General features: G+C 39.3%; 1 non-coding gene and 1 pseudogene across 1 annotated transcript; both read left to right on the forward strand.

Annotated features, from left to right (window-relative positions):
• The first annotated feature begins 237 nt into the window (after positions 1-237).
• LOC130031228 (bone morphogenetic protein receptor type-1A-like) lies at positions 238-110,975 on the forward strand (annotated as a pseudogene).
• LOC130031286 (small nucleolar RNA SNORA27) lies at positions 22,009-22,135 on the forward strand. Its single transcript, XR_008793634.1, has one exon. It is a non-coding gene; the product is annotated as a small nucleolar RNA SNORA27 (small nucleolar RNA).
• Positions 110,976-144,179: the final 33,204 nt, after the last annotated feature.

Genomic DNA, 144,179 nt, shown 5'->3' on the forward strand with positions numbered 1-144,179 from the left:
CCCGCGGCCGAGTCTGCGCGCGGCTCGCCCAGCTCCCCGGTACCCGGCAGGAGCAGGTCCCTGGGGCGCCAGGAGGAGGACGCGAAGGCACTGCATCCAATGTGAAGGGGCGCCACCCCTTACCCGCGGAGGCTGGAGCGGGGACGATAGGGAAACGTTCCCCATCTAAACGGTCTGCTCCTGGCTCTGCACCGAGCCGAAGCGCGGTCACGGGGTCCGGCGAGGAGCCTGAGCGTTATGTGCAACGGCGGGAAAGCTCGCGCAGCCCGCAGCATCTCTGCCGTTTCTGAAGACGTCGCTAGGCTGTGACACGCACTGGGTGGTGGGTGCGCTGGACGCCAGGGGAAGCGAGTGTATCTGCTAGGCCTCTCCCCTGCCGGGGTAGGTGAGCCAAGCCGGGATGTCAAGAGCACACAGGGCACACGTGTATGAGACAATCACCCAGTGAGAAGCCTTCGCCATCCCTGCAGGGGGAACTGAAATGGAGCGTCTGCGGAACTGGGGTTGGGGGGGAAGGGGGAGGGGATGAGCAAAATCTCCCCAGTTTCCCTCCTCCACCTTGGGAAAACCCGTTTGTACTCAATGCAACATTCCAAGAGTACTGTGTTGGATTATTTTTTGGAATGTTTATTGTAGTAATACATAGGGTTCTGTGCCTATAAGTAGCACTGTAGCACTGTTCTCCCGTTTTTCACAGATTTGCTGGAGTGGGCACCAGTATGGTCTCCATTGTGAGACTTGTTGTTACTGTTTTTGGAATATCGAATATGCCATGGGGAGCTTGCCAGGTTAGTACCCTGCGGTGTGCCTATAAGTAGCTACTAAATATACTTCACAGATATCCCCAGTAAAATCCTATCTGGTGTCCCTGGTACTGATTGCACCTCTTCAGAGCTTCCTCTTCCGTAGGGCTTGTCTTTTAGCATCTTTTACTTTTTATTGTTATTTTTTATTGTATTCTCCAGTAGAATGAAAAAAAACACACACAAAGTCAAATGTTTATTAAATATATATTGTCTATATATTTGAGAATATAGTAGGTATTCAAAAGGTGTTTATATGTCTAATGAACACATGAGATGAACTGCTTGGGGCCCCTGGAATAAACCATTGGTGTGCTCAGGTTAACATTTTTCCCCTCAGGTCCGAGCAAACCCAATTGCCCCAAAGCGTGTCCCTCGTCTTCACCATCTTTTAATTTCCCCTTGGCACAGTATGTCTTGCCTTCTCTAGCACTTACTGACGGGGCATTGTTGGACGCAGGGCTTCCATTGATGTGGTGCAGCTCATGGGGGTAGGGCCAGAGTCATATTCATGAGGCCATGTGGTACCAGGGTTAGAACTTTTTATGGAGCAGATTGAAATCTCCCTTCAATGACAGAGACTCCAGAGACTGCAAATAGCAAGCAGGATTTTTTGTAAGAATGGCTAGCCAGGGTCCCACCACCTACACAGACACGCAGGTCTGGCAGGTTGGGTAAAAGACCCCAAATTTCTTCAGAGGAGAACTTATATAGGCCTTCACTGACCAATACAGCAGAGCCCGTGCATTTCATAGCCAATAGATTTGTAATAACAGATACTTTCCTAACCAATCCGATTAAGGGTACATCACTTCTTAGCCTATAGTTTAAAGATCAGCATTTGCATCAGTGCTTAGGAATGTCCTGGGTTTTAGGGCAGTCCTGGGTCTTGCAACATGGGTATTTTGAGAAACATCCGGTTATCTGGTCTGACCCCCATCCTTCGAGTGCCTGTTTCTGAATTCCTTGCTCAGGGGCAGAAAAACCAGTTATTTTGCAATGCAGGTTCCTATTAAGCTAAGCTAAATTAATTCTGGTGGTGGTCCATTTTGGGCCTGTCCCTCACAGAACTCAGATCCCAGGGCGGAAACTTCCCCACTGGGCTCTCTCGCCTCACAGTGTTCCTTAAAACCGGACTTTCTGGTCTGACTTTCTACATATTCTTCAAATCTAGGCCTGGGAAGACCTGTCTCAGTCATAATCAAGGGCCACTGGGGAATCAATGATTGTTTCATCAGTGATAGAATTATGGATTCATCTCAAATTTAAGACCAACAAGATACTTCAGACATTATTTCAGGGGAATTCATACCATGACTTCATAGGATATGATGGACACTTTTCAGATGTACAAAATGAAATGATTTTTCTGCAGTCAAAGGAAATCTTCAGGACAAAGTTTGGGACGTCACGCTTACTATTTCTGGGACATGATGTAGCTAATAGTCTCTGAGTCTTGGCCACTGATGGGATTACATGGTGCCGGGGGCCAGGTGGTAGGTGTGACCCCCGCCTACTGGAATTTGGAGGATCTGGGTGGAGGATGCTCGACTCCAATCTGAGTAGGCTGGGAGATCTCGGCCCCGGAACCCGCGTGGCTTTGTCCCTCTGCCAGTACCTTCATGTGTGCGGAGAGTGGTCTCAGCATGGTGGTGGCTGGTCCTGGAGGTCTTCGGCTGCCGGAGCCCTGGTCGAGGTGGGGAGGAAAGCTCAACCCGCTCCCCTCCAAGGGACCCCGGCGAGGAACAGCCAGGCGCAGGGGCAGGAGACTGCACTGGTCTCGTCCGGGGGCTGGATTTTATAGTCTCTGAGTCTTGGCCGCTGATGGGATTACACGGCACCAGGGGGCCAGGTGGTGGGTGTGACCCCCGCCTACTGGAATTTGGAGGATCTGGGTGGAGGATGCTCTACTCCAATCCGAGTAGGCTGGGAGATCTCGGCCCCGGAACCTGCGTGGAACCTGCGTGGCTTTGTCCCTCTGCCAGTACCCATCAGCAGCCAAGACTCAGAGACTATAAAATCCAGCCCCCAGACGAGACCAGTGCAGTCTCCTGCCCCTGCGCCTGGCTGTTCCTCGCCAGGGTCCCTTGGAGGGGAGCGGGTTGAGCTTTCCTCCCCACCCCGACCAGGGCTCCGGCAGCCGAAGATCTCCAGGACCAGCCACCACCATGCTGAGACCACTCTCCGCACACATGAAGGTACTGGCAGAGGGACAAAGCCACGCGGGTTCCGGGGCCGAGATCTCCCAGCCTACTCAGATTGGAGTCGAGCATCCTCCACCCAGATCCTCCAAATTCCAGTAGGCGGGGGTCACACCCACCACCTGGCCCCCTGGTGCCGTGTAATCCCATCAGCGGCCAAGACTCAGAGACTATAAAATCAAGCTCCCTGAACCGCGCGGCTGCATTTGCGGCCGCGCGACATCTTATCAGGACATCTTTTTATGACATCTTATCTCATTCCTACTTTGGACAAACTTGCAGGCTATCGAATGTAGCCTGCCCACAGGGCAGAGTCTGGCAAACTCTCCGTGGCGTACCAAATATGCCAAATACCAGTAACAATGATGGGTCTCATTCTCCTAAAAGAGCCTTGAATATAATCTCAGGGCTAGGATGAAAGAGACGTTACTGGGGCCTGCTCAAGGCAATCGACGAATAACAGGATGATGAATGAAAAATGAATGAATGATGTAGCTAAAATAGAATTCCACAAGCTATTTTGACCATGACCTATACTAAGAAATGACTATTATATTGAAACCCAGTGTACATGTGTGCAATAAATTAAAAGTATAAAACAAAACTTTTAGGGAATTAAAAAAAATTATTTTCTGTTTTATGTCTGAATTTTTTGTCTGTTTTGAAACCATGCCTGAGTGTTTCCTAGAAATTGTGTGGTGCTGGGGATCAAATCTGGGTCTCCTGCGTGTACATGTTCTCTCATCCACTGAACTATCTCCTTACACCCTCTCTCCCTCTGCCATTAATTTGTTCAGCTTGTTTTAGGATCATACCTGACTGTGCTCAGGGCTTACTCCTGGCTCCCAGTCTTGGCAAGCCATGAGCACTATTTGTGATGCTAGAGTTCAAACCAAAGTCAGCAGCAAGTAAGATATGTGCTTTCTTCCTATATTATATCACCAGCACCCCCTCCCATTTAATACTTGTACTAATCCAAGAAGTGGATTTTAGAATCCAATAATTGAGTTAAAAATGTAAAACAAGAATATACTCGGCTTCTGTTACTAAGACATAGTTACAGTTACTATTTCAACAAAATTTTATTAAAATATAGTAATAGGTTAGACTCTGAACCTAACCATCAATACATTGAAGTAATTATATGAAACTGTTTTCAAAACAATGGACATAAGACAGTTAAAGCAGTATCATATTAAACACCTGGGTTGAGGAGTGAGGAGAGTCCAGAGAACTCAGGAGGGCAGAGTTCATGGTTCATACTAGGAGAAAGTAGCTTTGTATAGAGTGAGAGCACAGTGAGTAGCAGTACAAAAGACTGACAAATGAAAGGAAGTCAATAAAGCTGAGGGCTTATTCTCTCTCCAACGTAAGTCGAACAACCCTTCCTCTGGACAGATTGGCCAGGGATAAGAGAAAACATACACAGATTACCAAACCAGGAAGGGGAGAAACGAAAACATAAAAGAATTGATATTTATTTTATTTTATTAATTTTATCTTTTGTGTGTTTTGGGTCACAATGCTCAGGGGTCACTCCTGGCTCTGCACTAAGGAATTACCTCTGGTGGTGCTTGGGGGACCATATGGAATGTTGGGGATTGAACCCAGGTCAGCCATGTGCAAGGCAAACAGATTTTTATTTCTTTTAATGTAGAAAAAAACAAAACTATTGATACAATTTTAGGATTAAAATTGATTAGATAACAAAGCTGCAAAAATCAATAGGGATAGAAAATCAATTTATGTGAAAATTGTTATATCTGACCCCAGGGTTGTTAAGTCCTTGTCTAAGATTTTATTAAGCTGTCTGTTGCTTTAGGAGGTGTCACTCAGCCCCCATAGTCGAGAGACTTCAGGATCTATGGTCTGGGCCAATGACCCCACATGGTGGTGGCTGCGGGAAGTGGTTGTTGAGGTTTCTGAGGGTATAGGGGTTGCAGGGAGGCTGTCCACAGGTAGGATAACACTGTTTTGTCCTTCCTGCATAGCCTCAGGTAGTTTAGGTTTATTGGGTTGCTCCAATCACAGTGCTCCCATTCCTCTGTGTTTATTTGTGACTTCTTTCTTTGTGCTCTGTTGACTTGTAAATATTGTTTTTTTCTTCTCCCTAAGTCCTTTGCATGGTTTATTCAGAGCAATGTCCTTTTTGTATGGACACAAGAAGACAGTATGCTTTTGTCATGTGACTCTAGGTGATATTTTCCTCCTGGGCATCTGTTCTCTCACCTAAGCTTCAGCTGCCTTTGCTTCCTAGCGCCCCCAAAAGCAGGGTCCTGAGGAGGGACTGGATGGAACCAGGGCAAGCAGTAAGCTAAATGCTACCCTGGCATCGAGATGGGCCTGGCCAAAGTGCCATAATGCTTAACTATAAGTTAAGAGCTTGGTCATGGACAAATGCTGTCATGATCCAAAAAGTAATAACTAGATTTGGACCCTGCTAGGGTTAGGAATGATTAATCAGTCCTGAGTGCTGTAGTCTGAGTCTGTGGCCAAAATGTTCCCAGGAGAAATGCCTTACAAGCCTCTATGGTATCTCTTACTGTGTCCATACAAAAATAACTAGTATTAAGATGTTGATAGTTATTGGACTGAGGAAAGGAGAAAAACACCTTAGAAGGTATTTTTCCCTTGGGCAGTCAGGAAGGGCTTTGGAATACCTCTTAAGGGGTGTTCCCTTTGAGCCTGGTGGGCCCTCAGCAAGGGCTTTCTTATGTTGATTTTGCTACCTGACTGGATGCAGTGTCAGCCCAGCGTGCAGGGGAGTTGGAGAGGCAAGAGAGCTGGATAGTGAAAGAGAGAGAGCAGGGCAGCAAGAAGGACCACGGAGAGACTAGCAAGGGGGACAGAGGGAGAAGAATATAGAAGAAGAATACAGAAGCAGGCACATGGAGAGAGCTCAGGCTGTGAGACGGAGCATGGAGAGATTAGCGGGAGACAGGAGGAGATTGGAATGAGGAGCAGTGTGAGACTAGGATGGGAGGCTCAGAGAGACTGGGGCAGACATATGGGGAGAATGGAATAAATAGCATCTGATGAATGAACCAGCTTGGCCCTCATTTTGTCCACCCTCTGCCCCAGGGCCCGGGCCGCCACGGCTGGGGGAGAGGTCCAGGTCCCGGGGTCCCCCAGAACGCACGCAGCTAGGGGAAGAGCCCTTGGGGCCATCCCCTGGTCGCCCACAGAGTTTTTTTTACACACACCCGACTCTGAAAATAAACATCAGAGTTCTCAACACATTTCAGACACTGTGTTTTTAGTTTAAAAACTTTCCTCCAAAGAAAACAATTAGGAAAACTAGACAACATTTTTCATATATATTTCTAAAAAGAAAGAGAATAGGGAGAACCACTTTTGAACTCATTCTATCAAACTATTATTGCATTGATACCAAAATCAGACAAAGACATTATAAGAAAACCACATTGGTATCTAGCCACCCCAGTCTCTAATCCCAACCACAAAAACACTCAGTCACGGTCCTCCCTTTATTCATCGATTTTCTGGAGCAGGCCCAGTAACATCTCCATTGTGAGACTTGTTACTGCGTTTGGCATATTGAATATGTCACGGGGAGCTTGCCAGGCTTTGCCGTGCAGGCGAGATACTCTCGGTAGCTTGCTGGGCTCTCCGAGAGGGGCAGAGGAATCGAACTCGGGTCGGCCATATTGGCCGCTTGCAAGGCAAACACCCTCAAAAAAAATATGCACGCCTATATTTATTCCAGTGGTTTGTACAATAGCCGGGATATAGAAACAGCTCCAAGTTCTAGAGGCAGATGCACGGATGAAGAAGCTTGGTCTGTATACACAGCAGAATACTATGCAGCTGTTAGTGAAGATGAAATCTCATAGCTTGTTGCAAATTGGGTAGAAATATAGGGCATCATGTTAAGAAAAGTAAGAGTGACAAAGATAAATGCCAAACGCTCCCTCATCTGTGGTATATAGAAAAAATTAAGGGAATAGGCAATATTGGCAATGACAAAATTTTGGCCTTGGACTATAAAACTAAGATCACCAAAAAATGGAGAGGGGGGGGATAAAGAATGAAGAGATGAACGAAAAGTGGCATAGGACATTGGTGAAGGTCCTTCTATGTTTTGGGTACAGTAAAAATCGTGTTTAATTATAAATACGAAATATTCTTACCTATAACACCACAAAAGAAAAAGAAAACCATAGATCAATATCTTTCATGAATATCAATACTAAATTTCTCAAAAACATGTTAAGAAATTGGCTCAACAAAAGTTTATATATTATATATTCAAACATATCACAACCAATTCAGATTTATCTCAGAAAGATAGCTTTAAAAGTTAATATTCCAAAATAAGCAATTTGTAATGGACACAAACTAAAACCTAAGGTGTATGATATTCTCATAAGACACAAAATAGGTATTTGACCAAATTCAAGACCTGTTCCTAATAAGTCCTAGCAAACCAGAAGAAAAGTAATATCTTCAGCAGATAAATGGAATCTACAAAACACCTAGTACAAACAAATTATTTAAGCGGAAAACAAAATGTGTTTCCCTAAACACCGAAAAGAAATAAGTATATCCACATCTATTGTTTATATTCAGCAGTGTATTGGAGATTCTAGGCAATAAGATGTAAAAAATCTAGAAATGAAAAGCATACAGTTTGGGGTAAAAATAACAATTTAATAAACAAGCATAATATCATATATACAAAATCCTATAAAATTTTATGAAAATCCTATGAATGCACACACACATATATACATATCACTTGTATCACTTGTATCACTTGTATCACTTGTCCTGTTGCTTATCAATTTGCCCGAGTGGGCACCAGTAGCATCTCCATTCATCCCTGTCACATGCTAGTGTAGCCCAATGGCATCTGTTTGCTCCAAGAACACGAAGAGCCTCAAACCGTTCATTCAGGGTCTTGATAAAGAAGTCTGACCGTCTCGTAGGTGAGTGGCCACGTGTTCTTTTGACATCCCATGGAATCCATTCGGTAATGGCTCAAGTCCAGCGGTCGTCTCTAAATCATATTACGTGTCTGGCCCATCTGATTTTTGACTCCTTGGCAAACGAAGCAGCATTCCTGATCCTCAATCATCGACGGAGGGTAGAACTCCAATTCCTTTTCTCACTTGAGTGAAGCATGATACTCCAAGCACAGCTCTTTTGATTCCTCTTTGGGAGACCTGAATAGCATTCTCATCCTGTTTTCATAGGGCCCAGATGTCTGAGGCATATGTTAGTGCAGGAAGAACAGTAGAGTCAAAAAGATGTGCCCAGTGCCGGAGGTTTTTCATCCTCTTAACAACTTCTTCAATGCCCCCGAAGACGTTCCACGCCACTCTCTTCCTCCTGCAGAGTACTGGCACCAAGTTGTTCGTCATGTTGAGTTCTCAACCCAGGTACACATAACTGCTGCATTTGGAGATGTTCATTCTATTGAGAGCAAATGGAACATCAGGAACTAGTTTGTTTCTCATGAACATTGTCTTCGTAAGATTCAGCTGCAGTCCGACATTTCCACACTCACAGTGAAGTCAGCCAACATTCGTGTTGCTTGGTTAATGTTTGGTGTTATTAGGACGATATTATCAGTGAAGCAGAGGTGCTGTAGTTGCTGACCGTCTATCTTCACACCCATTCCTTCCTGTTCCAGTCATCGCATGATGTTCTTGAGGGTGGCACTGAAGAGTTTTGGTGAAATGGTATCTCCTTGCCGAACCCCTCTCTTTACATCAATGATCACTTCCTTGTAGAGTGTTGAGATCCTGGTAGTGAATCCGTAATACAGCTCGTGGAAGATCCTGATGTACTGAGTTTGAATGTTCTATTTGGCTTGGGCTTCGATGACTGCTTCAGTCTCACCAGAATCAAAGGCCTTCTTTAAATTGATGTACGTTAGACAGAGTGGCATCTTGAACTCTCATGTAACCTCAATGAGATTGGTCACCATGTGGATATGGTCAATCATGCTGAATCCTTTTCAGAATCTGGCTTGCTCGCATAGTTGACCTTCATCTAGTATTCTGCCAATCCTACTTTGGATGACTCGAGTGAACAACTTGTAGATGACAGACAATAGGCAGATAGGGCAATAGTTGCTGATGTGGATGTCTCCCTTCTTGTACAACAGAACGATCCTGCTGGTTTTCCAATGGGATGGAACCTTGCATTCAGACAGGTAGTGTGTGAAGAGTCAAGCCAGTGTATTGACGAGTACAGGCAACAGATTCTTCAGGTGTTCGGGTCTGACCTTGTCTGGACTGGGTCTGCTGTACACTTTTTTACTGATGAAATGACATTTTGGATTTCAGAAGGGAGAACTCTGGGAACAACATATCCATCCTGCAGAATTTTGTATGTGGGCAGGTGGACATGGTTATCAAAGAGATCCTAGTAGAAGTCATGGATAACCTTCTCCATTGCCCTTCTGGAAGAAGTGATAGATCCATAAGGATGTCCGAGGACAGTCATCTTGATCTTATAGTTGGCAAAGGACAGGCGAGCATTGTAAATACTTTTCCTGGCTTCTGCCGCATCAGCCAACGCTGCTGCTCTTCACTCTTTGAGGTCTTCCTTTATCATTTCTCTGCACAGCTTTTCGAGCTCTGAGGTTAGCTTGTGATTACCTGAGGCTCATACCAAACCATGTTGGCGAAGGAGCTCGAGAATTTCCAAAGATAGGTGTCTTTTTGTGGCTTTCTCACTCTCAGCAGTCTTCGAACAGTCATGGAGGTTCTGGACCAATCAATCATATTCCTTGTCGATGTTGTCAATGATGGCATCTTCCCATATTGCTACAGTAATGCCAAAGAGTTCCCAGTTTGTGGTCATTCTGGGAGTTTTCTTCTTAAACTTTGCAGCCCTTCATGCCTGCTCCGTGAAGTAGAATTTTGGACAAAGGAGACAGTGGTCTGATCCTGTTTAGAATTTTGGGACAACAGCGATATCAGTCAGGCAAAACCATCAATTGAATTTGATTTAGTCAATTTTGTTGTGGAACTGTCCATCAGGAGACTCCCATGTCCAAAGTTTAGATTCAACCTTCTGGAACTACAAGTTACCATGGATGGGTTTGGTTTACATAATGAATTCAGATTGACTCTCACCCTGTTCATTCCATTCTAGGACTTGGATCCAAATGTGGAGTTCTTCAGGTGACCTTCTCGGTCTTATCTTTGCATTAAAATCACTGACAATGACCTTGTAGAAGGTGTGGTCATCTTTATAGAACTTTTTAGAACTTCCCCGGCTTCATATATATACATATATATGTCTAAATAAATAAATATATATGTGTAGGTGATATATATCAATGTATCACCCTCAACTGGTTGTTCATCAGATTACTCGAGCGGGCACCAGTAACATCTCTATTCCTCCCAGCCCTGAGATTTCAGCAGCCTCTTCTTACTCATCTTTTCCCAACAACTGGAGGCTCTTTCAGGGTCAGGGGAATGAGACCTGTTGTCATTACTGTATTTGGCATATCAAATACTCCACTGGGAGCTTGCCAGGCTCTGTCCTTATGGGCAGGATACTCTTGGTAGCTTGCCGGGCTCTTCAGGAGGCATATATTTTATACATTTTTCTCTATGGTTTGTTGACTACTGTCTGAACCCCACAGATATGGTGTAGTAATGATGGAAAATGGGTAGGAAGTGTCTTTTAATGGTGCTGGCAGGGTGTGGCTTATAGTTGTGATCCCTGAGTCACCGGAGACTGGGTAAGCAGGCAGAAGACCTCTGTTCCTGGGTTCCATTGAGTCAAGAGGCCAAGGTCACGAAGTTCCACATTCTGGGTTCCGTGGGGCTTCATTCATTTGTGAGGCTAGGCCTGAGCATCCGGAAAGTGGCCTAGAGCATGGCAGTGGTTGGGTAGTGGAGGTTGGCTGCCGAGGCTGGGTTCCTTGGGGTAGGGAGGGCTTTCACCTGCCTCACAGCCTGGCACATAGTCCATGTATATGTACATGTATATAAAACCATGAGATAGAGCATTACAAAGCTGTTCATGATTGGGTTTCAGTCATGTAAAGTTCCAACACCCATCCCTCCACTAGTGTAATTTCCTAGCAGCAAAGTCCCCAGTTTCCCTCCCAGCCCCTGCCCAAATCCCCCTCACTCCAGCCTGCCACTCCCTAAAATACTTTTGTAGAAATATACTTACATTGTAGGATTAGTAAAGTTTATAGAATACAAGTTAAATATTTACAAATGTTTACAAATTAATATTTTCTATATAACAACAGAAATCAATAACTAGTTTTTAATAATTAATAACAAAAGCACCAACTGGAATGGTTATATTAAGACTTATGTAATAAATATGGGTTAGAATGTGACTCAGCTGGATTTCTATTTTTTGTTGGTTTTTTGGTACCACACACAGTAGTAGTCAGAGCTAACTCCTGGCTCTGTGCTCAGGGATCATTTGCAGCATGTCTCTGGGGACCATATGGAGTTCCAGGGATTAAACTGGCATCAGCAACATGCAAGACAAGTGTTCTAACCACTGTAGTATTACTCTGGCCCTATTGGAGGGAAACAGATATTCCACAATCTGTACTGGGTCCAGGCAGACATGGGACAAACGATGACGGGCGCACAGAGAAACCACTCTGGGAAACAGTTGATGGCCGGTCACTTTATTGCCAAATACATGCATATTTTATAGAGAATCTTGGCTTAGAAGGATGGTCCAATCACATAAAGTTTAGCATTATGACCTATCACCTTTCCAACTCCACTTTGCCCTGGCCCAATCCCAATTATGGCTAGATGCTGCAGTTAGGAATAATTCGCTAAGCATAGGTGACAATTCTTGGGGGGTTGGGTGAGACTTGAGACCAGATACATGGTATCATTTTAACATTTTACCTTGTAAAATGTGCCCAGACATTCCCTACTGGGTCGCTCTGCAGGGACAAGTCTTATCTGCTATGCAGGGACAGATCTTATCTGCCCTAGGGCCTGTTGCCATGCTCCACATCTTTTTATTTAAATTTAAAACCTACTGTATTAAAAACAGGGAGATCTTAAAGGTTAACCCCCAATTAAAGGGGCTTTTCCTTCTCATTCACTTAAGCTAGTAACCCGTAGAAATTAGTAGAAATTATCGTATTAAATTGATTTTTAGTCATTTTGTAATCAGATGGACTGGTCACGTAATGAGATTTAAAGACGACCGCTGGACTAGAGATGTTACTGACTGGATTCCAGGGGATGTCAAAAGACCGCGTGGCCGCCCACCTACCAGATGGTCAGACTTCTTCGTCAAGATCATGAATGATCGGTTTGAGGTTCTTCATGTTCCCAGAGCAAACAGATGCCATTGGGCTACACTAGCATGCCACAGGGACAAATGGAGACGTTACTGGCGCCCGCTCGAGCAAATCGACGACTAACGGGAAGTTAAGTGATTAAGTGATTAAGTCATTTTGTATGAACACAGCAAGAGATAATATAAGCTTAAAGGTGGTTCCCCCTTGGGACATCTCACATCAGAATATAGTCCTCAGGCCAGATTAATTCTTCCCAACCCTAGCAGGGCTCTTGTTCCATTTGCTGGTACTCTGCCTTTGGGTGCTAGAAACTAAGAGCAACTGAGGCTTAATTTAAGTGAACGGATGTCCAGGAGTAAACATTGTCCGGAGTCAATTAACTCCCAAATCACAAAAGCATAGCATAAACTGTCTTCCTGTGTCTCTGCAGAAGGACATTGCTCTGAAGTAAACTATGTACAAGAATATAAGGGAAAGAGAAAAGCAATACATTCATACCCATATATTACAGTTGGGAATCGCCACATGTAGGAAAATTGGTTGATAGGGGCTCATATTGCTGGACTGTAAATTGATGGACCAATATCCAAGTCATCTCTTGAAAACATGTTTAAGCAAATCTAAGTAAGCAATGGGGCTATGGCTAATAAACAGAGAACCACAATAAAAGGTGTAAATAAGGCAAATATCCAAGGCAGGGACTAAGGTGAAGAGGAGAAGAGGGGGTGGTCACTGAAACGTTCTCTAACATTATCACGAATTTTATCCATAGTCTTAATATTATCCTCAACTATCCCAGATTCATTAATAAAATAACAACATATAATTTTTCATCATCCTGTTATTCCTCGATTGTCTTGAGCAGGCCCCAGTAACGTCTCTTTCATCCTAGCCCTGAGATTATATTCAAGGCTATTTAGGAGAATGAGACCCATCATTGTTACTGGTATTTGGCATATTTGGTACGCCACGGGGAGTTTGCCAGACTCTACCCTGTGGGCAGGGTTATTTTTAACATATAATAATAACAAACAATAATAACAAACCTCCCCTTTGTCTGTTGTTATTAAGTCCAGTGCTCTATGATTTTGAAGAACAAAATTTTCTGAATTCTAGGAAAATATGGATTAAAAGGAGTTAAAGTACTCACAAGATTTATATATTTCATTTACCTACATATTCCTTCAATCTTTTCTCACTCTGTCACTTCCAGTGGACTTCATTTTGTATTATTATTTTTGAAGTTCTGAAGCTAGTCTGGAATTACAGCAGGAAAGACTGTTATCTTTACAACATTTTCCAAGGCACAATGTTATGGCTTCAGACTATTGGGCTGACATTTGAGATTATAACTCTTTGCTAAATTGCTCTAGAAATTTTAGTTACCAAAAGCCTCAAAGATCAAATAAAACACTGGTAGAATAAGTTTTGCAACCAATATTATAATTCTAGAAACTCATATTCTAAATTAACCCATTACTCTTTGAACCAGTTTTTATGTACCATAATTATTTCAACTCACATAATAACAATCCAATGCAGATACAAACAAATATATCTGTATATGTATATATATATATTTGTATATACATATATATTGACATACCAACATAATAAAACTTTTGGACCAATTTTTATGAAACATGAGAAAATCCTCTTCGGCTTTATTTCAGTATTTCTTGCACCTGAGTTATTTCAAATTATGAGCTTTCTACACCAGATACTTTAACAATTCTACAAGAAAAAGTCCCTTGGTTTTTTTTCCAAACGCCAGTGTTTATGAAGATATGAGAAAATTTTGTTTTTGGTGGATTCTGTACCTCTGTTGTTTGTAAAACAGCCCAATTTTTCATTAAAATTGGCTGAGGCTTATAAGATAAATAAAGTCTTGCATTCTCTGAACTCTTGTTTCACTTTAGTTTCAGGCTCTAGTTACACAGCTCTTTCTAGATAGTGCAGATTCTGAAGGTCAAAAGAATTTCAACTGTTTATTGATGTTTTTCCATCAATTCAATTTCCATCAATTCAATAATTAATGTGTTTCCAATAAGAAATTTAGGTTGAGGATTTCAATTTCTCTGTAGGCTCAACATTCTGACAAGAATCTGTTTAAATCTGGTCTGACAAGTTCCAAAAACACCTAAAACTTTTAAATTCCTGGGTTGCATATCACTCTGACCTCTCTGATGATGATGCTTGTCCAGATTTAAGGATTTCTACTTCTGAATTTAACCTGGCTCTAGCATTCGAGTACTCTACATAGACAGACAGACAGAAAGACAACAGACTGATTACAAACACCACATGTACATGTGCACACATATATACTTCATTGCTGATTCTGACCCTTTAAGAATGCCAGGGATAAAACTGATGAATTAACAGCTTCCCATTCTCTTTCATCTCAGCATTGCTCGGAATATTCAGGGAGTTTCATGGCTCCATACAAATTTAAGCAGCATTTGCTTAAGTTCTTGAAGAATGTCATTAGAATTGGTTGTACTGAATCTGCATAATTTGGGCGGGGGGGGAGGGCTATGGTTATTTTGATTGTTAATATTTCCTATTCATGAACATGAAATATTTTTCTATTTTCTTGTGTCCTCTTTTACTTCTTATAATAATTACTTCTAGTCTTTGTTGTATAAGTCTTTCATACATTTTGTGAAATTGATTTTAAATTGATTTGTTAAATTGATTCATAAGTACTTGATGTTTCTTGACACAACTTTAATTGTTTTGCTTTCTATTTTAGTTATTTTCTCCTAGTTGCATATTAAAATGCGACGTTTTTGTGGTTGACTTTGTAACTTGCAACCTTACTGTATTGATTTGTGTGTGTGTGTGTGTGTGTGTATGTGTGTGTGTGTGTAATCTTATGGGTATACTATGTATCTGTATGTATCTGCAAATAGTGATCTTTTAACATCTTTACAACTTGAATACCTTTGTTTATTTTGCTGGTCTTGCTGAAATAAAATGTTATCTCACTTAAAAAAAAAAAAAAAGACTGATGGATTTAGAAAGGAAGGATCAGTCCCCAGAGCAAAGTTAGCCCTGTTGGCCGATTTGGAACTTTGTCCCACTGTTTCCCAGCCTGACCAGCCTTTTTTCTGCTTGTTAAAAATGGGTCAAGAAAGCACTTTTGAGAACATAAAACTGGCAAAATAAACTATGACAATGCTGTTGTAAGTCTCAGATGGTACTTTTTTTTTTAATAGACTCTTCTAGTTCTGAGCAGAGAGTTAGAATTTTCTTATCAGACATAGGGATCAGTGTGAGTTCTGGATTATTGGGATGATCTAGAAAAATTTTGGTGGAAATGGGAAAGGTGGGGTGCTAAAGTCTTCAGAGGGAACCCATTCTTGTGGGTTTTGTACTTACAGTCTTTCTTCCAGTGATATCCCTTCTGACATAGAGGGCAGAGGGTTTTTAGGTCTGGCGGTATCTTCTCTGAGGGGGCCCTTCTGGGACAGTTTTTTCTCCAGTGACCTAACTCACCACATACAAAGCAAGGAGGGATGCTCATGTGATTATCCTGCAAGGTAGAAGTCATTGCTGCAGCATTGAAGGAGGATGAACCTACACCTTGTGTTTTAATGATCCAGTCCTTGTAATGAGCATGCCGCATGTCCTCGCAGGCACACTTACATTCAGGAGTCATTCCATCCCTGACCAATTGTGTACCATTCCATCCTGAATAATGAGTTCTAAGACTTTCTTTGACTTCCTGAACAAAGTCAGGGAAAAAGCTCTGTTGTTTTCTGAAGCAGGAAAGTTAGAGTCATGCCAGAGGGCCCATCAGCACCCAGGCATGAGCCTTTCTGAGGACTGATTAATGCACAGGTGAACTTGAGCAAAATAATCTGTGGCTGTTGTAACAGAGAGTGTGAGCCTCTAGCTACTCTCTCCCCTAGCAGGTGATCTAGGGTCCAAGTTGGCAGGGCATGGGAGTGTGCACTATGGCAGTCAACCTCCAGGCACTCATCTCTATAAAAATATTCCCAGTGAAGGAAGAGTCCGTGAGAAGGACCCAAGCAACGTCCTGTCAATCATGGGGAGAGTTAAGGATAAAGAATTGGTGTACAGCATCGATTTGGTCCAAGGTGCCCTAACATCATCTTTCTTAATGTCAGTACGCAGATCCTGAAGTTCCTGAGAAGAATAGGGGGTCCACATGTGTACTGGATAAAGAGAGATTACATCCTGCAGGGCTGCAAAGTTTACACCGGATGGCGGATGGCTCAGGAACTGAATGGTGGGGGCGGGGGGCAGTGGGGACTGATGGCAGTGGCTGAATAGGGGAATTAGCAGACTTGGCAGGACAAAGGAGCACCTGGGATTCTGTCTATCCTCTTGGGGATGTATTTGAGGCCTCCTCAAAAAACCTAAGGCACTGGTGAAGGGCCGAAAAACTGGCAAAAATTTCAGGGAAAACACTTTCTTGTCTCTCACCTGAGCCTTAGCGGTCAGGTACTAGATTCGGGACCAGATGGATTTGGTGATCCAGGGAGTGATCTCACACACATGTCTCCCCAAAACCTCACCCTGAGAACGACTAAGTTCCTTGGAGCTGGTAGCCCCCATGGTTGCAGGTAGAGGGAGGAAGAAGGGAAGTGGGGTGAGGGAAAGGGATGGGCAACACTCTGATGCATGTTCAGCTGGACCCATTGTGGGACCTACAGTTCCCTTGGCGCAGGTATAACCCCTCTCACAGGTTGCTCTCTTATAGGGCAAGTCTCCTTCAGCCGTTACGAGATCCATGGAAACACAAGTTAGAGCACTCTCAGATCTCATAGCAGAAGTTGTGGGGCCTATTCACTCACTCTGGAGACACTTGGCACTCCTCATTCACATGGTCAGAATTCAAAGGTGGAAGAAGAGGCTGCTCCAGCGCTGGGCTGGCACGACCGTGAATGAACAGAGGGACAGCTCAGGATTATATGCAAGTGCATGGGAAAGGTAGAAAGAAAGACTGTAGGACACTCGTGATGGGCTCTGGAGAAAAGAGGTATACCAGAGCCACCTTCGGATGACTCCAAGGAATAGCCAAGACCAGACACACCATCAGTTGTTACCCTAGTCCCACAGATCCCTTGCATCCTTAAGGTCCAAAAGAGTCAGGAATATAGTGAGACAAGGAAAGATGACTGAGGGACTGAAGAAGCCCGGTGTTCCCCCAGATCGGGTCAGGAGAACTCACCCATCTGAAACGTCACTGATTCCCCTAGTAGGTGCCTCACGTTCGGGTGCCAGATATTAGGGAACAGTTTTTTCCCAAAGTGCCCAGACACTTGGTTCAGGCAGATGCCGAGTGAAGGATGACGGTCACGTGGAGAAACCACCCTGGGACACAGCTGATGGCTATTCACTTTATTGCCAAATACACACATATTTTATAGAGGGTCTTGGCTTAAGAGGATGGCCCAATCACATGAAGTTTAGCATTACTGACCTTCACCTTTCCAACTCTGCTTTGCCTGGCCCAATCCCAACTAGGGCTAGATGTTGCAGTTAGGAATGACTCGCTAAACATAGGTGACGATTCTTGAGGGGTTGAGTGAGACTCAAGGCCGGATCCTTGGTGCTTGCAAAATGTGCCCAGACACTCCATACTGGATCACTATGCAGGGACAGGTCTTATCTGCTATGCAGGGACAGATCTTATCTGCTGAGGCGCCTGTTGCCATGTTCCACACCCCACAAATGAAGTTTTCATACATTGCTGGTGTAAAAATAAAATGATATAAACACTGTGGAAAAATATAGCAGCTATACTAAAAAAAGCGAGGCATATAATCAGTCATTCCACTTCTATGTACTTTCAATAAAGGAAATGTAAACATATATTCATACAAAGACTTCTATGTGAATATTCACAGGCTCTTTGTTAGACATAGGACTTCAAACATTCCAAAGCATTTACCAATAGGTGAATGGATAAATAGTGGCATGCCTGTTTAATTAAATATCCTCGGATACTAAGGTTGGGAGAGTATTTGCCTTGCATGCAGCTGATCCAAGTTTGATCCCTGACATCTGGATCCCTGAGCACTGCCAGGAGTAACCCCTGAGCATCACCATATGTGACCCTCCCAAAAAATTAAAAATTAAAAAAATGTTACTAAGTAATAAAAATCAATATGCCATATGAGTAAATGTACAATTAATTTTGCTAAGTGAAAGAAAGCAGACAAATTAAACTATACTGTACTATCTCACTTTTATAATGTGGAATTGAACTATCGTGACCATGTGGAGCAGTGACTCTAAGTGAGGGTGGAGAAGAACGGACATTGAAGAGCTGAAGGTCACAGAGAAGCTTTAAAAATGAGAGATTATTAAATTATAGGTTAAAGTTGATTTAATTTACTGTATGTCAATTTTACATTATAAAGTTACTTTTAAAAGCAAGCAAGAAACATTGTCTTAGATCTTTCTAACATAAGCTCTTTCTGTCATTGGATTGCTAGTAGAATTTCCTATTATAGGAAGAAATTATTATTTATTTATTTGCTTTGTTTTGGGGGGCACACCTGCCGATGCTCAGCAGTTACTCCTGATTTGCACTCAGAAATCATTCCTGGAAGAACTCAGGGTGCCATGTGGGATGTCAAGGATTAAACTCAGGTCGGCTGTATGCAAGGAAAACACCCTATCTGTTATGCTATCTTTTCTACTCCAAGAAAAATAATTATTAAGTTGAAAGAGGTTTTTGCTTTTGCTTTTTGGGTAACAATGGCGATGTTCAGGGGTTATTTCTGGCTCTTCCCTCAGAAATTACTCCTGATGGTGTTTAGGAGACCATATGGAATGGCAGGAATCAAACCCGGTTAGCCGCATGCAAAGCAAATCCTCTATACTATAGCTCTAGCCCTCAAAAATATTTTTTAACAAAATGATGTGTTGTTATAATTTGAAGGTAGCCTACTATGTAATTCTTTTCGCATTTTGGGAAATTTTGGTGAAAACCATGATTAAAAAATATAGATGATAGTCTACATTAAGTACTATCAAAAAGAGATAGTAATTTATATATAGAAATAGGCTGAATATCCATTAATAATAAAATAGTATATAATTATATAAGCTACAAATAGTATAAATTACAATACTTATGTTCTCAGTATCACTGTAGCACTGTTCTCCTGTTGTTCATTGATTTGCTCGAGCAGGCCCAGTAATGCCTCCATTGTGAGACTTGTTTTCACTGTATTTGGCATATAGAATACATCCTGGGTAGCTTGCCAGGTTTTGATGTGAGGGCGAGATACTCTCGGTAGCTTGCCGGGCTCTCTGAGAGGGGTGGAGGATTCGAACCCGGGCTGACCATGTTGGCCACATACAAGGCAAATGCCTTACCCACTGTGCTATCATTCTCAGTATATCTAATTAAAAAGTTACAATTACATAATATATATTTTAAATTATTACCTATAATATTACATAGTATCATCCTGTTTTTACAGTCTCTCCATTTAGTGGATAGAAATAAAGTCTAAATAAACAAATTTATAATCTAAACACTATCAATACTCACACCTAGTCCTTTAATGTCCTATTTTATAAAAAAGAATTCTTGTTGCACCAACAAAGAACTAATTTTTTTAAACCAGAGAATTCTTTTATTCCTCAAAAAAAAACTACCCAGCTCATTTTATTTTAATCAAATTTTTTGAGTTCCACATATTTGACACTTACAATGTCAAATTATTGCACTTATATGCAAAGAATTTTGTTGATAGTCATGTTACTACCAGAGTTAAAGGAATTAACAAGATGTTCTTTCAGCTGGAGTAGCAACCCTTTATTAAGTAGTAGGTTTCTATCAGGCTATTTCTAATTAATTAGACGAGGTCATACTAGAATAGAAAGCATTAAGGATTCATTACACATAAAATGGTAACATTTAATGTACTTTTTTTCATTTCAATGATTGTGTTGTAAATGTGTTTTATATTAAGATTCATAATCAAATAAGCTTGAGATGTACTGGCAGATCATAATGCATTTATCAGTCATTTACAGAAATTTTACACAAATGGATGCAGCTTTAAGCCTGCTTGAACACTTCTAAATCAGGATGTGAGCAGTATTTCAAAGATTGTAGAGTCCTTACATAGTCCACTAGCAGTTATCAACTCCTTGAAAGCAAACATTCTTTTGTCATTCTGACCTTGACATCTAACACAGATGTTTCAAGGAGCTTGATATATGCTGCTTTAATTAAAGTCAATCTTATAGTCTTATACCTTTAATGACTATTTTATTTTGTTGTTAGGTCAAATCTGAATCCTTAATAACTTTCATCCAATACTCCTAGTTTTAATCTCTTAGCTACAAATGAAATGGAACATTTTTTCCATGTTCTGTCAATAATCAAATATAAATTTTTTGACTTTTCTAAACATCTCGAAGTCTTGAATCTGTACCTTATTACACATTCTCAGCATTTTCATTATCAGCATTGCAATCTTTAAGGCTCCATAACCTTCTTAATCCATGTTCAAAATATGGAGCGAATAATCACATGGCTATTAAACACCACAAAGTTCCCAGTCCAAATTGAGATGTTCTAAAGTATTACATTCTCTACTTATAGTAAAAAATGCATTTTTGAAAAAGAATGCAAAGGAACCAGAAAAATAGTAAATAAAATAGGGTGTTTCCCTTACATGTGCAAACACAGGTTCATCCCATGTGGTCCTTTGAGCATCACCAGAACTAATCTCTGAGCACAGAGTCATGAATAAGCTCTGAGCACCACTGTGTGACACCCCAAAAACAAATGAATAAATAAAAAGGGTATAAAATATCTTGCTATTATATATTGAGTTTGTGCTGGAAAGACAATATTGGGAATTTATTGGATTACATAAAATGAAACATCAAAATTAATTCATCTGTTTCTTTTTTAATCCTTTTAGTATAGAAAATACTTTTTCTTGTTATTTACTCATTATTCAACATTCATAAAATCTCATTGTCAGTATTTTTGAATTAATGATATAAGTCGTTTCTTTTCAAATTTTTCTATATAATCTTTAAAACTGAATCTGACATCCAAAATCATAACTCTTTTACTCATAGGTCAAATATACATGTTTCCATGTATCTATTTAAGCAATTGATAGAATATATTTAACATTACAGGTCCTGACATTCAGTTAGAGACATTATTTAAGTTGACATTCACTCCTTAATTAATTTTTTCATCTTTATACTGAGTGTAACTATTTAACTAGCAAAAAATTCAATCCATCGAACTGAATTTGTGATCATGTGTCTTGACCCTTGTTCTGGGTTACCTAAACATTATCCGATCCAATAAATAGCAAGTTGATATTTTTCACAATTGTTTGTTTGGGTTTTTGTTCATGCTATTGTTTTTACATATCTTGGCTTTTATTTTGTGGAATCACCATCTCTGGACAATCAACATGAAACTCATTTTTCCCGCCAAATCCAGATATAACATTCCAATCTAATATCAGCCTGTTTTTCTGATCCCAAAATCCATTTTTTTTTGGCTCCTGTTCTATCATTTTCAATCTTTTTCTCCCAGAGAATTTTTCTCAAATACTATTTCAGCACTTGGTTTAATGTGTGGATTCCTTCTTCATAGCTTATGCTTGTGAAGGTCCACCTAGCCAATTTCATATTCTATCCTTTGATGGAGAAAGGTTAGTAGGGTAATTTTAAAAAGTGTAAAACAGGTAAGTGTTGCCCTCTTCTCACTTTGCCAATTGAACTTATGTCTTAATTGGTCACTCAAGTGGGGCAAAGGAAGTGTCCTTCTAAAACTCAGGCAAACTGGGTGTTTGTCTTGTATTCTGTCAGAGAAAACACTGTGAAAAAAGTAATCAATTAATTAAATAAGTAAGTGAAAGTGGTTAAAAGAAACTGAATGAGTGGTAATTTTGGCATATACTTGATTATATATTTTGTTGAAAAGTAGACATTTTCTATTCTTCCATGTGTCATCCCTCCCCAAGTATTACCAACAGTTCTATGGCCCATAAACAAGTGCTATTATGACCTTTCTCATATTTTTAGCCAGTTAAATATTCTATAAAATCTCCTAAATGACCTCATTTAAAAAATATCACAATCTTAATTAAACATTTTGCTTCTGTCTTTTCCAACATAAAAATCCTTTTACTTATTAGAGAACGACACATAATATAAAGTGATTTACATTACATTGTCTCTAGAATCTGATAATGTATCAGTGCATATCAACTATAGGTTAATCTCTTCAAGCTTCTTCTTACTGAAAGCCTGGTTCAAATAGTCCTATTTCTTGTGTATGATTTATTATAAGTTTGATGCATTTCAGATAATGTTCTTCTGCCATTGTTCTCATAGGATTCAAGTGCTGTATTGTAATCAGAACTTGGTTATGTAGGATACCTTTCACTTGGGAAATATAATTTGGGAGAGGTAGGATGTGACAACTCTGTATACCTATTCCATAGACTTTAACATTATTGTAAATTCCTAAATGGAACATAGATAGATAAAATCCACAACTAGTTACACAAAATTTCATTTCTTTCTCTTGATATTATCTGTACCTGTAAAACCAGATATTGTATTACATAGAGAGCTTTCTTTCTCTCCAATCAATATTTTATATTACAGTAAGGTTAGTCAAAAGATTTTATCTAGTTTTTTTCCAAAAACGTTTCTTAAAGCCAAGGACACGTCATCTTATCAACATCTGGTATGTTGTAGAATTGTTTGCAATTCTCCAATTGTGTTCCAAATAAGCCTGACATAATTCCATGACCCTATCATGAATGTCCTTCCTCATCCACCAAATACTAGAAAGATTTTTTGATGCTAATATTTGTGAGTACTTTATATATCCCAGATACCAACCACAATATCAAACTGATACGTTGACCTCAAATACTTTTTCCCATTCAGTTATCTGTCTTTTACTTTTAGAATTAGTTACTTTTGCCGTGCAAAAAATCTTTAATTTGATACTGTCCCATTTATTTATTTTTGATTCTGTTGCCTTTGACAGTGACATTGTAACATCAAAGAACGTTATATTTCTTTCTTTGAGGTTCATATTTTGGAGTATTCTACCCATATATTCATCAATGTGTTCTATGGATTCTGGTCTGATCACTGATCTACTTTGAATTGACTGTTGTATAAGGTGTGAGACATGAGGCAAGTTTAAATTTTTTGCATGTGGTCATTCAGTTCTGCCAGCACCACTTGCTGTCTTTACTCCTTTACATGATCCCCGTACTTTTGTTAAAAATTAGCTGACCACATATCTGAAGGATTGTTCTTTGATATTCTATTCTAACCTATTGGTGAGAGACTCTGCCCTTATTCTAATATCATGCTATTTGGATCACTATGGATTTATAGTACTGTTTCAAGTTATATAATGAGGTAACCCACAGTTTCTTACTTCAGTATGGTTTTAGCTATTCAGGGTCTTTTATGACACCGTACAAGCTTTATTATGAACTGTTTTAAGGCAAGCACCCTACCTTCTGTGTTATAGCTCCAGCCCCTTATAAACTGTTTTAAGTCCTTGAAGAATGTTGTTTGAATTTGGATAGGGATTGCATTGTATCTATTTAGTAGTTTAGGTAAAATGATCATTTTGACAGTATTGATACTTCCAACCCAAGAGAATGAAGTATTTTTCCATTTTCTAAGATTTTTCTATTTCTTTCTTAAATGTCTTGACAGTTTCATGGTGTATATATATTTATGTATATAATGCACCATATATATTTTCATGGTGTATATATATATATATGTATATGTCCCATCTTTTTGTTAACTTGATTCCTAGATTGATCAACTATATCCACATGATAACCAAGCTGATTGAGAATTCTCGGGAGTTCAAGATTCTGCTATGTCTAACATTCATTGATTTAAAGAAGGCCTTTGATTCTGTTGAGACAGAAGTAGTCATTGAAGCCCTAGTCAAACAGGGCGTTCAAACTCAATACATCAGGAACGTCCTGTGTTATGGGTTCACTACTAGGATCTCACCATTCTACAAGGAAATGATCATCCATGTCAAGAGAGGGGTTCAGCAAGGTGATACCATTTCACCAAAATTCTTCAGTGCCACATATGTGATGACTGGAATGGGAAGGAATGGGAGTGAAGGTAGATGGTCGGCAACTACATCACCTCCGCTTCACTGATGACATAGTTCTAATAACACCAAACATTAGTCAAGCAACACAAGTTCTGGCCGACTTTGAGAGGTTGGAATGGTTGGAATACAGCTGAATCTCACGAAGACAATGTTCATGAGAAATGGACTTGTTCCTGATGTTCCATTCGCTCTTAATGGAATGAACATCTCCGAATGCAGCAGTTATGTGTACCCAGGTCGAGAACTCAACATGACAAATGACCTGGCATCTGAGTTGTGCAGGAGGAAGAGAGCAGCATGGAACGCCTTCAAGAGCATTGAAGAAATAGCTAAGAGGACGAAGAACCTCTGGCTCCTGGCACAACTCTTCGACTCCACCGTTCTCCCTGCATTAACAAATGCCTAAGAGACCTGAACACTACGAAAACAGGATGAGAACGCTATTCGGGTCTCCCAAAGGGGAATCGAAAAAGCTATGCTTGGAGTATCACGCTTCACTCAAGTGAAAGAAGGAAACTGGAGTTCCGACCTCTGTCAACAATCAAAAATCAGGGACACTGTCTCATTTGCCAAGGTGTCGAAAATCAGATGGGCTCACACGTGATGTGATTTGGAGACGACCACTGGACTAGAGCTGTTACAGACTGGATTCCACGGGGTGTTAAAAGATCGTGTGATCGCCCACCTATGATATGGTCGGACTTCTTTGTCAAGTCCCTGAATGAACGGTTTGAGGCTCTTCATGTTCCTGGAGCGAACAGACGCCATTGGGCTACACTAGCACACAACAGGGACGAATGGAGACGTTATTGGCATGGCGCTCACTCGAGCAAATCGATGAGTAAGGGGGTGTCACGTTATCAAGTGAGTATGTAAGGCCTTTCTATATCCACTGGACCTAGTTCTTCTAGTTGTTCATTTAGTGCTCTTATGACTTTACTGACATTTTGTCTAATAAATCTGTTCAGTGGTGATAGTGGAGTATTGAAGTCATCCAGTATGATGATCTTTCCATCCATATGTTTCTTTGTGTTTGTGACCAAAACTCTTATTTACTTTGCTGATCCTACATTTGGTACATATATGTTAATTAATTAAAGTTTATACTTCTTGGTCTATTGTTCATCTAACCAATAAATAGTATCCATCCCTATCTCTAATTACTCTCTTTAGACTGAATGGAGTTTGGTCTTATATAAGTATGGCTGTGCCAGGTTTTTTTGTTTATTTGTTTGTTTACTCTTGTTTTGTTTGACTGTATTATATCCTTTTACTCTGAGCCTGTTTTTATCCTGTGATTTTAGAAGTGTTTCCTGTAAGCAGCAAATAGTTGGTTTGTTTACTAATCCATCAAGCTACGCGGTGTCTTTTAGGAGACAGAATAGCTGGGTCAGTTGACATTTAGAGAATTATTGATATAAAGGGTTGTGTTGCCATTTTACTGTGTGACTTTGTTGTTTCTACAATTACCTGTTGGGTTATATAAATGCTATTTCAATGTTTCACTAAGGGCTGATTTAGTAATAGAAAATGCTGTCAGTTCTTGTTTGTCTGGGTATGTTTTTATCCTTCTCTCCTATCTAAATGAGAGATCGGCAGGACAGTGGACTCTAGGATGAAAGTGTTTTTAGCGAGTAATCTGAAAAACAGTACATGACAGGACACTGGTGACTCAGGTTCTACAAGGACCTGAGTTTATTCCAATATTCACTGCTCCAGAAATTAAGAGCACTAAGATGGAATGGAAGGCAAAACTGTATAGAAAAACAAAGGAAGCTTGTGTTTGATAGCAACAGTACTGTGAAATAGGGGTTCTGTGAAGAATAACAGAAGGACTAAGGACTCGGACAATTGCTGATATGAGAAACTTTCTGATGGAGCAGAAGGGAAGAATGGTCCCTGGGGAGGGGAGAAGCACTAAGTCAGTTTTCTTGAGCTTATCCTTTCCTGGGCGGCCTCGACACCCACACACCATTTCTGACTGAACAGATATCCAAAAGCAGATGGTAGGCCTGCCACATCTCTACAGGGGTTTTTCACAGTCTGACGAATGCTCCCAAAGATGCCTGCTTTGCTACTGCTGAGGCTTCCAAGCTCCACAGTGGACCTAGGCACTCATTCAGAGAAAGACCCCAAGAAAACACTAGATACCAAAAGATTTTTTTTGTTTGGTCTTGGGTCACACGCGGTGGTGTTCAGGGATTACTCCTTACTGTGAGCTGTAGAATTACTTAAGGGCTTATATGTGGTGCGGGGATCAAACCCATGTCAGCTACATGTGAAGCAAGTGCCCATGTATTATCTGTTACTCCAGTAAGAGATCACTCTATGAGGACTTGGGGATGCTGAGAGTCATAATAGCACATACCTAGGAGCTATCTAGAGCAAGAAAACCTTAGATTTTTTCCTGTACCCTGGCAGGGAAGAGCTTCAGCCTTAGCCAAGAATTTTCTTGAACAAGAACAACCCAGCACTTTCCTGGGCATCTCATCCACAGCAAGGACAGAACCTCTCTTATGGGCAGAAAAAAACTGTTAGAAGCAGGCAGAGAAGATAATTTTGACCAAGTAAGCACTTTCAGTCTTTCCCAAGAATGCAAAAATCTGCCCCCTCACTGCAAGCAGTACTCTTAAGGTTTCTAATATATGCCTGTGTCAGCTCCTGCAATTCATTGCCCACTTAAGGTGATAAAAATTCAGCCTACAAAACAGAAAGCCCAGCACCGAAGGCTCACATTCTAGGCCAGTATCTTGCAACCATCCACAAGCCTTTTACATCAGATCTGGGAAGGAAACTTGTTTAGTCTATTCCAAAGAAATAAACACAGAGGACACAAGAATTTACCCCAATTGATGCACCAAGACAAAACCCTGGGAAAACTTCCTAATGTGAATTATCTGAAGAAGACTTCAAAGCCACAGTCATAAGGATCCTCATTAAAGTTAGCCAAATAATAGATTTATAATGAGAACTTCAGGGACCACAAAAAGAAAGGGTCAAACAAATCAAAGAGTAAATAAAGGCAGTAATTATATGTAAAAGCATAAAAACAAGGCTCAAAATTTCAAGAGTAGAGTAGGACAAACTGAAAAGAGAGTAGGTGGACTGGAATATAGGATATTGGAAAACATCAAAAATACCATCCAAAAGAAAAATTAATTTTAAAAATGAAGATAATATTGAGTATTTGTGAGGCAGCATCAATTAAAACATCCACATTTTAGGTTGTTTTGGGGGATCACAACCACGACCATCCTGTTATTCGTCGATTGCGTCGAGCAGGCCCCAGTAACGTCTCCTTCGTCCTAGCCCTGAGATTTTTTAAAAAAGTGCCAAATTCAAGGCCCTTTCAGAGTTAGGAGAATGAGACCCATAATTGTTACTGGTATTTAGCATATTGGGTACGCCACGGGGAGTTTGCCAGACTCGGCCATGTGGGCAGGTTACATTCGGTAGCCTGCCAGTTTCTCCAAAGTAGAAAAGAGTAAGAATCCTTATTCGAAAATAAAAAATAGGAAAAATATTACTCAAATGGAGGAGCAAACAGATATCCAGATACAAGATGCTTGGAACTATTCACAAAATAAATTCAAACAGATGCACACCAAGATGCAATATAATTAAAATCACAAGAAAAATCAGAGATAGAGAATCCTAAAAGCACCTTAAATATAGGAAAACATATTAGGAAACCCACATAAAACTGTCAATATATTTATAAGCAATCTTTACAGGGCAGAAGAAGATAGTCTTCAAAGTTCTGAAATAAAAAGAACTCCATCCAAAGCCCAGCAAAGCTATCTCTCAAAGTTGAAGGAACAAAGAACTTTACATACTAACAAAAGTTGGAGGAATTCCCCTCCAGAAACTTTTCTTAAAAGGAAAACTAAAAGGACTTCACTAGATAAAATAGAAATCTGACCTAGAGATAGTAATTAACTGAAATTTAAGATAAATAGGAAGAGAATATTGATGAAAGAAACTTTTAACCTGAGATTTAAATCAGTTTAATTGAAATTAAGCTATGCATTTAAAAGAGCCAAATTCTGAAACAACATAAGTGATCAATAACAGATGAGTGGATAAAGAAATTGTGGAAAATGGAATACTATTCAGCTATGAACAAGATAAAAATTTTGTTCATAGTATTTTGTTCAGTGTATTACAACTTGGCTGGACTTGGACAGTGACATACTTAGGGAAGTGAGTCAGAAAATAAGCATAACTGCAAAGAAAAAAGCAAGAAAACAAAAGTAGTAGGTAGGATTATTTTTCACCATAGTCTTGCCAACACAGATTACTCCTAGTTTGTTTTTTTTTAAATATGTGCCATTCTTGGAGGTGTGAGATGTTGTCTCATTTTTTTCTTGATTTGGATTTTCCTGATAAGTGCTGCTGTGCCCATTTTTATTAGCCTGTTGGCCATTTGTCTGCTTTCTTCTCTCATTTACTGCTGGTGGGAATGTTATAAACTTCAACCCTGTGGAAAAGAGTATGGGGATTTCTCAGAAAAGACCAAAGCTATCAAATGACCCAGAAATTATGCTTTCAGTGTCTACCTCAGAACACTAAAAAGTTATTCAAAAGAATTTATGCACACCATCAATCATTGCAGCAGATAGTAGTACAAAAGGTAGATAAGTAGATAACTAAGGTGTGGTGATAAACATAATGAAATATTACACAGCTCTAAGGAAAGATAAACATGCAATTTGCATCAAGTTTGATGGAACTGGAGGATATCATGTTAAGTGAAGTAAGCTAGAAACATCAGATGATCTTCCCTATCTGTGATATGTAGACTAACAGAATGAGGGAATGTAATGTATCAAAGGAGGTGGGGACATCTAGATTACTCTTTACCCCAGGATATAGGAATCAAAAAAACAGGGAAGAAACAAACTGAGGTAGGAGTTAAGAAGAGTTGGATGGAAGGTGATGGGGGGTAGAGGAGGGCATAGGACACATCAGTAGTGTACAGGTATGGATATCAATATGTCTAAACTACATGGCCAATAACACTGAAAGTACAAGATCCAAGCTACAACCACCATACTTAAAAACATGTCTGTCAAGGAGGAAGGCTAGGAGGTGAGGGGGAACCTGGGAACACTGGTGGGGAGAAGTTGACACTGGGGTTGGAACATTGTGTACTTAAAATTCAACAATGACTAATTTTGTAAAAATTAATTTAAAATGCAGATAAATCCTGTCATCTCTGGTATGTATCATATATGAATTTTTCCAGTCAATAAGTAATTATTTATTAATTAAAAACATTAGGATACTTTTCTGAGAAATACAGTGGGTAAAGTACTTCTCTTGCATGCAGCAGACTTTGGCTCAATCCCCAGGCCCCACATATAGTACACAGAGCACTGCTGGGAGTGATCCCTGAGTACAGAGCCAGGATCAATTCCTGATTACCACTGGGTAGGGACCCACAAACAAATAAAAATAGTAGAGAGCCAGATATATTTACCCAAAAGCAAAAAATAAATAGAGACTTCAAGCTAAAAATAAGTACAGAAAGAGACATGGGGATCATTTTATCATAAACACAGAATAAATTTCTCATAAATACTTAAGTCTCATTCACATCTATGCACCAAAAGAAGGAAAATAAAAAAAATTAAAAAAGGAGAATAAAAATACATAAAGCAATTGTTGAACTTACAGAATTGGAGAAAAGAATTAAGAAGTTGGGGCTGGAGCGATAGTACAGGGGGTAGGGCATTTGCGTTGAGCGCAGCCGACCAAGGTTGATCCCCAGCATCCCAGATGGTCCCCCAAGCACTGCCAGGAGTAATTCCTGAGTGCAGAGCCAGAAGTAACCCCTGTACATTGCTGGGTGTGACCCAAAAAGCAAAAAAGAAAAAAAAAAAGAAGCAATGGACTGGTTGTTGGAGTTTGGCGCTTTTGTTTCCAGTGTTGCTGACTCGGGTAGGATACTCGTGTTTTAGGCCTCTGGAGTACGTGGGTACTTTGATCCCTGCTCCCAAATGCTCCTGTCTATATTTCTTTATGTGGCAGGTTATGGACAGGGGTGGGACTGGGAAGGAACCAGGGGATCTTGGTGGAGGGAAGAGGACTCTGGAGGTGAGATTGGTGCTGGAACATATTATATCTAAGACTAAAATATGGAAAACTATGTAAATAATGGTGCTTTGCAACAAAAAAATGTAAAAAAAGGACAAATTGATCAAAAGAAAAAAGTTAGTGTGGAAGTAAAGCTAGATTTCAAAATGCAATGCAAATAACAACACTGGAAGCTGACTCTTCTATGATAATGATAAAGAAAATTTATGAACACTTGTATGCTCATAAATTAAAAAGTCTAGAAGGAAATCATAGAATCGTATGAACTTACATATTTGAATCAGAAAGAATTAGAAAATTCAGAGTAATGGCATGCAAGAAAATTAAGGTACTAGCAAAAACATATCCACCTAAAAGTATCTGATGGTTTTTCAAGTGAGTTCTATAAAGCTTTAAATTATGACTATATATAACTTTTTCTTGTCTTTTCCCAAATTATGAAAAATGGCATACTTTAGGCACATTCTGTAAGGCACACATTTCTCTGATACCCAAAGCAAATGAGAATATTTTTTTCTATATTAATGCTTTTTTAGATGAGTGATGAATAAACAGTCTCTCCCAGTCTGTGGGGTGTTTCTTTTTAGTCTAATCATAATTTCTTTGTGGCTTAGAAGCTTCTTAGTTTTATATCATTTCATTTGTTTATCTTGTATATATTAATTTGGCTGGGCTGGAGCGATAGCACAGTGGGTAGAGCATTTGCCTTGTAAGAGGCCAACATGGCCAACCTGAGTTCGATTTCTCCGCCCCTCTCGGAGCAAATTGATGAACAACGGGAGGACAGTGACAGTGACTATATTAGTTTAGCTAATGGCACTGAATCATTGAAGATACTGCTAGAATAATTGCCATGAAGGATTCTACTTAGTTTTACAGATTTGGTCCTAATATCAACTTCTTTAACCACTTTGATTTCATTTCTGTGAATGGTGTTAGATAAGGGCCTGAATTTATTCCTTTTTCATGTGACCAATCTGTTTTCCCAACACCATTTGTTAGATACTTTCCTTGCTACACTTCATATCTACCCTTTATTAAAAAATTAACTCTCTATATACCTGAAGATCTGATAGGCTGTATTTATTCCAGTACCCCATTGCTTTGATTACTACAGCTTTATAGTATAATTTGAAGTTGGGGAAAGAGAAGCCTCCTATCTTCTCTTTTTCCCTAGAATTGCTTTTGTTATTCTAGTGGTTTTATTACTCTATATAAATTTCAACAGAATTTGATCTATGTCTTTGAAAAGTGCCATGGATAATTTTATAGGGACTGCATTGAATATGTATAATGCTTTGTGCAAGATTATCATTTTGAAATACTAATCCCTCCAACCCAACAACAGGAGATGTGTTTCCATTTCTTCATGTTCTCTTCCAACTCTTTCAAAAATGACTGGGAGGGGGTGGGGAGCATGATGAACAGAATTTTCCTCAAAGAACACATGGTCACGGTCACAGTCCTCCCGTTGTTCATTGATTTGCTTGAGCGGGCCCAGTAGCGTCTCCTTCGTGAGACTTGTTGTTACTGTGTTTGGAATATTGAATACGTCACAGGTAGCTTGCCAGGCTCTGCCGTGCAGGCGAGATACTCTGGGTAGCTTGCCAGGCTCTCCGAGAGGGGCGGAGGAATCGAACTTGGGTCGGCCATGTTGGCTGCATGCAAGGCAAACCCCCTACCCACTGTGAGATGGAAAAAGATATATAAAAGAATAATTTGAATCACTTATTATTAGGAAAATGCAAGTCAAAACAACAAACTCACACCTTTTTGAGACTGGCACACATAACAAAGAACAAAAATAACCAGTGTTGTCATGGATAGGGGGGGAAAGGGCCCTCCTACACTGCTGGCACGAATATTGACTGTTCCAGACTTTAAGGAAAATAATATGAACACTTCTCAAAGAATTAGTAATTGAGCTCTCAAGTGACCCAACAACTCTACTTCATTACATCTATTGTAGAGACCTAAAAAATTTATTCAGAAAGCACACCTGCTTTCCAAAGTTTATTGAAACAAAATCTGGAAATAATTCAACTATTCAGGAATAGATTAATTTATAAAGAAACTATGGTACATATATACAATAGAATAATCTTCAAATAAAAGAAGTGATAAAATCATGCAACATACTGCTATACTGAAAAGATTTGGAAAGTATCATGTTGAGTACAATTAAGTCAGAAAAAGAGATGCAGACACAATTATCTCGCTCATATATAGATTATAATAAAACAAATAGGGAACAGCAAGAGCAACCGAAAATGGTAACTTGTCTTCAATAGGAAGTCTAAAAATGCTTGTGGTGGAGGGGGATAACAGGGGAGGTTTAGTGGGGTCACGGATGGGATGGGAACACTGGGAAAATGGCAGTGGGAAGAAGACACTATGGTGGAAGGTGTGATGATGGAAAGACTTATGGAAGAAACCCCACTATTAACACTGTACTAAACATGGTGCCTAAAAAAAATAAATTTTTTTTGAAAAAGTAAATCTGATAAGAGAGTCTCCTGCCCCCCACACCTGGCTGTCCTCACCAGCGCCCCTTGGGGAGGGGGGGTGCAGGTTGAGTTTCCCTCTCCACCATCCCCAAGCAGAGCCCCAGCAGCTGAAGACCTCCAGAACCAGCCACAGCCATGCTGAGACCACTTTCCACACGTCTGGACAAGCCTCATGCATGAAGGAACCGGCAGAGGAACCCAGGCATGCGGGTCCCGGGGCTGAGATCTCCAAGCCTGCTTGGATTGGGACTGGGCCTTCTCCACCCAGATTCCCCATCTTCCAGTAGGTTTGCGTCACACCCACCAGCTGCCGCCAGTGGGTGTGATGCCAAGTTGGTCCCATCAATGCCCAAGATGCAGAAACTATAAAATCCAGCTCCCAGAAGCACGTGGCCGCATTCACTGCCATGCAACATCTTATTCTCTTGTTTTCCCTTTGGAGAGCCCGGCAGGCTACTGAAAATATCCTGCCTGCACTGCAGAGTCTGGCAAACTTCCCGTGTCGTACTCAATATGCCAAATACCAGTAACAATGATGGGTCTCATTCTCCTAATCCTGAAAGAGCATTGAATTGGCTCTTTTAAAATCACAGGGATGGGAAGAAGGAGACATTACTGGTGCCTGCTTGAGGCAATCAATGAACAACAGGATGATCGTGATCGTGATAAGAGAGCATCACAAAAAGTGTTCAACATCTGGAGATCAATCAATGGAATATACTACATCAATAAAAAAGATAAAAACATTATGATCAGATTAGTATATAAAGAGAAAATGTTAAAATTAAACATTTAGCAATCATGAAAATTTTGTATCTCCTGGTGATTCAATAAATTAAAAAATAAACTCAGCAAGATGGGGATAGAAGAAGCATAGCTCAACGTAATAAAGCTCATATGTAACAAAAATATAACTAATAGTTATAGTGACAAAGAATGAAATCCTTTTCCTCTATGATTTGGTATTAGAAAAGGATGCCTTTTGTTACTATTGTTATAAAATTATATTGTAAATATAAACCACAACAATTAGGCAAGAAAGAGACACCAAGGGCATCCAGATAGTAAAGGAAGAAGTCAAGCCATCACTATTCACTGATACTGTACTTAGGTTACAGAACCCTAAAGGCGCTACAGAAAAGCTCCTAAAAGTAATAGATTTGTAAAGCAGAGTGTCAGGTTACAAAATCAATACCCAAAAGTCTATGGCTTTCCTACACACAAATAATGAAAAAGAAAAAAGAGATATTAAAAATAAATCCCATTCACAATAGTGCCTCAGAAAATTAAGTGCCTCTGAATCAGCTTAACTAAAGAGGTGAAGGACCTATACAAAGAAAACTACAAAACACTACTTCAAGAAATAAAAGAAGACACTAGAAAATGGAGACACACCCCCTGCTCATGGATCAGGAGGATTAATATTGTTAAAATGTCAATACTCCCCAAAGCATTGTACAGATTCAATGTACAGATTTAATCCCTATGAGGATACCCATGAAAATTTTCAAAAAAATAGACACAACACTCCCGAAATTCATATGAAGTACTAAACCCCCAAGAATAGCCAAATCAATCCTTGGGAAAAAGAAAATGGGTGGCATCACCTTCCCCAATCTCAAACTGTACTACAAAGAGGTAGTAATTAAAACAGCATGGTATTTGGATAGAAATAGACCTGCATACCAATGGAGCAGAGTTGAATATTCTGACACAGCCTCTTTAGTATGCGATCACTTAATCACTACTTAATAACACAAGACACATGTAGAAAGTCTAAGATATTCTACTAAAACAATGCTAGAAACTAGTTACTAATGCAGTAACATTTGCTCGATTTGCTCGAGGCCCTCCCGTTGATCGTCGATTTGCTCGAGCGGGCCCAGTAACGTCTCCATTGGAGACTTTGTTGTTACTGTGTCTGGCATATCGAATACTCTCGGTAGCTTGCCGGGCTCTCCGAGAGGGGCGGAGGCAGTAACATTACAGATGAAAAAAATACATTGCATAAATACACAAAATAGAAGTAAAGGAAATAAACGAACCCATTTATTTATTTATTTATGTATCTATTTATTTAGGCTTTGGACTACCCCTGGTGAAACTCAGTGATTATTTTGGGTCTGTATTCAATGATCAATCTGGGACCATATGCAGTGCAAAGATTAAACCCAGGTCAGTTGCATGCAAGGTAAATGTCCTAACTGCTTATTTTATCTCTCCAATCCTAAAACAAAGCCATTTGTAATTGCATACAAGAGAATAGCATCAAAAAGAAGTGCCTTCACATAAATTTAATAAAATAGTGAAAGTGTTATATAACAAAAGCCACTTAACATTGCTAATAAAAATTTCAAATATATTTTTTGCCCTTGGGCTGCAAAATTTGACATTGTTAAATTGCTTGAACAGCACAAAAAATTTTACAGATTCATTGCAAAGCAATTCAAATACCCATGGTATTGTTTAGAGAAAATGGACAAACATGGAAATTTGTATGAAACCTCAAAAGAATAGTGAAAATAATCCTAAGGAAAAAAAAAAGATGGGAGGCATCACATTTCTGATTTTCATGTATACCTTAGAGTTATATTAATCAAGACAGCATGATGTTAGACAAAAAGTTAACACATCAATCAAAGAAATAGAATGGAGAGACCAGAAATAAATCCACATATAAAAAAGCACTTAACTATGGCAAGGAAACCAAGAGTACATAACAGAGAAAGTAAATCTCTTCAAGTGATTCAGGAACCTGGAAATCCACTTGCAAGAGAGAAAACATACAGAATCTCCATATCACTGATGTCGCTTTGTAACATTGTCTTCCCATTAAAAACTCTTAGGCTTGGATTTCATCTTTTTCACTCCACCATTCTTCCTGCACTAACATATGCCTCAGAGACCTGGGACCTATGAAAACTGGATGAGAACGCTATTTGGGTATCCCAAAGAGAAACCGAAAGAGCTATGCTTGGAATATCATGTTTCACTCAAGTGAGAGAAGGAATACGGAGTTCCAACCTCTGTCTATGATCAAGAACCAGGGATTCTGTCTCATTTGCCAAGGCGTCAAAAATCAGATAGGATGGACACGTAATGCGATTTAGAGACAACTGCTGGACTAGAGCTGTAACCAATTGGATTCCACCGGATGTCAAAAAACGCATAGCCCCCCACCTATGAGATGGTCAGACTTCTTTGTCAAAGCCCTGAACAAATGGTTTGAGGCTCTTCGTGTTTCTGGAGTGAGCAGATGCCATTGGGCTACACTAGCACTTGGCAGGGATAAATGGAGATGTTACTGGTGCCCGCTTGAGCAAATCGATGAGTAATGAGATGACAAGTGATACAAGTGATACAAGGCTTGGGTTTCAGCCACAATTATGCCACTTTATGGCTCCTGTGCTGCCTTTTGGCCATACAATTGCCCGTTTAAAACTACAAATTAACCTACATATACAAAGAGTAAGACTTCAGACTCCCTTAAACAACTCCCATACAGAACGGAGACTCCTTCCCTGGATTTTTTACAGTCATAAAAGGAAACTTCTAAGACTCAATCATAAAAGGAAATGCAACTTCTGCCTCCCCTTCTTAGAGTAGGAGCCTGCAGTGCCAGTAAGAGACCCAACTATCCAGGAGTTAAAATGGATGACTTTTTTTATAATAGAAATGTTATTTTATTATTCTTTTTAGAAGAACACCCAAAAGACTTTTTAGAAGTTAGTACAAATGTATATGGATGAATAGAGGAGAAATTCTGCAAGTTCCTTCTCTGCCCTGGTTGTCTTCTTTTTTGTATTAGTGAAATACCATGAGGTACAGTTGTAGACTTACAAAGTTTCGTGCTTGGGTTTCAGTTATACAATGATTAAGTACCCATCCCTCCACCAGTGCCGATTCTCCATTACCAATGATCCCAGTAGCCCTCCCACCCCCCACCCCATCTCTCCCATCTCACCCCGCCTTTGTGGCAGGGCATTCCCTTTTGCTCTCTTTCCTTTAAGGTGTTGTGATTTGCAATAGAGCTATTGAGTGACCATCGTGTTCAGTCTATAGTCTACTTTCAGCACGCATCTCGCATCCAGAGAAAATCCTCCAAACAAGAATGGATAACTTTTGCCTAAAAAAAAAACCCTCCACTAACACACAGTTATTGTTCCTTGTAACCCAAAGGACTACTTGAGGCTACATTAAAACCAGAAGTATCACCAAATCAGAAAAGAGCTACTTGGGTTGGAAAGATAGTACCACGCGAGTACTGTTCTTGCCTTGCATGTGGCTGACCCACGTTCGATCCCTGGCACTCCATAGAGTCCCCTAAGTGATTCCTGAGAACAAATACAGAAATAAGCTCTGAATACTTCTGGTTGTGCCCTCAATTCTTAGACCCTGATTTGTAGGGAGGTATTGAGGAGTAACACACACACTTTTAATTTTTAGACCTCCAATTCCCTCAAGTTACATGCAATGCTAAGAAATGTAGATGTGAAGAGGAAAAAAATTATAATTTGCACCTTCTAACATGAATCCCTATGCAGAAAAACTAGGAAAAGTCAATGTGTTTCATTTCCATTGTATAGACTGTTAGTATGTATAGTATGTATGGATGCTATTGAAGACAGTGCAGGGAGAGAGAGCCCTGTTAGAGACTCAGGTAAGGAGGCAATGACACTGGAGATGAGTTTGAAAAAATACTCTGAATTTTTAGGAAAAAGTGACAAAGGACGGCATAAGTAAAATGCAAGGAAGCCAAAACCAGCCTGGCATGTGGGTGGAATCTCGGCTGCTAAGTGGTGAACACTCCCATACCTTTCCTCCACCCTCCCTAGAAAATAGCATCAACTGTGTCGGCAGAATCTGCCCTACTCCTAGATCACCCCCAGCAATCCAGCAGCTGTCTGAAGGATTCATGGTGATTCCTGCAACACCTGCATCTGACATACCCTAAAGCATCCTCAAGTATTTTCATGGACATATTTTCTTCTCTTCTTCCTCCTTTCTGCTACCAGGGAACCTACTACTAGATGAATTTTTCAATGAACATACATCTTTAGATGAATTTGAAACTGTTCTGGCCAAGTCTGATAAATACAAAGTTTTACAAAGTCTTTATCATAGATACTTTTATGAAGTCATCCAGTGAAAATAGAAAATTATTCTGTTTAACTAAACCTGCCTCTGCTTAAGATTCTATCATTTTCAAGTATGGTTTCTCTTTCTTAAAGTAACCTCTGATGACTTGACAGACCTTTTGCTGTATAATAGAAATATCATTTCTGTCCAGGTTCCTTGGAAATTATACAATGCCCTTTGCTAACACAGGAACTGCAGAATGTTCTCCCTCCTAATGTCCTTTAAATGTGTCAATAAATCTTCTCTACCTCTGAAAAACATCTTCTGTATACACGGTGTTACTTCTTGTGGATTAAGAGATATGGTTTTGGGAAGTGGAGGGAAACTGGGGGTATTGCTGAAGGGTAGTGGGGACTGGTGAAGAGAAGTGGTGTTATACTATACACTCTTGAAAATCATAAACCATTCTGTAACTTTGTAATTCATGGTGATTCAGTTAAAAAAAAAAAGAAAAAGAGAGAGAGAGAAGGTCCTAGAGGCAGATAAATGCCCCATGCTTCTCATTTCCTTTTAAAAGGACCCATTTTTTAAAAGGATAATCAGTTTCTGAGGCCAATTAAGCCAATTCTTGTTTTTTTCTACTTCAGTAAAGTTTTGATAATGTTCAAAGTACTGTTTGGTCTCCAAAACATGAGTAATAAAACAAATCTTCCTAACTTAAAGTAAGATCATTTTGCCACTGGGTACCTTTTAGGTTTGAAAGGAACATCCTGAAGCCTATACCCAATAGTCTTATGATTCAACTCTGTTTCTGAGCATCTCTAAATAATATTCAAAGACAGATCATAAAAATTTTTTATAAAGAATTATAAAGCTCCTATTTCTAGGAGATTTAAAATAAATGGAGTATTGGTTTTGGGGTTTTTTTTAAAATAGGTGTATTGGATCACCATGAGATATAGTTACAAACTTGTATGATTACATTTCAGTCATACATTTATTGAGCACCCACCCCTCCACCAGTGCACATTTTCCACCACCATTTTCCCCAGTGTCCTTCCCTCCACCCCCACTCCATCCCATTCCCTGCCTCTGTAGCAGGTTTAATCCTTCTTACTCTCTCTACTTTGGGCATTATGATTTGCAGTACAGATACTAAGAGGCCACCATGTTTGGTTCTTGGTTTACTTTCAGCATGCATCTCCCATCACGGGAGATCCCTCCAATCACCATTGACTTAGTGGTTCTTCTCCATCCCAACTGCCCTTTCCCTCAGTATGTGGGGCCAACTCCAAACTGTGTGTGATTCTCCTAGCCATTATCTCTACTGTCCTTAGGTTTTAATCTCATATTATGCTATTTTATATTTCATAAGTGAGTGCAGTCATTCTATGCATGCCCGTCTATTTCTGAATAAATTTCATGTAGCATGATACTCTCCATGTCCATCCACCTATATGCAAATTCATTAATTCATCTCTTCTAACAGCTGTATAGTATTCCATTGTGTAGTTTCTTTAACCAGTTTCTTTAGCCAGACATCTATTCTCAGGCACTTGAGTTGTTTCCAGATTCTGACTATTATGAACAGTGCTACAATAAACATACAAGTACGGATATCATTTCTACTGTATTTTTTTTTTTGCATCTTTGGCATATATACCCAGAAGTGGTATTGCTGGGTCATATGAGAGCTCAATTTCTAGTTTTGGGAGGAATGTCCATATTGTTTTCCAAAAAATGCTGGACAAGCCGGCATTCCCCCAACAATGAATTAGAGTCATTTTCTCTCCACATACACTCCAGCACTGGTTGTTCTTATTGATGTGTGCCAGTCTCTGTGGTATAAGATGATACCTCATTGTTGTTTTTATTTGCATCTCCCTGAAGCATTTTTTCATGTGCCATTTGGCCATTTTTATTTTATTTTTTACAAAGTTTCTTTTCATTTCTTCTCCCCATTTTTTTATGAGGTCAGAGGTTTTTTTCCCTGTATATTGTGGATATTAAGCCCCTATCTGGCGGGTATTAGGTAAATATTTTTTCCCATTCTGTGAGCTCTTTATGTATTTTAGTCACTTTCCTTTGAGGTGAAGAAGATTCTTAGTTTAATGTAGTTCCATTTGTTTATGTTTGTTTCCACTTGCTTAGTCAGTGGTGTTTCATCCTTGAAGATGCCTTTAGCTTCAATATCATGGAGGATTCTGCCTATATTTTCCTCCATGTACTGTATGGATTCAGGTCTGATATTGAGGTCTTTAACTCATTTTTATCTGACTATTGTACTTGGCATTAGATGGAGGTCTGAGTTCATTCTTTTGCCTGTCGCTGTCTAATTTTCCCAGCGCCACTTGTTGAAGAGGCTTTCCTTGCTCCACTTCGTATTTCTAGCTCCTTTATCAAAGAGTAAGTGATCATATACTAGAGAGGCTGTGTCAGAATATTCACCTCTGTTCCATTGGTCTGTGGTTCTGTTTCTATTCCAATACCATGCTGTTTTAATTACTACTGCTTTGTATTACAGTTTAAGATTGGGGAAGGTGATGCTACTCTTCTTCTTATCCCCTAGGATTGCTTTGGTTCTTCATGGGGGTTCATTACTCCATGTGAATTTCAGAAGAATTTTATCTATTTCTTTTAAAAAAGTCATGGGTATCCTGATAGGATTGAATTGGTTCAATGCTTTGGGGAGTATTGTCATTTTAACGATATTAATCCTCCTGATCCATGAGCAGGAGTCTCTATTTCCTAGTGTCCTCTTTTATTTCTTGAAGTAGTGTTTTGTAGTTTTCTTTGTATAGGTCCTTCACCTCTATAATTAAGCTGATTCTGAAGCACTATTGTGAGTGGGATTGTTTTTTTAAAATATCTCTTTCTTCTTTTTCATTATTTGTGTGTAGGAAAGCCATAGACTTTTGGGTATTGATTTTGTAACCTGACACTCCTATTTCTAGGAACTTTACTGTAGAGCGTTCAGGGTTCCGTAATCTAAGTATAATATCATGTCATCTGGCAATAGTGATTGCTTGACTACTTCCTTTACTATCTAGATGCCCTTGATATCCTTTTCTTGCCTTAGTGCCATTACAAGCATTTCCAGTACTATATTGAAGTGGTAAAAGTGGGCAACCTTGTCTTGTTCCCTATCTCAGAGGGAAGGCTTTCATCTGCTCCCCTTTGAGAATATGTTTGCTGTGGGCTAGTGGTAGATGACTCTGACTATATTGAGAAAAACTCCTTTGACTCCCATTTACTAAGAGCGTTCATCATAAACAGGTTGTGGATCTTGTCAAATGCTTTCTCTGTGTCTATTTATATGATCATATGGTTTTCATTATTTTTTTATTGATATGATGAACTATGTTGATCAACTTGCTAATGTTAAACCATCCTTGTATCCCAGGAATGAATCCTACTTGGTCATGGTATATGAGATTTTAAATTTTTATTTATTTTTTAATGAATCACTATGATATACAGTTACAGACTTACAAACTTTTGTGATTACGTATCAGTCATAAAATGATCAAGTACCCATCCCTCCACCAGTATGCATTCTACACCACCAATGTTCCCAGTGTCACTTCCACTATTCTTACCCCATTCCCCTCCCCTGGCTCCTGTGGAAGGCGCATTCACTTTAACTCTCTCTCTCCTTTTGGGTGTTATGGTTTACAATGCAGGTAATAAGTGGCCATCATGTTTCATCTATAGACTACTTTCAGCATGCGTCTCCCATCCCGAGTGAGCCCTTTGCTTGGTGTTCCTTCTGTATCTCAGCTACCTTTCCCCCCAGCATGTGAGGCCAACTTCCAAGCCGTGGAGCAATCCTTTTGATTATTATCACTACTATCCTTAGGTGTTAGTCTCCCATTATGTTACTTTATATCCCACAAATGAGTGCAGTCATTCTATGTCTGACTCTCTCTTTCTGACTCATTTCACTTAACATGATACTCTCCATGTTGATCCTCTTATATGAAAATTTCATCTTTTGGTCTTTTTGATGAGTCATTGAATTCTGTGTGCTAGGATTTTGTTGAGAATCTGCGTCTGTGTTCATCAGAGATATTGGCCTGTAACTGCTCTTGGTATCAGGGTGATATTAGCTTCATAGAAATTGTTTGGTAAGTGTTTCTGATACTTCCATATATTGGAGAATCTTAAAGATTATTGGAAGTAAGTCCTCTTTAAAGATTTGTAAGAATTCAAATCTAGTGAACACATCTGGGCCAGGACTTTTGTGTTTGCGGAGATTTTCTTGATGGTGCTGTTCAAATATTCCAGGTATTCTTGGTTGAGCCTTAGGGCCTATAAGGATCCAGGAATTTATCCATTTCCTCAAGGTTCTCTTGTTTTGTGGCACAAAGCTTCTCAAAGTAATCTTGAGGATCCTTTGAATTTCTGTAGTTTCTCTAGTGATGTCCCGCTTTTCATTTCTGATTCAATTTATTAGGGTGTTATCTCTCCCTTTCTTTGTGAGTCTTGCTAGAGATTTATTTATCCTGTTTATTTTCTCAAAGAACCAGCTCTTAGATTCCTTGATCTTTTGAATGTTTTTTTTAAAAAAATTTTATTATTTCCTTCCTCCTGACTGGTTTGGGCTCCATTTGTTGTTCATTTTCCAAGAGCTTAAGCTATGCAGCTAAGTTATTGAATTGGGCCCTTTCCTCCCTGATGAATGCTTGCATAGCTGTAATATTTCCTTCTAACACTGCTTTAGACCCCTGTCTTCCATTTCTTCTTCAGATAAAGTATATCCTTGCTGAGCTTGAGTCTTATTGATCTATTGTTAATCTATCTGTTGAGAGGTGATAAAGCAGTGTTTAAATCTCCAACTATTATCGTGTTGCTATCAATATCTTTCTTCAATCTATGAGCATTAGCTTTATTTTTGTAATTAAAATTTTTTTATTATTGAATTACTGTGAGTTACAGTTACAAGCTTTCATGTTTGAGTTTCAACCATACAATGATCAAACATCCATCCCTCCACCAGTGCACATTCTACACCACCAATGTTTCCAGTCTACCTCTCCTTTCCAACAACCCTCCCCCTGTTTTCATGCCAGACAATTTTCCCCATACTCTCTCTTCTTTTGGGCATTATGGTCTGCAACACACATACTGAGTGGTATACTGAATCGCCTAGCAAGTTTTTTAGGTCTGTCATTTCTGCTTGCATTTTAGTTTGCATTTTCCTCACCTCTCCCTTCAAATTCTCTTGTATTTTATCAGTTGTGCACTTAATGGCTTCTTTGAGCTCCTTATATATCCTTACAAGCTCCACTGGAGCAATAGTATAGCGGGTAGGGCATTTGCCTTGTATATGGCCAACCTGGATTCGATTCTTCCACCCCTCTTCGAGAGCCCAGCAAGCTACCAAGAGTATTTCTGCATGGCAAAGCCTGGCAAGCTACCCATGACATATTTGATATGCCAAAAACAGTAACAAGTCTCACAGTGGAGATGTTACTGGTGCCCACTCAAGAAAATCGATGAACAATGGGAAGACAGCGCTACAGTGCTATCTGAGAGGTTATAGAGTTCATTGTTATTCTTTCATTCATCTGGACTAGCAACTTCAATCATTAGGCTTGGTGAGTTTTTCGATTGGTTTACCACAGTGATCTTTGCGTTTTGGATTTTTTTCTTGTGTTGTTGTATGTTCTGACCTTTGCAATTGAGCTATCTTTGTGTGTTGCTATGTCATATTAATAGGTATGTGTGAGGCCTGGGTTAACTAGTATCTAAAATGTGGAGTGCATAGAAAATAAGTTCTTTGCACAGACGTGCTAACATCCATGTGGGTTTGTGGTTAGGGGTGTGAAAGGGATGCTGGATGAGTATATGGGAAGACAGAGAAAGTAGAGTCAGCCACTTGGAGGAGGGTGAGGGTCTGGTGAGATGTCAGGAGGAGATTGCCTTAGGGTACAGGGCTGGAGTTCCAGCATGGTGGATGGGTCACCAGCAAGGGCGATTTATACACCTGATGGAGGAAGTATGGTTGGTGCTGAAGGGGCGGTGACTCCTAGTATTGGTTTTATTTTATTTTATTTTTTTACCTGATAGTCTCGGATTTTATTTTGTTATTTTATTTTTTAAATTTTTATTAGTGAAACACCATGAGGTACAGTTGTAGACTTACAAATTTTTGTGCTTGGATTTCAATTATACAATGATCAAATACCCATCCCTCCACCAGTGCCTATTTTCCACCACCACGGGTCCCAGTATCCCTTCATCCCTCATCCCCCCCCCCCCCATCCCACCCTGCCTCTGTGGCAGGGCATTCCATTGGTTTTAGATGCTCAGTTTGCTTTTCTGTGTCTTCAACTCCATATTTAACAAAAGGGATAATGTTGACACATTATTGTGTGTGGGACAATGTATGGGATGATGTGTGACAAAATGTGTGTGGCCCATATTCAAGCCTATTAAATGATCAATTCTATACTATCATTAAAACCTGAAATTGTAAGTTTAAAAACGTCTTTATAGAAAGGAAGTTGCATCTGAAAGAGTTGGTATGACCTATATCGATATCTTACTGTAAAAGAACAAATCACACAATGAATGCACAGAATCAGTACAAGGGGTATTGAGATGCTAGGATGGAAGCCAACATAAAACAGCAGTGTCTGCCTTGAGATCTACAAAAGGGGCAGCCCTGCTATTGCATCATAAGTGGAACCACACAGAATGACTTATCCTCGGGCCAGAAGTAGCACTGGGCCAGGTTCCTTGCATTTGACACTGAAAAGGGCCAGCTATAAGGATGGGATTGCCTTCCTTATAGCCTAGGTCACATTGGATGTCTCATCAGAGAAGCCTAGGAACTTCTCACTAAGGTAGCCTTTTCTCCTTATCCATCTTATCTGACTTTTTTTTGCACTTGAGAGTGTAACAGAAAAAGGAGGAGGATGACGAGGAGGATAACGAGGACGAGGATGAGGATGAGGAGGAATAGAAGGAGGAGGAGAAGGAGGAATAGGAGGAGAGGGAAGTGGAAGAGGAGGAAGAGGAAGAGGAAGAGGAAGAGCAAGAGGAAAAGGAGGAGGAAAAGGAGGAGGAAGAGGAGAAAGAGGAGCAGGATGAAGAGAAGGAGGATGAAGTGGAGGAAGATGAGAAGGAAGAAGAGGAGGGGGAGAATAAAAGGAAGAAGAGAAGAAAAGGAGAATGAGGAGGAGAAAAATGAAGGAAAGGCAAAGGGGAAAAGAGACTAAGAGGGAAGATGGAGAAGAGGGATGAGAGAAAGGGAGGGGGAAGAGGGATGGAGGAAATTAAAGGCAGTATTTCATTATTATTTTAAATATCTGCTATGAGTAGAACTTCTTCTATGCACTTGCTAGAGTTTGGGAATTTTTTGCATAGAGAAAGAAATTTGGTCCTTTTAAAATTTTCATGAGAGCACTGAAAAGTAATCCCCTACCTCTGAGAACCAGTGTCTCTTGCCTATTGCCTCCCTAAAATATATTATTTCTATTTTATTCTATACCCTCTATACTTCCCAGAGTCTTTGCTCTAGAACAAAGATAAAACATGTGCATGGAACCTAAGACCTCCCCAAAACAATCCATTAATATAAAATTTTATTCAATATAACCAAATTCTTTGTTCAAGGCATTTTTAATAACCCCACAACTGTCTATTTTCAAACTCTTATTGAAATAGCTCCTGAAATCACATTTTTTTTGAAAAATCTCAAGCTCTTTTGAACACAAAATACCTTTTTTGTACTCCCATGAAACATTTTCTCCAAGCTCTGTCTTTGACATGTAAGCCAAGTATAAACCCCTTTTCTTTGTAATATAAGCCTTTCTTTCTTATAATATCACCTTATATAGAAAATATCAATTATTCACCCAGTAGTGTGGACTGAGAAAAAAAAAGACTTTCAACATCAATACATCTAGAGATATCAGTGGGCGGGATCACTGTTGTCCATGTAGAGTAACTCATGGTCCTCCAAGCAGAAACAGCAATAATACCCGAGGAATGAGCTAGGAGTAGCCACTAAGAACCTCCAAGAATCACCCCAAAACAATAATAATAATAAAAATTCCTCTAATCACAACATCCAAAGGTGCTTCCCTACATGTAGCATCCTAGGTAACAAGAACAGGTAGATAAGTGGTTGAAAAAATGTGAAGCAAGCAAAGACATTTCTCTGCTATGACAACACAGGTATGACATACAGAAGGTTAAAGTAAGAAAAACTGGCAGGCACTGCAATAGCAATCATACATCTCCAGGAGAGGCTGCAGCATGAAGAGGCTGGGGTCACTGGAAAATTCATTGATCCATTGACGGTGTCCATGCAGAGTGACCACAGCGCTGATATGCACAGTAGAAGAGAGTAGGTTAAGTCGAGGCAGAGGCATCCTTTGAGAAATAAAATATCATAGGTAATAAATTTAGCATATAACTGTACTATAAAGAAGGTTCTGACATAAACAGATGGAGGAAAGAAGAAAGTAAATTTGAATCTTACAGAGGTGGGGATACTATTCTAAATATGTGCCAAGTGGTGAAAATAAGCAACTCTGTTTCTACCCATAAGCAAATAGTCTGTGCTTTTTAGTAGTCTCTAGATACTTGGAGCAGTTAGTATACTATATTTGTTAGTATACTAACAAATTCTCCAGGGTCATCATAAATGAGATAAATAAGCATCTCTGGTTGTGGGGAAGAAGAAAGGGTCTTATGAATAGTAGAAGTTTAGAAATTTATCTTCCTGCTTTGTTTGTGTGTTACAGTCTTTCTTAGTCACTAAGCCTTTACATCATGGTAAGAATACTTTCAGTAGAAGCAAATGGTGGAACGTTTTCAATTCCATTCCATAAAATTGGTAAAGTTTATGGAAAATGATGTCATTCATGTGCCAAGTCCACATACAACTGAATGATTAGTCATAACCCTAATTACTTCCACAACGTAGAGAAAGGATATGGTATTTAATGCTATGGCAGAAATTAATGGAGGTGGAACCAGATGATTTTGAACTCTATAGAAAATTGTTTAGAATTTTATTGTTCAAGAAAGTCTTGAAAGTTTAGATGATCAAACAAGTATTGTTTTTTTCAACAGCAAACAATCTCCTTGGCCTCCATGGGTATGTTTACAACTTTCACCCAATCTAGACAATCCACGTTGTCGTTTCTAACATTTTATTGTGAGGAAAGCTGCCAGAATTCAAGTTTTCATGGGATTCAAAGAACAAATTGGAGTCATCGGACTGGGAAAATGATCCAGAAATCTGATTTTTTAAAAGATCTTCTCTTGACCAGAGAGACAACACAATAGGCTGAGCACATGTTTTCCAGGCAAGAGGCCCAGGTCTAATTTCCAGCACCATGTGATCCTCAGCATCAACGCTTTTAGAACCACCCCAGCACCCACCCTGCACAAAGCTGGGGGAAGCCCCCAAGCACCAATGGGTGTGGTCCCAAAAAAGGCAAAACAAAAAGATATTCCTCATTATCTGTAAAGTCATACCTGAAGGGTTCTTGTATAAAAACACAAATAGAAATTTCCAAATTCATCAATTTATTTCTCAATAGCTGTGAGAATGCATACTGTTTTGTAAACTTCACTCACTGAAGTTTCTTGCAGCAAGTTATAGAAGCTTTCTTGGAATGAAAATGTCTCATATCTAATGTCAGCGACAAGTACAGTGCCCTAATTTCTTGGTTTACCACACACACACACATGCAAAAAACTAAAATTTGACCTCTATCTGCTTCTGCAAAGATTGTATTATGTTTCAGCCATTGCCAGGAAAGTGGACATTGGTCAGCTCACTTAATCTTTGATTTGAAGTCCTTTGATCTACCTTCCTCTACTGAAGATAACAATGGCAAATGCTATGACAACTGGACTTTTTTTTTAACAACAGTTTCAGCGGTATTGCAGCTTCCTTAGAAGCTGTGAGTGATGGGATTTGCTATATTAATTCATACTATAGCCTTTTCCTAGTAACTCATAGTACTCAAAATTACTAGGGGTAATCAAATTAGAAAGTCAATAGCAAGCATCTCTTATAATTGGTACATATAAATGTAAATTTGTTATATGTAAATGTTCCAGAGAAACAGAAGGAATTATATATTATATAATAGAAATTGTTTTATTTTATTATATAGAATATTTAATCACATAAACATGATGATGACTTTAATGACAATAAATGTAATAATTTATATATTTCTGTGATCACTTTTCCAATTACACATAATTTGACAAATTACTCATGAAAAACATAATCTGTTTTATTGTTGTTGTTTTGAATTTAGCTCTAGTGGTACTCAGTGGTTACTCTAGCAAAGTTCACAGGAATTACTCCTGGTGATGCTTGGAAAACCATGCAGTGCTGAGATTGAATATGAGTTTCCTTCTTGCAAAGCATACACTTCAGGCTTTTGAACTATCTACCTGAAACAAAAGGAATTATTTTAAATGAGCTTACTTACAACAAAATAATCAGAAAAATGTTATATTTTAATGTGATTGTATACATTTTACACTGTTTCCATAAGTATTGCACTATAAATAATAATAAAATGATGAGGTCTGATAGAGAGACTAAAAATCTCTTACACAGCTATACAAGGTTGAGGTTGAATTTGCCTGATTGCATCAGAGACTTAATTAGAGAATAAGGAAATAGAAACAATATGCAAAATGCTTAATTTTGACTTCACAAACTAAAGTGATTCCAGAAACATAAACAGTACAAATTTATTTACTATACATATCCAAATTCAGTATTTGACATATGGAAGAAATTCTGCCACTCACTACTCAAACATCTTAATTTATTTAATAATGGTTATATTATTTCAATTGTAAACCTGACCCCACCCCTGATGACAAGAATACGCAGAACCTTTCATTAGTCTATGTTAACTCTATGGTGTGTTCCTGGACACAATTCTGGCAAGTCAGATATAAACTTTGTGACCTGTACTGTCAACATCAGAAAGTAAACTCTTGATTTCACAGTCTAAATATCTATTTCCAGTGCATTGCCTTCATCACCTCCTTTAACTCTCCTTAACAACCGGTTTCCTCTTTTCAATAACTCCTAACAAAATGTCAAGGAAATTATCCCAGTAAATATTAAAATGCTTAGATTTTAATTTCCTGGTTTATAAAATATTAAACTTTTCAAGGGCATAAACTGCAAGGAAAAGCGATAAACAATTCTCATTGTTTGGAGAACCTCTCTGAAATAAAACACTTACACTAGCCAGTGTTTATTAAGCACTTACACTTTTTTTTTGGTTTTATTTATTGATTTATTTATTTTCCAGGTAGTTCTTAAAACTTTTTTTTATTAGTGAAACACCATGAGGTACAGTTATAGACTTATAAATTTTTGTGCTTGGGTTTCAGTTATACAATGATCAAGTACCCATCCCTCCACCAGTGCCCATCCTCCCCCACCATGTGTCCTAGCATCCCTCCCACCCCCCATCCCCCCCGTCCCACCCTGCCGCTGTGGCAGGGCATTCCCCCTTGTTCTCTCTCTCTTCTTTTGGGCACTGTGTTTTGCAGCACTTACACTTTTAAAAAATATTTTTTTATTGAATCACCATGAGGTACAGTTATAAAACTTTTGTGTTAAGGTTTTAGTCATACAATGATCAAACATCCGTCTCTCCACTGGTGTACATTTTCTACCACCAATGTCCCCAGTATCCCTGTCCCACCTCATCCCACCCCTTGTCTCTATGGCAGACAATTTCCCTCTTAATATCTCTCAACCTATGGGTTTTATGGTTTGCAATACAGATACTGAAAGGCTATCATGTTGGATCCTTTATCTACTTTCAGCACACATCTCACATCCCAGGCAATCCTTACAACCATCAATGACTTGGTGATCCCTTTTCTATCTCAGCTGCCTTCTCCCCCAGCTTATATGGTGCATTCATACACACACACACACACACACACACACACACACACACATCAAAACTAAAGGACAGAGAGTTGAATGTGAAAAAGTACTTGCAGTCAACACATCAGATAAAGGTTTGATATCCAGGACCTAAAAAGTACTTACAAAAATCAACAAAAGTTTTTTTTAAAAAACTATCAATAAATGGGGAAATGAAATGAATAACAATCACTTCTTAGAGAAAGACAAGGGGATGATCAATAAGAATATAAAAAATTCTCAGCATCACTTGTCATCAGAGATGTCCAAATCAAGATGACAATGAGATACCATCTCACACAAGTGAGAATGGCACATATCAAAAATAATAGGAACAATCTGTGTTGACAAGAATGTGGTGGAAAAGGAACTCATCCAATTTGGTGCAAATGCTGTCTAGTTCAACCCTGTGGAAAACAGTGAGAGTTCTCAAGAAATTTACACTTGAACTGACATTAGATTCAGAAATTCCACTTTGCGGCATCTGTGCTCAGGACATAAAAACTCTCTCAAAAAGACATATGCACACCATTATTAATTGCTGTACTTCATACAATAGCCAAGATATGGAATCAACCTATATGTCCAATAACAGATGAATTGATGAAGATGTGATATAATGGAACAACAATAGCAAGAAATGATGAAATTTGGTTAGAACTGGAAGATACCATGTCTAATGAAATAAGCCAGAAGAAGAAAGACTAACAAGATGATCTCACTAATCTGTGGAAAATAGAATACCAAATGACGAAATGTGTTGTAGTTAAAGGGAAATGTCTTGATCACCCTTGACCCTGGTGCTTGAGAGGAGACAGAGAAAGAAAGAAATCAAGGGGAAAGAAGAGAATAAGAAGTAATGGGTTAACAGGCATCAGGGCTTCAGTTATACCGGTGATGTCAGTGAGTAGAGCCATATAACCCAAACACAGATTCAATAGAACTGAAAGCATGAGATCTAAGTAGCAACCACTGAAACTATAATGTGCCTGTCAAGTTGACAGGTGGTGTGGGGGGTGAAATGGGGTTGGGATGAGGAGGGAATCTGGGAGCAGTGGTGGAGGTAAATTGACAATGGAGAAGGGATTAGTGTTGACTTATTGTGCCTAAAACGCAACTATCACTAACTTTGTAAGTCATGGCTCTTTAATAAAATATATTTCACTGTCTGTCCTCCCGCTGTTCATCGATTTGCTCGAATGGGCACAGTATCATTATGAGACTTGTTGTTACTGTGTTTGGCATATCTAATACATCACACGAAGCTTGCTAGGCTTTACCACAAGGGTGAGATACTCTCAATAACTTGCCGGGCTCTCTGAGAGGGACGGAGGAATTTAACTCGGGTCAACTGGGTTGGCCACTTGCAAAGCAAATGCCCTACTCGCTGTGCTGGCAGCACATATATATATATATATATATACATATATATATATATATATATACATATATAATTTAAATGTATATTTCAAATATATTTAAAAATAACTAAATAAACAATAAACACTGATGTTTCCTATCCAGCTCTGAGAGTGATGGAATTGATCTCTGACCAAATATCACCCAAGTTCTCACGAAAATAAGCCAAGAGAGTATTTTAAAAGATTTTTCAGAGACAGTGTTTGTTAAACTCAAACTCTGAAGCCTGAACACTTTAACAATAATCTGCAAATCACTAAATCCATCTGGCTTTAATTCTCTCATTTGAGTCAACACAATAGTTTGAGGTGATGTCATTTGTGTCCAATGTGATATTTTAAGTAATTATTTTTAAGGCTTGATTGTTAAAACTCGGCAAGCTTTACACACTGTTGAAATAAAATCACTACTGAAAGGTTTATATAAACTTCTAAAGTGATGTGCTTTAAAAAACTTCTATTATGGAAAAAAAAAAAAACCTCCAGGTCCTAGTTGGCATATGCAATTTGTTTTACTAACAAAAAGCTCAGCAAAAACTCTTTCATATAAAACTCTTTTAAATTGATCAGCTCCTTATTAATTCTACTTCAGCATCTCATAATTTAGATACATTAGATCCATTTTAGTCTGTTATATTTAGTAAGTGCTTCCAGCCTCTAGTTTTAAATTTCTCAGCAAAGTACACATAATATGGGTCTCTCTTTAGCCCCCCAAATTTAAATATGTCCAAACTTTATCAGTTTTTATTCATTGTTTCTTGAAAATAACTCCCAAATTTATTTTGTTTGTGGGGAAACAATCATCCTTACTCCAGTTGAAACACAGATTTCCCCCACTCTACAGAAGTAGAGCATTTGATGACACTTTCCATAAGTTAAAATGGTATAAATTGAAACAGCAATTACCATTTATTTATAGGGAGTTTTAGTACTTTTCTTTTTAGCATTACCAGGTCACATGCTCCCATCATACCCACTGACTTTGTCAACTGGCATGAAATTACTTTAAAATATATATTTCTGGCCAGAGTGATAGTTCAATGAACTGGAGTGAAAGCTGGGCAGGCAGGTGACCTGGATTCAATCCTGGGTGCCACATAGTCTCTCATGTATCACCAGGAGGAGCCCCACGCACTGAACCTGGAATAGACCCTGAGCTCTGCCAGGTGTTGTTAGGGACTGACCTTCTCGGAAATCTGTTACTGTGGCCATCAAACACTGTGACTGCCCAGAGTCCACCCACTAACTCCCCCAGACCATTTAGAGGACCCTCTGCTTTATGACCTGGACACAGAGATAAAGTAGAGTTATCCCCAATCAGTCACGTTCCTAAAGCCACACGTGGGCAAGGCCATAAACCTTTGCTCAGACACAGCCTCTAGAATAGAGCAATCTCATTGAGGACTCATATCTATGGACTCATTCTGTGAACTGACTCTTGTGAATCTTACTAAAATTATGTGATAGCTGAGACTATTGGGATATGGAAAGACTCAAAAACTACAGAAAATAAACTTTACTTAATGCCATCACAGAGTCCCACTGCCAGTCAGAATACAAACCACCCAAGTTAACATAATAATTGCAATCAAGTTTCAAAAGGTAGCTTCCGTGTGGGGTGTCTCCCAGGTGATGCAGCTGCTTGTTCTCTTGACAGATGCTGACTTTTTCAGCCTTGCATTTTCTCTTGCATCTGCCAATATACTCAAAAACTCTATCTACACTTGGTTTCAATATTAACTCTTCACCACCAAGCATCCTCATTTCTCAGGTACTCATTATCGTGTCCAAGAGAACAAGGATCTGAAACCTGGGATACCCATCTAAACACGTGTGGACCCCAAATAAACAAATTAAAATAAACTAAATTCCTTAACTATCCTTTCCTAGATTCAACCTGGCCTAAAAATTCTCCAAGATCAAGACCTTTTAAGAACCTTACTCCTCAGTTCTCTCGGAGTTCGCTAGGGGGTTTCAAACTATGTTGGCTCTGCTTGCTGACTCTCTACTTCTTGCCTACTAACTTCACTTAAATGAGGTCCTGAATGTGAATTTTCACATTAGCATTCTTTTAGTCCTATTCCCATTTTTCCTCCATGCACACCCTCATTTAATGGAAGCAAGACATTTTGATCTCCCGTACACAGCCTTCAAGGCCCTTCTTCCTCAGTTTCCTTCATTCTGAACATGTTCATTTGAAGAACACTTTTTTCTCCACCTCCCTTTCCATACCTTCTACCAGTTATGAAACCTAGAGCCTCAGAAACTTGGCTCATTAACGCTTCAACATTGTATATCTCAAGATGCTTCAATGGGTTGATTTCCCTGAATCACCATCATTTCTTATTTGTTGCACTCATATAGCTATATTTTATGTGCCTTGTATTCCCTCAAATATCCTTACTTACTACTAGATTTTTAAAAATCTTCAATTTCTATCCAACTTTTTATCTTATACCACTCTTCCTTGCTGAGAAAATATTCCACTCACCCTGAAGGTCTTAATTTTGTTATCACCTCCCTGAAGAAGCCTCTCTTGACTCTCAAGTCATCTGATTATCTGGAATTCTCATGCCTCATTTCTGACTTTGAGCTAATCCATGATCATTCTGTACTTATGTGTGCCTAACCTACAGGGATGCAAGAAGTGTCACGTCTTATTCAGTCTTACCTATTTTGTGTGACTCACATCCCATAAAAGGTCTATCTAATATTTAACATCCAGAGGCTAGAATAAATTTAGCCATATTAAGTTTGGTTTGGGACCTGAGAAATATTGCAGCAGGCAGGGCATTTGATTTGCATGGGAATCACCTAGGTTTGATCCTTGACACCACATATGGTCTCATGAGCACTTCCAGAGATTTCTGAGTGCAGAGCCAGAAATAAGCCTTGAAAAGAGTCAGGTGTGGTCCTACAACAAAAACACCATTCCAAAACAAAAAGAAATTTGTTTCTAAACTATGGTTCATTTAACCTCGTTTGGTCCTCAATATTTCAGCAGTAAGATGTCTTCTATCTGTAGTTATTAGTCACAGCAGAAAAAGAAATGGCAACAATGAGAAAGTCCAGATTTGAGAAATGTTGAATAAACCATGCCATAGTCACATATACATTGTAAACAACCATTTGAAATTATATTTATGAATGTCTGAAATGGAACAGAACACTTGAGTTTCATGTTCTTCAACCACTGTGCCTACACTATTAATGCAAAGTTCAAAATGAAAATGGCAATGGTAGCTCACCAACCGGCCCTGCGTGAAGTCTGACATCTCAAAATTTGATCCCATCTCTTACATGCCACATGTAAGGTCTGAGAACCCTTCTACCATTGAAACAAGAATAACAAACAACAATGGGTGAAGAGAGGAAAATAAATACATCTTTTTAAAAGGTAGGATACATATAACCAAAATTACATCACAATTTTCAAAGAAAATAAATTATTTTTAAGTATTAAAGTTTTAATAGTAAAAATGTTTTCCATTCTATTCTTTTTACTACTAAATATGCATATTTTACAATCTAAAGAACACAACATATTTTAAAGCTGGTGAAATCTACCATTCCAAGCTCAATTTATAAGTTATGCTTTTATAGGTCAAAGTTTTATTCGGATGAAATTTTGTTACTTTAGTTTTGAGTATGGTATTTTTCCTCTATTTTTCCTTCTCAAGGTTAATATCAACGTTGTTCAAACTTCAGGTCTGCAAGCTTAGTTGGTTTTATTCAAAATGAAATAACAGTTGCTGTGTTAGAGAAAGAGTTTTTGTTTAAGGGTGTGAAATGGAACCAGAAAACTCTGCTTTTCACAGCTTTCCACCTCTATAGGACTAGTCCAAAATTCACCAACAACGTGGAAATTATCACTTTTCTCTAAGAGCAGTATTCTTTTTTTAACATATTTTTTCAGTCCAAGAAAATCTACCTTATCCTTTTTTCTCTCTTATTGTTATTCTGTTCCACTTTCTTTATTTCTTTTTTTACTTCCTTCTCAAAAATAAACTACAAATCACTTGGATATTTTCAAATTTAGGAATAAAGTTTAAATGACCACTCTGGTTTACCAGGATAAGACGAAGTTTCATTGACTTCCAAGTTTTCCTTTGGTTTCATTTGTCTATGGAAGAGCATATCAAATTAATGCACAAGCATTTTTCCCACTGAGGTTTACATTGCAGTAATTTAATTCTGTGATTACAAAGTTGCTTTTCTTAAAATTTTCTCTTCTTGGCCTAGGGAGATGTTTCAAAGAACTAGTGTTTATTTTTGCCTTGTAGGAGGCTAAGAACCCTCATAGTCCCCTAGCATCAACAGGAGTAACCCCCAACACTGATCCGGGAGAGGCTCCCAAGCACTGCACAATATGGGCTCCCAATTTTTTAAAATTTTATCTTAGGGAAATAAATATCTTTGTTTATAACTTTTCATGGTATTCCTCCTCCTCCTCCTCCTCCTCCTCCTCTTCCTCCTCCTCCTTTTCCTCCTCCTCCTCCTTTTCCTTCTCTCACTTCTTTTCCATCTTTGTTGCTGTTTCCACATATATTATTTATTTTGGGTTCATCACATGCTACTAACTAAGCACAAAGATGTTGATAAAAACTGCTGAGCTATTTTTATAACAAATTATTTTTATAAGAAAATTATTTTTATAAGACAATTTTTCAGGGCCAGATCTGGCTCAACAGATAGGATGCTTGCCTACCCAGGGTCAGTCTCCAGCATCTTATATGATCCCGTGAGCCCTGCCAAGAGTAATCCTGAAGTCAGAACCAGGAGTAGGCTCTGATCACCACCAGGTATGGGCTCAAAAGGAAAAAAAAAGACAAGTTTCCAGACTCCTAATTATAGTAAGTTTCATTCCCATAGTTCCTGTCTAATTAAAAATATGCATTCACAATTACTTACACACCCACCAACTGACCCCCCAGCGCCATGTAATCCCATCAACGGCCAAGACCCAGAGACTATAAAACACAGCTCCCGGAAGAGAACAGCTCAGAGTCTCCTGCCCCCGTGCCTGGCTGTCCTCGCCGGGGCACCTTGGAGGGGTGCAGGGTGAGTTTCCCTCCCCACCCCAAGCAGAGCTCCGGCAGCCGAAGACCTCCAGAACCAGCCACAACCATGCTGAAACCACTCTCCACACACATGAAGGTAATGGCAGAGGAACAAAGGCATGTGGGTCCCGGGGCTGAGATCTTCAAGCCTGCTTGGATCGGGGCTGAGCATCCTCCTCCCAGATCCTCCATCTTCCAGTAGGCAGGGGTCACACCCACAAACTGCCCCCCCCACACACAGCGCTGTGTAATCCCATCAATAGCCAAGACTCAGAGGCTGTAAAACCCAGCTCCCGGACATCTTATTATCTTATTCTTACTTTTAACAACCTGACAGGCTACCAAATGTAACCTGCCCACACAGCAGAGTCTGGCAAACTCCCTGTGGTGTACCCAAAATGCCAAATACCAGTAACAATGATGGGTCTCATTCTCCTACCCCTTAAAGAGCCTTGAATATGGCGGTAGGGCGTTCGCCTTACAAGCGGCCAACATGGCCCACCCGAGTTCGATTCCTCCGCCCCTCTCGGAGAGCCCGGCAAGCTACCGAGAGTATTCGATATGCCAGACACAGTAACAACAAAGTCTCCAGTGGAGACATTACTGGGCCCGCTCGAGCAAATCGACGATCAACGGGAGGGCCTTTACCTTTACCTTTTACCTTAGGATGAAGGAGACGTTATTGGGACCTGCTCAAGGCAATTTACGAACAACAGGATGATCATGATGGTGATCGTGAATTATTTGACCAGTGAATTTACAGAATGCGTTGATCAACTGGCTCACTAAGTCGATGAAATCCACAAAAACTTTTTAATGTTGGGCTAGGTAGTTAGTTGGTAGACTGAACTGTGAGAAGGAAAACTAGTTTATTGTATGGATGATGGTCAGGCACTGCAAAGCTATTTACCTTTGAAGGAATAAGCAATGCTGCAGAGACGCCTTCATTTTGTCAAAACATAATTTGACTGCCTCAAGGTAGGGATGGTTAGAGTGACATCAGGACTCGTAGGGAAACACCGTCACTGGCGGGGAATGACCAGCACATTTTTTCTCAAAAGTTCATTGAACTCATCACAGAAGAAAATTGTTGTGCAAAACATGTGTTTATTTCCTAGGAAATGGAAAGCAAGAGATCAATGAGGATGAGGTGTTGTCATGGAAACAGTTTTTTCTAACATTTGCCTTTCAAAGACTTTTGAGACTTTGATGGCCATTGATTTTTAAAATAATTTCCTAAATAAATGACCCTACTTATGAACATTGTTCATAATTGGGGTAACAGAGAGTACAATGCAGAGTTCAAATTTAAATAGCTGTAATTAGGGCTCTCCATAATTTTCTTTGAAATTGAATTTTTACCTGACTATTTAATGATGGAGACAAAAGAACAAGTCTTTGAAAAAAATTCCTTATACACTCATAACTTTATTTATTCAGAGAACAATAGCTAATAGGTAGGTAGAACAATAGGTGGGAAAAAGTATGGAAACATAGGAAATCTCATAGATTTTTGTGGTAGGTCTTAGAGAACTTCCTAGAAGGCATAATATACCAGCAGAAAAGAGGCATTTCTCATTGAATTCCAAGGTGAAAGTCATCCATATGTATTCCAGAGAAAAGCTGCTTCATTCAAAGTCAGCTAATCCAGGTTAATTCTCTCGATGAGAAGAATCTAATTATGAAGAGATCATGGAAGCAAAAGCATTATTGCTCTTATGATAAATCTTGCAGACACGAAGGTACCCGTGTCCCTATCAGCAGGTGACACCTAGTCCATTCTTGATGTTTCCTGGACCTTCAGTCTTGCTGGGTATTTTTTACATAGATATTTCTTGCTGTAGATATTACTTTACCTCTACATATTAGTGATATTACTGTACGGATGATGGTCAGGCACTGCAAAGATATTTAACTTTGAATGAATGTATGTCAATCTGTAGCAATATATTGAACTCAATGGAGAGAATATTACTATGGAATTTTAAACAGATGCTCTGAAGCTGGATTCCCTGGCTTAAAATTCTTACTGCACTCTATAATGAGTGACGTAATGAAGGTGACCTAATCACTCCTTAGTTTCATCATCCACAAGAAGAAGAAAATCATAGTAACATCCTCAAAGGGTTTTCATGAACAGAAATGTAAATGAAGATAAAATGTTTGCATACTTCAGTATGTGCCTGCTACTTATCGTTCATTGCATTCCATGAAATCACTGGTAAAAATTCACACAAAAAAATTAAACACCAAATTGAAGTTTCTTGTACTAATCTCCATGTCACCATATGGAGACTTGTTTATAATTTCTATTTTCTCAGAAGTGGATTCAATCAGAAATCAACTAAGTATCAGCTATGCTGTAATCTGCCTGAGAAACCCTGCCTTTCTCTCTAAGAGCAATAACCTTGAAATAAAAAACATTCTTGTTTATGCCTGGTACAATTACCTTATTTATACTCCCTTTTACTTATAAAATTTCTTGTCTCATTGCTCTTTGGAGTTATTTCTTTCTTTTAGCTTGAATGCTGCCTGATTCATGAAATGTTAATTAAAGCCAATAAGATTTTTTTTCACTCATCTAAAATCTCAGTGATGTTGTGCAACAGGAGTTACTTATTCTGACTATTACAGGTTGATTTAGAATTGCTAACTTTCACATTCAACACACCACTTCTTAAATTATATGTTAAAAATGCAGATGTGTTAAAAGGGGAAATATTATAACCTTGGAAAAGATGAAGGCTTCACTGAAAAGAATCTTTACTATAAATACCCAAACCTGTTACATGCTTCACGAAAAAGTGACTGTCTGAAGGTGAATGCTCAGCTTGGATGATTTGCTTTCCTAAGGAGTGCGCAGCCTGCAGTTGTAAGCTCTGCTAGCTTCTCACAAGCTTTCCTGTCCAGGTCACATACTGTGTGGTGGCCCTAAACAATGAGTGTGCAGAGCAATGGGATAGGGTCATAGAGTATTTCCCTGGAGACTGGCTGATACTGTCATATCTTTGGAATATTATGAGTTCTTTTTACCAAACTCTGCTACTTTTCACTCCCATTCAGATGCTGCTCAACAACAAAAAAAATTCTGTTAACCTAATTATATCCTAGTGACTCTTTAGAGAGAACCAAACCACCGAATTATCATTTCTGCTTCAGCCAATTTGGTTCATGTAGAAAATCCCCTCAAAGAAAGTTTTCAGTATTTATTTTAAAATGTTTTAAATTTTTTCTACAAAGGTAATTGTGTTTTATAAGATAGTAATATGAAGCAGAGATCCACAGTAACCATCAATGTTCATTCTTATAGGCATTTTTTCATATGCTTATGTTAATATATGCGATGCTATTCTTTTACAAAATAGAATCAGACTGTACTTTTGGGAACAGATTTTCTTTTAAAAATAGTACTATCATCCATGTTCACACATGTAGAAATACCTCATTTGATTACCACCTAGAAGACATTTCTTTGTATGAATACTCCATAATTAAGTATTTCCACATAAATAGGCATTTGTTTGCATCTGGTTTGTTAGAATTATAAAATAACTTCATACTGCTTCATTTGAGTTTACATATTGAATATTTGAGAAGACATGAATTTAAGTTTCATACTACTATTTTTGTCACATCTATTTTGATATCTTAGGGAAGTATAAAATAAAAAGTGGTACAGAACCCACGGTTATAATTTAGATTTTTAGGTAGTAAGGACCAGTGAATCATTTTCTGCTAAATAGATTTTTGCTAGAAGTGGTGAGGAATCTCCATTCTTCATCTATTCTCTCTCTGTCACTTTGTGATCTTAAAGGTAAGCTAACTTAGATGCTGGGTGAGGGAGGAAAGATGAATGATAATTGTAGGATTTCTCAAGTGTAGGATTGATTCAATAACTAGCCACATAAATGGCTCTTCTTTTGAGGAGGTCTCTTTACTGAAATAGGCTTTCTCTGAGTGCTGATAGTGCATTCAGTAACATTTGAGATTGTTTTATGTATTTGAACAGTGTGTTATCACATGTTCTAACATAGCCCAACCTTTTTTTTCCTATAAAGAATGCTTTTCTGACCTTTAAAAACAGATGTTGCATAAACCTTCTTTGGTCAAAGTTCTAAAAAGTAAATTATGACAAAAAAGAAAAAAACACTTAAATCCAATCAGTGTCTGTTTTACTGCCTTGTTGGTTTGTCCAATAGTTCAAATAATTTTACTAAGCTGAGTTTACCTTGGCATAAGCTTCTTGGTCCTAAGAAAAAGTTTAAGAATTACTGTAGTAATACTGTAGAAAAAGTGTACTTGGCTTGCAAATGTCTTGTGCATTTGTTTAGTTAAAGGGCACAGATAACCTTTGGGATGGAGGTCTATAGAAACAAAACACATTTTACAAATACAAGAAATAGAGATCAGGAAATTGATGGAATCCATTCTTTAGTGGTTCATAGCTTCATTTCTCCAATGAAGATTAAAATGGGAGACATGTAAAAGTGTTCTTAGGCTTGGAGGCCAGCCACACATGCTAGGGAAAAAGGCAGCTCAGATAGAGAAGGAAGCATCAAATAAAGGGTGTTGGGAGGATCCTCCCAGGATGGGAGAAGGATACTGAGGGTAGACAATAGACCAAACATGATTGCCACTCAATGCCTCTTTTGCAAACCACAACACCCAAAGGGAGAGAGAGAACAAAAGAGAGTGCCCCGCCACAGAGGCAGGGTGGGATGGGGAAGATGGGGGTGGGAGGGATACTGGGATCTGTGGTGGTGGAGGGTGGGCACTGGTGGAGGGATGGGTATTTGATCATTGTATAATTGAAACTCAAACACAAAAATTTGTAAGTCTACAACAGTACCTCATGGTGTTTCACTAATAAAAAAATTTTTTTAAAGTGTTCTTAAAAAATTAAGTAAAACAGTTTCTTTTCTTTTAGAGTTATTTTTCCCCTTGCTTGAAGAATAGCTACTGAATTTTAATATTTTAAATTTATATGCTTAGGAAGATAAACAGACAAGATGAGAAATTGCATTTTATGAGTTTTTGGGCCTGAATGTGTTAAGTAAGGCCCATCCACGTAGCTAATCAAAATGGCAAATTCATCCACCGACTTTGCCAAAATCCTGATTCCATTAATCTAAGATAGGCTCCAGTTTATCAATCCCAGGTGATTTGCATATGTGGCTAGAGAAACCACAACTTGGATAGGTACGGAGTTTGAAAATTTCTATTCCGAGTCCATTAGTGAGTTTTACACAGCCAGACAGTGTCAAAGCCACACTCAGTGTGTCCCAATTTCAGCCCATAATGTGGAGTTTGTTGTATTTGCCACATACCTCATTACCCATCACATGTGAGTTCATGAGCTAATGCCTGTGAAGTTGTTTAAATTCCTAAGGATAAAGGCGCTATATTTCAAGTATTATCAAGTATTTATTTCAAGTATTACAGTGACATTTTGTTTAGAAACTAATTAGAAACGGTATTAAAGTAGGCAGAAAATTGGGGCAGAAGGAGAGACCCTTAGCAACGAAGTTCAGTTGAATTTCAAGGAGTCAAAATGTCCAACTGGGGTTAGAACAGATAGGGCTTTTGCCTTCCATGCAGCTGATCTAGGTTCAATCCTTGGCATCCCATAGCTCGGGCATCCTGAGCCCACTAAGAGTGATCCCTGAGCTCAGAGCCAGGAGGAAATTCTGAGCAACAAAACAAAAATGGTGGTAAAGGACCCATCAAGGAATAGTCAGCACTTTCCTTGACAACACCCAGTAACAGATTCCATGGTGGGGCAACTAGGAGCTATCTTAAAAGACTAGATCTGAAGAAGTGAGGCACAATGTCCTATATATCTCAAGGTAGCCTACACTTGTCAACTCTGAATATGCACTTGGTTTTCTTTCCTTTGTGGCCCGTACCTCATCTTGGATGTCACTTATAAGCAACTGACCTGAGCATGCCTCCTTTTTCCTTTACGTATATGGGTTATATACAGAGTGGACAATTCCTTTACTTAACAATAGCTCCTGCCTTATTGCATTTACTCAGAAATGCGTTTCCACCTTTCTTTCTCTCCTTTCTCAAATTTCTGCAGTCAAATTTCTTTATTTCACTGCTTGTCTTCTAAAATTCTTTCCTGTGAGAATAGACTATGAATCTGGAAAATCTGGGTGGAGAATGGACTGTCTTTTAAAATTTTTATTGAAGAGTCATGATTTACAAGTAACAGATAGTTGTGTTTTAGGCATACAATAATTCAACACTTACCCCTACACATGTATCAACTTTCCTCCACCATTGTTCCCAGATTCCATCCCCACCTCATCTCCCACTTTACCCCTGCCTGTCAACTTCACAGGCACATTACAAAGTTTCAGTGGTTGCCTCTTAGACCTCATAGTTTTGGTTTTGTTGAATCTGCAAGGAGAATGCCAGTACGCAAATTTAAAAAGTGTTCAGTATCACTTATCATCAGAGAAATCCAAATCAAGATGATAATGAGGGTCAAACTTTAATGATTCCACTATGCAGGAGTTCTTGTGGACATTTGTGAGTTCTGAACTCTCTCATAAGTGAGGTCATTGTGGTCCAATTAGGAAGGTGGTAGTAATTCTTACTTTTTTACCTAATGTGCCCCATCTTGACTCCCTGTGCTCATACTAGTACCAGTAATTCTGTTGCAATGATGTGTCAAACAACTACAACACAGATTCAATCACATTCATGACTTGTATATTGAAAGCAATGTGTTTGCACCTCAAGTTTGACTTAAAAACCTACTTACGTGTGGGATCAGAGAGTAGCACAGTCGGGAAGGCACTTGCCTAAAATGAGGTAAACCCCAGTTCAACCCAGTTCAATACTTGGCACTGCATATGAATCCGGAGCAAACTAGTATCATCTCTGTGCATCAATGGGTATGGTCCCCCCCAAAAAATAACTAAAACCTGATTGACATGATGGTCAATGGCCTTTTTAAGTTGTTGCAATGCTCTCCTTTTATATAATTCATGCAAACCCTAATTTGACAGTCCAAGGTTCACTATTCAGAGTTTGATCTGAGAAAAAAAGTCTATATGTACAACATATATATTTATGTTTATATACATTTATGTCTCTACGCATAGCATGTGTCATACAGACACATACATATACACATAGATTAGTTGTGAATAGAGTAAATTAATAGTTAATATAACAGCGTAACTTAAATTGATACATAAAAGTACACAAAACTTGCTATCACAATGAAAACAAAGAACATGAGAACTCGTACTCAGTAGGAAACATGTCACTTGAGGGGGCTGGGAGATAGGACAGGAGGAGGTAATGTATATGGTAGAGCAAGCGTTCAACCAGGAGGAGGATGTAGTGTTGAAGGACAGTAAAGTATTGTGTATGAAACCCTATCAGCAAAGGTACTGTAAATCACATTGCAAAAATTTATAGATGAGAGCAAATGGGGACATGGGGGCATTGGTAGAAGGAAGTGGACACTGTTGAAGAAATTGGTGTTGAAACATTATATGACTGAAACCCAATCATGAATAACTTCAATTTCAGTGATTATTTTTTAAAAAATCTTAAAGAGAAATGTTTTCTCAAAATTAAAAAAAAATTAAAACTTTCCATCACACACAGTGTTATGATACATCACAGGTATTGTTAGTTGAATCAGTTATTGATTTCCAGTTAAGTAATTTAAAGTAAGTAAAGTAAAGGCCCTCCCGTTGATCATTGATTTGCTCGAGCGGGCCCAGTAACGTCTCCATTGGAGACTTTGTTGTTACTGTGTTTGGCATATCGAATACGTCACGGGGAGCTTGCCAGGCTCTGCCGTGCGGGCGAGATACTCTCGGTAGCTTGCCAGGCTCTCAGAGAGGGGCGGAGGAATCGAACTCGGGTCGGCCATGTTGGCTGCGTGCAAGGCAAATGACCTACCGCTGTGCTATCACTCCAGCCCATACTCTTAAGTAATTTATACAGAGAAAAACATAGATCTTTCCAGAGAGCTTAATAATAACATTAGTGAAGTAAAAACTTATATTAAATTTATTCTTTTCTGTTTGTTTGTTTGTTTTGGGGTCACACCCAGTGAAGCTCAGGGGTTACTCTTGGCTCTGCACTCAGGAATTACTCCTGGCAGTGCTTGGGAGACATAAGGGATGCCAGGGATCAAACTCAGGTCAACCACATGCAAGGCAGATGTCCTACCTGCTTTACTATTGCTCCAGCTCTTCAACTTATTCTTTTTTTTAACCACTATACTGATTTGACAGGACAAGTCAGCTATCATGGGCATGGAAACATGGCAGTGGAAGTGGAGGGGAGAAAGAGAGGGACAATCTAGTTGAGTACAATTGGTCATTTTAAATCTCATCTGTGTGAGATATCGCCAGTCAAATAGATAATGGAAATAGCTATGGGGAAAGGAGATATATACATTAATGGGAGGCAGAGGTCAGGCAATCTTCTCTTTGACTCAGACACCCAGATAGTAGTTGCCTTTTGGCCTTCACTATTTCCCAGCTCACTTTTTCAGAGATCAGCCAATAAACAAAGGGTGCCTTCTTAAAACTGTAAAATAAAGTGTTATCAGAAACAGCTGATAACACTTTATTTTATTTATTCAGCACTTTATTTTATTTATTTATTTACAGTTTATTCAGCTTGATCTATTCCAAGCTGAAGTTGTGCATTCTAATTTACATGCAGTTCTCAAGGACATTCTCAGGGGGAAAGCCCAGATTCACTACATCGGAAAGAACTTGTACGGATCCTTCAGATTGTACCCGGGGCCTTTTATTTGTGAGAGTGTGATGTTGTATGATTTTCTTATGTTTTGGAACATTCTGATGTTTCTCAGAGTTCAACTTCCCAGGTGGCAATCAAGATCAACCTAATTTATTTCTCCTTCTGCTGCAGAGCAGAATGAAAGCGAACCTCTCTGGATGTTACCAAAACCCAGCTTCTTTAGTGCTCAGGAAATAGAAAATTATGTAAGACCAGAGCTGTTCTTCACAGACAAACTTCAGTGAGGGAAGGAACTTGTGAAAGAACAGAGAAGGGAGTTAGTCTTTGAGCATGGGGAATAAGTACAAGCCATACTGTCTTGATTGAACTCAAAGACGAAATCAGGATCATGGGATTTAAGCTCTAGTGGGTGGTATTCCAAAGCATCTAGCCAAAGCAGAAACTCCAAGGTCTATTCCAAGGAAACATTGTACTTTGTTATAGGAACTGAAGGTGGCTGACTATTTTGCAAAAGCCTATTTAGGGTCTGCTGTGAGCAGTGCATGACTAGTACTGATGGACAGAAAATGGCCCGAGCTGATGGAGTTGCTCATCATCTATCATCCCAGGATAGCTGTATAGCAGACAGGTTTGTTGTTTTGTTTTGCTTTGTTTTCTAAAAAAGAAATACTCTGCAAACAACAGTGTTAGAAATTTTTCCCCTGCCTGCTGGCTGGAATGTTTGCAGTTAAAGGTCTTCTTAGCTTGTATTAAAGGACCTGTAGTCTGGCAGATGTTTTGCCTTTAGGTACATTCTCTGATGGGTTGAGGGTCCAAGTTCAGTTCTTATTCTATTACATGTATTCATTCAGCTCCTGTTGGGATCATTTGATGGGCTCTCCTTTGTGCATAGGAGTCAATGACAAAATGGACTGCTTTGACAGAAAGTGATAAAAAGTGGCATAACATACAAATAAGCCCCTATTAATCTACCATGTGCCAGGCACTGTGTCAAATAGTTTCAATACATACAGTATGTCAGAGGATTCTTACTATATTCTTTGAAGTTTTGTGAAATAGTTCTGCGAAATCTTTTCTATTGTTTTTGTATTTTGTAATTTGTTTTGTGCCAAACCAGGGCTTACTCATGGTTCTGTATTCAGGGACCACTCCTAATGTTTCTTGGAATACCATAGGGATGCCATGGATTGTACTTGAATTGGTCATGTGCAATAAAAACATTGGCTGTGTTCTACCTACTGTACTATTGCTCTATCCTACTGGGTTCATTTTAATTGCTGAAAAATCAGATTCATAAAGATTTACTCAACTTGTCTAAGATCATGGAATAACACATTTAGTGGCAGAACTAAGGTTACCTCTCTGCTCCAACATCTGTCTGTGTTTTTTTGAAAACACCCTTCTTAGAAACCTCATGATATAAAAGAAATATAAAGGAGAGAAAACTCATTTTAATTTTTGTAGCTCACAGACACACACACCAAAAAAACCAATAGACTTCCCTTAGAAATGTGGGATTTTTAGAAAATAATTTGAAAAGCATGAAAGGCATTGTGAAAAATCTTCTCTGGAAAAAGATAAGACTCACTTCAGACACCAGGTTTTCTATAACAGAAAGGTCAAAAAAGGTGAAAGAAGATGATGATGACACCAACTACAATAAGAACAACAAAAGCACCCAACCAAGTTCTATCCAGTTTCAGTACCTACACAGACTGGACCCAGTACAATTGCTTAAATAGTTGTTAAATAAACAACACCAAAATGATTAACTTTAGTAATAATAGAGAGAATCAGGAAAGTTTACCTCCCTTATTTTACTTCTCTTGCAATAAAAATTTCCCTCCAAGTTTAGCATTGGATTATATATTTTTATGCTAAGGTGTTAGTGGTGGTTTGATGACTGCCTATCTTATAAGATATGGTGAACACATCATCCACCATTTGATCTCTGATCTTGGTAACAGACAAAAAGATGTGAAAGACTTTTAGAATCACTAGGAGAATACAACTAGGAGGAGTGGATGGAATGTTATTGTGGATGGATTTTATGTTGAATAAAACTGCAAGGTAATTATAGGATAACACAGTTCTGTCCTTCCTGCATAACCTCAGGAATAGTTGATAGTTTATTATGACTGAGGAAAAGAGAAAAACACCTTAAGAGGTATTTTGCCCTTGGGCAGTCAGGAAGGGCTTTCTTATGTTGTTTTGGCTACCTGACTGGGTGGGGTGTCAGCCCAGACTGCCAGGGAGTTGGAGAGAGAGAGAGCGCCTGACTGCAAGAGGGACCACGGAGAGACTAGCAAGGGGAATGTGTGCTTGAGAGAACCTAGGCCCTCCATAACATAAATTTCTTCTATGGGATAAACTTCCTTGTAATAAACTGATACTAAGATCAACTGGCCTGGTCCTTGTCTCTTCCTTCGTCTGCCCTTGGCCAACAGCCGGTTGGATCCAGGCCACACACAGCGGCTCTAGGGCACCGAACATGGGCGGTGAGATAGAGCCGCCCAGAGAGCCCACAAACACACAACCTTCTGCGAGCATAGTATTTTACAGTAAAAATTTACTTTCTTTGCAATTCTAACTATGACCTCTGTTACACTGTTAAACAAAGTCCTCAAATGTCATTCGAGTGTACACAGTCCTGAGATATATGTTTGGAAAGACATCTTATGCATTCTAACAGGTTTAGAACTAGCATCAGCTGAATTCCTCATATAAAGGAAGGTCTAAAATGGGCAAATGTTTCAGGTGCTCTATATCCAGATAAACTTAAGTGTATGCCCATAAGGTTAAGACTTCTTATGTTTTATCTTCCAGGAAGATGTTCATCCTTCATTCTCACCTTCTATACTCTGGTCATATTCACTCCATGCCCAATTCCAATATGTGGCTTACACCTGGGACATAAAAGGAAGTGTTATTTCTGGGTACCATAATTGGTTGAAGAAAGGGAGCATGACTCACCAAGAACCAGTCTGAGCTGAGAAGAACTAATTCCTATTTATTCACTTGCTCCCAGTCCCAAATATTTTTAATTTAATTATTATTATTTTGTTTTTTGTTTTTAAACCACACCTGATAGCACTCAGAATTATTCCTGGCTCTGTACTTGGAAGTTGCTCCTAGTAGTGCTCAGGGGACCATATAAAATACTTGGAATTTAACCTACATCTTCCACAGTCCATCAAGCTATCTTTCTTATCCCTGGATTTTAATTTGAGAAGTTGTCAAGTTGGAATCATCTTCTTTTCTTCCTTCCTTCTTTCTTTATTTCTATGTCTTTCTTTGTTTCACTTTTCCGTCTTTTTTCTTTCTTCCTTCCTTTCTTTCCTTTTCTTTATTTCTTTTTATTTCCTTCTGTATTTCTTCCTTCCTCCTTCCATTTTTCACCCCTCCTTCTTTCTAAACTTTCTTCCTTCCTTTCCTCCTCCTCCTCCTTCCTTCCTTTCCTCTCTTTCCTCCTCCTCCTTACTCGTCTTCCTCTTCTTGTTCTTCTCTTGTTCTTCTTGTTCTTGTTATAGTTCTCCTCCTCCTCCTCTTCCTCCTCCTCCTCTTCCTCCTCCTCCTCCTCCTCTTCCTCCTCCTTCTCCTCCTCCTCCTCCTCCTCCTCCTCCTCCTCCTCCTCCTCCTCCTCCTACTCCTCCTTCTTCTTCTTCTTCTTCTTCTTCTTCTTCTTCTTCTTCTTCTTCTTCTTCTTCTTCTTCTTCTTCCAAATTATTCCCCAATGAAACCCATTTAAGTTGGATTTTCAGCCACTGACAACTAAAAACGTTCCATTTAATGCAGATATGCATTGTGTGTGCGTGTGTGTGTATTCCTTTTATTCACATCCCAAATAGTCCTATCAGGAAAGAAATACTATAATTTAACAATAACAAAATCAGGACTTTTGATTTTGTTATTTTGACAACTTTTGACAACTCCTTGATAACTTTTCATAGCTATTAAAATTTTTTGACAATCTGAGTAACGTGATACTTTCAGGTTTCATGACATATTTGTCTTTTGAAATGGTCTGTGTAATGATTAAGAACCTAAACTCCGAAGATAAGATAGAATGGGAACTGGACTTGACACCTCAATCCATCAACCAGTCTACCCTGATAATTCCTCAAAGAACATACAAACAATGTCCAGCCTACAAGTTTTTCGGGGCACGCTAAGCGATAGCACAGCGGGTAGGGCGTCTGCCTTGCATGCGGCCAACATGGCCGACCCGAGTTCGATTCCTCCACCCCTCTCGGAGAGCCCGGCAAGCTACCGAGAGTATTCGATATGCCAGACACAGTAACAACAAAGTCTCCAATGGAGACGTTACTGGGCCCGCTCGAGCAAATCGACGATCAACGGGAGGGCCTTTACCTTTACCTACCTTTTTATTAAAAACTACCTCTGTAGTTTGATTCTTTTATTAAAAACTACCTCTCTAGTAAGGTAAAAAAGATTGCCTATCCTTGACATTTGCATGGTATTAAACAACGTGTGCCCTTACAAATTTCTCATCACCATCTTAGACCATATGCCACAGAACTCCAGCAGGTATGTGTCTCCTGTAATATTGAGTTTAGATCTTAGCAAGTCCCAATTACGGGTGGGCAGGCAATAGAGTCATTGACCGTCTCTCTTTCTCTCTCTCTCTGATACTCCATGAGTAATTATGGTATCATCTATAATATCTAACTCTGTGGCTTTTAAATTTTTCTTTTATTTCCAAGTGTCTGAGGATATTTGAATATTAATTCCTTATTCAACATAAAATTTAAAAAATTGTATGTGCATGCTCTATTCACACAGTATTTCTTTTCCCTCCCATCTCTCCCTTTATTATCATGATAGGTTAAAAATCCTTAACTGAAACAAATCATAGTGATGTATAAAAAATAGTTTACTTTGTTTAGATAATTTTTTCATTATGATAAAGGAGAAAACATATTATTTATTTCAGTTTTTTATACAAAGGTAATCTCCAGTGTCTAAATAATGCATATAATCCAATGGTAATGGTTAAAACTGAGTATTTTTTTTTTGCTAAGTAATGTAAGCCTACACTTGATCTTAGCCAAAAGGCCGAGATAGCACAGCGGGTAGGGCGTCTGCCTTGCACGCAGCCAACATGGCTGACCCGAGTTCGATTCCTCCGCCCCTCTCGGAGAGCCCGGCAAGCTACCGAGAGTATTCGATATGCCAGACACAGTAACAACAAAGTCTCCAATGGAGACGTTACTGGGCCCGCCCGCTCGAGCAAATGTAAGCCTATGGAGTTATTTCCTGCAGAATGAATACTTACGAGGTTGAGCATATGACACCTCAGTTAAATCTTAATTGAGACAGAGTGATTCACTCCAGATTACCAAATCCAGCCTGACTGCTACAAAGCTTGTCCCAGTTAGTAGTGGTATACCTCCTCATTCTGAAAGTTTTAGTTGTCTCTTCAGTTTTATAAAAGACTCATATCAGGATCTTTTTCCACTAGTAAAAGAACTCTCAAGAGGATTATTGTCTTTACAGCAAAGGCATAAAAGCCAATAGAAGTAGCATTTGAGTTAACATCCAGGTTTCTTTTGTTCGTTTGTGTCTGGACCACGTTCTAGAGTGCTCAAGTCTTACTCCTGGCTCTGTACTTAGGGATCACTCCTGATGGTGCTAAGGACAGCAGGGTGGATCTTATGTGGGGCATGGACTCAAATCCTCTCTGCTGGACTAGCACTTCTGCCCCATGTTCAAGTTTCTTTGGCAGCAGCTTTACAAGAAGCAGCAACAACCTCAGCAGCAAGTTCCTTCCTCTGAATACAACTTCCTCTGTATACAACTTGAGACCACATATATAAATATCACACCTGTATACAGTATGAAGAATAGAATATTTGATGACTATTTGGAGTGGTATATGTTATTCTATATGATAGGTTATTTTATTCATGTGCACAGTGTGCAAAATATAGTACACAATAAGTATTTGGGTTGTACATGTCTTGTGGTATGGTTTAGTAGATTGTTTTGGAAAAACTATTTTTCTATAAAAGTTAATAATTCCCTCAGCTCTTTCCATTTGAGCTGCTAAAGTCTTCATAGAATTGCTTTTATTAGAAAGGGAGACCTGTATTCATCTTGGGAAGAAATACTTCACATTGGAATGCACGGCCATCAAGTCCAACCACACCATCTGGGGCCCTTATTTTTAATTTCAGAATAATATGGAGAAGTTGAAATTGCTGGACCCCCCACCACTTCCAGGTAGGTTGATTTAACAAGGAAGTGAGAGACCAAAGCAGTTAGGTTTTTCATGGTAAATGTGCACTTGAAAGCCTCAGTTAGCATCAGGGTTTTGTCATATAAATATCTTGGGCTTCTCTCTCATTTCTAGACGATAAAGTTCATATTTTTGGAACAAAAAGATAGTAGCACTAAAACATAAATAGAAAATTATAAATGTAGTTAATAATGTAAAAAGTTTATTCAAATTAAATCTCTTTAATGGTCTTAAGTCAATGTTGAGATCTTAGCAAGTGTATTGGATAGGAAAAAAGAAAGAAAAGAGAGACAAAGAGAAAATTCTCTCCTCGGTATAGGCTCTGGAGGAGCTGGCAGTCTCAGTGTGAGATGTCTAGCACCACAGAGGATGTCTGGCTAAGGCTGAAGTATCAGTTGGAGAAGCAGTTTACCATTCTGCTTGTTCCGGAAACCGCAAGCAAATTGTAATTATGCTGTGTTAGTGCGGAGGGGCCACTGGAAAAAATATCAATGGTTAAAGTATCTGGATGATTCTATGTAATTGTAAATGAAGAGTGAAGTTCCAGGAAATTTCTTTGTGAAAATACTGACAGGCATGATTTGTTCTTTTTTCTGGCATATTTTGTTCATTTTCACTGAAATAGAAGGATCAGTTGGAGTTCCAGAAGCCATCTTGGACAATGACAGAGGGTATGATGGAGCGAAAAGTGGAAGCCTGTATCTTTGCCCCATTATCACACTGGGAATGTACACCAAAAAATGTACTTTTATCCATTTACCTACTTTCAGTACTTATATGTGATAACCTTGCAATACCTGTATTGCAAACTATAATGCCCAAAAGAAGAGAGAAAAAAAGAGAGAGGGAGAGCGAGAGAGGAAAGAGAGAGGAACAAGAGAAAGAGACAGTGAGAGAGAGCATGCATACCAGAGAGAGAGAGACAGAGAGAGAGAGAGAGAGAGAGAGAGAGAGAGAGAGAGAGAGAGAGAAGAAAAGTTCCTGCCATAGGAGTGGGCTGGGAGGGGGGTGGCAGGGAGAAACTGGTGAAAATGGTGGCAAGAAATGTACACTGGTGAAAGAATGGTGTTGGCACATTGTATAAGTGAAACCCAACCATAAAAAATGTTGCAACTGTGTATCTCATAGTGAATTAATTTTAAAAAAGCAAATTTTAAAAAATTACTTTTATCATATTTATTGTTCTCTTTGTTAATTTGGGCTTATGTCTTTGCAGATAAAAGTAATTGTAGCTGACCTATCTTATTTCCAAGAACTCTCAATAAGCATCTCACATTGGATTTGAAAAAATACACAAACCTACTCAAGAATCTGACCATTTTTGTCAATCTATTACCTCTATCAGACAGGACCAGACTGATGAGTGTGCTAGAAATTGGGGAGTAAGGGAGATGGTCTCCCTGAAGAAGTACCTGGGAAGGTTAGAACTAGTCAGATTTTCCAAGCAAAACCACACAGTGTGGACCGGGGTCTCCAGTCCCACAGGTAGTTGCCCACTTGCCCTTAGGTTGTCTTGATCATCACTGCCATGACCTCAGGCTGGAGCAAGGGATGTTCTTTGCAGAAAAGGAATATCAGTCTACACTTCTGTTTAGGTTTCCCAGATTCAAACTTGCAGGGAAAAAAAAACTCCGGAAAGAACCAAATAGTGAAGTAAAGTTATTTAGGCAATCCGAGGGGATGGGAGTGGTGGGTGTACAGAGATGGTACAGTGGATATGGCATTTGCCTTGCACACAGAAAACCTGGTTCGATTCCTGGAACCCCATATGGTTGAGCAAGACTGCAATAAGTAATTTCTGAGCCCAGACCCGGGTTACGTAAGCCATGATCATCGTCTAGTGTCACCCCAAAAATTAAAAACCAAAACCAAAAAATTCAAGGGCCAGAGCTATAGTACATTGGGTATGGAATTTACCTTGCATAAAAGTAATTGTAGATGATCCATCTTATTCCAAAGAACTCTCAAGTTTGATACTTGGCATCCTGTATGGTCCCGTTAAACACCATTATGAATAATTGCTAGGTTCAGAGACAGGAGTAACTTTTGAGCATCTCCTGGTATGGCCCAAACCTCCCCTCCCCTCAGAAAAAAACCACCAATGTTCCTGATTGTTCTGTGTAAAATAATAATTTGTTGTGATCCATGCGTTGTATGCCAGCAGTGTCTAGTGATGCTGACACTTCTGATTCTAGTTCCTTTTCCTCAATGGGAGAATATGCAGTCATGAAGAGAGTAAAGAATCTGTAGAGTGTTTTGAAATAAAGTCTTTTTTACTTTGTGAAAACGGGTTTCACTTCTGAAGGATGCAGTTCTGCTAAATGTTTCTAGGATAGAGAATAACAGAGGTGTGAGAGGTTATGAAATTAAAATCCAGGCACAAGTAATGAACAGGGAAATTGCAAAGTTATAGCATGTATTTACAATGTAGGTTTTGCAGTTTCTCTAGCTAAAGTAAGGGCCAAAGATTATATCTTACATGTAGCCACTTCCTTCTCATGAATGCCAGGGTGGCTTTTATGACTGAGCTCTGGAACAAGTCCTATTTAGAGCTGACACTGCACTTGCCAAAATGTTTCGAATTTTGAAGCATGATGATATAACGTGAGAATCTTGAAGTGGGTTTTAAAACTTGAACAATTGTTATTTCACTGGCCTTAGAAAGTATGATTGTGGCAGGATGATGGACAAGTATGTGTTTTATTATGTATTTTAGAGAAGCATAAGCAATATAAGCAGAGTTTAAAAGTAATACATATTTTTGTAAGTTGGGTCATATTGGGAGTAACCCATTTAATTATATTCCTTGCAACAGCAGCACTGATTATATGTTGTATATTTTCTAATTATATTTTATATTTACTCACCAACTCAACAATCACCCAAGCCATAGGCTTTTATTTCTCTCATCCTAACTTTTATTAGTAATATTTTTGGCAGGGATAGGGATGGTGGCACCACTACTGGCTAACCGCAGGGATTCTCGTGCTTCTGGACTCAAGGATAATTCCTGGAAAGACTGGATGAAACATTAGATGAAATTGGGATTGAACCTAGATTAATGCCAATCAAAGTAAACTCCCTAACCACTGTACTATCTCTCTGGCCCTCTTATTCCAATTTTTAAATGAGGGGTCTGAGGCAGAGACAAATTAATTTGTCCAATAATAAAGTATAGCTTAATTTTAACAAGGAGTATATCTCTGCTATAGATAAACGCAGCTTATAGATACAGTCCAGAATTTTGATTTCAGAATTCTGTTATAGATACAGCCCAGCTTCTTTGACTCTTAAGAAATAGCAATCTAGGCTGTACAGGTGGGACCATCTGTGCACCCCCTATCCCCCACCATTGTGCCCTGTCCCACCATGCCTGCCACCCTGACAGAACCCTGAGGGCAACCACTGGAGTTCCGCCAAGCGCACCCGCCCACCTAGCCCCCGCCTTTCTTCTGTACAAGCCTTTCGCCTGGGTATCAGCATCCAGATAGGCTGGGGGTGTGACCTCCATTGTAGGGGCTGTGGCCTCCTAAAAAGTGGGCATGACTTTCTGTGAGGCCAGCGGATGCTTAGCAGCAGTTATTTTCCTCATTTCCAGCACTCTCAACTCATATTCCAACCTATATCACATAATTTTGTGCAAAATATCCCAACCACCTCAAACACGATACGACAAAAAATCCACTGGCCTACACCAACTCCATTAAAAGACCAGTGTATGCAAAAAGCTGTACAGGTCCTATATAAAAGAGTATGTCAACTAAATGCTTCATTAGATGTCTATCTTAAGTCACAGAATAATGTTTGAGAGGAAGGACGTATTCTAGAAGGGGAGAAGGGTGACCACCATCCACCGAGCTTATTCAGAACCCTTTCCTGAAATAAGAAGGAACAGTGCTAGTGAACTTGAAAGTTCTATTTCTATACAACTAGAACAACACGAAGAAACAGCACAAATCTCCACTACGAGGGGATGACGAAGGAAGTGTCCCGAATTCTCAACGAGTGTTACCCACAAATATGATCTCTCCAAATAATGATTTCGGAGATTAAATATTGAGGATGTTCAAGGAACTCAAAGAATCAATGGAGCAGACATCCAGAAAAAGGAAGAAATAAATGGATCAAGCACTCCTGAAATTCATATGGAACAACAAATGCCCACGAATAGCTAAAGCAATTCTTGGGAAAAAGATGTTGGAAGGCATTACCCTCCCCAACCTCAAACTCTACTACAAAGTGATAATAATTAAAAACAGCAAGGTATTGGAACGAAGGCAGAGCCTCAGACCAATGGAACAGGGTGGAATATCCTTACACACAACCCCGAATGTATGAACATCTAATCCTTGATAAGGGAGCAAGAAATGTGAAGTGTAGTAAGGAAAACCTCTTTAACAAGTGGTACAAGTGGTACTGGCAGAACTGGACGAGCACATGCAAAAAAGGTGCTTAGACCTCGACCTAACACCATGCAAAAAAGTCAGATCAAAATGAATTAAAGATCTCAACATCAGGCCATAATCCATAAGGTACATTGAAGACAAGATTGGTAAAACCCTCCACGATATTGAGGCTAATGATATCTTCAAAGATGACACTCTGCTGACCAACCAAGTGTAAAGAGAGATAAACAAATGGTACTACCTCTTTTTTTGGCTTTTTGGGTCACACCTGGCTATGCACAGGGGTTACTCCTGGCTCTGCACTCAGGAATTACTCCTGGCAGTAGATCAGGGGACCATATGGGATGCTGGGAATTGAAACCGGGTCAGCTGCATGCAAGGCAAACACCCTACCTGCTGTGCTATTGCTCCAGTCCCCAAATGGGACTATCGTAATCTAAGAAGCTTCTGCACCGCAAAAGATACAGTGACCAAAATAGAAAGACAATCCAGAGAATGGGAAAGGATATTCACTCAATACCCATGTGATAAGGGGTTGATATCAAGGATATACAAGGCACTGCAAGAAGAAAACATCCAACCCCTTCAGAATATGGGGTGACAAAATGAACAGAAACTTTCTCATATTAGAAATCTGAATGGCTAAAAGGCACATGAGAAAATGCTCTATATCACTAATCATCAGGGAAATGCAGATCAAAACAACAATAACATATCATCTCACACCACAGAGACTGGCCCACGTTCAAAAGAACAATAGCAACTGGCGTTGGTTCAGATGTGGGGAGAAAGAAACTCTCCTTCACTGCTGGTGGGAATGTCAACTGGTTCAGCCCTTTTGGAAAACAATATGGACGATTCTCAAAAAATTAGAAATTGAGTTCCCATTTGACCCAGTAATACCACTCCTGGAATATATGGACTATATTTTTTGCCTCTCATCCTGGAGGCAGAGTGGGATGGGGGGAAAGGGGAGGTGGGAGGGATACTAGGATCATTGGTGCTGGAGAACGGGCACTGGTGGAGGGATGAGTCATCGATCATTGTATAATTGAAACCCAAGCACAAAAATTTGTAAGTCTACAACTGTTCCTCATTGTGTTTTACTAATAAAATTTTTTAAAAGCTTAAAAATTAGTGGGTAGGAGTTTGGGTTGAAATTTGAAATTTAATTGAAATTAATGATGCTAAGCATCAGAATACCACTCCTCAGAATACCTGCTTTGTATGTATGAGACTGGGAGTGAGGTCCCAGGTCACTCTGTCTGTGTCACCTGAGTGCACGGGGAACCAAAACAGGTCACATAGTTCATCCTATTTTGCACTATGTGACCTTGTACAGGCTGGAGCAATCTGCTCTACTTCACTGCAAATGAGTGAGCACAAGTGATGTTCAAGCCTCCAAATCACAGAAACAAAGGAAGGAGAAGGATATTGCATTAAGAATTAAATAATAACAAGGAGAGATTATTATATTAATTATGTTGCATCAAATTAAGCTTGGGGTGTCAGAGACATTTGCTGCTTCTTTGTGTGCCTTTCCAAAATCTCAAATTCCCTTATCCTAGGGGTTATTACATGTTTAGTTTTTACATGGGAAAAAGAAGTATGTGTCACTTGGAGAACTAACTCCTAAGAGCTTCTCTGACTCTCTTTTTCCCCCCAACATGGAACTCGTATATGTAAGAGGGTCACTTGACCTCAATTGGGCTTTGCCTGAGTCCTAATTAAAGTTTTGTGGTGTTGAAGAAATTTGTTAAAAATGGAGTATCTTTAGCACATCATCAGGTAGTCTAGAACACTAGTTTTTGAGAAAGGACAATAGATAAAATCTTGGTGGAGGAAAATGTCCTCCCATTCATTCCAATACTAGTAGTTATAGATAAGTCTCTTATCTTCAGATATTTATTTTCTAGCACTGTTCCCAGTATCTATAAATCTGTTTAAAGATGAGATAACAATAAACTTCAGGCATATTTATATATCTACTTTTCCTAATACCTAGACATGTGTACCAAGTTCCATGGAGAGTTATAAATGACAAATGGTGAGTGAATGTGTATATGTGTGTGTATGCTGTTATGTTTAGGAAGTTAAAGATCTTAATATTTCCCAGGTATCCCTGGAAAGAATAACATAGGCACTTATTGACAATTCTCACATTTACTGACCTCAGTAGAGTTAGTTTCCTTTGGTGTAAAGAGACTAAGAGGAACTAAGCAGATGTTCTGGCCACTCTGCAGGTACCTGATTTACAGTGTGACGCCAAATTTATCAAATAGGATGGGAAACCTCATGGGCTTTTGAAGTTTCAGGAAGGGAAATTCATGGGTTTGAGTCAATCCAGGTTCCATGTTGCCAGGTGCTCTGCAATGGAAAGTTTCTGTGGGTTTCCCAAAGGATAGCCATGAAAGTGGGTGGAAAAAATGTGAAAAGAACAAACAGAAAGCAATCTGCTCTACTTCACTGCAGGATCAACAAGAGGGTCACGGTGTGGAGGAAGCTTAGACAGGAATTTCAAGGAGGAAGGAAGGAAACTCCATTTCTCAGATTAATTATTCCCCCTAAATTTGCTTTCCATATTCATCCCTCAAGCTTCCCCAGCCTGGGGAAGATTGAGGAACCATGTCTGCCACATGAGAGGACACTTGTGCTGGCGTTCTGCCGAAGTTTGTATTATTCTTTCTACAAGCTTCCTATACTTGCTATGCTTGCAATAAAAAAAATGGGGTCTCTGTGGGCTAAAATGAAGTTAGTGATTAGTAGGCTAAAGAGAATCAGTATTTCAAAAAAATAGCGTTGAAAAGCTTATACTAAAACAATGCACGTAGCAGTTGAAAATAAAGTTTTAGTGCAGCAACTTGAAAGAACACAGTCTTAGCAATCTATTGTTTTCTACTTCTAAGTGGAATGCATAATAATTGCATTTTGAAAGGTCTCTTTGAACTTCTCCCTTGATACATAACTGGCCTTGAAGTTTTTCGGATATTCATGGGAAAAATAACAAAAACAATACTATAGGTTTCTATAGCCATTGCATGATTTTTTTGAATCAATGGAAGAATGAATAAATGGTCAAGAAAATGATCAAGAGAACAATGGGAAAAGATTAGGGCAACATTGAAAAATACAGTTTTTAGACATGTTTCTGAGATACTAGTTGAAGCATCTAGTCCTAGACAGAGCTGACAACATGGCAACAATACATGCATACATACATATATAGAAATAATGTCACTGATTAAAGGACTAGAGAGACATCTATCAAATTGTTGGCATCACTTTCGTTTGGGCTAGGCAAAATTATGGGAGAAATGGGGAAGTTATTTTCATGCTTTTCTTCAACCATGTCCATGTATTCTTTATTACATGGAATTTAGGAGACAGGAAATTAGTGGAATATAAAGCAAGTGAATTCAATTGATCTTATTGCTTGGAGACTTAGAATAGAATAAGATCATGGGCTCTAGAATCATGTTTTGTGGTTTTAAATCCTGCTAGCCCTGCCCTGTTTTGCACTATGTGACCTTGTACAGGCTGGAGCGATTTCATACAAAATTGTCTTTTTCTGCCCAACTTATTTCACAAATAATATATATATTATTTGTATTTGTATATATGTATATATTATATATATAAATAAAATATATACAGCTACAGCAAATAGGCTAACTTCTGAGTTATTGGGAATGGTATGCAGGATTAGAATTCCAACTACCAAATGCCATGGATTTCTTATTCAAAATCTGTGTATAGATAATATGGGTGTAGCTCTGCTGCCTAGAGCACATGCAGAACCATGAACCAGTGCATGAGGAATCACAGTTTCTGTCATGATCCTCCTCTCTTCACCACTTTCTCAGTCTCTGTCCATGCCCTCTTAGTCTGTGCTGTCACACAATCTAATGCTGCTTCCATTGTCTTCTCCTCCTGCCATCTGGTCACCTACTCTGTACCATCATCATCATCTGCCAACCTATTGTTCTAGACAGTGATCTATGTTTAAACATATCATTTATGCCCATTCTAAAGCGGAGGTGGTGTAGTTGATGACCATCTATCTTCACTCCCATTCCTTTCCATTCCAGTCATCACATGATGTTCTCGACATGTCGTTGCATGATGTTCTCATGTTCTCGAGGTTGGCACTGAAGAGTTTCAGTGAAATGGTATCACCCTGCCGAACCCCTCTCTTGACATCAATAATTAATTGATTTGATTAATCATGGATCATTAGTCATTAATCATCTCTTTGATTTCACTGTTCTTCCTGCATTAACATATGTCTCAGAGACCTGGGCCCTATGCAAACAGGATGAGAATGTTATTCGGGTCTCCCAAAGACGAATTGAAAGAGCTATGCTTGGAGTATCACGTTTCACTCAAATGAGAGAAAGAATCCGGAGTTTCGACCTCCTTCGATGATCAAGAATCAGGGGCACTGTCTCGTTTGCCAAGGTGTTCAAAAATCAGATGGGCTGGGTAGGGTGGGGCTCCTGGTTTTAATCCCTTCGTCACCTGTGGTTGGTGGGAGCAAGCAGAGAATCTCTGTCCCCAGGTCCATTGAGCCTGGAGACCAAGGTCTCAGAGTTCCGCTTGTCTTGTTGTGTGGGGCTTCACTTGTGCGTGAGTCTCGGCCCGAGTGTCCACTACCCAGCTGCCGCCACACTCCAGGACGCTTTCCGGACGCTCGGACGGAGACTCAGACGATAACATGGGCTACACTAGCATGCGGCAGGGATGAATGGAGACATTACTGGTGCCCTCTTGAGCAACATTTGATCACTTGACTTCCCGTTACTCGTCGATTTGCTCAAGCAGTCGCCAGTAATGTCTCCATTTGTTCCTGTCGCGTGCTAGTGTAGCCCAATGGTGTCTGTTTGTTCTAGGAACACGAAGAGCCACAAACCGATTGTTCATGATCTTGATGAAGAAGTCTGCCTATCTAGTAGGTGGGCGGCCACGCAGTCTTTTGACATCCTGTGGAATCCAGTCGGTAGCAGCTCTAGTCCAGCGGTCGTCTCTAAATCTCATTATGATTTTTGAACGCCTTGGCAAACGAGACAGTGTCCCTGATTCTTGATCATCGAAGGAGGTCGAAACTCCGGATTCTTTCTCTCATTTGAGTGGCAGACCTCCACTACTTCCACTACCTCCACTACCCAGCAACCGCCACACTCCATGACTACAGTATTGTGATCAAATACAATCCTAGATTGTATACTTCAGGTCTGAGTAAAGTAAAATCAATCATTCCCACCACGGAAAAAAAGAAACATAATAATCATTTGATTGATAGAGGTATTAGCTAATACTTCTGTGGCAAACATAATGTATTACATAAATGTGTCAAATCAACATGTTGTACATCATAAACTTATACAATGTTACATGACACTTAAATGTGAATAAAAAATTCTTTAAGATAAAGTTGGTCTGGTAGTCTTTTATATGTGTTAGCGTTATTAGTAATGTTTCTTTGGGTGGAAATATTTTTTTCTTGGGGTTCCTTCCAGTCATAATAATGAGTTTAGCAATAAACATAAACATAGTAAATTTTCTTTGCTTCTTTTGGGTCACACTCGGTGATGATCAGGGATTACTCCTGGCTGTGCATTCAGGAATTACTCTTAGCAATGCTTGGTGGACCATGTGGGATGCTGGGAATCAAACTCGGGTCGGCCACATGCAAGGCAAATGCCCTACCCACTGTACTATCGCTCCATCCCCAAACATAGTAAATTTTTATTATTGTTAATATTTTAATGAACATATCACTGTATCACTGTCACTGTCATTCCACTGTTCATCAATTTACTCGAGTGGGTGCCAGTAACGCTTCCATTTGTCCTAGTCCTGAGATTTTAGCAGCCTCTCCATACTCATCTTTCCCAACACTGCCATATTGGAGGATCTTTCAGGGTCAGGGGAATGAGAATTGTTATTGTTACTGCTTTTGGCATATCAAATATGCCACGGGGAGCTTGCCAGGCTCTGCCATGAATGAACATATAGAGAATGTTGATTAAAATTTACAGAGCAGAAAACATATGTGACTAGCATTGATAGTACAATAATAATAGTTGTTGAAAAAAGCAAAATGGTAAAAATAATAACTAATTTAAAAAATGAAAAGAGACATTCACTTACATTTCTTAATTTAGATGGTTGAGCTAAAGCATTTGATAATAGAGAATCATTTGATGCTAGGGTTTTTTTGGGGGGGGATTTTTATACATTTTATTTTCACTAAGTAGTTCACAATACTTCATTACAGATAATATTCAAACACCCATCCTACCAGCGAGCATCTTCCCACCACAATAACAGGGAAGTGTGTGAAGGTTGTTGTTTTTCATTCTGAAGCCATTTGAGACTGTACATAAGAGAATACAAGCAAGTATGTTAAAACCAAACAAATGTGAGCTATTTTAGATACATCAGTGGACTTCAATACTGCATCATTCTCTTCTGGAACTTTTATTTTATAGTCTTTGGATCTTGGCCGTAGATGAGATTACATTGCGCTAGTGGTGGATTGTGGGGGTGGCTTCCAAGCTACTGGAAAATGGGGGACCTGGGTGGAGGAGGCCCAGTCCTGATCTGAGCAGGCTTATAGATCTCAGGCACGCGTCCCTCATACCTGGGTTCCTCTGACGGTTCCCTCATGGCTGAGGCTCGTCCAAGAGAGTGGAATGGCCTTGAGCATGGCTGTGGCTGGATTCTGGAGGTTTTTTGGCTGTAGGGGCTCTGCTTGGGGTGGGTATGGAGACTCAACGCCTCCCCCCCAAAGGGGCCTCAGTGAAGACAGGTTGGTGTGGGGGCAGGAGATTCTGCCAACTATAGATATAAGAATGGTGATTGATCTCTGTAGCTCCAAAATAATGTTGGTGGTTAATAACAGAAAGCCACGTGGGTGGAAGGTAGGCAGCAGGGCAAATGTGCTGCCACCCTCCTGCTTGTTCACTATGGCCTCACTGATAAGTAACAGGGCTGTCAGGACTCACAAGTTCCCATGGGAATTCCTTATGTGTAGACACTAAAGTTTGATCTACACCCAGATTTCCCAGGCTCATAGTTTGTTATCACAAGAAAAAATTCACAAGACGAATGGTGAAGCAAAGAAATTTTACTTAGTAAATTTAATTGAGGAGTAAGAGAGAAGAAAGAACACAATCCAGATTGAATATAGGTATCTCCAGAGAGAGGTACAAGAGGAAAGACTGTCATAAAAGATTTACCCACCTCAAGTTGTGAAGCTAACTGCTCCCAGAAATTGGAGCATGCACCATAAGCTTCATGTAAAAGGAAGACACCCTGAAGAAGACAGGAAGGGAAACTCTGAGGCAAGATGAAGAGTATATTAGTCATAAAAAGATTTTTTTCAAGAAGCTCACTTCAGGGGCATGGTCAAGAAGAGATTGCTGACAATTTTTAGATGAACCCTTGACACATACTTGATGGATTCAAGTTCTTTCTATATGCAATTCACCCAGGGGGCCTCCTACCTGCCTAAATAAGGACTATCTTTGGTTTTCCACAATGCAGAAATGCAAGACTTTACTGAGGGACACAACCAAGTCAATCACTCTTCCAATAAATCCAATAAATTCTGAGATTACTTGGATTTTCTGCCTTTTCAGTTCTTCCTCCTGATGGCCAAGAGCCAGGACCATTTTGCCCTTGAATGCCCTTCCCAATAAAAGTGTTCCTTTCTTAAGGATCTGATATCAGAATAGAGTGTCTGCCATGTTTCCATCATTTCTTCTTGTTCCTCTAATAGTCTGAATGAAAAGCTTCCTGTGGGGTCCTTAATTTCTACCTTACAACTTTGCCATCTACAGCTCCAGTTCTGCATTCCCCACATAGGATCTCCTGAAGTATCTGTCAAGTGTTCTGCAACTCAAAAAATAGAAAGCTCATCCATGATAACTGCACACAAATAGGTTGTAAAACTGATGTGATCCCAAGTAGACTCCAAATAATTCTACTATAGGGAATTGTGTAATAAAGATGGATTTTGTGGCAACTGGTTTAGCTGCACCATTTCCTATCAGCAGTCTCACTAATGGAAGTGAGGCTGAGCAGTGTAGAGTCACACATCAGGAGTGTCTCCCAGTAACCTGAACCAAGTCCAGGAGCTCCTTGGTCTGCACAAGCGACTCGCGCAAGTGATCACTGTGAGGCACAAATAAATAAGCCTTAGATTGACTCTGAATTTGAAGTTGGCTATGACTCACTTCTATTGTCCTGCACTTAATTCTCTGGTGCAAAGAGAATTCTTGAAGATTATTAATGAAATGCTGCACAGCTTTTCAAAAAGAGGAGAATCTGGAGCTGGAGAAACAGTACAGCAGGAAGGGCATTTGCCTTGAGTGTGGTCAACCTGGTTTTGATCTCAAGTATCATATATGATCCCCTGAGCACTGCCAGATATGATTCCCGAGCCCAGAACCAGGAGTAAGCCCTGAGCACAGCTGGTATGACCTAAAACAACAAAAATCACAACAAGAACCAGAAAGAATATTGTGCATTTTTCAATATCACACAAATAGGTATGAATGCTCATTCCAAATTTAAAAAGTCATAAATTAAAATTAATTGCCAAAATATTTCATCCAAATATAAAATATAAATAAACAAACTAAGCAAAAATTGATAAAATCAAAATATAATTATTAGCTTTTGTGAAAAATTGATAGTTTCCAGAGGGAAAGGGGAAGGGACTTGGAGAAATAGGTAGAGGGGATCATTCTGATAGTGTGATAGTGCTAAAAGTTTGGCAGTAAGTGTGGTGAGGCTCATACACATATCACAGTGCAAAACTGTACTTGGAAATTTGGAAGTTTTAGTGACCAGCAATTTTTTTTAGGAAATAAATTTTAGAAAAGAGACAAGAGGTTGTGCAAAGGGTTATATGCTACTCCATGTTCCAGGGCTTGAAGTTAATCTCTGGCACACAATGCATACAATGCGCCCATCTCAGAGCACTGTTAAGATGTAGTTCAAATCCCAATAATTAATTTTTTGTCATTTTAGTTAAAGAAACTTTAAAAATAAAATAAACAGTAAAACATTTTAGTCTTTGCTCTCCCTGTTTCATAATAAGAAATACAAATTTGTTCTCTGGTTCAGTTCCAAAGAGCTTCCAAAACCCTTGTAATTTTCTGAGTGATATGGGTGCTGGGAGAAACCTTCATCCTAATATTTTCTTTTCTTTAATATTTAATGATTTAATCCTTTTATTCCAGTACTTCACAATCGACTCCTAAAAACTTTGTAGAGTAAAGCCGCACCTAAGGTCCTTAAAGGGTTCTTGGAAACTGCCAGTGTAAGTGAAATAAAGAATGATGGAACCCTTTCATGGCATCAACCCAGTTTCATGAAAATTGCAGTGAAATAAGATGACCAGAACAATCCTGTGCAAGGACTTACTAATTGTACTCAGAGGGGCTTTTGTTCTAATAAGGTGACTGATAATGTCTTGCTGGGTGAGTCCTAGATGAAAGCTGGTCATCTGAAGACCAAGCCATGATCAGAAATTTGTATCATTCAGTCTGAGTGATTGCCCTTTCCTAGGATGGGGCTTATAAAATTTCATAAACATCGGAGTTCAGAAAGTTTTCAGGTTGGTGAATATACTGGGTTGGTGAACATCATTCAGCCTGACTGATTGCCCCTTCCTAGAATGGGGCTTGTCTGATGAAGCCTTATAAAATTTCATAAACATTGGAGTTCAGAAAGTTTTCAAGTTGGTGAACATATGACATACTAGGAGATTTGGACGCGTGAAGAGGGCCTAGAAAGCTCTCTTCTTTCAGTAACCTTTGCAAGGGGGATCATGGAAATCTCTGGGTGAGGGCAGATTATTTAGATGGAGTCATATCACTCCAGTCCTTTGAGTTATGTCCAGTTCAGCAATTTTTATCTATATTATAAAAATACATTTAATATGTCTAGCCTAATGTGACATTTTTAAGTAAGAAAACTGATACTTCTTGATTATAATGTTATAAAGTGAATTCTAATGTTCCTAAAAGGCATGGTTAGAATCCGCAAAACCCAGATTTGAGGTCTGACTCAACTTTACAGAACTAACTCAGATGAAAGATTAAAGAACTGGGTGCTAGATGAAAGCCTCATATTAACAAATTGGTCAATACGTAAGAGGGTTTTATTAAAACACACAGAATTTCAATCTCTCAAAACTTTGCCTCTTTTAACATAACATTTTCCCCTTCATTTAAACCCTAATTTTTCCAAATGAAATAATTCAGACAATGTGTTATCATAATTAAATAAAGAACTCAGATATAAACACCAAAATGATTGTTTAAAGCTAATTATTTCCTGGCTTCCAAGATTGCCAGAAAAAAAAGTTTTAAAAGAACTGTGGCAGTTAAGAGCTTTCATAGAGCCGAAGCGAGAAAATAAATCAGAATTTTTCATCCAAGCATGTTGTGTGGAGCCTGAGGTGTATGAAACTCTCACTCCTTGTCTTCAAATGTCCTGACCACATATGTAGATTAAGTACTGACAACTGTGAAGATCTCAGAAGTCTCAGCTCTTCTTCACGTACCGTGGATCTGCATTTATTAAAGGGCAGCATGCACTCCTCAGTAAAGCCCAAAGCTCAGTAAATGCCACATAAACATTATTCTGGGAGTTTCAGCTGTGTTAGTTTATCACCAATGATGTTTCATCCCAGACACTGAATATCAAAATGATGAGTTGAGGGTAATTCTCTTGGAAAATATAAAGTTTTAAATAAAAAACATAAGACAGGCGGAAAGAGAATGCTTGGAGATAATTGAAAAACAATGAAGAACATCTCAACAACAAAGGACTGAATAGTTGCCTAGAAGGCCAGACAAATTTCTTTCCAGCACACCAGGAAATGTCTGATTATTTTATGGATTATGGCAACCCTGCATGAATATGGAGCTCTTTGCTATATGCTTTACCAAGGACAGAGATTTTAAAATGGCATTTGGTTCCAATTAGGTATAAAAAAGTCAAATGGGTCAGCCCCAGACAAGGTCACCACCCAACCTCTGTTGACTATACTGTGGTAGATAAAGTTTATAGAAAGGAGGTGCTAAGACTAAGGGGGGGGGGGGGCGGGTATGTTGAAAAATTAACCTAGTCCCCTTTTCCTTTGAGGAAGTGGTGGGGTGGAGGAACATAAGCTGACAGTGTATGAGGAGAATATGCAGTTCTGGGGACCAAAACCAGAACTTCTGAATTTAAAGTATGTTCACAGTACTCTGTGTTTTCTCCACACCCTACCCAGATCTGTGTCCTTTTTATAACCATTGGGTGACTGATTATCTTCTTCAAGGTAATTTCATGGTTCCCACCTTGACACATGGTGCTACCATTTTTTTCAGGCACAATACTATAGATTTAGAAGCACACAGAAAGCCAGAAAAGAGCAGAAAACAAGGAAAAAGAGGTAAATGATCCGCAACATCACTTCTCTCTAGTCAAGGAAGCTCACATGCTCTGATGAGCCAGAGGACAAGGTGGTATATTGAAATGTGATGCTTCTTCCCTTTGCTAGAAAAGTCATATCCCCAAAATGCCAGTCAAGGTTATGGGCAAAAGGGTCAATCAAACAAAGCAATTAGTTAAGAGCAGGGTATGGATCTTAAATAATCATGAGTTAAACAGCCTATTTAAAGGAGAGAGGCAGACAAAACAACAGAGTCTGGATAAAAATTTTAAAGTCTATTAACAAAAAAAAATATCAGTTTTAGTAAGTACTACTTCTTTAGCTAAAGGAACTCTATAGGCATTAGTCCTATATACTTAGGGAGAACAACAATAACTGGTGACATTTATTAAGCATGTACTGCATGTCAGACACTTTTCTTAGGAATTTACACATTTTATCCCAATTAACCCTCACAACATTCATCCTTGAAGTAAGTTCAACAATAATTGTTCCACTTTATCAGATGAAAAATCAAGGTACTGAGAGGTTGAGTAAGTTGCCAAGGTGGCCCTACTTGCAAGAGAAGTTATTTTAGTCCCATAGTATGTGAGTTTGTGAGTTTAATTAACTTGCTGCTGGACAATCAGAGTATAAGGCCCAGCAATATTCTTCACATTTGCAGCACTAATATATACCATATTTTACTGCATAATTGTCTCAAATGTTATGTACTCATTAATTAGCAAAAATGGAACACAATCAATACATGAAGCTTTTGAAAAAATTTGTGCTTATATTAGTGACTAGAACATGGTGCAACAATTATACACTAGCAATTATACAGTTAAATATGGTATTATGGAGTTATCTGGGAAGTATCTCACACTTTGGTCTCACACAGTATAAGTGACATAACCTCTGATCCTGAGAGTAAACTTACTCTCCTCTCCTAGCATGGTAGAACTCAGAATTTAAGGTAGGAGCTATGCCCAGGAACAGGGGCAGTGGAGATAAGATTAAAAGAATGAGATGCTGCACAGGTAGCTTGATCCCTGGAGTTCATGAATTCTGCATACCAGGATATAATCTCCGCATATCTGCAGTGTTCAGAAGACCTAATTTTAGATCATATGGAAGAGTTATTAACTAAAAAATAAATGGAAAAGTTGAATCTGAAAGCAGAAGTACCTCATAAAATGGTAGTTAGAAACTGTTTTAAACATTCTAAATATTCACATTTTGAACATCCCAAATATTTGTATAACTTCACTCCAAGAGGAATCTTAACAAGGGCTGTTCAACTTACAGAGGTTATGAAAAGGTGTGTGTGTGTGGGGGGGGGGGGTGGTTCATATACATGTGTTTGCAAAGAGATCAGGAATTGTCTGACAAAACTAAAGTGAACCATATATTTTCTTAGTGAATGTACCAGGATCTGTCTTCATATCTCATGTGTGCTTCCCTCTTATGCCTATTAAGTAGACATCAGACCTTATCTAAGTATGTACAAAGTCCCAACTAGTCACTATATAAAATTGAGGATTTAAAGTAGTGACACACAAAAGGCAAGGTAGATATTAAACAAGCAATGTTAGCAAGTTGTGATTAACAGCATAACAGGAAGCACAGAGCCAATGATAGACAAAAATGAGATACAAGGGTTTCCAAAGGCCAAATGGTCAAGAAAAGCCACTCTGAATGTGACATTTCAAATAAAATCAAGCTGCTTTGTTTGTGGCTTCTTGTTTAAAGAAAAATTAAACGTTGCAAACCTTTTATTAGAAAAGCCAAGAAGAGAGGAAAGAAGAGGACATAAATAATATCAGAAATGAAGGAGGAAACACTACCACAGAAATACAAAGGCTCTTAAGAGACAATAAAGAACAATTAATACTTGATCACTTGATATCCCGTACTCATCAATTTGCTCGAGCAGGCTCCAGTAACGTCTCCATTAGTCCCTGTCTTGTGCTAGTGTAGCCCAATGGCATCTTCTGGCTCCAGGAAAACAAAGAGCTTAAACCGTTCATTCGGGTTTTTTTTTCTTTTTTCTTTTTGGGTCACACCCGGAAATGCACAGGGGTTACTCCTGGCTCTACACTCAGGAATTAGTCCTGGTGGTGCTCAAGGGACCATATGGGATGCTGGGAATCAAATCCCGGTTGGCTGCGTGCAAGGCAAATGCCCTACCTGCTGTGCTATCATTCCAGCCCCATCGTTCAGGGTCTTGATGAAGAAGTCTGACCATCTCATAGGTGGGCGGCCACGCGATCTTTTGATGTCCCATGGAATCCAGTGGGTAATGGCTCTAGTCCAGTGGTCATCTTCAAATCGTACTGTGTCCAACCCGTCTGATTTTTGTTGCCTTGGCAATCGAGACAGTGTCCCTGATTCTTGATCATCAACGGAGGTTGAAACTCTGATTCCTTCTCTCACTTGAGTGAAGCATGATACTCCAAGCATAGCTCTTTCGATTCCACTTTGGGTGACCTGAATAGCGTTCTCATCCTGTTTTCATAGGGCCCAGATCTCCAAGGCATATGCTAATGCAGGGAAAATGGTGGAGTCGAAGAGATGTGCCTGGAGCTGGAGGTTTTTCATCCTCTTAACTATTTCTTCAAAGCTCTTGAAGGCATTCTGCGCTGTTCTCTTCCTCCTCCAAAGCTCAGGTGCCATGTTGTTCGTCATGTTGAGTTCTCGACCTAAATACACACAACTGCTGCATTTGGAGATGTTCATTCCATTGAAAACAAAGGGAACACCAGGAGTTAGTCCTTTTTTCATAAATATTGTCTACGTGAGATTCAGCTGCAGTCCAACATTTCCCCACTCATGATTGAGGTTGGCCAGCATTTGTGCTGCTTGGCTAATGCTTGGTGTTATTAGAAGGATGTCATCAGCAAAGCACAGGTGGTGTAGTTGCTGACCATCTATCTTCACTCTCATTCCTTCCCATTCCAGTCATTGCATGACATTCTCAAGGGTGGCACTGAAGAGTTTCGGTGAAATGGTATCACCCTGACAAACCCCTTTCTTTATGCCAATGACATAAATAACAATTATACAACAATAAATTGAGTAATTAAAAGAGAGTACTATGTAGCTGTTAGAAAAGATGAAGTCATGAAATGTACATTCAAGTGGTACTACATGGAAAGTATCATGTAACGAAATGAGTCAGAAAGAGAGGGACAGACATAGAAAGATTGCATTCATCTGGGGAATATGAAGTAACAAAATAGGAGACTAACACCAAAGAATAGCCGAAATAAGTACCAGGAGTTTTACTTCATGGCTTGGAGACCAGCCACACATGCTAGGGAAAAAGGCAAATCAGATAGAGAAGGGAGCACCAAATAAAGGGTATTGGGAGGATCCTCCCAGGATGGAAGATGCATGCTGAAAGTAGACTATGGACCAAACATGATTGCCACTCAATGCCTCTTTTGCAAACCACAGCACCTGAAAGGAGAGAGAGAACAAAAGGGAATACCCTGCCACAGAGGCAGGGTAGGATGGGGGAGATGGGGTGTGGGAGGGATACTGGGATCATTGGTGGTGGAGAATGGGCACGTGGAGGGATGGGTACTCGATCATTGTATAACTGAAACCCAAGCACAAAAATTTGTAAGTCTACAACTGTACCTCATGGTGTTTCACTAATAAAAAATTTTTAAAAAGGTGGACAGAAAAAAATAAAAAATTTTTAAAAAAGAGATGGATAAATTCCTTGAAACATACCACCTAAACCAAGAATAAAAAATCTAGCCAGTGGTGAGAAGGCATCTGCAGCCTCATGGGAAGCGGGGCAAAACCAGCTTGTCCTTCGTGCCTGGCCAAGGCCATGGGTTGCCCCCCACGCGTGGCTCTCCAGCACGGCCATGGCTCCAGAGGCACAAGGACTTAATTCAGAGCCCGGCAGCTTGCAGCAGAAATGTGAATGGACTATACGTTAAACTATGGTGCCATGCCCCTCCGGGAGGGAAAGGGCATTTGTCTCTTCTGCCTTCTCTCCCCCCCACTCCCCCCACCCGCCGGCTGCATGGTGGCCACTGCCTCAGAGCTTATTGGAAAGCCAGGTATGAGCCGGCAGTGACGAGGCAACTGCAGCCTCATGGGAAAGGGAACAAAACAGGCTCATCCTTCGTGCCCAGCTGAGGCCACAGGTTGCCCCCCACGAGCGGCTCTCCAGCACGGTCATGGCACCAGATGCACAGAAACTAATCTCGTAATTATTCGGCTCTTGGCAGAAATCCCTCCAGACTTAATTAGTAAAGTATCAGAAATCCAAAATTGTGCGGCCGCAATAGCTGCCGCATGACATCATATGGTTTTCATAACCAGCAATAGAAAACAAATTATTTCACAATGCCTTTTCAGCAGTTCTGATTGTTGGGGGGGAAACTCCAAACAATAACAGTGCATCTTTTGTCAAAATAATGAATGTAATCAAAGTAGAGAGAGAGTTAAGTAGAAATCATCTGCCTCACAGGCATTGGGAGGGGTGAGAGGGAGGTATATTGGGTTTCTTAGTGGTGAAAAATAACTACTGGTGAAATTGTAACACCTAGACTTAAACTTGAAAACTGTAAATTTTCTCATGGTGATTCAATAAATAAATTTTAAAAAAATCTAAAGTGACCAATAATAAATAAGGAGATGAAGTTAGTAATTTAAAACTTCTAATCAAAGAAAAACCAAGACCAGATAGATCATTGAGGAAGTCTAGGAAGCATTTAAAAAAAAAAAAACAATTAGACCAATCTCTTTAAAAAAAGTTTGATCAGGGTGAATCTTCTTAGAATACTTTTGCTCCATAAATCTAAAAACAGTATGCACAAAAAAAAAAAATATTTGGGGCTGGAGCAATTGCACAGCGGGTATGGTGTTTGCCTTGCACGTGGCTGACCCGGGTTCGATTCCCAGCATCCCATATGATCTCTGAGAACTGCCAGGAGTAATTCCTGAGTGAAGAGCCAGGAGTGACCCCTGAGCATCACAAGGTTTGACCCAAAAAGCAAAAAAAAAAAAAAAAGAAAGAAAGAAAGAAAAAAAGAAATGATTAAAAATTTGAAAATATAACCCATGGAAGAGAAGAAAATATTGCAGATCTGATAAGCTAATTACAAATATATCACGATCACGATCACGACCACCCTGTTGTTCGTCGATTGCCTCGAGCAGGTGCCAGTAACGTCTTCTTCGTCCTAGCCCTGAGATTTTTTTTTTTTAAAGTGCCATATTCAAGGCTTTTTCAGGGTTAGGAGAATGAGACCCATCATTGTTACTGGTATTTGGCATATTGGGTATACCACGGGGAGTTTGCCAGACTCTGCCGTGTGGGCATGTTACATTTGGTAGCCTGCCAGTTTGACCGAATTAGGAATGAGATGATAAGATGTCGGGAGCTGAGTGTGATGATCTCTGGATCCTGGCCGTTGTTGGAGTTACACGGCAGTTGGTGGGTGTAACTGTCTAGTTACTGGCAGGTCCAGTCCCAAACTGTACAGGCTTGGAGATCTCAGCCCCGGGTCCCACACACCTGGGTTCCTCTGTCAGTTCTTTTATGCGTGAGGCTCATCCAAGTGTGTGGAGAGTGCTCTCAGCATGGCCTTGGCTGGGCCTCGGTGGTCTTCAGCTGTTGGGCCCTGGTGGAGACAGTCAGGCATAGGGTAGGAGACTCTGTCTTGTTCTCTCCCAGGAGCTGAGTGTGATGATCTCTGGATCCTGGCCGTTCTTGGAGTTAGTTGTTAGTTAATATATAATTACAAATATATATCTCTTAAAAATCTCTTACAATTCACTATAGAAAGCAAAATAATCTGATTTTTTATGATTGCCAAAAAAGTGGAATAGACAATTTCCAAAGAAAATTTATACAAATGAATATTAAAGTGAAGGAAAGGAACCTCAACATCCCTGATTATTAAAAACAAAAACATGTGAATCAAAATCACAATGAACCTCACACATATTATGAAGACTTTCATTAAAAAGGAAAAAAATTAGTAAATGCTGATATGTAGAGACAAGGGAACCCTACTGCACAAACTTACACCACATAGGAACACCATAAGGAGATTCCTCAAAACATCATAGAAAGAACTACCATATAACTTAGAAATACCACATCTGTGTATAAGTCCGAGGTAGTGAAAATGCAATCTCAGAGAAATATCTGCATTTCCATGTTTATTGCAGCGTAATCTATAATAAGCAAGATATGGGTAAATCTAAGTGATGATGTATATCAATGTGTGAATAGATAAAAAAGATACAGTGTGTATGTAGATATATATGTATATGTGTTTATATCATTTAGCATGAGTAAGAAGTAAATCTTGCAATGTAGGACATCAATAGGGCATTTGAAGTCAGAAAGAAAACAGAAAAATTCATATATCACTTATAAATAGAATCTTAAAAATTGGAATTATTAGGAATGAAAAGTAGAATGATGGTTGCCAAAGCCGACGGTTATGGAAAACAAGATATGTTACTCAAAGGGTTTAATGTGAGCTACCATTCTAGGGATTTAATGAAAACATGGTGTTCATGCTAATAATGTATCTATATACTTGCAAGTTTATAAATGTTTAGATATAAAATGTTCAAACCACACATATGTTTATGACAAGATGGAAGTATTTCCACTGTGGGGATAATCACTTCACAATATAAAATGTATATGTACATCAAATCAGCAAATTACATATATTAAAACTACACAATATTATATGCCAATTACAAAACTGAGATACAGTGGGAATATTTCCATATATAGGAATGAAGAAGGTCTGAGAAACCTAGAACTTGAACTTTTCAGTTACAAGAGACTCAAATGTTGTTCCAGGTGAACAAGCATTCCTCATTCTTGTTTTCAGAAATTCTACAATCCCATTGCTGCTTACAAACCTATGCTTCTAAACTTACTGGCCAGTCCAGTGTTTGGTATTTATTGTCTTGACTGTGAGCAAACTTTTCAGTATTTATCTAGGCTTTTCTTTCTGTTCATAATAGTTTTTTATCTTTATTTTTTTTTTTAAAAAACCCATTTTATTAAAGCATCATGATTTACAAAGTTATTTCTTGTTGAGGTTTAGCCATGCAGTGTTCCATCACTAATCACCACCACTGTCAACTTCCCTCCACCAATGTTCTCAGATTCTTTCCCACAATCCCCCTTCCCTATATATTTGGGCTTATTTTGCTTCTTTGCGTATTTATTCAGTTATTGTCCAGATGAAATTATAGCATTTGGCCCACCATATTGCATTTGGAAGTTTTCTTGACTTTCTCTTAAAGTGTTCTGCTGTCCAATTAAGCATTGATGTCTACTGTTTAAGACATTTTAATATCTCTCATATCTATCTATTTAACTCTTGCCACCATAACTTCCACCTCTACTCTAGCTCAACCTTGCATTACTAGATATCTGAATTAAAGAAATAACCTTCAAAATGGTATTTCTGCTACTATTAATACCATTAAAAACCAACCAAAATATAATAGAATTATCTGTCACTCTGTTGATTCCTGTCACTCTATTGGTGCATTCAATCATCTACCTCCCCTGATGAAACCTCTATTATTCCTTCCCATTGCACTTAGCATATAAACCAAAGTTCTTCCATGGTCTCTAATGCCTTGCCTTGTCAAGTCTTATTCACTTCCATATCAATTTTGTTTCTCTCTTTCCCTGGTACCTTAAAGGCTCTCTTGCTCCCAGCCTCTATTTTTACTCTCAAACCCATATTCATGTGGCCATCAAGATTCTTCCAGTTCACCTCTTACAGCACTCAGGCTACTTCCACAGAGAACGTATCATCATGTCCTCAACATTCTTAATTAATCCTGTGTAACTCTGATGACAAATATGACTCCACAAAACAAGGCAGTATGTGGCTTAATGTCATCTGCTCTACTCTAAGGATTCCAAAGAATAGAAACCTTAATTTACTGTTCACTGTTATATCCTTTGCATGGATTATAACAGACTTCCAAAGACTCTTTCAAACAATCAAATCATGTAATCTCTTAAAGGGTTGAATGTTGAGAGGGATTATTGCTGTGCACTTTCCTTGCAGAAGCATCTCCATTTGTTCCTGGCATGCTGTCCAGCTTGTCAGAAGCAGTTAATGAAGATTTTGAAAATGGCTAAGAGAATAGTACAAGGATTTTCACAGGGACGATCCAAAATAAGCACTTGTTGAGGGAATGAGTCCATGGCATGGTGTTAGTTTTGTATTTTATAATGTAGAAAAATAATAAGAATCCAAAAAGTGGGAAGGTTTGCCAAACTTTAAACAATGGATTTGTGAGTGTGTGTGTGTGTGTGTGTGTGTGTGTATCCAGTTGTTCTCAGGGGCTACAACCTACAGTGCTCGGTGGGAATGTATGGTGCCAGGGATTGAACCAGCATTTTTCATGCAAAGCATGTGTTCAGCCCTTTGAGCCCTCTAACCCTAGATAGAATTTCTTTAAAACTCAATCTTCCATGTAAATTTAGGTCAAGCATATAACTTGCCTTCACTGCCTATGCAGATACAGCTTGGATTTGTACATGAAGATATCATTTTCAGTTTACCATTCTTCAAATAAAATATGATTCTAAATTTTAGATACCATTTATGAATCCAGATAGGAATAATTTCCTATGTTGAACATTACTTAAAGGTCACTCATTGTTTGGTTGTTGAATTATGTGTTCTTACTTTGTTGCACTATAAAAATAGGAAAACATTTGTTTTGAGTTATCAGAGAATTTGAATCTTGGCAGCCTCCACCTCTGCTATATGTAGAGCCAAGGTCTCTCAGACATAAGCTATTCTCTTAGACATTTTCTAAAGCTGCATTAACTGCTTCAGGCAAGCTGGACAGTGTGCCAAGAACAAATGGAGATGCTTCAGCAAGGAAAAGTGTTTAGCAATGATATGTCTATAAAACAAAGCCAAAGTCTGGAAACTCAAGAAGAGAAAGACTAGGGTAGTTGTTGCTAACATATAATATAAAATTCTCTTTGTCACAAAAAATTAATCAACCATACTGCAGCAGTAAAGTTTACAAATGGTAATTCTTCATTACACACCTAGAAATAAGGCATTATTCCATAGTCTGTTTTTGCTGGAGTTACATGTAGGAAAAAAAGTCATACTTATTAAAGTAGTGATTAATGAAATGTATTCCATAGAGCACTCATAGGAAATATAAAAGGGAGGTTTGCTATGCTTCTTCCTGGAATTTAGCATACTTGCTAACACATTACTTATAGAAAAGAAATCTGTTAAAACTTCCATTTCTCAACATAAAGTGAAGCATCTGAAGCATCTTTTATATTTAGGCAATTCTCAATTGTGTATCTTCCTGGAAGATCAGGCCTTTCTCTCACCACTAAATATTACTCTGCCTAACTTCCTGGAAACTAGAGCATTCCAAGTCCCACAGAGACCAAATATATGTTCACCCAAGATTTTGACTCTGAGTAAATGGCAGAGAAAAAGCAGCAGTAGAGACTCATTCTGTTGGCTAGGATCGGAACAATGTTCAGAACCATTGATAGATATCTACAGGAATAGTTATCTACAGGGGTCGTTATCTACAGCATAGATATCTACAGAGGTAGTTATCTACAGGAGTTATCTACAGGGGTGGCAGAAATGGCCCCTTTAGGCTGTCCATGGTTTGTTTTGATTGTGATTCTAGCTTCCATATTTCTATAGACTCCCAACCATTTCCTCAAACTGTTGTTCTCCAGACTTCCTATTATGATTGTGAATTCTAATATCCTTTTTTCCAATGTAAATTACCTAAATTCAGTCATTTTCTGTTGCCTATATATGAGAGTTTTGACATTACTTATCCTTCAACATCTGGAAATTAGCTTAAGATTTAGTAGAACTGGTTTAGAACATGATGCACTTTTATGTGAATAACCAACCTTTTGTGTATGAATATATATGATATAAATGATATAATTCACATATATGATACTAAGATGATAGCATTGTAAAATGATATGTCTTTACTATCTTGACTTTATGCCTCCACTGACCAGACACATTTAATAAAACTTCTAAAAATATTTATACTATGGGATCAAACTGCAGCAGGTAGGGCACTTGCTTGGCATGTGGCAGACCCTGGTTTGATCCCTAGCATTGCATACGGTTCCCCTAGAATTACCAGGAGTTGGCTCTGAGCACAGAGCCAAGAATGGGCCCTGAGCACTGCCAGATGTGATCCAATACTCCACCTCCAATTTTTTTCTTTTATGCATGCAGTGAATGGGAAAAGAAATGTCACAGAAATGATTTAAACTATTATCTCATGCATCATTTATTAGGAATTTTGTAGATATTATCTTATTATTCTTATTTGACCATTATCTCTTGTCCTCACCCCCTAATTCTATATGTATTTAAGATTAATTTTCCTTTTTGTCTTAACAAATCTACTCCTATCATGGCTGAAAATATTGTGAATTTTGTTTTGATTATAGAGACTGCAAAATTAAAATGAAGTTAAAAGTTGTGCAGGATGATGTTTCAGCAAACAGATCTTAAGTCCTTAAATTTAAAATTTCTGAGGTTCCAGAGATACATATTAGACCAAGTTTTCATGGTCCACCTTAGTGGAGGAGTTGAGATCTTTCACTAACAAAGGACTGAATTCTATGAGCATAAAGATAATAACACTGGAGATTTACTTTCCACTCTTTTAGTTGGCAAAAATAATATTATACATGTCTACCTAATAAAAGCACAACATGAAGGGAAATTTGACATTCTTCTTCCTATGGTAGTTAATCTCTGTTCCAAATATTTCATCATTAAATCTGATAACATTCTATGTCATTAATTCTCTTAGCTTCATCTAGCATTTCATCTAGTGATGCTGTACTAATAATAAATGAAACAATATTTTTCCATTCAGAAGGAAATTCTTTGTCATCAACACACAGGTGGTTCCTGAACCCACATATTCTATTTGTTCTTTTAAAGAAATAAAAGTTCTATGTTGTGCCTCATTTAAAGCATTGACATTTTTTCCAAGGTTTTAGGATGTTTTTTACTTTTAATTTAAATTGTGAGCAAGAAATTCAAATTATTTGGAGACTCAGTCTTCCAGATATTATGATCACGGCCATCCTGTTGTTCATCAATTGCCTCGAGCATGCCTCAGTAACGTCTCCTTCATCCTAGCCCTGAGATTTTTTAAAAAGTGCCATATTCAAGGCTCTTTCAGGGTTAGAAGAATGAGAACCATCATTGTTACTGGTATTTGGCATATTGTGTATGCCTTGGGGAGTTTGCCAGACTCCGCCATGTGGGCAGGTTACATTTGGTAGCCTGCCAGTTTGTCCAAAGTAGGAATGAAATAATAAGATGTTGCTTCCAGGATCTGGGTTTTATAGTCTCTGGGTCTTGGTCATTGATGGGATTACACGGCGCCAGGGGACCAGTTGGTGGGTGTGACCCCTGCCTACTGGAATTTGGAGGATCTGGGTGGAGGATGCTCAGCCCCGATCTGAGCAGGCTTGGAGATCTCAGCCCCGGGACCCGCATGCCTTTGTTCCTCTGCTGGTACCTTCATGCGTGTGGAGAGTGGTCTTCAGCATGGTGGTGGCTGGTTCTGGAGTCTTCGGCTGCCAGAGCCCTGGTCGGGGCGGGGAGGGAAACTCAACCTGCTCCCCTCCAAGGGGCCCCTGGGAGGACAGCTAGGCATGGGGGCAACGTGTAATCCCATCAATGGTCAAGACTCAGAGACTATAAAACCCAGCTCCCGGAAGACAACAGTGCAGAGTCTCCTGCCCCCACGCCAGATATTAACTAAAATTTTCTTTCTTTCTTTTTTTATTACCCACTTCCCATGAGTTGCCAACACACATGTAATTTTTCCAAAGGTATGGAAAGAGTTTAGAGAGTCAGAATAAAAACAACACAAAGGTATCCAATTCTAAAGTGAAAAGTTTAGAAGGTAGTACTTTGAGTATTTAAAATAAAGAGAATTAGAAAACAGACATGTGAGTCAGAACTGGAGTTACTTCCTTTCACTTATTCACTAAAGATCTAGGAAGCCAAAGTACAGCTTCACAGGACAAGTAGCAGAAGCGGCCATCTCTAAGGATGAGGTATTACAAAGTATATCTTCGGGGCTAGAGCAACTGCACAGCAGGTAGGGTGTTTGCCTTGCACGCAGCCAACCCGGGTTCAATTACCACCATCCCATATGGTCTCCCGAGCACTGCCAGGAGAATAACCAGGAGAATAACCCCTGTGAACCGCTGGGTGTGACCCAAAAAGAAAAAAAAAGTATATCTCCAAGGTAACATAGATCAGATAGCTACACAGGAGTAATCAAGTGACTTTTGATTGAACAGCCCATTTTCTATGCTTAGTACATTTAAGTGGGAGACAATGAGTTTATTAAGAAAAAAGTTGTAGGACCTGAGCTATATATAGTATAGAAGATAAGGCACTTACCTTGTACATGACCAGCCTGGGTTTGATCCCCAGCATCACATATGGCACCCCAAGTACCACCAGGAGTTATTCCTGAGTTGAGACAGGAGCAACCCCTGAATACTGCCATGTGTGACTCAAAGCATCCCTGCCCCAACCAGAAAACAAAATAAAGTATGAAAGGGAAAGAAAAGCCCCCAAATGTAGCTAGTTTTAATCTGAATTGAGAAATTATGAAAGTTGACTGGGTTTATGAGAAAGTAAAATAACCCATATTCTGAAACTGTGCTGCTGCAAGGAATGATAAAATCATGGAATTTCTTACAAAACTTTGATGGCACTGGAGTATTTAATGTCAAGAAGAACAAATACCAAATGATCTCACTTCTTTGTGATATATATATTTTTAAAAGGACAAAGATGGAATACTAGATATTAAAGTGAGTTATAGAGATTTCCCTTGATCTTCAAGTATAGAAATGAGTAGATAATAAAGGACATAATCAAGAGGGAAAGTAAGAAGAGGCACATGACCGTATAGACAAGGGTCAGGTTCCATGTACATATCTGTGGGGTTGAGACATGGTATACACATTTATCTAAATTTCAGAACCATGTAATCATGTAATCATGATACTTAAACTAAAACATCGAAATTTCTTAATTTGCCTGTCAAAGAGGTGGACTGGGGTGTGTGGGAAGAAAATGGGGAATCGGTAGAGGAAGTTGACACTGGCAATGGGATCGGTGTTGAAACATTGTGTGCCTGAAACTCTATTACAAACAACTTCGTAAATCACTGCCTACATTTCAAAAATAAAATTTAGAATAATACATAAATATAACTATCACATTTTTGTATTACGAAAAATAGAAGCCCAAGGGCAGAAATAAAATTTTTGTTACTAAAAATGAGTCCAGGGTCCAAAAATAAATAAACAAAAATTACTCTATTTCACTAATCTGATCTTGAGAATTGTAATATTTCTATCCGTTTTACTTACACGCACTTACTTAACAGAACTAGTTCTGAGTAAAATCTAATTAAACTTGGTGTTTCTGATTAACCTAAAAATCTCAAATCTTCAGAGATTGTTGAACTGGGGAAGAAAGAAAGAGATCTGGGAAAAGACATTGTGGCACAAGGCAGCACCTGGAAAAGTAATGAGAAGGCCAATTTGGAAATGAGGGAAGAAGGGAAATGGAAGAATGAAAAGAAGCAGGCAGCATCATTCATCTTCTCTGAACTCCCAAATGGGGACAGTCTTTTGCTCATCACTTATGCAGCCTCAGAGCAAAAGGAAAAGGTCAGGAATAACAAAACAGAGGAAAGGCTATAGATGATGTGAGAGCGATGAGTTGAATGTGAGTATGGCAGGAAGTAGCTCGCTTGGAAATAGTTATTTTGAGAAATTCAAGAATAAAACACTGGAAGCTATCAAATAAAAATACTGATCTTATATTTAAATAAGACATTTCTGTGTAAGAAATTTATATGGTGAGATGAATAACAAAACTTACCTCTGCACTTCTTGTTTTTGAGCTGACAGAATGATGTTATCATCACCTTAGATCTAATGTCAGATAGTAAATGCATTTCTGTTATTCTGGCCCAGTACCAACAATTATATCCTACTTACTTATCTCCCCCTAGAATTTCTATCAAGTATGTTTCCCATCCCTTTGGCCTGTGGTTTATTCCCTATCTCTGTTACCCAAAGGAATAATGAATGATGGTAAGCTAATATACCTTGAGCTTTTTGAATGAGGAGTGTTTTTAAAAGTACACTTTTATCTTTTAAGCAGGAGCATGCAAGTACTTGTTATATTTAGGAAGTCCAAATAATCTTCTCTTACAGACATGACCTAGCCTCATTTTCTAGTAATAGACACTTATCTTGCACCTTTCTTACATCCTTTATAAAAGACATCTCAGAAACAAGGAATATGACTTCTCTTTTTTTGGTAGCTTCCAATGAATAACAGAAATGGCAATAAGGCTTAGTGAAAAAATGTTCAAGTCATAGAAAAATCTTATTTCTTAAGGTGCACTATAAACTCCTATTTATTCCATCCTATCTAAATTTAAATAACTATTAAAATCATTATTTCCCTAGTCAATGTGGAAAAAACAATACACCAAAATGAGAACATGGAGAGATGGATGAATGATGACATAAGCAAGTCCAAGAGAGGGATTTAGTAAATACTTGATCAACACATATGAGTGTACACTCCAATATGTTGATCAAGTATCCATTCAAGCATTTATATATTATGTAATATATAAATATATATATATATATATATATATACGTGAATGAAACAAGCCATTAAACAACAAACTGATGTCAAGTTACGAAGTTAGGGCTCTTTGTGGGTGTAGAGATAAAAATCTTGGGGCTGGAGAAATAGTGTAGGGGATAGGGCATTTGCTTAGCACAACGCTGACCTGGGTTCAGTCCTCAGCATTCCATATGGTCCAGAAGTGATCCCTGAGCATAGAGCCAAGATTAAGATCTGAGCACTGCCAGGTGTGACACAAAAATACAAAAACAAACAAAAAAAAGATAAAAATAAGTATGGAGAAAATTAGGTGCAGAGAATTTTAAAAATGCAGAATTAAGAAAGTGCTGCTCTCAAATTGCAATCAAGGCAGGTGTTTGTCGCCGGGCCTCCAGAGCAACAGGAACCAGCATGTTGACAGCCTCAGATCTATTTACTTTCATCAACCAGTTTCATCCTTTCCCTCCTTGGCTGACTTTCTTTTATAGGGGAGTTGGGGGGATTTAGGGACCACACCCAGTGGTGTTTGACAAGGCAAATACCTTAACCTCTGTACTAACTTATCTCTCTTTCCCTTTTATATTTTCTAAACAAACTCTTCAATAGCTCTCAATTGTATATATATGGTTTTATTAACCAAGTAAAGTGTAAAAGATCCTAAATAAGTCCAAAGTCTAAATGTCCTAAAAGACCCTCCTTGTTACCACTAAGGTCAGATGTCATTACAGAACCTTAGGAAGGTGCTACCAGAGGCATGTGAAGGAGGAAGATAGAGTGGAGGAGATGCCAGAGATTTAATTCCCAAAGTTAAGGATTGACTCAGGAATTTGCAGAGAGCTAAGAATAAACTAAACAGTGGTTCCAAGACTACATGTGATTTGGTGCCCTTTTTTCTTGTTGTTTCAGATCCTTTAAGTATGTCATTTAATGAAATGCGGCTTCCAAATCACATGATGAGAAACAATCATGGCCAATGTTATAATGAAGGCATAAATTCTTTAACCACTTGAATCAGATTTACTTTTGTAAGTAATGCCTTCCACGACATTATCCAGATAGATTTTCTATTCATTGTGTTCTAGTCTTAATTTGTATAAATTCACCATCTGTTGTCAATAAGAAATTGTTCATAATACCAAAAATGAAAGAAAAAAGCAAACAATCCCTGCAAACATTGAAAAAAATAACATTATTTGAGGACCTGATTTCATTATATGTTATTTGGCTTAAAGTCAGTTTTCAAGAACCTCTGGGTAGCATTTAGTTAGCACATACTCTAGAATAAAGCTATGCCAATAAGAGCCCTAGAGATAGTAGAGTCCTTGGATTCCTGGTTACACAAGGTCTCACAAGCACTACCAAATGAAGGCCCCAAAACACCATCAAGTATGACTCTGGACCAGCATTGCCAAGGTAGCCCAAGTCATCTCCAGCACTGCGAGGTCCAGGCAGCCTCACATTTTCTGACCCTTGCATTGAGCAGTCTGTTCAGCTTACCTAAAAATCATCAGTAGGGACCCTGGTCCTCTAAATACCTTATTTTCCCTGAGAAAAATATGTCAATAAGGGCTCCACTAAAGCCACTGAGTCATCAGCCCATGTCCTAACCAGTTTGCCAGCAGTCTGAACACACTTATTTTAAGGGACTTGGCAAATAACTCTGATATACATGCAAGCCCATGCAAGCCCACTTTCCAAAGTTTCAATGCCAAGCTACACTTTCCTTCCTAAAGGGAAAGAGCTGACTGGAGAAGCTGAGAGAAAATGACAGATGAACAACAGTGGGTTGGAGGGGTGATAGCCCGGTAGTCAGAGGGTGGACTTGCTGCTGACACAGGAGCAAACAAGGCCCATGAATGGAGTGTTTCTTTCCATTCCTGTCCCTGAGGACTTCCAATACTTTTCAAAACCTCCAGAACTGGTGCTCAGGCATACCATGTGCCACAAGGTAAGTTACAGGGTTATCCAGAAATCTGGGTTTTTTTCCCTGCTCTCAGTAACTTACTAACATCCTTAGCCTCACCTTCATCCTTTGAAAAGTTATAGGATGATCTCCATGACCACTTCTCACTGAAGAGTGACAAGTGGTTACTCTTACCTACATTATAAGTAGAGATGGGCAGGAGGGGAGACTAGTAAATTAACAGGCATTATTTAAATGAAATACAAGCAAGAGGAGGCAAACATTCAAACATCTTTTGTGTCCATTAAAATCTGCGGGTATTGGGAATTAACTCAGCGGTAGACCACATATCTTACATTGTAAGACTCTGAGTTCAACTCTTGGTGCTGCAAAAGTGCATAATAAAATAAAATAATATTTACTGTTTTTCTAATAAGATCAACAATTCTGTATATACACAATCCTTACTCCATAACAGTGGCTTTCTTACCTCAATAAGAGTCAAGAATTTTGTGACTTTACACAAACACTGTAATAATTGTAGTTCCATGAACTGGAATGTGAAAAAACAATAACTGATTCTGTGCATAACTGGGTTTTTATAGACAGCGTTTCAGAGCAGTGCTTTTTTGTGTGTATCCCATTACTGCAATTACGATTTTATTAGCTTCTCTGATAAATAATGCAGGACTTTAATGATGTATTTCCTCTTCTCTAAAAAAAAAACCCACAATGCAAATTCCATTTCATAAAGCAAGGAAGAACAATGAATTCTGTTTAATTTTTATTACCTTTAAATTAATTTTTATGGTTTTAAGTGATGTAAAACAGCTTCAGGAGGAGGAGAAGGAGGAGGAAGAGGAGAAAGAGGTGGAGGAGGAGGAGGAGAAGAAGGAGGAGGAAGAGGCGGAGGAGGAGGAAGAGGAGGGGGAGGAGGAGAAGAAGAGGAAGAAGAAGAAGAAGAAGAAGAAGAAGAAGAAGAAGAAGAAGAAGAAGAAGAAGAAGAAGAAGAAGAAGAAGAAGAAGAAGAAGAAGAAGAAGAAGAAGAAGAAGAAGAAGAAGAAGAAGAAGAAGAAGAAGAAGAAGAAGAAGAAGAAGAAGAAGAAGAAGAAGAAGAAGAAAGAAGAGGAAGAAGAGAAGGAGGAGGAGAAAGAGGAGGAGAAGGAGGAGGAGGAGGAGGAGAAGAAGAAGAAGAAGAAGAAGAAGAAGAAGAAGAAGAAGAAGAAGAAGAAGAAGAAGAAGAAGAAGAAGAAGAAGAAGAAGAAGAAGAAGAAGAAGAAGAGAAGAAGAAGAAGAAGAAGAAGAAGAAGAAGAAGAAGAAGAAGAAGAAGAAGAAGAGGAGGAGGAGGAGGAGGATGAGAAGAGGAGGAGGAAGAAGAGGAAGAGGAGGAGGAGGAAGAGAAGTAAAAGAAAGAAAGAGAAGGTTAACTTGTTTAAAGGATGTAATTATTTCAGGGTTACTGCTGAATGGATATAGGTCAAGAAACAGTGTGAAAGCCCTGGCTTTCTCAATTGAGCCCTTTCTAGATAACTAAAGAAAAGTCCTCCTGTCAAATTAAAACCTTCCACAATAATAAAACCTGATTTAATGCAGTCATTATTTTTCCATTAAATCTGAATATCATCTAATGCATGGAGGTTATTTTAAACCTACCATACTAATGCAAATCTGGCATTACTTGTAAATCAGATCTAAATGTTCCATCAGTTGTCATTTCCACTATCAAGGATCACAATGCTTTATCCCAAAGGACACAATCCCCTCAGCCCTGACTCCAGAGATGGGGAAAGGAAAAAGGAAGTGTGTTTTAATTTTGAACTACAAGCTAGTTTCTAAAGTGTTGAGGTGGATCGGTAACACCCAGGAGGACTCTGTTTCATTCAGTTCAACATGTAACCCTTGCTTCCCCACAACACATCAACTTGTAAAAAATTCCAGAACTTGGTTTGGAACAATTGAGAAAAGAGAAACTATTTAAAACATGGGCAACTGGGGCCAGAGTGATAGAAGTGCTGGCAGAGTGTTTGCCCTGCACACCACAGACTAGGGTTCAATCCTCAACACCGCTTATGGTCTCCTGATCCCACCTTAACACAGAGCCAGGAGTAAGCTCTGGGCACAGCTGAATGTAAACCCCAAACCAAACGAAACAACAATAACAGAATCTGACTGCTGACGCTGGATGTAGGAGAAGGCAAAATTGAGCAGGAAGACTCCAGGCTCCAGTACATCCTTTTGTCGATCCAAGCTAGTGGAAAATCTCAAGCCCCACTCGACCGACTGCATAAGAGGTTGAGCCTTGTCCGGCATCTACTCCTCCACACCACCGCACCCCTGCACCATGCCTCACCTCGCCTCGCCACTGCTCAGTGCAGAAGGCCAGAGGATGAGTTCTCCTGGTCCCAAGTGACCTGCTGGCGGTATGAACAAGCATCAGTAGCATCTAAGAATTTTACTGTAACAAAGCCAAAAGCACAGTTCCTTGGCCTATGTCAAGATTTCCTATGTTCTGATTTATGAAAATCTGCATCAGGTTAATATTGTCTTGGAATTCCTGAGATGAAAGTTTAGGTCAAAGTTGTGCAGAACAAATTGGAAATATATTTTTATCAAGCCACCTCTCAGAGGAGTTAGGAGAAAGAGGTGGAAGTTGTAGTTAACTGTCAGATGATAGAAATATTTTACAGGAAAATCCCATCCAATAAATGCCTTTTTAATTAGTGACATAACAAGGTCACTTATTAAAGGTTACTATACTGTAAAAGTTAAAATTGAGCAACAATTTTTCTGTATATTTACATCAGATTATTGGGAGCATGCTTGGTCATCATCTCTCATGTTCAAGGACAGAATCTAGATAGTATGCTCCATGGAACTGAATTAAATAAGACTTGGACCAGAAGAAGGCAGAAAATGAATGACCTTAACCCCAGAGGATCACTTAATCACTTAATCACTTAATCACTTAATCCCCGTTATTCATCGATTTATTCGAGCGGGTGCCAGTAACGTCTCCATTCATCCCGGTTGCGTGCTAGCGTAGCCCAATGGTATCTGTTCGTTTTAGGAACATGTAGAGCCTCAAACCGATCATTTAGGGTCTTGACGAAGAAGTCTGACAATCTTATAGGTGGGCGTCCACGTGATCTTTTGATGTCTCGTGGAATCCAATCAGTAATGGCTCTAGTCCAGCGGTTGTCTGCAAACCTCATTACATGTCCAGCCCATCTGATTTTTGATGTCTTGGCAAATGAGACAGCGTCCCTGATTCTTGAGCATTGACGAAGATCAGAACTCCGGATTCTATCTCTCATTTGAGTGAATCGTGATATTCCAAGCATAGTTCTTTCGATTCCTCTTTGAGAGACCCGAATAGTATTCTCATCCTGTTTTCGTAGGGTCCAGGTCTCTGAGGCATATGTTAATGCAGGAAGAATAGTGGAATCAAAGAGATGTGCTCGTAGCTGGAGGTTCTTTGTCCTTTTAGTTATTTCTTCAATGCTCTTGAAGGCATTCCAAGCCGCTCTCTTCCTCCTACGCAACTCAGGTGTCAGGTCATTCATCATGTTGATTTCTTGACCTAGGTATATATAACTGTTGCATTCGGAGATGGTGGTTCCGTTGAGAGCGAATGGAGCATCAGGAACAAGGCTGTTTCTCATAAGCATTGTCTTCGTAAGATTCAGCTGTAGTCCGACCTTTCCACATTCACGGTCAAAGTCGTTCAGCATTTGTGCCGCTTGGTTGATGTTTGGTGTTATTAGAACGATGTCATCAGCAAAGCGGAGGTGGTGTAGTTGTCGACCATCTATCTTCACTCCCATGTTTTCCCATTCCAGTCGTCGCATGATGTTCTCGAGGGTGGCACTGAAGAGTTTTGGTGAAATGGTATCACCCTGCCGAACCCCTCTCTTGATATGGATGATAACTTCTTTGTAGAATGGTGAGATCTTGGTAGTGAATCCGCAATAGAGCTCACGAAGGATCCTGATGTATTGAGTTTGTACGCCCTGATTGGCTAGGGCTTCCATGACCGCTTCCATCTCAACAGAATCAAAGGCCTTCTTTAAATCAATGAACGTTAGACAGAGTGGCATCTTGTACTCCCGAGATACCTCAATGAGCTTGGTTATTGTGTGGATATGGTCGATGGCACTGAATCCTTTATGGAATCCAGCTTGTTCACATGGTTGTCCTTCATCTAGTGTTCTGCTAATCCTATTCAGGATGACTCGAGTGAATAGTTTGTGGATGATAGACAATAGGCAGATTGGGCGATAGTTGCCAATGTCGTGGATGTCTCCTTTCTTGTATAGTAGTACAGTCTTGCTGGTTTTCCATTGGGATGGAACCTTGCATTCAGACAGGTAGCGTGTGAAGAGTCGAGCCAATGTATTGATGAGTACTGATGGTAAGTTCTTCAGGTGTTCAGGTCTGATCTTGTCTGGGCCAGGTGCTCTTTGTTTCTTTACCGACGAGATGGCATGTTGGATTTCGGAAGGGAGAACATTGGGAACGATATATCCATCATGTGGTATGTGGTATGTGGGCAAGTGGATGTGGCTATTAAAGAGATCTGAGTAGAAGTCATGAATAATCTTCTCCATTGCCCTTCTGGAAGATGTGATAGATCCATCATGATGTCGGAGGGCAGTCATCTTGGTTTTGTAGTTGGTGAAGGACAGGCGGGCATTACGAATGTTTTTCCCAGCTTCTGCTGCATCTACCAGTACTGCTGCTCTCCTGTTTTTGAGGTCATCCTTGATGGCTTCTCTGCACTGTTTTGCCAGTTCAGACGTTTGTTTGTGGTTGCCTGAGGCACGTGCCAAGCCACGTTGGCGAATAAGTTCAAGAGTGTTCGAAGAAAGAAGGTTTTTTGTGGTTATCTCTCTCTTGGCATTCCTTGCACAATCATGGAGGTGCTGAATCATTCAATCGTATTCCTCATCAATGTTGTCAATGACGGCATCTTCCCATGTTGCCGCAACAGAGCCAAAGAGTTCCCAGTTGGTGGTTGTTCTGGGAGTCCTCTTCTTAAACCTTGCATTCTTTTCTCCTCGTTCTGTGAGGTAGAATTTTGCACAAAGAAGACGGTGGTCTGATCCCGTTTGGAATTTTGGGACAACAGCAACATCGGTTAGGCAAAACCGCCGATTGAATATGATGTGGTCTATTTCATTGTGGAACCGTCCATCGGGAGACTCCCATGTCCAACGTTTAGATTTAGCCTTTTGGAATTGTGAGTTACCATGGAAGGTTTTGGTTGACATGATGAACTCAGACAGTCTGTCACCCTGTTCGTTCCATTCCAGGCCATGGGTTCCGATGTGGAGTTCATCGACTGGTCTTCTTGGTCCTATCTTGGCATTAAAATCACCGACAATGATCTTGTAGAAGGTGTGATCTTCTTTATAGAATTTCTCCAGCTCCATGTAGAATTTCTCAGTTTCTCTTTCACCATAACTGGATGTTGGTGCATAGACAACAAAGATAGAAACTGCCGGTAGTGAGCCACATTTATTCAAGTGTAATCGTCCGATTCGGGTTGTTAGGCATTCAAATGAATCAATGCTCGTGACTAAGTTTGTGTTGACAAGGATACCGACACACCGACGCCTCTTTTATCACATGTTCCAAGGAACAGTTCTTCTCCAGTGTCAAAAACAGCATGATGGGATTGATGTCTTCTCGTTTCGGTCAGACCAATGATGTCGTACTTGATCTTTCGTGCTTGTACCATAAGGTCTTCAATGGATGCAGCAGATGCCAGCGTACGAGCATTAAAAGTACAGACAATCAGACCCACAGGATATCAGACCTTTTTTGTCAAGTGCTATTGCTCAGGACACTGCCCAGACTATGCTATTAGTCACAGGTGCATAACTAAGGCACTGCTTTGCCATCATAGAAGAAGATGACCAGGGAGAAACCACATTAGTATCAGGGTATATGAAATATGAAGTATTTAATTTTTAGTGCAAAGGACAATAGAATGTTGTCAGAGTAATTTATGTAATCAGTATTTACAGCCTTTATCCCCCCCCCCTATTGTTATAGGTCCACATTTTGAAGGTAACATTTGTTGGCTGGTTGTGATTATTTCCATGGTTGTCTGCATAATTTCTATGATAATCTTTTGCAGATGCTTTTGTTACAAACATTATGACAGAGAATCTCAAGCAGGCATTGTTAAGATCCTACTTTGGGACAGGTGTAACATTTATTCCCAGTGGTGAATCATTAAAGACCTTATTGACCAGTTACAAAGCTCTTGTAGTGGTTTACCATTATTGGTTCAGCAAACTATTGCCAAATAGATTCAGATGGCTCAACAAGTTGGTAAAGGTGGATATGGAGGCTTATGGGGATGAGTAAATGGAGTGGTAAGAAAAAAGTGGCAGTTGAAGTGGGTTTTTATTTTTTACCACTGAAGTAGTTAGCTGGTTTTGGGAAACTGAAATGTATCAAACTGTTGATGTGCTGTGAAAATATGCTTGGTTTGATAGCAGCAGTCATTAAGGGCATGGACTCCTGGGCACAGCTCTACTTACTATTATTTAGTACCATGAAAACGGTCTCTCTATGATTTCCTGCAATGTGCTACACTAGATACCAGAGCTCTGCTCAAGTCAGTGTATTCCACTTGAGGCCTGTGGTCTTTGCCATTAGATATATAAGGGCCATGGAAAGCCTACAATTACTCATTGAAACTTAAATAGCAAAAATATACTCATCAAGAAAAATGGAAGTTGATATATTGCTGATATTGGCCTGGCTGTTAAATTCAATAGTGATAATAAATGAAGTTGATATATCCTTGAGTATCAGAATGGGTACCAAACTTTACATAGTTCCAGAAGTGTTTAGATTAAAACCCAAATAGAAAACATTTCCAGCCTCATATAATGCTGACATCTGTACTATTACAAATGTATTTTTAAATGACCTCTCAATGCTTATTTGTAAAAAGTTTTTTTAGATTATATGGCTTAGTATAAAATGGCTGAATCTCTGATTGTGACTTTCAAATTACTATATAACATATAATTGTGTTTGCAAAGTGATGAAAGCAATCTACACTTGGGACAGTGTAAATCAAGGGTTATAATCATTATTCTGGATAAGCATCCTTTGTCAGCTTCCAAATTATGTTATTTTCTTTAAATTTTATTTCGTTTTCTATATTCTTTGGGACCATATGCGCAAAATTGAAATTATCTGTTACAGGAATATAGGGAGCTCTTACCTATCACATGATCTGAGAATGTTATCTTGTATGAGGAAGATTTTCAAGCTATGGTTTATAAATATAGGATTCATCTGATGTTTTATTCTTGAAGTATTTTCAATAATTTATATATTTTGTCAAACTCTCATCTAGCCTTTCAACTTCTGTAGCCATAAAGTTGATTCATCATTTTTTCTCACTATCTTTGAAATCCTCAATGAATTAGTTTTTTTCTTGATCCTCTTGCCAGAATTCCTCTAATCTACTAGAATTTATAAGCATTCTCTTTTGGCTTCCTTGATTCTCCCTAGCTATTTGTATTTTAAATTTCTATTGATATCTATATATGTTTATAAATATACATGCCTTGATAGATCATATATGTGATTCACAGTTATATATAAAGTCTTTCATATGTGTGTATGTATGTATATATATGTATATGTGATATTGAATTTATCAGGCATGGAAAGGTGTATTCACAGGAAAATCCAGGAAAGAATAGAATTGATGAGTTTAATCAAATGTGTATCTGGGAAAGAATAGAATAAAACAGTTTAAAGTCTTTTAGATATAGAGGGCAACATAGGCAAAAATAGAATAGGAAATTATCAGGTCTTTCCTTAGTACTTTAAGGGTGCTTCTTGAATGGCTATGTGAAACATTCCAGTCTCTCTCCTACAAATGGATTTATTTTTTAAGTTTTTATTTATTTATTTTTATTGAGTTATCGGACTGGAGAGATAGCACAGCAAGTAGGGATTTTGCCTTGCACACAGCCAACCTGGGTTCAATTCCTCCGCCCCTCTCTGAGAGCCCGGGAAGCTACTGAGAGTATCTCCAAGCATGGCAAAGCCTGGCAAGCTACCTGTGACGTATTCAATATGCCAAAAACAGGAACAACAAGTCTCACAATGGAGACATTACTGGTGCCCGCTAGAGCAAATCAATGAACAACGGGAGGACACTGACAGTGACAGTGATTGAGTCACCATGAGATACACAGTTATAAATCTGTTCATTGTTGGGTTTCAGTCACACAATGTTCCAACATCCAACCTTTCAGCAGTGTAGTTTCCCACTACCATTGTCCCCAGTTTCCCTCCCATTTCCGTCCCCCAGCCAGCCTCTACTGTGGGCACTTTCTTTCTTTCTTTCTTTCTTTCTTTCTTTCTTTCTTTCTTTCTTCTTTCTTTCTTTCTTTCTGTATTTCTTTCTTTCTTTCTTTCTTTCTTTTCTTTGTGGGCATTATGGCCTGCAGTACAGGTGCTGAGAGGCTACTAACTGTTCTCAATGTCTCTGTCTACTTAAATAACGTCTCACAACTTTGGATCCCAGGTGAGGAAGCAATATTCTATTGAATAAATGGCCAGCCTACATAGAGCTAGTGAAGTTCTATTAAAAAAAAGACCACACCTTCTACAAGATCATTGTTGGTGATTTTAATGCCAAGATAGGACCGAGAAAATCAGCTGAAGAACTCCACATTGGGACCCATGTCCTAGAATGGAATGAACAGGGTGAGAGACTGTCTGAGTTTATCATGTTGACCAAGACCATCCATGGTAACACACAGTTCCAGAAGGGTGAATCTAAATATTGGACATGGGAGTCTCCCATGGCTGTCCATGGTTCCACAACAAATTGACCACATCATATTCAATATACAGTTTTGCCTGACTGATGTCGCTGTTGTCCCAAAATTCCAAACAGGATTGAACCATCATCTCCTTCCTGAAAAATTTTACTTCATGGAGTGGGGAGAAAGGGCTGCTAAGGGCTGCAAAAGGGCGCAAAGCTTAAGAAGAGAACTCCCAGAACAACCATCAAATGGGAGTTCTTTGACACTACTGCGGCATAATGGGAAGATGCCGTTGTTGACAACATTGACCTGTTCAGCAACTCCATGATTCTGCAAGGAACGCCAAGAGAGACATAGCCACAAAAAATGCCTGTCTTCGAAAACTCCTGAGCTTATTTGCCAACGTGACTTGGCGCAAGCCTCAGGCAACCACAAGCGAACATCCGAACTTGCAAAGCAGTGCAGAGAAGCCATCAAGGAAGACCTCAAAGAGAGAAGAGCAGCAGTGCTGGCCAATATGGCAGAAGCCAGGAAAAGCATTCGCAATTCCCACCTGCCCTTAGCCAATTACAAGACCAAAATGACTATCTTCCAACATCCTGATGGATCTATCACATCTTCCAGAAGGGCATATCCACATGATAACCAAGCTCATTGAAGTTTCTCAGGAGTTCAAGATGCCGCTCTGTCTAATGTTCATTGATTTAAAGAAGGCCTTTGATTCTGTTGAGACGGAAGCAGTCATCAAAGCCCTAGCCAAACAGGGCATTCAAACACAATACATCAGCATCCTCCGTGAGCTGTATTATGGATTCACTACCAGGATCTCACCATTCTACAAAGAAGTGATCATCGATGTCAAGAGAGGGATTTGGCAGGGTAGTACCATTTCAACAAAACTCTTCAGTGTCACCCTCAAGAAAGCCATGCGACAACTGGAATGGGAAGGAATAAGAGTGAAGATAGATGGTCAGTAACTACACCACCTCTGCTTTGCTGAAGACATTGTTCTAATAACACCAAACATTAGCCAAGTGGCACAAATACTGTCCAACTTCGACCTTGAGTACGGAAAGGTTAGACTACAGCTGAATCTCACGAAGACAATCTTTATGATTAACAGTCTCATTCCTGACATTCCATTCGCTCTCAACAGAACGAACATCTCCAAAAGCAACAGTTATGTATACCTAGGTTGAGAAGTCAACATGACGAATGATCTGGCATCTGAGTTGCACAGGAGGAAGAGAGCGGCATGGAACACCTTCAAGAGTGTTGAAGAAATAGCTAAGAGGATGAAGAACCTCTGGCTCTGGGCACATCTCTTTGATTCCACTGTTCTTCCTGCATTACCATACACCTCAGCGACCTGGGCCCTACGAAAACAGGATGAGAATGCCACTCGTGTCTCCCAAAGAGGAATTGAAAGAGCTATGCTTGGAGTATCACACTTCACTCAAATGACAGAAAGAATCCAGAGTTCCAACCTCCATCGACGATCAAGAATCAGGGATGCAGTCTCATTTGCCAAGGTTTCAAAAATCAGATGGACTGGACACGTAATGAGATTTGTTGACAACCACTGGACTAGAGCCATTACCGACTGGATTCTACGGAATGTCAAAAGACTGCGTACCCACCTACCTATGGGATGATCAGACTTCTTCAAGACCCTGAATGATTGGTTTGAGGCTTTTCATGGTCCTAGTATGATCAGACACCATTGGGCTACACTAGCACTTGACAGGGATGAACGGAGATGTTACTGGAGCCCGCTCGAGCAAATTGATGAATAATGGGATGTCAAGTGATCAAGTGAAATGGCTAGCTTGTGAGCTCCCTGGTGGTTTCCTAAAACTGGATAGTCCTTGTGTGTTTGTTTCCTTGTTTGTCTGTTGTCTCAAACCATGACTATCACTGCTGGATGGAGGTCTGAAGTACCCTCCCAATTGGTTTTACTGTAGTATATTGCCATCAGAAAAGCACTTTCCTGGTCACAGGGTTAAATTCTATGTCTTTATAACTTGTCAGTCTCTTCATTTTCAATGGTAGAAATAAAGCCCAGGGCTGCACACATGCAAGACAAATGTCCTACCATGAAGTTATATCTTCAGCCATCTTGTAAATCTTTTAATTTTGTTTTTTTCTTGCCTATTCTAAGTTTTCTTTTCTTCTTTCCTTTCTTGACATATATTTTTATGACTTCATATTTTTATTCCAATTTTTTCTTCTTCAATTTGGAAATTACACATATTTTCTCTCTTTCTTGAGGGATGGCAGTTTGCCTAAAAATTTTAACATGCAAAGTTTCATCTAAGTAATCTAAAATTTATCACTACTTCACCTTTTTCACAAAGAATCCAAGAACTCTATAACATTTTAACATTAATAACCTCTATAAGTATTGATATGTCATTCAAAATCAGTTATTTTGAAATATATTGATTTTATTCACAACTCAGAAAAAGTTACATAATTTCATTAATTTTACGTTTAATAATCACTTTCAAACTGATTCATTTGCATGGATTCCTTTCCTTCCAATGTCTCATTTTTTTTAAATATTGGATTATTTTTAGTTTATCTAAAATAGACATTTCCTTCATAAGCATATGTGGGTGGCAAAAATAATTTTCTTGTGTGTGGGTGAAATTATCTTAACTTTGAAAGCAGTTTTATTAACTATAACATAGATAAAGCGATAGCACAGCGAGTAGGGCGTTCGCCTTACACGCAGCCAACATGGCCGACCCGAGTTCGATTCCTCCGCCCCTCTCGGAGAGCCCGGCAAGCTGCCGAGAGTATTCGATATGCCAGACACAGTAACAACAAAGTCTCCAATGGAGACGTTACTGGGCCCGCTCGAGCAAATCGACGATCAACGGGAGGGCCTTTACCTTTACCTTTACCAAATAAATTTAAATTGGGTATTTAAGGATATTACTCTTTGGTTCCATGAATGCTTTTATGAAGTCAACTGCAAATTAACTGTCATTCATTTTTAAGTCCATTTGTCTTTTCTCTAGCTTCTTTTGATTATCTTATTTATCTACAGAAACCTGTGTTTTCTCCATATTATTTCTACATATGCTTTTTCTTTCTCTATCACTTGGAATTTATTAGGGCTTCCTCAGACTGGAAATTGATTTTCTTAATTTCTTGAAATAGAGCCCATTTGGCTTTGAATAGGGCTTCTTCTTATTGTCTTCTTATAATCTTCTTAAGTTAAACATATGCTTAACCTATCTTAATTATCTCACTTTTCACCTCCACTCCTCCTGCATTAATATTTTATAGGATTCCTTCAAGTGTACGTTCAGTTCATTTATTCTTTCATCAGTTGTGTCACATCTGATATTTTAACATCTCTATCTCTCCTGAATATTAACTATGATATTTTTCAAGTCTTTTTTAGTTTTTATTTATTTATTTATTTATTTTTTAATTTTTATTAATGAGACACCATGAGGTACAGTTGTAGACTTACAAATTTTTGTGCTTGGGTTTCAATTATACAATGATCAAATACCCATCCCTCCACCAGTGCCCATTTCCCACCACCACGGATCCCAGTGGCCCTCCCACCCCTATCTCCACCATCCCACCCTACTTCTGTGGCAGGGCATTCCCCTCTGTTCTCTCTCCTTTTGCGTGTTGTGGTTTGCAAAAGAGGCATTGAGTGGCAATCATGTTTGATCTATATTCTACATTTATCATGCGTCTCCCATCCTGGGAGGATCCTCCCAACATCCTTTATTTGGTGCTGCCTTCTCTATCTGAGCTGCCTTTTCCCCTAGTATGTGTGGTTGGCCTCCAAGTCAACCATGGAGTAAAATTCCTGGTACTAATCTCGGCCACTCTAGGGGGTTAGTCTCCTATTTTGTTACTTTATGTTCCCCAGATGAATGCAATCTTTCTATGTCTATCCCTCTCTTTCTGAGTCATTTTGCTTAACATGATACTTTCCATGTAGTACTACTTGTATGTAAATTTCATGACTTCATCTTTTCTAACTGCTACACAGTACTCCATTGTGTAAATGTACCAAAGTTTCTTTAACCAGTCATCTGTTCTCGGGCACTCAGATTCCAGATTCTGGCTATTGTAAAGAGTGCTGCAATGAACAAACAAGTGCAGATTTCACTTTGACTATACTTTTTTGCCTCTCTGGTATATATTCCCAGGAGTGGTATTGCGGGGTCAAATGGGAGCTCAATTTTTAATGTTTTGAGAATCGTCCATACTGTTTTCCAAAAGGGCTGAACCAGTCGGTATTCCCACCAGCAGTGAAGGAGGCTTTCTTTCTTGCCACATCCGTGCCAGCACCGGTTGCTTTTGTTCTTGTGAATTTGGGCCAGTCTCTGTGGTGTGAGATGATATCTCATTGTGGTTTTGATCTGCATCTTCCTGATGATTAATGATGTGGAGCATTTTCTCATGTGCCTTTTAGCCATTTGTATTTCTTCCTTGAGAAAGTTTCTGTTCAATTCAACAAAAAAATAGCTAAGAGGACAAAGAACCTCCAGTTCTGGGCACATCTCTTCGATTCTACTGTTCTTTCTCCATTACCATATGCCCCAGAGACCTGGGCCCTATGAAAACAGGATGACAATGCTGTTCGTGTCTCCCAAAGAGGAATCGAAAGAGCTATGCTGGGATTATCACGTTTCACTTAAACGAGAGAAAGAATCCGGAGTTCCGACCTCCATCAACGGTCAAGAATCAGGGACTCTGTCTTGTTTGCCAAGGCCTTGAAAATCAGATGAACTGGTCTGGACTGGACTGGATTCCATGGGACGTCAAAAGATGGCATGGCTGCCCACCTTATGAGATGGTCAGACTTCTTCAAGACCCTGAACAATCCGTTTGAGGCTCTTCGTGTTCCTAGAATAAGCAGAAGCCATTGGGATACACTAGCACGTGACAAGGACAAATGGAGACTTTACTGGTGACTGCTCAAGCAAATAGATGAGTAACAGGATGTCCAGTTATCAAGTGAACAATTATATCTCCATTATTTTAAATAGTCTTCAATCAAAGGCTAAAAGTAAAAATATATAGAATTTTTCTAAATTAGTAAAAGAGGAGGGTAGGAGCAAAATGACCAAAATGGAAAAGTTCTGTGGTAACTCCTTTGGCATCAACACAAATAACACATTAAAAAATGTAACTGAACACAAGATCCTGAGCCGAGTCTCTGTAAGTAAAACTCCCCAGAGAAAACAGCCATTATTTCAGAGTGACTCGACTTTGGAAACACAGTGTTGGGGAGAAGTTTTTAAGTGTCTCCCCAAGGTGTGATGACTAGGGAGCAGAGATGTCAGGGGACAGAGATGACAAGAGACAAGATTCCAGCAAAAGTGCTGAATGCAAAGGACTAAAGAACATCAGCTTTGTGCTGACACTTACAAAGCTGAAAACCAACAATGGTCTCATTGAGCAAAACACAGCAGATGCCACTCATGGCATAAGCTGGGAGCAGGAATTCCTGAGGTGAGTCTCACCTAATGTGGTTCCTGTCTTGGCTCACCCAATAGCCTCACTGTCTGAGAAGACAGCCGCACCAAGCCGACAAGTTCACACTAAGGTTCTGAACAACAAAAGTTTTCCAGATATGAGTTTTGTACTTTAACTGAGATGTAGTGTCTTGGGATGAAAGGTCAATAAATGGTGTGACTATACCTGGCCCTGTTTATGGGCAGCTGTTTCCAAGTTGAGCCTTCCTCAGTAGTGCTGAGACCCAGTCCAGTTTCAGTTCTTTCTGACAGGTTCACAGTCTCAGTTCCACCCTGACAGTGTCACCAACCTCAGCCCCACACCCCCACACCCTTTCACACAAGTGTAAACTGTCATACAATCTGACGGGCTTGTAACTGCAACCAGATCATAATCAATGAAAGGTCCCCCAAATGGGGGCACACCATACTTAGTCTCCAACCTATGACAGAGGACACTAAGTGCCAAGATTCCACAAAGGTTCAGTTTTCTGCATACAGTTGTATCATTTGAAATTTTTTAAAAAAAAAGACTGGGAATTGAAAGACCCAGCTCTGAGAGGGGGACAGTCTCTCCACAACACAGCTAGGAATAGTTGTTATCAAGAATGTAACTAGGAGATTTAGTCCCGGGGTAGTAACTGTAGAAAACAAACATCCTGCATATAAGCCCTGCCCATCAGATCATGGTTTGGAGAAGAAATTCTCAAACTGGTATCAAAAAATGAAAAAAGTAAAATACACTCACTGCAATAAAACTCAGCTTTATTCATAGTTCTTATTGTGTTCATATGACTGTAATCACCAGTTACTGTCCAAGTCAGTGAACTATGATGATACATCAACTACAAACTCTAGCAACTGTGAACCTTGGGCAAGAATTGTATCCAACTAACTAGACTTTGGGTTTATAACAGTTCTAGAAAATTACTTCCAGAGGCTGGAGTGATAGCACAGCGGGTAGGGTGTTTGCCTTGCACGCAACCAACCCAGGTGCGATTCCCGGCATCCCATATGGTCCCCTGAGCACTGCCAGGAGTAACTCCTGAGTGCATGAGCCAGGAATAACCCCTGTGCATCGCCGGGTGTGACCCAAAAAGAAAAAAAATTACTTCCAATGTTATCATCTGGATATACACAAATTATAATCATGGCCCCAGCTCTAACATTACAACATTTATGAAATCTGCACAATTGCACATGGCTGAAAAAAAATAGAATCACAGGCACTCGCCTGTGAATGGGGATTTGGATAGCAGCTCTGGTCATCTGAAACTCAAAACTCCACCCCTAGCCACTAAAAGCCACCAGGAATAACTGAAAAGTGAAGGAATTCAGCAGTGTTAATAGATTACATCAGAGCTTTCTACACTGCCTATGGATAACTTCAAACAAACAATCCTCCCAATGTTCACTGAAGTGAGGAAGTTGTTGGGAAAGAGATACAATAAACTTAAAAAAATATATTGATGAAAAAGAATTTATTAAAACAAATTAAAGTGCTAATGATTTAGTGACAGGATATAGAATCTCAATGGGAGAGGTCAATAATTAAACCAATGACCTTGATGACAAAACTTAGGTTTTACCTAAGTGACCAAACTTAGGTTTTACTTCTGGTTCTACATGTTCCTTGAAGCATTGCCAGAAGTTTCCCAGGAACAAAAATAACAATGATAAAATAAAATTACTACTGAGAAACATATATAAAAAGAGCATAATAAATTATAATAGATTATCTAGAGAATAATCTTTGGACCTTGATGATGGTGAGCTTGAAAGGTGTGATAAAATAAATAATTTTCTGGTAAACCTTTAAATTGTGACTCAGGTCCTCTTTTCTAATATACTTTCAATGCATAAAAGCACAATTTATTACTGAAGAATTCAAAGAGCTCTTGAAGCAGTTCCAGAATAAAGGAATCTAGAGTAACAGTGCTCTTTTCTTAAATATTAGGTACATCAAATATTAGGACAACTGTATCCCAAGATTATAATATCATATTGAATATTAGTATACCATATTTCCAGAACTAACTCTGGGGATAATTAATTGAAATACATTGAAAATCTGTGAGTTATATGTGAACAATAACCTATTTTGACACTGAAGCTCCTTGAAATCAATGAAAGGAAAGGTCATAAATAAGTGCAAGTTAAATATAGAATTCTTTTGGTTCCAACACCTCATCTGGAAATTCTAACTTTTTAAGATGTAAAATCATCTTTTCAAAGTCTGTACTCTTGAGGCATTGCTCATATTCATCATTTCTTGGAAACATGTCAATATCATATTCAGAGGATTATTGTTCAGATGGAAATGTTTAAAAACTCACAAAAAAGAAATTAATAATGATATTGTTTCCAAGATCAGTTATGCAGTTTACTAAAAACTACCTATTTTCAAACCAAAAAGTGACACTCAAATACATTTTCTGTTGTGTGTGGAAGGAAGATAAGAAGAGTAAATTTACCAGGCTATTTATCAAAAAAGAGGCTCTGGAGATGATGTATTACAGAGAACTTTTGACAATATCTGTCACTATTGAACCATAAAAATTGCCTTACTGTGTTTTGCAGAGCTGGGAAAGATTCTCTGCTTCCTTCCTTCCTTCCTTCCTTCCTTCCTTCCTTCCTTCCTTCCTTTATTCCTCCCTCCCTATCTTCCTCCCTCCCTCCCTTCCTCTTTCTTTCTTTCTTTCTTTCTTTCTCTCTCTTTCTTTTTTCCTTTCTTTTTTCTTTCTCTTTCTTTCTTTTTTCCTTTCTTTCTTTGTTCCTTTCTTTCTTTCTTTGTTCCTTTCTTTCTGCCTTCTACATCCATCCATATAGTGGCAAATTGTATGACTTTTGTCTTTTCATATGGCCTAGTATTCTCTGATTATGTATATATAATACACAATTTATTTATATCAGTCATTTATTCTTGAGCAATTGGAATGGATAGTTTTACTTATTGTGAATATTGTTAAAATTAACCTGGAGCATAAAAGTCTTTGAATTAGTTTTCAGTCAGTTATGAAGATATTAATAAGTGCAACTGCTGCATAATATGGAACCTACCTAGTTTTCTGAGAAGTGTCCTTATTGTTTTCCAGAGAGGTTGAACTAGTCAAAGTTCCCACAACAGTGGATAAGGAATCCTGTTCCCCAAAGGCCACACCAGCTTTGATTGTTTAGTTCATTTTCATATGTACCCATTTAGGTGGTGTGAGATATCTCACAGTTGTTTTGGTTCTCTCATCACTATCACTATCACTATCACTCCATTGTTCATCGATTTGCTCGAACGGGCACCAGTAATGTCTCCATTCATACCTGTCACATGAGTATAGTCCGATAGCATATTGGGGGTTCTTTCAGGGTCAAGAGAATGAAGACCATCATTGTTACTGTTTTTGGCATATTGAGTATGCCACAGGTAGCTTGCCAGTTTCTGCTGTGTTGGCGGGATACTCTCAGTAGCTTGCCAGGCTCTCTGAGAGGGATGGAGGCTTTTGGAGCAGCCTCTAATCACCTTTACAGATGTTCCCGGTCAGGCATACATGTGGGCAAGAGACTCTCAGTAGCCTGCTGGGTTCTCTGAGAGTGAGAACTAGACAATAAGAGGTTGCGCAGCTGCCAATGCTGCCATGTGTTTCGGGGAGCTTGGTTTTATAGTCTCTAGATTTTGGACATCGATGGGGTTACACGGCAGTTGGTGGATGTAACTGTCTAGTTACAGATCCACCCAGATGGGGGATCTGGGTGGAGGAGGCAGTCCCGAAATGAATAGGCTTGGAGATCTCAGTCCTGGGTCCCCTACACCTGGGTTCCTCTGCTGGTTTCTTCATGTGTGAGGCCTGTCCTAGCATGTGGATAGTGGTCTAAGCATGGCTGTGGTTGGGGCCCGGAGGTCTTCAGCTGCCAGAGCTCTGCTCAGGGCAGAGACGGAAACTCAACCCACCCCCTCTCCAAGGGGCCCTGGTGAGGACAGCCAGGCAGGGGGACAGGATTGATATCTCATTGTTGTTTAAAATTTCTCCAAAGGCTGTTTTATAAAAGAATTCACTGGAAGAAGCTGGAAGTTCAGAGCATGGTCATTGGTTTCTCATTTGCTGGGTAATGCACTCCCATGATCTGATCTGTTGCCTTGGCAACACAACAGTATCACTGCCTGTAGGAGGAGACTTGAAGCCTTTTCTTTCCAGTTGTATTCTGTAGTTTATAATCAGATGCATGTGTGAAATCTCTCTTCTGGCTTGCTCAACTCACTTAAATAAGGCTTTTGTATGTATACTATCTTCTACAGAGTAAACACAATAAATGTTTGTGTGGGATTATCTAAGCCCAAAAATCCGTTTTTAATTAAATCAAAGTAAATTCCAAATTCAAGCTTCACACTATTTCATCAGGCTGGCAGAAAACCTACCCTTAGTACTTCCTTACATTGTTCTTCCCCATTCCTAAAAGGTAGATCAACAACATAGTGCTCCAAAATCATGATTTCTAAATTAAATACATCACCCAACATTTCACTAAAGAAACCGCTAATCTTGGGAATCTTTTACATAGAGCAGGACTTTGACTCTGTACATTTCTGAAACATAGATTTTCTTCTTTTGCTTATTCTGACCCTACAGGTAAGAACCACTTATTGTAGGGTCAAACACAATAAATTCAAGGTTATTTCTACCATCAATACCCATGTGGCATTTTACAAGCTAAAAGGGATCTCAAGTGAGTAAAGTTAAAATCATGATGTAAATCATCAACTCTCCTTCACCATTTGCTTCTTCTGTAAATCCCCAAAGCTTCTAAGGGCTCTATGTTTATAAAACAAAAGCAAAAAATGGCTAGGAAAAATTGGTCTCACCTGGTGGTGCTCAAGCTTACTCCTGGCTAAGTGCTCAGGGATTATTCCTGGCAGTGCTTAGGAAACTATATGTGGTGTTAGGATCAAACTGGTTTCAACTATGCACAAGACAAGTGTTTTAACCCCTATACTAACTACCCAGTCTAAAAAGCCAAACATTTTACTGGCTTCTATTGCTTATAGTTCTGAGCAGAATTTTCCCAAAGAAAATTAAGAATAAATGTTAATTCATTCATATTGAGGAAAAGCCAAGAAGGAAAACCACATGCATTCACATCTCAAGATATTAACTTGGTTCACCTTAGAATAAATCAAGTTATCATATTATAAAAAGAATAATAATTATTCCAGGATATCTAGAGAGAGAATAAGTAAATACAAAGAATTAATATATGTTCTAAATTAATCTTGGTGATAAGCAGTTCAAGTCAAGGAAGAAAACAGTATAACCCAGACAAACGGCAATTTTGAGATTAGTAATTTAGACTACTAATTTTTATCTTAGCATTAAAACCCTTTTTCATTAAATATTGTTCAATCACGACGATTCGTCGATTGCCTCGAGCAGGCCCCAGTAATGTCTCCTTTGTCCTAGCCCTGAGATTTTTTAAAAAGTGCCAAATTCAAGGCTCTTTCAGAGTTAGGAGAATGAGACCCATCATTGTTACTGGTATTTGGCATATTGGGTACGCCACGGGGAGTTTGCCGGACTCTGCCGTGTGGGCAGGTTACATTCGGTAGTCTGCCAGTTTGTCCAAAATAGGAATGAGATAAGATGTCACGCGGCCACTAGCACTTCCAGGAGCTGGGTTTTATTTTTTTAATTTTTTTATTTTTTATTTATTTATTGAATCGCTGTGGGAAAAGTTACAAAGCTTTCAGGTTTAGGTCTTGGTCATGCAAATATCAATCACATTTCCCTTTACCGATACTTATTTTTCAGCACGAAGAACCCCAATAAATCCCCCCACCCTTCCCCCAATGCCTGTGAGGCAGATGAATTCTAGTTAACACTCTATCTACTTTGACTAGCTTCATTGTTTCGATAAAAGTTGCACCATTATTATTTAGAGTTTACCCCCCCCCCAAATCAGCCATGCTGAAAAAGCATTGTGAAATGATTTGCATTCTACAGCTGGGTTCAAGAATTAAATGATATCGCGTGGCCACAATTGTGGCCGCGCGGTTTTGGATTTCTGCTATTTTACTTATTAACCCTTATTATTGTTCAAACTGACTTTAAATTTTGTTTTTAATTTTTAGCATACCTGAAGTAGATAGGTCTGTAAACACTACCAGTTTGCTAACTTTTATATAACCTCAAGGACCTCCCTTGTTTCCTGCCTCCAGTCTTTCTCCTAAACTCTGGAGGGTCATTCACCTAGTCTCAGAATAATCTCAGAAGTAGAGAACAACTAGTACTTCCAAGGCCAGATTCTATCAGTGGGTCAAATTAATAGGAGTAAAATATCCCAGGCTTGCTGTTCACAATTGTGCCCCAGAAAATCAAGTACCTAGGAATCAGCTTAACTAAGGAAGTAAAGGACCTGTACAAAGAAAACTACAAAACAATACTTCAGGAAATAAAAGAGGACACGAGGAAATGGAAAAATATCCCCTGTTCATGGATGGGGAGAATTAACATTGTCAAAATGGCAATACTTCCCAAAGCACTGTACAAATTCAATGCAATCCCTATTACGATACCCATGACATTCTTCAAAGAAATGGAGCAAACACTCCTGAAATTTATATGGAACAATAAGCTCCCACGAATAGCTAAAGCATTTCTTAGGAAAAAGAAAATGGGAGGAATCAACCTCCCTAACTTCAAACTCTACTACAAAGCAGTAATAATTAAAACAGCATGGTACTGGAACAAAGGCAGAGCTGTAGACCAATGGAAGAGGGTTGAATATACTGACATCTCCCCCCAAGCATATGATCATCTAATTTTGATAAGGAGGCAAGAAAAGTTAAGTGGAGCAAGGAAAGCCTCTGTAAAAATTGTGCTGGCAAAACTGGACGGCTACATGCAAAAAAGTGGGCTCAGATCTCTGCCCATGTACAAAAGTAAGATCAAAGTGGATTAAAGACCTCAACATCAGATCAGAATCCATAAGGTACATTGAAGACAAAGTTGGCAAAACGCTCCATGACATTGAAGCTAATGGTATCTTCAAAGATGTCACGCCACTGGCCAAGCAAGTGAAAACAAAGATAGACAAATGGGACTATCTTAAACGAAGAAGCTTCTGCACCTCCAAAGAAACAGTGACCAAAATACAAAGACAGTCTACAGAATGGAAAAGGATATTCGCCGAATACACATCTGACAAGGGGTTGATATCAAGGATATACAAAGCACTGGTTGAACTCCACAGGAAGAAAACATCCAACTCCATCAAAAATGGGGCAATGAAATGAACAGAAACTTTCTCAAAGAAATCCGAATGGTGAAAAGGCACATGAGAAAAATGCTCCACATCATTAATCATCAGGGAGATTCAGATCAAAACCACAATGAGATATCATTTCACACCACAGAGACTGGCCCACATCCACAAGAACAAAAGCGACTGCTGCTGACTCGGATATGGCGAGAAAAGGGACAGTCCTTCAATGCTGGTGAGAATGCCAACTGGTTCAACCCTTTTGGAAAACAGTATGGACGATTCTCAAAAAATTAGAAATTGAGCTCCCATTTGACCCAGCAATACCACTCCTGGGAATATATCCCAGAGAGGCAAAAAAGTATAGTGAAAGTGACATCTGCACTTGTTTGTTTATTGCAGCACTCTTTACAATAGCCAGAATCTGGAAATAACCTGAATGCCCGAGAACAGATAACTGGTTAAAGAAACTTGGTACATTTACACAATGGAGTACTATGTAGCTGTTAGAAAAGATTAAGTCATGAAATTTACATACAAGTGGTACTACATGGAAAGTATCATGTTAAGCGAAATGACTCAGAAAGAGAGGGATAGACATAGAAAGATTTCATTCATCTGGGGAACATAAAGTAACAAAATAGGAGACTAACCCCCTAGAGTGGTCTAGATTAGTACCAGAAATTTTACTCCATGGCTTGGAGGCCAACCACACATGCTAGGGGAAAAGGCAGCTCAGATAGAGAAGGGAGCACCAAATAAAGGGTGTTGGGAGGATCCTCCCAGGATGGGAGAAGCATGCTGAAAGTATACTATAGATTAAACATGCCTGCCACTCAATGCCTCTTTTGCAAACCACAACACCCAAAAGGAGAGAGAGAACAGAAGGGAATGCCCTGCCACAGAGGTAGGGTAGGATGGGGGAGTTGGGGGTGGGAGAGATACTGGGATCCGTGATGGTGGGAAATGGGCACTGGTGTAGGGATGGGTATTTGATCATTGTATAATTGAAACCCAAGCACAAAATTTGTAAGTCTACAACTGTACCTCATGTTGTCTCACTAATAAAAATTAAATTAAAAAATATATATATATCCCAGTCTACCCTCATTCAGAAGGACGAGTCTACTTTCCGACCCCTACACACCAGCTTCTAAGAATCGCTCTCAAATTAAAGAGCTGTTTTATACTGTGCTTTTGGGAAACCAATGAAGACAACCCTTTCTTCAGGATATCTTTTCTGGATGAGGTACTAATAAGAGGTGACAAAATCAAGAAGTAAATACAAAATTGAGCAGAGGAATTGGGGACAGGGATAGGAAGATGGAGATAAACAAAAAAAAAAGCTGGATAATAACTTACAGAACTTCTCCCAATGAAGAAATTGTAAATTGGCCTTTAGAGTTCATCTGTGCAATGTCTGGACCAAGTTCAAGAGGCAGAACATGCTGTTTTCAGCATCAGGGTATTGACAGATTGCTGATGGCAGGTAGATACAGAGTGCAATCTCAGAGCTGACAACACTGCTTGAGCAGTACAAATGCTGATGTACCAACTATACTGTGACCTCATCCTTAGCTCCTCAAAGTGGGGCAGTCAGAGGAGAGGAATGCTTAGACAGCTCTCTGGGAAGAGAAGAGATGCCAGCATGAGATGAGAGCAGTGAGGCTGCTGGGAAAGATCAGAGCATCTGGTGCAAGACAATGGGGTCACAGGCAAGGAAAGGAAGGAAAATGGAGGAATGAGGTCAAATATTTTCTGAACTCCTCCAGGGCGCTTACCAGCAGGCTGGGAGATCAGTCTGTTTAACTTGGCTGTCTTGGAACATACCAATGCAGGGTTTAGTCTAGAAAACATATTGTTCAAGTGTGATTTTTATTATTATTGGGTCTGATGAGGCCAATGTGTTAGGAAATCAATGAAATTCAAAGTTCCCATGAGGACAGGGTTTGTTGTGTAATGCTGGAACTTATAGAGTAGTACAGAATCAGTCAGGAGACTGATGACAGAGTCAGGAGAAATGGTGAAAACAAGCCTTTATGATTATTTCCAAGGAAAGAAATGATCAATACAGGGTAAATGGGCTGCAGTTTGTGAATTTGTCTAATTTCACTGGACTTTGGAGTGAAAAGGCTGCCTAGTATTGACTGTACATAACTCTGGGGTGATCGGGACAAAAGAAGATTGTCTGATTGTAGAATCCCGGAAAGCAAGATTAGAAAAAAAAATTAAGATAGGGATACGAACCTCGGTTTGGTGGTTTGCAAATAAAAGTCACTTGCCCAAGTAAATTTCTTTCTAATTCCCATAATGAGCTAATCTTGGAAGAGGCATTCCCTTCCAGTATCTTCAAAGCCCCAAGATAATAAAGCATCACTGTAGCACTGTCCTCCCGTTGTTCATCGATTTGCTCAAGCAGGCCCAGTAACGTCTCCATTGTGAGACTTGTTGTTACTGTGTTTGGCATATTGAATACACCACGGGGAGCTTGCCAGGCTCTGTCATGCGGGCGAAATACTCTCAGTATCTTGCTGGGCTCTCTGAGAGGGGTGGAGGAATTGAACTCGGATTGGCAAGGTCGGAATGCCCTACCCACTGTGCTATCACTCCAGCTCTAATAAATAAAGCATCAGGGGGAAAATACGTGTTCAGGATACATATTAAGAATAAGAATCTGTATTTGATCTGTTAATCTTATTCACATCTACATCTGCAGGACTAGCCCCTACAAAAGATTTTTGATAAATTTGGGCATGCCAGAGAGAGAGGGGGGGAGAGAGAGAGAGAGAGAGAGAGAGAGAGAGAGAAGTACTTGCAATAGAGGCAGGTTGGGTGGGTGGAGTAGGGCACATGAGGGAAATTGGGGACATTGATAGTTGGAAATGTGCACTAGCAATAGGACATATGACTGGTGAAGATGAACATTGTATGACTGAAACCCAGTCATGAACAACTCTGTAGCTGTGTATCTCACAGTGATTCAATTAAAAAAAATTTAACCCAATTTCCCCACTTCTGAGTCCCAAACATCCTGTTATTGTATATTCACAGCCTCTTTGGTATTTTATTATCCACCAAAGTTCAGTGGTGTCTAGATTAAAGGAGAAGCTTGTTTTTTTATTTGTTTTTTTTTTTTATTTAGTTGAGGTCTATAAAATGTGTGTGATGGCATACATGGCTTAAACTTTCAACTTGATCCAATGTTGTATTCACAAAATAATTGTCCCCAAGGTGCGTCAGAACATGTAAAAACATTTCCATATTTAGCCAAAGAGATTTTGCGAATATGATTAAAATAGGAATATTTAATGGGAAATTACCCTGTTTATCTAGGTGAACAGATGTAATTAAAAGGTCCCTGAAGTGCTAGATAGAACAGTGAGTAAGGCATTTGCTTTTTCATGCATCACTCAAGTTATATCCCCAGAACCCTATTTAGTCACCTGATTCACTAGGAGTAATCCCTCAGCACAGAGTCAGCAATAAGCCTTGAGTAAAGGTGAGTGTGGCATATATATATGTGTATATATATATACACATATATATGCATATGTGTGTGTAAAATTAGTTTTATTAGCTTACCAAAAGGAAAAAAAACTCTTCTAACATTTATTACCATCAAATCTAATAGTAGGGGAAATTAAATGTCCAGATAACAGTCATAACTACCTATACTTGAGCTGATGATCATTTTGCACTGCCCCAGTTTAGACATAGCAAAACACCAGATTAATGAAAATGATTCTCCCCAGTATAACGAAGAGAAATTGGTTTTGAATGTCCTGGGGAGTGGGAGGTGTTATACAGGAAAGAGCCATTTCTACCATTTCGTAGGAATGGTAGAGACTTTTCCTGACTCATCCTCCCTCCAGCTTCTGCTTCCAGGCTGAGACAAGAGAAAATTGTGCTTCAAATGTCTGTTACACTCAGACTGGCCCCATATCCTGGGTATGACTTGTTCTGCTGATTCCTCTTGTCTTTTGATTGTGTTCTTTTAGGCATGCTCTTTATTTACATATGAAGGCACTAAAATCATTGAGAAAATGACTGAATCACTAAAGTTGCTTGACAAGGTCTTTAACCCTACACTTTCTAGAGGGCAGAAAACTCAGTTTTGAATCACCACTAATTACAGTTACAAAGCTATTCATTATTAAGTTTCAGCTGTGCCATGTTCCAACAGCAATCCCTTCATGAGTGTCCAATTCTCTCCACCTATGACCCTGGTTTCCCTCCCACCCTCAAGCTTTCATCAGGAGCATGCACTTTCCACCTTTACCATTCTCCTGGTGGTCCTTCTCTAATTTATCCCTCCCTCTGCATTTTAATGTCAAACTTCTACTAAAGAACAATTCTTGGGCTTTTTGTTCCTATTGCCTTTGAGGCTTTGTTATTTTCTTATAGTTTCTTTAAATCCCACATACCAGGAAGATTGTCCCTCTCCCTCTGACTAACAACTCAACCTGACAGTCTCCAGATCCATCCATACAGCAGCAAATTGCGTGACTTTACCTTTTTTTATTTTTTATTTATTTATTTATTTATTTATTTTTTACTATTTTTAATGTTTATTTTTTCCTCAAACCTATGTACAATAAAGTGAAAGCAATGCAACATAGATCCAACTTTTTTCCTTTGAATGTTTTCATGTACCTTGCAAGAGTACTAGGTAATATGTCTACATCACATGTGGTTTTGAGGAGAGGGGAGTTTGAGCCATTGCTAGCAGTGATCAGGGGGCAATGCAGTGCCTATGACAGACACCAGGTCTTCAACCAGGTGTCCCACATAAAAAGCATGTTTTAACATCCTTTGAGCTATCTCTGAGTTCTATTGTTGGTATTTTTTTAAATTTTATTTTATTATTTTTTTATTTAATCTTTTTTTATTAGTGAAACACCATGAGGTACATTTATAGACTTATAAATTTTTGTGCTTGGGTTTCAGTTATACAATGATCAAGTACCCATCCCTCCACCAGTGCCCATCCTCCCCCACCATGGGTCCTAGCATCCCTCCCACCCCCCATCCCCCCCCCCCCGTCCCACGCTGCCGCTGTGGCAGGGCATTCCCCCTTGTTCTCTCTCTCTTCTTTTGGGTACTGTGTTTTGCCAGAGAGGCATTGAGTGGCAATCATGTTTGGTCTATAGACTACTTTTAGCATGTCTCTCCCACCCTGGGAGGGAGAGACAACACCCTTTATTTGGTGCTCTCTTCTCTATCTGAGCTTCCTTTTCACCTAGCACATGTGGCTGGCCTTCAAGTCATGGAGCAGGCTTTTTTTAGAGGATCACACCTGGTGATGCTCAGGGGATACTCCTGGCTCTGCACTCAGAAATCACGCCTGATGGTGGTTAAGGGAACATATGGGATGCTGGAGAGCAAATCTGGATAAGCCATATATACAAGGCAAGTGCCCTACCCACTGTACAATTACTCTGGCCTGACTTTCTTTTTTTACTGCTGAGTAGTATACCATTTTGTATATGTACCACGGTTCTTTACTCAGTTATCTGTTCTTGGGCACTTGGGTTTTTTCTACGTTTTGGCTATTGTGAATAGTGCTACAATGAACATAGGAGTACAGATGGCTTTTCTGGATTGTGTTTTTGGACCTTGGCATATAATCCAAGGAGTGGAATTGCTGAGTCATATATAAACTCATGTGCTAGTTTGAGTGATGATGATATTGACTCCTCAAAATACTGGATTAGCCAACATTCCTAACAATAGTAAATGAGGGTCCCCTTTTTCCAAAATCCTCACCAACACTGGTTGTTGTTATTCTCTTTGATGTGTGTCAGTCTGTCTGGTGTTTGGGGTTTCCCATTCGCAGACACCAGTTCCACATGTGAGATTGCAAGAGCAAAGGACCTTCATTGCTAGCTCAAGCTAGGGTCCAAGTCTCATCCAATGCAGTAGAGTCTTCACAAGGACCCCGAGCCCTTGTTACAGCAGGTTTTTATATTCTTAATTACGTAAGCATAGATAGCAGGTGCCAACATTAAGCATGCTTAGGATCATGTAAGCATGGGAGATAAGTAAGATCAAACAGGAAAGTAGCAAGGAGATTGCACACAAGGGACAGTGGACCAATTCCACACCAGAGATTCCAAGTTCATTCCAGAAGAAACTTCTTGCTCCAGTCTAAACTTGAGGGAGCTGTGAGTTTAATGCTAGAGAGGAAACTGAACCTCCAGACACTTCAGATACTCTTGACTTTGGACATTATTTTCTGATCATTTCTCAATAAAGATTCTTTCTCACAGCTATGGTGGATGAGTACCCATTTCCTGTGACAGACAAACTCCAAACGAATACCACAAAGCTAGTGTCTAAAATAGTAAGCATCTTTTTCTAATAGTTCTGAAGGACAGAAGTCCAAACGCAGTTTCACTGGGTTAAAGTCAAGTTATATAAAAAGATAGGGAAGTAGTGAATGTCATGTCTAAGAACATGAGAGTATGAGTGAAAACAGAGAAATGGGAAGTAGGATTTTCTGGTGCTTAACCAAATGTCTGGAAGAGAGACACCAAAACCAATTTAGAGTGAGGAGAAAATCCCAACCTGTCATGCCTCTCCCTTGGTAACAACCAGAGGTTGTTCCAGGTAACTGTTAAGAGAACAGAGGTCATTATATGATTATTATGATATTTTAATACATGTAATAATGCCTACCAGTGCATGACAGTTAAGTTAGCATGGCAATCTGTATCTGGCCAAATATGGTCATAATTTTAGGCCCCAGATATTCTCACATTTTTAGGGAGGAGAAGGAAGGTCATAGGAAAGGTCAGAAGCCCAAAACCATAAAAAGAGACTAAATAAAGGCAGCTGTGGGTGGTTCTTCTTTAGACCACAGCACCACACTTGCAGGAGAGTCTTCTATAATTTATTTCTGCTAAAGTAAATACCTAATTTTATCCCCCGTTAGGTACTAGCTTTCTTCACTTGCCTCCTTGACCTTTTAAAATAAATACTTGTTTTAATTATTTCCTGCTCTCAATTAAATTCCTCTTTGGGAGAATAACAATCAGGGAAGGGAGGTTGTAAGCACACTTCTCTGGACCCCTTCCCCCCCCCCCCCCCCCCCCCCGCATCTGAACTTTTTATCATCTGAAGGTGCTGCCAGAGAATCTGTTCTCTGCTATTCCCAACTTCCGGTGTCTTTCAACAACACTCCTTGATCCTTTGGCTTGTGCTCTCTTCCTCCATCATCAAAACAAGAAATATCCCATTCTTCCTTAATTGCCACATTGCTTTGCCCTCTTCTATGTTAAATCTCTCTGTCTCCTTTTTTAAAAAAGATTATTAAAAAGTATTTTTGCCTACAAAACTTTAATGGTTTCTCATAAGAATAATTCTCATAGAAAACACCCATAACCAGTGCACCCTCGCCTCACTCTCAACCACCTTCCCTCTCACTCTCCCCGCATTCAGTTGTGTGGTTCAGTTCCCCCATTATGTTGCCTTCAGATCTTTGTTGCTACCTTGCTGTCTCTCTTTAAGTCCTGCATGTGAGAGAGAGAGATCATTTTGCATCTGTCCCTTTAGTTCTGACTAATTTCACTCAGCATATTCTAATTCTATCCATGTTTCTGCAAATTGCATAATGTGTTTCTTTCTTAAAGTTGCATAGTACACCACTGCTTCTTGATCCATTCTTTTGTAGTTGGGCACTTTTGTTATTTCCATATCTTGGCTGTTGTACAAAGTGTAGTGATGAACATATTTATCTTTTTGAATTAATGATTTTATGTTTGGAAGATATAAGACAAGACATAGTATTGCTAGAGCATCTCTGCCTCCTTTCAAGTATTCTTGTGATTACTTTTTAGGAGGAACCAAATTAATCAGGATAATCTCCTCATCTTAAAATTCTTACTTTATTTTTCTTTAATTTTACTTTATTTTATAAAGCTGTTCACAATAATTTGTTACATTTAATATTCAAACACCAATCCCACCACCATTACATCCACCTACCATCATATTTTGAATGTTTTCACACTGACGCCCAGACCCTGCCCCAAAGCAGGACCTTAAATTATGTATTTTGTATTGTTTATTATGAATAATTCACTAAAAATGACCCAAAATTTTTCTTAGAGAAAAGTGTGTGAAGATTGTTGTATTTCACTCTGGAGCCATTAAGCCCTTGTATCAGAGATTACTAACATGTTGTTAAAGGTTAAGCCTAGTGAGCTTATATAAATATATATATTATATATAATTCTTATTTTAATCATACTATTGTAGGAAGATAGGTGTGGGGGGGGCAGTAATGTACTTTTGGGAAATAATAAAACTTAAGAAGAGATTCCCTAGTCCTGAAGTAAACCAAAGGCATGAAGTTTACATCCCTTTGATATACAAATCTTAAACTGTTTGGAGAAGAGAAACTGAGATACCTAAGATGCAGGAATTCAGAGCTCCACTCAGAGAATGATGAACCCCTCAGAAAATGAAACTCTACAAAATATTCTATAAAATTATAAAAAGGCTATCAACAGTGCACAGCATAAGATTATAAGATCATCAAAGTGCAAGGCTTGCCTGTGACAACACACAGTTAACATTTATTTATGAAAAACTCCAGAAAAAAACTCATTTGGAAGAATTGTATAAAGTATTTTTTACATTCAGGCTTGTTCTTCAATCACATGTTCTCCCTTAAACCCACAGATGGCTTGTTTTTCTGTACGTTTCTTTGCTTATTTCTACTCTGGAGAGGCCCATTGTTCTCTCTTGAACACCTTTTCCCTTGTTCTTTCGTATCACATCTTTCTAAACAAGTTTCATTCAATAAAAACAACTTTGCTTCACTGTTTTGCCTCCTCCTGAAATTATTTTCTTTGAGGGAAAGACAATGAACCAATAACCCCTATGCTAAGTTAAGGATTTATTTTACTTTCCCATAAAGAGCAATTCTTCTCTCCAACTTGAGTCCTTGGATCTCCAAAAAATTGGGTGACAAGGATCCATAATTCCTTTACATAATTCCAACAATATGAGGTGAGTATTATTCAACTTGTCACAGAGAGACCTCTAAATTCCTCTCAAGCCTAGTGACAAAGATCACTTCCCACACCATACAGATAAAGTAGGCTTCTGGTACACCTTCCTGACTGTCTCATTGGGTTGGTGAGACATGAATGACTTTGTTGTGCAGATGCTCACGTCAAACTTTTACTAGTTCTGACCCAAGCCAGGCATTTCCCCAAGCACAGGTGGTGGAGGTGGGTCTTTCAAAGAGGTGAAAGCACTCTTTTCTCATTATACCCCTCTCCTCCTGCCACTTTACCAAGCAACTGGCAATAATACCTTCATAAAACCTCTTCCACATCCTCAGCATTACATAATTCCAACAATACGAGGTATTATTCAACTTGTCACAGAGAGACCTCTAAATTCCTCTCAAGCCTAGTGAAGGGAGAAGATTCATGAGGGAACTGCATAATGAATAGATTTGAATCTGCTCTTTCAGTCTCTGAAGTTCAATTTTTCCCTTCACCATCTTCTATGAATAAATATTGCCTTCTATGAATAACTGTGAGCCTTGAAGTATTGAGGGCTACCAATCTGCACAGGACCCCCAGGATAGTAAAAGATTCCTAGGCTTCACTTAAACTTATAAGTAAATGTTTGCTACCTCCATCCAAGTGATAGGGACACCAGCAATACCTCATATGGCCTTGTCCCCCTACCAGTTCCCAGGAATAAAAATTAATAAATATCTGAACAGAGAAAGGAATGATGAGAGGTAGGTAGGGGAGAGTCTAGGTGATCAAGTTGCTATGACTTTGAAAACACAACTTATTTCACTTATCATTTTATATGAGGAGTATGCTAAGCCTTCGGTTTTACGAAAGTTAGAGAACAATTACATTATAAAAATACCTGTGTTGTATGAGAGGCATGAAATAGCAGGCATGCACCCAACCTGGATGCAATCCACATATGGTCCCCTGAGCACTACCAAGAATAGTACTTGAACATAGAGCCAGAAGTAAGCATTGAGAACTACTGGGTGTGACCCCCAAAGCAAACAAAATCCCCAAAATCTGTGTTGGCTAAATGCTAAGCTATAGCCATAACTGTCCTTTTGGGGTGTCATTGCTTATCAGTTCTAATTTAACTAATGTCACATGCACTTAATTCACACATTTTTGTGAATCTGAATAGGCACTTTTTTGCCATCTTTTGTTTCAACACAAACAGTGTGTACTTCATAGTTGCTGGGAATTTCCAGGAAATCTAAATTCATGTGTATGAATTTCAATAGCTTTTTCTTATTGTTTTTATACATATAAAAACAACACTGTTTGACTCATAGATTCTACTAAGATGACTCTCAATGTAATGCTGAGAGTCAAATATCTGCAATGTATTTCAAATACTGTCAATAATACTCCAATTTCAGAGAGGTTTTTTTTTTTTTTCAACTGTACCTTTGTTCTTAGCTTTGGAGAGAAGATATTTTTCAGTGTTGGTTATATATATATATTTTAAAAACAAATCTCATCTTGGGGCTGGAGCAATAGCACAGCGGGTAGGGCATTTGCCTTGCACACGGCCAACCCAGGTTCGATTCCCAGCATCTCATATGGTCCTCTGAGCACCACCAGGAGTAATTCCTGAGTGCAGAACCAGGAGCAACCCTTGAGCATTGCCGGGTATGACTCCCCCACAAAAAACCTCATCTTAACATTGTTTTCCATTGTCTCAGATAATTCTCACAAGTCTTTTTGTTGTTTTTTTGGGGGGGAGGGGCATACAAACAGTGCTCAGGGATTACTCCTGGCTCTGTACTAGGAACTCTCTTTTGGCTTGGTCAAGAATGGAACCTAGGTAGGCCTCATACAAAGCAAGTGCCCTACCCACTTTACTATCTCTCTGCTATGTCTCCCAAATCTTCTGTTCTTAGTACTTTTTTATGATGACTAGGAAGTAAGATAGAGTAAACTTCATCAGAACCAGCTGCTTAACTGGAAAAGACAATCTAATAGATGAGGGAGTTCAAATCCAAGAATGTGTCTCCTTCTGTCCTATAAAAATTGATCAAAGTCCTTTCCACCTAAGGTAACATCTGACACTTAGCTGAACCAGAAATTTCATGTCAAGATAATGCAGTGAATTGCCAGGTCACGCAAAGATGCCAAACTACAATACAGTTCTCTTGTAAAAATGTCCAGAAACTGAGGGTGATCCATTGAAGGACAAGGTGTAAATTTGTGGCATATTCAATGGGTTAGCTTAAGTTTCATGGGTCTTACTTTGGTGAAATTGGATGGACATCAAATGTATTTCACTAAGGCTTAGATACTTATCATATCAGGTATGTCAGTTAAGTCAGGTATGTTCTCTGAGTCTGTTTCTTTGTTTTTTAACAAATTAATTATTTTGCAGGTAGGTAGTTGTGAGAATTAGACATAAAAGGTCAGCATACTTTTCTGTGAAAGGCCAATTTTCTTTTTTTAATTGAGGGGCTGGGGACCTACCTGGCAGTGCTCAGGGGCTTTCTGATTCTGCTCTCAGGAATGATATCCTGACAAGGATCAGGGAACCATGACTTTTTGGCCACAGGCAAAGCAAATGTCCTGTCTGACTTACTATCACTCTGGCTCCAGGGCAGATAAAATTTTAAGATATGCAGATTATATGATCTGTTTTTCAATGAACATAGTCAAAGGCAGCCAAAGACAGTACATAAATGAATGCATGAGACTGTATCATAATAAAACTTTATTTAAAAAAGCTTATTGGTCTGAACATGACCCAAGGGCAATATTTTGCCACCTCCTCCTAGTGAATGTGCCAGGTATACAGCCTAGTTAGGGCTCCAGATCTGGACCCATTTCCCTCAAATCTATTTAAAGTCCTTGTGTGTGATTCTCTGAATTACAGGAAACTGGACTCTACAATGGCTATTGACATCCAGCTGGCTTTTGAATATACATAGCCAATGGGGGTCATGAGTAATAGAAGGGTATTGGGAGTTCTCCATTCAACCGTCAAATCTGACAGTCAAAGCAGCTAGAACTATTATCAGACCGTCACTCCAAGGCTCTAGATTTCAGCTCTTGGGGTTCTGCATCTAGGTCCCATAGCACCTTCTTCTCTTTTTCTATTCTTTCTACCCATTTGCCAAGGCAGTGGTTAGTCTCTCACATGATTCATATTCCTGCTGGTTTTCCAGTTTTTACACCTTTATAAATAGTTTCCCATTTTCAGAGGCCTCTATTGAACTGTTTGATTTTAACTCATTCACTTTTCTGACTGAACTAAGACTGCAAGAATTAATCTTTCATAAAGTCAATATCATCATAGCTCAGGCATATTTTAAATTTTATGAGGTAACATCTCTACATAACAAATACCTGCATATGCATTCTTAAACAGTTTTAACAAGGAAGAATGCAGAATCTTATTCAGGTAACAAATATAGATTGATAGTCTATGTACTGGGCATTCTTCTATGCCCTGAGAATATAGCAGTGAATTATATGATAATTTTGTTGATCATATTAACCAATCCCTTTGTAATACACAGACAATCATGAACCCCATTAATCATAGAGCATTGGAAATGCAATGTGTACAAGATTCCATCTAAGCGCTTCTTAAGGAATAACTTATTTAATGCTCATAATAACCCAATGAAGTAAGAAATATTATCCCATTTTACAAGAGAAGATTGAAATTAGAGAGATGAATAAGTATGTCCAAAGCACTTAGCTAAGAAAGTGGCAGATGTGGAATTTTAATTCAGGCAGTTCTGTTCTACTTCTCGAGCTCCTGTCATATCATATACTGCCTCTTCACAAAAAAAGTGAAAAATGCATTCAAATTCATAGTTTGTGACTGTCATGACTAGACTCTTGAGTTCTAATTATATGTTACTACCAATGCTTAATTAGCTAACCACTGCTATTTCATCCCATTAGAAGAAATAGCAAAAATATCACCATATGCCTATGTTTTGTTCCTAATACATTTCATTAAAAAAAAAAAGAACATCAATAAGGAATCCCTAGTACATGATTTTCAGAACACCCAAAATCTTACACATCCTGGAAAAGTGAAAAAAATCAGAATTTTCTAAGTGGGAAATAAACCAGTTAAGTGATTTGTCTCATATCCCTTTATTTAAAAGTTTCTAGTGGATTTCAGTTACAAAACAATTGATCTCTTAAAGCAAAACTTGTCCCTGAGCCAGAGAGATAGTACAATTGTTAGTTAAAGTGCTTGTCTTACATGCCTCTGACATTGTTCAGATCTTGGTAGGGGGTAGAAAATGCTAGGAGGTCCTTCTCTGTCCCTATATTCAATAACCATACATCTTAAGTAAAACCCCTTGAGCCCAGCTGTAATCTGTCAGTACTACCACAGCCTGGTATTCTTCTCTGAACCCCTGAATATTGGTGGGACTTCCCCAGGGCCATTCAGTTCTGTAGTAGAACACCCACTTATCAGAGCACTCCGTCACCAATGTCATTTATGACACTACCACTCTGTGAGACTTTGACATGGCTTGCTGGGGCCCAGAGGTATGTATCTTTGCAGCTGTCAAGGATATGAATCTTCCATACAGGCAGGAGGGAAGAAAGGTGGGATGCCAATAAATAAAAGATAAATGGGGGGCTGGAGCAATAGCACAGAGGGTAGGGCAGTTGCCTTGCACCTGGCCAATCTGGGCTCGATTCCCAGCATCCCATATGGTCCCCTGAGCACCGCCAGGAATAATTCCTGAGTGCAGAGCCAGGAGTAACCCTTGTGCATTGCCAGGTGTGACCCAAACTCCCCCTCCCCCCAAAAAAAAGATAAGTGGAGCAAAGCCTCCCAAAACTTGATGGAGTAGACCCACTCTCTAGGATCCAACGACCCCTACTGCTCTGCTAATGCTGTATTGAGATAAATGCAGAAGAAAACAACGCTCTGATCTACGTGGGGTAGCACTCAAAACTGCTCAGAAGGAAACATTTCCCAGAACATCCAAAGCCCCATGTCACTCAGATCCGCCTGAGTTGGCGGTATGCATCTGTGTCCCCAGGCTTGCTGTTTGCAGTTGTTTTGCTGGCAAAGAAGCATGGTTCCTGGAGTGCTCACACCAGGAGTCAGAGGAAATCTACAGCCTTCCACAGTGCAGTGACTTTTACATATTCTGTGTTTCTCGGAGGCTTTCCTCTAACCTAACTGACAATCTCCAGCTGCAGCTTAGACTTCCTGGGGGGTCTCAGAATTCAGCAGGAAGAGAGGAAAGCCCTGGAAACCCCAGCTTGACAAAATTTGCTTAGCCTAAGAAACAGAATTCAGAGACTAGCTCTTACTGACTGATAAGGGTCTGCTGGGTAGAGGTCGTAGGATGCTATATTCCTATTACAGAAGCGTTTCTGTTATCTATGAATTCCCATTCCAGCCCACTGATCACAGATAGGTCATAAATGTCATAATAAATCAAAGGGATTTTCCCTGCCACAATACACAATTTTATTATTCTGATTTTCTCTCCTTTTAGTAAATTATCTTCACATCTGCTCTGCGCACACTGAACCCAGGCGTCCAACCTTCCTTAGGACTCTTTTTTTGCCCTAAACTGTTTCTTTTTATCACCATTAGGGACTTATAGAAAACTCAGAAGTTTTGTTTGAATTACCATCAAACCAAGTCTTCTAAAGACATAAAGGACTGACAGTTTTCCATTTATGGATTAGACAGGCTTTATTTCTCTGGCTTTTAACAGCTTTTCAGTCTCAATTGTCATTCCAGTGTTCTTCCTATTCCAAAATGACAGTACAAATTGGACACAGATCATGCACTTAGGGCTGTCCTTCCAGAAACCCTGTTCCTAATGGTTTGTGGAGTTATTGACATGCTGTTGTTTTTTCTAGTAAATTCTTTCTAAAATTCCAGTAAATCGGTTAAGTTCATGTCTTAAAGAAGAAAAAAAAATGTCAATGTTCTTAATTGCTCTTTCGTCTTTTAGGATGGTCTCTCGAGGGAATGGCATCAGCCTTGGCCAAGAGTTCATATTAGCTCCTTCCTCTGGTGTACCAAGTGCTCCCTTTTTCTTTCTTCAGATACTTTCTGTAGTTTTATGCCTGAGTGGAAGAATAAGACCATAATAGAGGCTCTTTTCTGCCCCGCCTTGAATATCAGGACCGTATTTCACTATTTTTTTAAATTTAATTTAATTTAATTTTTTATTTAATGAATCACCCTGGGATACTGTGTAAACACAAAAAGAGGGCCGGCGAAGGGTCAGCATGGCCTATCTCTCCCACTGTCCACGTTCGGTAGTCTCAGGCCATTTCCCCACTCCAGGGAGGCTGATGGCGATGGGCAAGTGAAGAAAGGAAATGAGGGTCAGGCTGGTTGGTATTAGTAAGCAGTTTATTACATGGAAGAAATGTATGTCATGGAGGGCCCAGGATCTCTCAAGCATGTGCTCTCCTGTTCTCTCAGCTTCTGTCCCCATTCTCTCAGACCTGTCTCTTCGGTTCTCTCAGCCCTGTCTTCCCAGGTTCTGTAAAGCATGTGTTCTCTAGAAAGCCCCGAAAAATGTCCTTATATAGATCATGATACCTCTAAAGGGCATAATACAGTGATGTAATCAAAAGGAGTTACAGAAAGAACACTGAGGCAGCAAAACATACATTGTTTCTTTACATCTGCAGGCCAGTAATCTTGGCCTCTAGAAAGAAGATACAAAACCAAGACTGAAAACTTTCACAAGCACTTTCACTACAAACACTTGGATTTGCTTCCCAAAGACCAGTCTGCTAGAACTTGGAATCTACATCCCAAAGACAAGCATCTGGCTAGAGCCAGAATCTATATCTAAAAGATCAGGCCTAGCTAGCACCTGAGTTCTGTGAGTAAAAGAAAACTACCTCTTACAATACACTGAAATTATTTACTGAAGGCAGTTTGAAGGGGAGAAATGTTGAGCCTCATCCAAAATCATCAAGACACACGGGAAAGCTGCTTCTAGGACAGATTCTCATTTAACAGATCAACCCACCCTAGAATGGAATTCCCTGGGTGTGTTTCTCCTCTCCTTGTCCAACAAACATATACGCATACATAATATAAATCATTTCGTATGGGCACAGTAAGAAATACCTTAAGCTTATAGAACTGCTCTCTTAGGGTCATCTTGATCTCAGACTACAGTGCTCAGGCCAGATACCTTTCCTTAGCAGGGTCCTAGTCTTGTGACTTTTAGATCATAACAGCATTTGTCTATGATCAAACTCCTAACCTATAGTTAAGAATCGTGGCGCTTTGGCCTGGCCCATCTTGATGCCAGGTTAATACATAGTTTACCTGCTTGCCCTGGTTCCATCTGGTCCCTCGTCGGGACCCAGCTTTTGGGGGTGCTAGGAAGCGAGAGCAACTGAGGCTTAAGTCAAGAAAGCAGATGCCCGGGAGAGAATAATATTCAAATTCAATTAAATCCTAAGTTACAAATCATAATATAAATTGTCTTCCTGTATCTATACGAAAAGGACATTGCATTAAGGTAAACTATTCAAAAGACATAAGGAGAGGAGAAAGGCAATATTAACTTACAATACAAGTTCAGTGTCCTAGAAGGATCAGACCTTACAAATTAGCAGATTCTGATTAGGGGAAAAGCTGATTAACTGGTTGCGGGAGAGAACATAGAGAAGTGGTTACAGACAAACAAAATAATGGGAGTGACTCGGGAACACTGTGATAGGTGTAACCTGATAAAACTAAGCTTCTTGTATTCCAACAGGGTACAGTTACAGACTTGTGAACTTTTGTGCTTGCATTTTGGTCATATAATGATTGAGTTCCCATCCCTTCACCAGTGCCCATTCTCCATCACCAATGATCCTGGTATCCCTCCTCCCACCCCCATCCATCCCCACCAACCAACCCTGCCTCTGTGGCAGGGTATTCCCTTTTGCTCTATCGCTTTCCTTATGGGAGTTATGGTTTGCAATAGAGGTATTGAATGGTCATCATTTTGTCTGTAGTCTACTTTCAACATGTATCTCCCATCCCGAGCTGGCCCTCCAAGCACTCCATACTTGGTGGTCCCTTCTCTATCGCATTTCACTGTTTGGATCTTTACTTCTTAAATAGACACAAACACTTTTAGATGTGATAGAGTTGGGTGGGATTTTAAGTTTCTTCCTTGTTTTATTCTAAGTTTAGGATATATTTCCCATGGGATAAAGGAGCTGTAATCCTGCATTTCATTCTAACTATGCCACCTATTTTCATTACTAGTCAATTATTTTTAGTTTCACTTGTTTTGAAATTTCAAATAAAAGTGGGTTTTTTGTTTATTAAATAAAAGATAAAAAGATGAAAATGCAAAAAGGAGTTGCTTAGCACTTACTGCCTAACAAAAGTACAGGCAAACACATGTGGCACTGAGTATTTGAAATGTGACCCATGCAAAGTAAGATGAGCTGGAAGTGACAAATGCACACCAGATTTTGAACGCATAGTTTCAAGAATCAGAGACATACTTTATGGAAAAAAAGGAATGTGGAATACCTCATTAATACTTCTATATCAGCTACTCATTGACATGGTAATGTCAAATTAATTGTTTGAGATAAAAGGCTATCAAAATTAATTTGTCTTATTTTAATATTTAAATATAAGTATTAGGACATTTCAAATCACCTATATGCTTGTCATAATATTTCTATTAAACACTGCTATAGCCACAAACTCTGAATTTATTTCATTTAAAATTCTCAAAAAACTGTGGTAAAAAAATTTGGTGACTGATGGACCCCTATTCCAGGGCAATTGTTTGGCTATTGTTTTGTTTTGACTATTTATGATATTATAAAGCTTCTGTATAACCCTTTACACATCCTCCTGAAATCCCCCTTCCTGCCAACCATGATGATTGTTACCGGTGCTTCAGTGCCCTAACCAAATGATCAGTCAGGTTGTCATCCTCCAATTTCTTTGACCTTTCCTCCTTACCTTCACACTGCCCCTTCTCTTATTCACACAAGCTTTTCACTCTTGGGCTTGGGGATGACCTTTCCACCCTTAGCCTATGTTTTCATCAAACATATCATTTAATATTTGATTAGGTTAATATATAACAGATGACCATCACATCAGTCACAACCACATCAAGAAGAGCCAGGAGACACACTTCAAACAATAAAAGACATTATAAGTGGGACAACTATGCAAACAAACAGCAGCAGTAAAATGAAGCATGATTTCTGCTCTGCCGGAGATGTTTTGTTGTTTTGGGTAGTTTTTAATATTTAAAAATAATCTTTATTGTGCCAGATAATCTCGTCATCGACCAACATCCAGATCACATGGCTTTTTCTCTCGGAAGGGAGCAACATGACACCCGCCATAGTCATGTCATGGGACCCTGTGTCAGGCTGGTTCACTCGGGACACCCCGAAGTGGGGTGGGTGAGAGCCCTCCCCACCCTAAGGGACCGGGCCCTGGCAGCCGAAAACCACCAGAACCCAACTGCCGCCACACTCAAGGCCGCTCCCCACAGGCTTGGGCCGAGTGAGCATATTCCAACAAATCATAAGACACTCCCAACCCATTCTTCAAGAGTACC

The sequence above is a fragment of the Sorex fumeus genome, unplaced genomic scaffold (genome assembly GCF_029834395.1).
Source record: "Sorex fumeus unplaced genomic scaffold, SorFum_2.1 ptg000046l, whole genome shotgun sequence".
NCBI lineage: Eukaryota > Metazoa > Chordata > Mammalia > Eulipotyphla > Soricidae > Sorex > Sorex fumeus.